We start from the raw sequence: 142,074 nt of genomic DNA, 5'->3' as shown, positions 1-142,074 counted from the left end.
TATTATATTACTAGTATCTGATGATGAAATTGCAAAGGTGCTAAGAGGCATACCTTTGTCCTTCATGTCATATCTAACAACTAGAAGTTCAAGCACTTCAGTCCTTTGGTGCAGGGAGTAGCTTGACCTACACGGAGAGAACAAACAATGGCCAACCACACACAAGAAAAAGTTATTTTTTTTTCCTTTTGTTATAATTCTTCTCTTTATCTTTCTTCTACTTTGTTATATAGTATGCCCCTACAGAATTGAATTAGTTTGAGTCCACCAAATGAAGCATCATAACTGTTTCCCTGATTAAAATGATCTTACTCATGGATCAGAACCTTGTTCATGATACTCCATGAAACTTAGATTTCATGATCAACAAGTCCCTTTGTGTTTCTGTTGGTTTTCTATTATCCTGTGAATGGATTTTCCCCTTGGCCAAGTGATTCACTTTATATCTGTGCTTTCAGATGAGATAAAGCAAAAGGTGGAAGCCAAGTTCAATGAGTTAGGAGACATGTGTGAAAGAGGAGAGCTAGAACCTGAACAAGCTTATGAATTATTTAAGGAGTTTGAGGATAAGATGGTTTTAGAATGTGCAAAGATAATGGAAGAAGAGCAACCCTCTGAAGAAGAAGATGAAGTTGCTGAAGCCGGAAAGAAGGTAGAATTAGATGATCCACCTGGTGAGGGACCCATTCTCCGGTGGGAATCACGTGTTGTATTTGCTCCTGGTGGAGATGCATGGCATCCAAAAAATAGAAAAGTAAAACTTTCAGTGACTGTGAAAGAGCTAGGTCTTTCACGACATGCTTTCCGTCGACTGAGGGAATTAGTTGGAAAGAGGTACCATTCCGGTAGAGATGAACTCACAATCACCAGTGAGAGGTATGCATAAATTCATGCTTGATGCATTTGTGCTAGTGCCATGATGCTAGTTTTTGGAATTTAGCTTCTTTATTTTCTGGCTTGGTTTTGACATTTTAGATGATTGCAGCACTTACTACTATTAATTTATAGAATGAAATATGTCAAATTTCAGAAATTGAAACACGATAAAATTGTCCCAAATTGCTGCTCATAGCACACAAAAAGATGCAGAAATGATGCAGATAGCCCTATTTTTGTTGCTATGGTGCTTGGTTTTTTTCTCCTTAGTCTGATTTCTTGTTTCTTTGTTTGCCTTTAGAATGAAATGGTCTTTGAGATATAAAGAAAGGAAAATTTGTAGTTAGAAAGTTTTTAATATTTCTCTGTTTATTCTGTAAGCTGTAAGCAGCCAGAGATGATTTAGTGATTTGCTTAAGCATAAAGTATTTGTATATTTCGAAGTTCTGCTGCAGAGACAGAAAGATTAAGGAACTAAATCCACTTTGTCCTTGTTGTCAGGTTTGAGCATCGGGAGGAAAACAGAAAAGATTGTCTGAGGACTCTATATGCCTTGATAGAAGGGGCAGTGAAAGCTGACAAGCTGGTAGAAGAGGCTCGGAATACTTATGTCAAAGATAGACTCAAAGCTAATCCAGTGTTTATGGAGAGACTAAAGGCCAAGGTAGCAAAGTTGCAGTGATCTCATTCAGTTTCTCTATAAGTTTTCTTCTGGAGATGTATACCAGATGATAATTTTGTGCTTATCATTCAGACGGCATCTACGAGTGATGATGCTTCCTAAGTTGTCTCTGTAAATTGGGCATTGCTCCTAGAAAAACATGCAATTTTAAGTTAATATTGCTCAATGTAGCAGAATTCGTGCATGTTGCAGTTTTGTAATCCTAGTTTGGTTATCCTTCCACAGCATGGGCTTTTCTGCCTCCTTTCAAGTCAGGGTAAATTTGCAGGTCTAGCACTTCTGTCATTATGTTCTTCCTAATGTTTAAACTTCAAGGTTTATTTATGAAGAATAAAATATCATAGAAGTTGCAAATGTTGTTGTCTCTTTTAAATAATTGAACCGATTGCTCATGATCAAATGGTTGTAGTACTTGCATGGTTGCCATTTATTTCTTTAAGGATAAAGCAGCTTTGTCGGTAAGAGACTTGAATTCTTTACCACTGATTCAAATATAGAAGCAGATTGTCTTCTTGTTTGGTCAGGTGCATGCTAGCCCTATAAGTTTGAGTTGGATGTGTTCCCTTGCTTCTGCTTGACATACATCTTCTGATAATTTTTTTGCTTGCATGCTTATGGAAGCTGAAGAAAGAAAGCAGGTCAAGGTAAACTGGTGTTGGATGTTTTTCTCTTCCAAATCTCTTCATATAATTCATATTCTTTCCACTTACTCATCTGCTTGCATTGCATATTTAAGTTCTTTTCTGTTGAAGCCATGTGCTGTACTTGTTACACCTCATAATGTAAGGGAGAAGCTAAATAGGATCTGTGCCTTAGAACTTCCTTGCTGGATGAAATTAAATCATCTGTCACTACATTTGAATGCTCTCCTTGTTTAGCATCAAACGTTTATTTGCAACCAATTATACAAGTATTGAGTGGTTGAAGTTAGTAATCTGCACTTTGTGGTACAGTTCTGAGACCTTTGGTTCATCTACCAAATGCACCAATCACTTTTTGTGGATTCTGCTGTTGTGTTTTGATTTTAGGCGAAATTCCCTGCCTAACCTATAGACCACAAGGAAAATGACATCGTGATGGGCAGGCTTTGATGAAGTTAAACCTGAAATGCCTGTCTAATAGTTCTTTATCAATGCACTGAAGGATGATAATAAGGAAATTGCAGTGGAAAGCACACTGATGTTATCATCTGGACATTCAACATGGAGGGCGTTGCCGCTTTCAAAGTTTATGCATATTTAAACATCTCAGCTTTTCAAGTCTTATGCTCCGAGTGGAAGTAAGGTTTGGTATGCCCACTAGCTGCAGTGAGGTTCCAAGCTGGTCATTACTGAATTTTTACAATCAGCATCTTTATAATCATTTGTTATTACAAGATAATGCTTATTTGATTGTGACAGATTTTTTTTTTTTTTTTAATAATCACAAACAGTAGAAAATGCTGCTTTACAGGTAATTGTTGGGCATCTGGACTGAGGTTACTGGAAGCTATTTCCGCATGCTCTTTACTTCATTAAGATGGGTGCCAGAAATCGAGGACTGTTGGTGATGTTATTTTTACTTCTTCCTTCAAAAGTAAGTTTCAGTAATATATATTTTTTCCAGCAATGCTATGATCTTGTGACTAATGGTTGTTTGCTTTTAGATTGTGTAAACCGTTTATTAGTAGAAGTTGAATGCAATCCAAATCCCATTGCAAGGCATAATATAATATTTGAATGGCTGACAAGGTTAATTATGACATTGGTCTTGAATAACCTGGCTTACTGACTGATAAAAAACTAGTTCATCTTGTAGAAAAAACTATGAATACATTGCTGACATTTCTAGTTGTTATTATATTGATCAAAGAAAAGGAGAAAATTGTAGGCTAGGCATCAGTTTTCCAAATCCGGACTCTTCCTCATTTTGATGAAAATATCCATAGTCGGGATCTAGAACAAAGTCTAGCCTTTGAAGAACTTACTCATGTTATTTGCATATTAGGCAGAAATATTTTTAGCACATATCCACATTGTTTTGGTGGAATTTGATGCAGATAATATCAGTTACTCCTCTGGGCTCCAATTACCAATTTGGCTGTGACCTTTCACTGTCAGATACAGTCTTGCTCTGGACAGGGCATGACTTGTCTAACTGGACAAGTGACAGTTTCACCTCAAAGTGGGTATTAGATATTTTCACTTTTGATACTCGATATCATCAAATCTTGATGGCATCTTCCTTCTCTGATGTTGATGCTTTCAGTAAAGGTTGCAAAATGTCAAGGCATTTTCTCTGCTACAGTTCTGGGTCAATTAATACAACAAATTAGGTGTACCTTTGCAGGTTCTTCATAGAAATATTTTTCTGCTAGAGTTTTGGGTCAATTAATACAACAAATAAGGTGTATCCTTGTAGATTCCTCAAAGAAACTAGCACTTCTGCATGTATGTACCACATATAAACTTGTTTTAGGTACGCATATTCGAATTGCTAGTGTTTATTTGCCAACAGCAAGTAGGCCTTCTGAAACATTTGTAGTTTAATTTGGCTGCTACCCTGCTAGTGAATTGGACATTAAGGTGCTGTGTTGAACTGGTCGACATGTTAAGCACCTCTTTTGGAATCCAGAATCACAACTCCACATATTTTTCGTGCCTGCAGTGTCTCTAAGTCAGGTGTTTTGAATGCTGTTATGTTAAATATTTACATAATATATAGAAGGGAGCCCGAAACAATGATACCTGGGTCCTAACATTGAAGCTAACTATTTTTCTCTCTATTATTGTGACCTCTGCTCGATTCTTCTGTCTCAGGATTGCAATGTTACAGTCCGTCTGTTCTCTCGAGAAAGCGCACCCTCAGTTCTTTGTGCTTGGTTTCTTTTGTAGTAGAACCAGTACCTGTTGTCTGTACTTGATTTCCTCTGTGGAGCAGGTATTGGTTCAGATACAAGCGCAATTGCCATATGTTCTCAACCGCCCAAGGGGTTGTGCTTGATTTAGATAAAAGTTGCAAGTTTTTCTGTTTAAAGTTATTTCTAATAGTTCCAGTTATTCTCATTTTTTCCATCAAAAGCTTTTTTTCCTCCTCTCCCAGCTTGATGAAAGTTAAACTTCTTGCAAGCAATAATGATGCCTAGCTGTCTGGATGTTTCCAACCTTTAGTATGGACCATCTCCTCCAAACTTTTCAATCTCCAGAATTTTCTTAAGTTTCTTCCAAAGTTTGGTGATCGATGACTTTTGAACTTCTACTGTTCCATATTTCGAACTTTGGTCAGGCATTTGCTAGGGACTTTTGAAGCTTGTAGTAATATGTCTAGTCGCTTATAGCAAAGAGTCCAACACACACTTGGTCTAGTTTCTCTAAGAAACACACCCTCGGTGCTGTCTTTTGTTGAACTTTCCAAAGCTCTTTGATTGGATGGTAATGATCGAGTTATTTTTATGATAATCTAGAATAGAATTCTTTGATTTCCCCTCTTACCAGATGGCGGGACATATTAATGGATTTTTTGTGACAATATTTTATTGATTGCCAAATTATCCCGATCCGAAGGCATTTATTCCATATTGAGCTCTTTCGTTGATTTCTTTCAACAAGGGAACTTATGGACTGAGGCAGTTGAAAATCGCTGGCAAACGATGGTGGCCACCTGTGGGTCCATTGTGGAAAGAAAACAAATAACGATGCCTCCTTTTTTCCTGAGCGTGATAAGTTTTCGACCCTCCTTTCCGTTTGCGAAGAACGTGTGTTCGCAGAGGTAAACATCTAATATTGCATCCAATCACTAAATAGAACTCCTCAATGCACAATGACAAATGCAGTTAGGTGGTGGGAACTGGTAAGCCTCGACTCAGTCCAATGCTAAGCAACAGGTACACACAATGTTCAGGTGATTTTTTTGTGGCTGAAACATCAACCATTCCTAGCTAAGAGTATTAAAGTACTGACTCGAGGATTTTTGAAGGTTGATTTGTAGGCAGTTTTGATGTCTGATAAGGGGACATCCAGCTTGAACTGTACTTGGAATCGCCTGGACTCTTAAACTGGTCATCTTATTAGCCTATTAGCGTTGCAGATACATCCAACTGCAGCCCATTCAAAACTCTCCAATCTGTACATTCCATCCAACTGCAGTGCTAAATTATTTCAAGCAAACATGAGGAAAAAAAAAAAAGCTTTAGATGTGCATGCTGTGACATATGAATAATGTTAACAGTTAGATTGGGTATGGTTGGTCGGGGCGCTAGACCTGTATGCCTAGGCCGAGCTTTGGACTGTTGGAGCTGTCATGTTGATGGGTTTGGCCGTGTCATGCTATTTGTTCCGTCATGGTTGTGTCACGTCGATGGGTTGCTCAAGCTCCACTCAATCCAGTTCAGATTTGGTGTTTCAACCTTGGCTTTTGAGCCACCTTAGCTATTTGATTCTCGTGCCGAGCCAGAACTCGAACCTTATTATTATTATTTTTTTTTTGGCAGGCTGACAACTGTTTGAAACTGGCTCGTCCGTCAGAGAATCCGTAAGATGCTGCTTTGTGCTCGGCTCATTTTCTAATCGGACAATCTTGAGCAAACCATTGAGCTGAGACCAAGATGTTTGAAAATAGCTGACCTTTTCGCTGTGGCGGAGATTGCGGACTGACGAGAAGAAATAAAACTTGTCCAGCCACGTCAGTCGGACATACATGACATGGCAACTACTGCACTGAAGCAAGCATGATTAGAGTCGTTGGCACGTTGCTGAAAAGTGAAAACGGAGGAGCTCAAGGAGGCAGCCTTAGCTCAGTGCCTCCAATTTGATATGTTGCACGGCTCCAGCAGCAGGGGCCATTCCTTTTCAATTGCTCTATCTAGGAGACGGGCCAGTCAGTGCATTGCTTTGATCCGCTGCATGCTTTTAAAACCAGAGGAATATAACTATATAACCAGGAAGAAACAACCATCATTTCTAAACTTTCACTAATTAAGTATCCATTTTACCTTGCCCATACTGATAAGGACACGAGGAAACATCGGATTCCATCTTTCTACAGCATATGGAATCTTTGACGGCTGGGCCTCTGGTACTGCACTGTAGCAGCAGAACGAGACAAGATGCGACGAGGACCCACCCACCAACCCTACGGAAACCCCACTAAGACATGCCTTTTTGGAATCTATAGCCCTCCGTTTGAGAGCTGAGATCATCTCATCAGCTCACTCCTGTTATATCTTGGCCTTGCCATCTCTTTCACCGTCACGGATTGAATGCCGGGATTAAAGGTTTCACGGATGGTAGAGATACATCCCAATCGTCACTGGGTTATCCTCCTAATTACAGTAGGAATTTTATTGGACGGGACAAAATATCTCGATTTTTCACCTTTTCTTTTAAATTTTCATTAGCTAAATAATTCTTCAAAGTTTCTCTGACACGAGAATCATTCAATGATAGATGGATTTAGTGATTTATGAAGTTTGCTATTTCCTTATGCAAGTCCTCATGGATGACAAATCTATGATGCTGTGAGCTACTGGTGGCTATGGTAACGCTGCAAATGCTGTTTCCCGTCTCAAGCTTGCTTTTGCCGGAATAAATAATAAATGTATTAATAAGTTTGCCACAGTTATATTTCTTAAATTTTTATTAGAAATTATCCAAACTCTTCCTTTCTGAACTGTCAGTGAATTCTCTGCATATTATATCAATATGGTAAAAAACTAATAATCACAATGGCCATTTCAACATGCTAGTATTTAAATTTTTCTGGGTCCATTTTTATATCCAACAGCGACTACGCATAGATTGCTTTTTCCGAATTGCAAAGGAACCTCAAAAAAACAATTCATAATTTTCCAATAAAACAAGAAGCACACCGGGCTCTACCAACCACCAAGCTACACCAGAAGCCTATGCCTGTTAGAACAATTTCAAAAGTCTGTTTTAGAAAGGCAGACATGACCTTAGTTAAAAACAAAGATTCTCTCACATACCTAATTATTCAATCTTGCTTCCTATACTCCAGGTCACAAAACACGGAAGTATGCTCTCACTAGCCACTAGTTTAATGATGACAAAACCATGGCTAACCAGCCACCTGATCTCTGAAGATTAGAAAAAATAGTTTCAAGTCTCCACGCCTCAGAATTTTACCACTAGAACACAGAAACAATCAACAAGAATAAAAGCTCCAAAGATGCTAATACAGAAACTGAAATCTATTTTGAACGCTGATGCTTTTAAGCAACCCATTTGCAAGGACCAATCATTCAGGCACATTTGGTGTTCGACAAGTTTTCACAAAGGACAAGGATTCCACACTAGCTGCAGAAACTATAACATATCGACAACGATAAGGAGAGAGAACCTTTGGGGGCAAGCGGAAGGAAAATATCCATGTAAGCTGAAACTGAGCTGGTATGCTGTTCGACTTTGGTGGTATATTTCCATGATGGAGCATGTCTAAACTAAGAACCATCAGCTTGGCATTTGAACCTCTACGAGGACCAATTTCCATGTGAGCTGAAGAGAGGGTGAATGGTGCTCATACATCCACCTGATTTCCCAGATTTTCTCAGCTTCTGGTAGTTGACCTTTCTAAAGTATCACTGACATGCCTCATTGGTGGTCTCTTTTCAGGGTTGAATTGAACGCAAGCCAGAGCTATCTTGAGCACTGTAATAATCTGATCTTCTTTCTCTGGTTCCTTGGCTAAGAAGGGGTCTAATACATCGAGTAGGGGTTTCCTCTCGTCAATACAGAACTGGACCCATCGAACCAAGTCCATTTCTGAATTATCCATTAAGACCACAGGAGACCTCCCAGATATCAATTCCAGCAGAATCACTCCATATGAGTAAACATCCCATTTTTGGGATGGTTTTAGAGTACTAAAGGCTTCGGGAGCTTGATAACTCAGTGCACTGCTCATGATAGGACTAACTGCGACATCAGAGATTTGATTCTGTGGCTTTTCTGTTGACTGCATTGTCGGGGATTCTCCTGCTATGTTTGCAAGGCGCCCGAGTCCAAAATCAGATATGCATGCTTCCATTTTCATATCCAGGAGTACATTGTTGGGTTTGAGATCTCCATGGACATACTTCTTGGGGCTGAATTCATGCAAAAAGGCCAAGCCCTTGGCTATCCCCTTCATGATTTTCAGCCTGGCATCCCATGACAATGGTGAAAAATGAGCATTTCCACCCTTTCCTGAAATCAGATGCATAAGAGGACAATGATCAGTACAATCACTCAATCCGCATAAATGGTATATAAAGAAGACATAACACACCTAGTGTTTGTGGTGGTGATGCGCTAACCAGATGACTGAAACAAGATCAATTATAGTTCTAAACCCATGTAACCAAAGAACAAATTTCAATTTCTTATAGCAAAACATGTTTACAGCCTTAGCTTCCAAAACTAATTTATTTATTTACCTATCTATGTTCGATAATCAAGAACTCAAATACAATCGAGTTTACTACATAAATAATATCTTCCCTAACATTAATCATGTATATTTTCTGCAACTCAATCATAGACTTAAGGCTATAAAATCCTAGCCTTCCTACACCAAGCAAAGCATGTGAATTTAGAGCAAATTAGAGGTCAATATAGTCTGCGTCCTCACCATGAATTGCAGCAGAGAGGGTGCCATTCGGTATGTAATCATATATAAGGAGTTTCTCTTCGATCGACCAATAGTATGCTCTTAGAGCAACAATATTGGGATGCCTGACTTTTGCTATAGCTTCCGCCTCTGTTTGGAATTCTTTGAACCTTTGAGACCCTCCTTCGCCCAACCTTCTCACAGCCAAGATGAGCCCATCCTCCAGCACAACCTTGTACATGAAGCCGATCTCGCTCTTTCCCAAAACAAAAGCAGAAGCCTTTAGAAGCTCATCCAGGTTATAATGCACCCGATGATCTAATGGTATGAGATCAAATTGCTCAACGTTCTCTGACTGCTTCTCTGACTCATCTTTTCTAAAACATGCACATTTCTTGCCACCATTCGAACCCGTATCAGACTTCCCACCTTCTTCCTCACCACTAGAAGAAACTGCCATCCGGTAGCAGCAAAAGAACGCCACCGCCATAAGACCAATTGCGACAACATCGCTCATGACAATCGCAATCACAGCACTTCTACTCAAGCCTCTGTGGTTGCTTTTCTGGCTATTGTTTGCTTCCGACGCCGGAGGTGGGTGATTTTTTGGCAAAGATGGTAAGGTTGAGGGAGAGCTCGCAGGTGTGCCGGAAGAACAGGGATTCTTCAATGGCGTGCCGCACAGGCCGGGGTTTCCGATGAATGCTGTCGGTCCTCTGTTCACCAAAGCCCCATTCTGAGGTATTGGACCGCTGAGATTGTTGTATGTGAGATCAATATAGACCTTCTCCGGCAAATTCCCGAGGCTCGCCGGAATAGCACCGGAGAAGAGATTGTGCGAAAGGTCTACTGTGCCCTGAAGGCTGGAGAGGCTGCCGATGTCACTAGGAATCGAACCATTCAATCTATTATAGGAAAGATCGAGCTTTTGCAACCCAGCCAAGTTGCTTCCAAGACCGATTGGGAGAGAATTTGTGAAGTTATTGTGGCTTATGTCAAGGCTTTTCAGCCTCTTGCACTGGAAGAGAGCAATTGGTATCGAATCGTTGAGCGAGTTGTCGGAAAGGTCCAAGTTTTGGAGGTAAGAAAGCTTGCCAATCTCGGGAGGGAGAGGCCCAGACAAGGAATTCCCCGAAAGCACCAAGCTTTGGAGCCCCCGGGCGGCGAAGACACCCGGGGGCAGGCCCCCCTGGAGCCTGCTGTTCCTGAGGTTGATGTGCCTAAGGGAAGGGAGGGAACCGAGAGAAGAGGGAAGGGAACCCAAAAGTTTGCTCTTTGGGAGACTTATGGAGACCACCTCTCCTTCCCTACAAGTGATCCCATTCCAAGAGCATGGGTCCAGATCAGAAGAGTTCCAGTTGGCCAGGGATCCTTCTGGGTCCTCCCTTATGGACGCCTTGAATGAGAGAAGGGCAGCACCCTCTTCATTTAAGGCACCCACAGGGGAAAAAAAATAGGTATTGGACAGCAAAGAGAAGACCCAGAGGGTAGTCACTATGGATGGAACCCCCATGAATGGCGACAGGTGTTGGGAAAGTTGGAAAACAAACCACTTCTCCAATCTCTACAAAGCCTAGAAATGAATACGAAGAAGAAGACGAAAGAAGGGCCAGCTCTTGAGCTTACCAACTGTTGTGCTGAGAGCTCTGCGAGAAGAGGAAAGAAGGGTTGGGGCGAAAAAAAGGGAGGAGATGGAAGAGGAAGAAGGACAGTAGTTGGGCAGACTCCCACCGTACTAAAGTAATCACCTTGGAAGTGTCTCTCTATGGGTCGAGATTTTCCAGAGTGGCAAGGAGTTGGGGGTCGGGGGGAATATTTGGGACAAATTGAGCGCAATGTTTGCATGTGATGATGGGTCGTCCGAACCGGAGGGTGTGCGGCTGTGGGCCTAATCCCTGTAGCCCGGACCGTTGGAAATGACAGGCTCCCATGGCACGCATCCAAGGAAATCTTTTCCGCTCTCTTTTCAGACAATTCCTTCCTCCTTTTTCTTTTCCCTCTGCAAGTTTCATCCGGATACGGTGGTCGTGGTCCACTTGCTTTTTGAGTGACGTTGTGACAACACCAAGGGCTCCGATCAGGCAATTGACCTCTCAGTTAAAAAAAAAAGAAAAAGTTACAGAATTGAGCTTTCTTTTCATCGTACCTTGATAGATGGTTGATGAATTGCTACATAATGAGTGTCTGCTGGTTTAATTAATGAAGCTATCGGTATATAATAGCTTTCTCAATTAAAGCTAATTGAGTTATATTTAGAATCATTATCAGTGTTCTGAATTCGAGTTCCATCTATAAGGTCTGTACCTTTAAAACCGGAAAAATAGAACTGTGAATGCCTGTCGGCCTAATCGTTGGCATCATCAAATTGTAGAAGAATGGAGCAACTTGGCTGGCTGAATTGATCCAAGTTTGAAAGGGGGGTCCAAATGGCCGCATTCCACACGCTCTCCAGTGTTCAAACTGGTACGCAAACAAACAAATATGACTTCCATTCCACCCTTCAATACTCTTCGACTTCCAATCACCGCGGAGTGATACTTTCCTGCAGCACACCATCCTTATCAATAACCATCAAAGCTTGTGGAACTACTGGCGTCGATTTATCATCCCAAAGCTGAACTGAATTGACGATTTGAGCAATTCGTAATTTCGTACGACTTGGTGAACGGGATTCTTTTCCCCTAACTTCTCTTCTTTCAGTTCATCATCCTCGATGGGTTAGCCTGAATGTGGAGGCAGAATGGCATACATTGCTTCGGTTGCCGTTTTGGTGCATAAATAGTTCTTAATGGTTAATACTACTGTCTTCCGGTAGAATGGATGAGAGGTCCATATTTTAAGTACAAATTGGTGGAAATCTCGAGAATAATTTGAAAAAAAAAAGAAAGGGAACTCTTTGCCAACTGAATAATTGCATGAAAAAAGCAAGTCTTATGTGGAACTTTGCTCTCTAATATGATGTACAATTGCACAGAGATGTCCACCTTTGTTCTCTTTGTAGCAGGACAGTGTGGAAGATGCCCTGGAAGTTGTCATGTATCTAGTTTCAAGACTTAGAAACCAGCCTTTCCACTATATACCTTGCTGGCATCGGTTGTAAGTATTGGAAAGTTGAACATTCCCTAGCTTTCCTCAAAGGCACTTAACTAAAGGCCTACTTGATCTATGAAGGTATGTATCATGAGATACTTGGAACAGAAGCAAAATGAAATGATGGCCCCCTGTTAGAATTGCTCATGCATGTTGTTGCAGGGAATCACACTTTAAGGGTCACGTAAGATGCTACAAGTCATTGCAGAATATATCGAGTAGGTGCATCTCCAAGTAGTTGGACTGCCATAATTAATTTGCTATATGGTAGAGCCTTTACTCACTTTCTCGTAGCAAGAGTTTTTGTTTTTCCCTTCATTTTTTTTTGGGTATGTGGTCATCACTCGAGGCAATTACCAACTAAGCAAGATCAATTCACTTGTTCTACAGAAGCTTCATTTGCCTTCCATTGTTATTTAGACCACATAAAGAAGTTCCTTTACATGATATTTTTCTCTCCAAATGCTTCTGTCAAACCCACAGTAATCTTGCAGAAGTCGATCGATTGAGAAAGAACCTCTACCTTTAGCTGCCAAAATAAGCTGATTCAGACTTCTGGTCGCAACCAGAAAAGGATGATTTCACATGAATGTGAGAGTTATGATGTGGCAAACTGCAATAGAATCTAATGGTTGAACCCCTCTTCCATTTGGAGGATGTTCTAGGTTTGAAATTTGGTAAGTGCTTACGCAAAGATTTGACCAGAATAATTTTTTGACAGCACTCCCCACTATCATCAAGGGGCAAAAAAAAACAAAAAAAATAAAAAAAAGAAAAGAAAACCCTCCTTATCCAGTCATCATCATTAGAGCCTCGCGTCCAATGGAACTAATTGATGTCATCCTTGGCCTGAGCCTAGTGCATTCAGGCCTAAAATTAGCATCTTGCTTCCATATGAAAGCCTCACTTGGAAAGTCTTTTTTCCCAACCTACCAAAGTTTTTTTAAGACATCCAGTGCGCCTGATATTGTCAAAGGCTGGTGGACCGGCCTACCCGGCATTAAACTTCTTGTTGGGGTTAGATTTGAATAACCGAGTTCTTTGAAGACCGCAGCCCCACCTCCATCAATTCATTGTGGCAGCAGGACAATTCATGAACTGTCCAAGACAATAGAGATTGTTGTTGGGGAATCCAGCAAGACTTTTCTGCTCGAATTGGAATGCTTCTAAAGAATTTGGCCCCTGTTTGGTGGTTGGATATAGAATAATAGAAATGATTGCATGGAAGCATTTTGATCTAACACAGGAGAGGAACTAATAGGAGTATGGAGTCTTCAAGTCTAGGGGGCTTCTCCTTAAAAAAGTGCCTGGGTGGGTCAGAGTAGTTTAAAGTTCCAAATCATAGTAATTCTGATTAATTTCAACATAAGACAGGTTCTGATATATTTTTCAGCTTCAACAGTTCAAAGGTATATTTAATTGGTTGGTAATCATATTCTTCTAGTCCCATCTGCATGCATGCATGAAGCATCACTAGAGTACAATTATTGGTTCCTCCCTTCAAATTGCTCTATAACAAAGTTTAGCTGATTAAAATGATATTGTGTGGAGCTCTCCCAATCACAATTGTTGTACTTCATGTTGATAGGATTGATTAGGAGACTGAACTTCTGATAGAGGAAACTTGAACTAACCAATATTACATTTATGCACTTTGACTTGATCACTTTTTAAATGTTGTATGGATGCAAGCATTAGACTAAAATCCAACAACATTACTCTATTCTTTGATTATTGTTGATGCTGTTGATGATGATGATCAGAATATATACAAACCTTCCATATTCGAACTTAGAAGTCTAGGATCTTTTTCAATATCCCTCCTGAAGAGGGATGTTAGCTAGTGGAGCTGACATAAGTCAGTAGCAAGCAACTGTATAAGAATCCATGTAGGCATAAGTTTAGTCTTACATCGGTTTTGCATTGAAAAAAAAAATCATAGATATTTATACAAGGTCGAAAAATTCAAATAACATCTTTTGCCTAGCCTTTTTAGGCGAGCTCTAAGAACGTTACATAAAATCAAGCTAACTATATGCAGATTAGTTACTAACTACGACATTGATAACCATAATAATGCTGAAAAGGAAATTCAAGGAGTCTATTTTTCTTAATTGTCAGAAAAGCGGATCTTGATCTGCTGGGCCGTGGCTTTCTCTGCTTTCATTTCTTTTCTCTGTTCGTGGTTGTATGTTGTGTTTGATCTGATCTGATGCTGAACAGCTCTTAAGAAAGGCTGCTCACCTAGTTGTAAAAAGTGTTTTCCTTCACCCATAGCTGGGTGGCTATTGCCTCCCTTCCTCTCAAAAAATACTTAAAATTATTGATATTTTGCTTTGATGATATCATTTAAGTTCTAAACCGATGTATGAAGCACATCCCTTTCTCCCCCCTCTGAAACGAGCTATTTCTCACACAGAGTATGTTTGTTGACTTTATGCGAACGACATGCTTGATAAATAAAGAACAAGTATCATATAGAGCATTTCACAGAAAGAGTAGGCTAATAGATCAGAGTCTTCACATGACAAAATTTATCTCAGATTACCCTAAGATTCGGTAAACCTCAGCAGCATATACATAAGGAAATAATGTCTGGTTATGACAGCAACATCTGTACATACGTTCATCTTCAACCAAAGCTCATCTACTTGGCCTGTCGATGTAAGAAAATATAAAATATATAAATAAATCTACCTCATTCTATAAATTTAAGCTTTCAAAATAAATGGTAATTTCAACATAGTATCAGAGTAGAGATTTTGAATTCGAACTCTGTCTCCGCACTTTTGAACCCCATTATTAAAAATTTCACATGTTGGGCTCACCCATTAAAGAAAAGTTCAGCCCACATGTGAGGGAGAGTGCAAAAAAATATAAAATATATAAATAAATCTATCTCATCCTATCAGCTTAAGCTTTTAGGACAGTGGCGATTTTAACAGTCGGTTGTCGCCAACAAACACATGAGCTCAAATGGTCTTTAAGAAAGCATACAAGAAAAAGCGAGAGAATAACCTCCTACAAAGCGTCAGGTTCATTGCCCTCTTGCAATTGTCCCACGTCAATTAACTTGAGAAAGAAGAGAAAAATAGTGAAAAGCTAGAGTCAGTAGGCAATTGGAAAGACTGAGGGAGAACATGTGAACTTAGACCTGGGTGATCGCTGGGATTTGTAGGTCATCTGCAATGACTGACTGCATCTCTTGACGACCAGTTTCTGCTTGATTTATTGAACTGAAGGACTCCGCCTGCGAACTTTGGTTACGAGCGGCTTGCGTGACCACAGATGCTGGAAATTCTGGTGATGAAGCGAAAGGCATGTAATGCCCACGCAATGGTGAACGGTAGTGCGGAATGGAGTTTAAGGTGGGCATGGGAAGCAAACTCGTGGCTGGCAATGGAGAAAGGGAGGACAAAAGAGGGGGCCGAATTGAACAAGCGATGCTACTCATTCCCATTCCGAATCCCAGGCTCATGGCATTATATGGTCCCGAAGATGAGAATGGAGGGAATTGAGGTGCGCCCAGGCACTGCACTGCAGCAGGTGACAGAAATGGAGCTTGATACAGAGCGGCACCTGACATGATCTGGATCCAAAATCATCAATAAGAGCAACAGTTGGGATGATAAATTAGACATTATATTATACCATGACAATGAAAATAAAGTAAGTTCTTTTTGCCTGAATTTGTTGCTGAAGGGATTTCATGTATGCAATAGCCTCATCCAGCATAGATGCTGTGTCCAACTGCAATTTAGGAACAACTTTAGCTGCATGAATTGTCCTCAAAAAAAAAAAAAGAAGCTTCTTGAAATGAAAATCAAAGAACTGCACATCGAAGCAGGGTAAAAAAATCATGAATGAAAATCTTAGCCACATATACCAGTTCTTGAGTTCTCAAAATTGAAGAATATCTCAGAAACAACATCATTTTTAGCATGAATATACATAGTTGACCTACTAAAACTGGAAAATTTGCTTGGAGCTTCCTTCGTAATAATAAATTGAGCTTAAACCCCATCCCTTTTGCTCTAGTAGGCTTAAAACTTTTTTGAGAGAAAGGGAGGAAGACTTGCCTGTACTTTAAGCATCTACCTCTAGAGAAACAAACCTAAAACCACAACATCTTACCTTGTGGGAACCGGGTATGAGCTCCTGCAATGCCTTCAATTTTGCTGTTATTTTATCCCTCCGCCTCTGCTCCACGAACGAAGTCTTAGAACCACCCAAACAAGAAAATTCTAAAACCATGGACAAACAAAATAGAATCATAATCACTTCCTACCCTCTCTGTTTGGTTGTGCATCTGCGACGTCCGATTCCGTTTCCTTTTCCTCGAAATCTCCCGCTTCCTTTCAACCTCCTAAATTTCGAAAACATTTTATATTCTCCCACTTCATCAAAGAAGCTATTTTCTTTGTAAAAAAAAAGAAGAAGCGTTTTTTCTTTTTTTTACTTGACTCGGGCCGCTGCGAGGGTCCTCCAAGCCCATGGCGTCGCTCTTGGTCCCGCTCGAACTCCCCTTCTCGAACTCTCCCGAGCTCTCCCCCTCCTCCCCCACGCCGACCACCCCGGAGGTGGCGGTGGCGTGCAGAGAGAAGTGGGCGTCGCCGACGGGAGACAGGGGGCCGAGGATTTCCGCGAAGTAGTCCATATCGGAGGACACGATCAGAGCCGACGGTTGCCGGGGAATCGCGTCATCGTCGTCCTCTCCGGCCTCCTGAAAGCCCCACGGCGACGAGCTCCGGTTCGTCATATCGCTTCTCTACAGTAGAACAAGAAGAGGCTAAGGCTAAAGCCTTTGGGAGTTGAAACAGAGGGGTACAGCAAGTACTGGTAGCCCGTGTGGTGCTCGGAGTAGTAATGTAAGGTTATGGTGGTATGCCATTTCCGACACGCCACGCGGGGACTCGCGCATGGTGGAGGAGGAGATAGAGAGGCGGCGCGGTGTAACGTAACGGGCGACGGGTGGGGACTTGGGCGAGGGCGGCGGGGGGGTCGGTGTTTTGCTTATGTGTCGCGAAGGAGAGTCGGGAAAACGTCATGGCTCGCGGGCAGCCAACCGGGCGACGACTGTTGGATTTTGGGGTGGGGAAATAGCAGCTCCCCCTTCTTTTGTGGAGCTGACACGAAGCAGGTTACTCGACGGCTCGTTTTCAACCGCGTTTTATTTGCCCGTTTTACTCGGCGGCTCATGGCATGGCCCTCATCATTCTCGCCACTGTAGCTGAAACCAAGTTTCTGTGAATCCTTCTCTTTTATCATCAATCTAAAAGGAACCTCATAGAAGTTCTCTCTCATAGTGTATTATTGTCTCTGCTACCATACTCCAAAGCATCATTCTTTTTCCTATTGTGCCAATTGTATACCCACTCTTTCCCTATGGGCAGTTCAGCTTCTGCTCGAAACAGAGCAATAAGATAAGCGCAGCTGCTAAAAATGTGGATGCACCAAGGAACGTTGAAATCATCATGTAAATTTTTTTAGTAATGGAGTTAAAGAGTACGGAGACAGGATTCAAACTCAGGATCCTTGCTCTAATATCTTTGCGCTAATAGGATGAAGTAGATTTATTTATATATTTTATATTTTCTTATAAGGACGCATAGGAATTGTTTCACATCCATGCATCTCTTTACGTGGATCACAGGCACCTGGTGCTAGTTATAATGTGGGATTTACCTGATTCCAATAAGCTCGGGTCTCAAAATGCATTAGAGCACCGATCATTTGCTATTTAACCAGGTATTCTGGCTAGGTTTTCTACATTTTTCACCTACCAAATCTTTCTTTGATCAAGAGCTATTGATTCCTTTTAGTTCCCTTTAATTCTATCAGATATGTTGATGAAGTTTGAGATAAAAGGGGTTTCACATTGTCCATATCAAACTAATAGATGCCACAGTTCCATGTTGATCAAATCAGAGGATTTCCAACATCGATGGAAGGTTTGAGGGAAGGAGAAGGCAGTCAATTTTTCCATGCATTTTCTTATAAATATGTAACATTTTGTGAGAAGTCACTTCACAATTTAAATAAGGCACGTCGACACATCTGAGATCCTCTGTAAAGAAAAGAATATATATTTATTACTAGTTGTTGACGAATCTTGTCGACCCAGTGGAAAGCTGAGATGTTCACTGGACTTTCTTTTCCTCCACCGAGCCTCTTGGAATTGTGGGGAGGTAATCCTCACGAAATTTTTTCAGAAGTTCTTTTAGATGATGGATTCCCTTGCTCGCTAGATCGTCCACTTGGTCCTCATATGTCTCGTATAAAGCAGGCAGCGTCTGAATGCAGAGACAGACTACAAAAAGCCAAGGCCCTCAATGAGATCTCCATTTTGAAATTAGTTGGTGCATACAAAGCTTTGGGTATAGAGGTACTCTGCACAGTTTACCAAAATATAGGAGACCAAGGAAGCTCCAACAGCTTCCTATCACTGATAGTAACCAGAGAGAACCAACTGCCTGTAGGAAAATTAGAAGTAGGATTAAATGTCGCTATGTTTGTAAAGGACACTTCAAGAATTGCATAGGAAAGAGACGCCAGGAGGGAATAGAATCATTTACCAAGAGGAGCGACTTGAGATCTTTTCCATATGCAATGTTACGGAGCAAGAACATAAAGCCATAAAACATGGATTGGAAGGTCGGCACAGCTTCTTTGAAGGTCAGCACAACTTCTTTGAAGGTCAGCACAACTTCTCTGAAGGCTGCTACTGGTAAGTAATCTCCAGGGATCGAGGGAGAAGGCCTGGAACACATTAAGTCTAGCAGTTAATTTGGTACTCATGATCCTATGCAACGGCGTATCATGCTAGATATATACTCACGTAAGACAGGACGGCTTCCTCTTTACTTCTTGAGGAAACGAAATAAAAAGAAGATGCCTACTATCTTTTATGCATGCCCCACAAAATCTTGAGTTTAGATTGACAGTGTCTAGCTAAATTACATAGCTTTAAGTGGCAAAGTCAGCAGAGGAAATGCTCGAGCGGGCACTAGTTTGTTAGCACTAGCTTTTGAGTGCCTACTTCGAGATATTTGAAGTTCAACTCGCCGTGCATTGCTCTAGTTTAAACTAAGCATTAAAAGTATTGCTGGAGAAACGAGAGTAGTTTTAAGCTCGGATGCAGCAAATTAAGAATATATTGATAGCTGAAAAATTTTATTTTGATAGATATATAACTCTTATATTACCTTGCTTGCAGTGGACATTCAGAAATGAATTCCATCAAAAAAAGGGGGAAGAAAAAGAAGAAGAACAGGGCCAAGGAGATTACAGTTTAACCAGATCTGCTCCATTGTCCCAAATGAAGACCGCTAGCATAGCTACAATAGTCATGTGGCAAAGGAGTGCGAGAAGATGGTATCCCACCACCTCGAAGAGTAGCCATATCACAGTAACCGCAGCAAGTATCCCTGCTGATAACGGCTTGTTTCTCCATAGAACAATGTCAGCACCTGTGCAGCCAAGGATTTGAGTAGTCATTGCTATTATTTCATGTTTCAAAATAATTGCAGTTAGAAGTTTAAACATTCTAACAATCATTATAATTAATAGTCTCGAAGATCTCGTTATGGTAGACAGATACATGATTGATATTTATATAACAATGTCATGATTAACTATACTGTCTAATACTATAGTGCAAATTAATTATTCTGAGCCATCACCTATGAGTCTTTAAGCTTCCATCAATGAGGAGCATTTATCAGATAGGAGATTACAAGTCTACTTCTGTTAGTGCTTTACCTTGACGTGCGTGTGCATCATACGTGCCCAGGACTGATTCAAGTGTCCATATCATTTTAGAAGTAGTATTTTATTCTATGGAGTAGCATAGATTTTCTAGACCAAAAGGATGGGTGCAATAGTAACAGCTTCAATTCACGGAGAAACAGTAAAATAGCAATGTTAGTCGATTATGGTACTCAAGTAACAGTAACATAATGAACTAAATGCCCTGTTACGTACCACTATATATTCTTAGATCTTTTTTGTCGTTGTTTTGTTTCGAAAAATTCAGTCAAGTGCTTGACTCGGCGAATAGCGTCCATTGGCTCAATAATAATGGCAATGTTTACAGAGGGATTCTCTTATCAGGGGAGTCTCAGTGCTCCGAGGAACCATGATTTCATGCTTCTAAGCATATTATTTTAGAAGTCTTGAATGACGCGAAAAGATGATACCTTTTCCTCCACCTAGAAGATCATGAAGAGGCTTCTCCCGACCAAAGAGTTTTTTGGAGGTCGATGGGCGGCCATCAGACGTGGATGATGAAGAACTTGACATGGTTGTGAGATCTGGGACGGTTTTTGCTAGCCTTGGAGGGAAAGTGGGCTGTTATAAAGACTTGCATTGGATCCTATGCTTGGTACGCAAGGAAGACAGATGGAAGGAAAGGATAGCTCGACTTTGATCGGTCCCTGGACGTGTCCTGAGTATAATGTTTTACTTCATGGGGGGTTTAATACGAAGGCTAGACTTGAGTTTGATGCCAACTTTTTCTCTGATTCTCCTTAGAAGACAGAGATGGAAGGAAAGGATAGCTTGGCTTTGGTCATTCCCTGGACGTGATCTGAGGTATAATGTTCTACTTCATGGGAGGTTTAATACGAAGGCTAGACTTGAGTTTGATGCCAACTCTCTCTCTGATTCTCGGACAACGCTGTCCTGAGGGCCCCGTCAATCCCCCTGCACACAAGCTTCGTTAAAATGGAGGCGGCTCCACCTACCAGTAAAAATGCAAGTATCTACTGGCTTCGGTAAAATTTTCTGCACCAAGGTTGCAAATGATTTAAACTTGTCATCAGCTTGAGCACTACAGAAACTTTTTGCTTTGGCCGAGTCTGCTACTACTTTGAGACTCTGAGACTTCTATCCCATTTAATCCGTCAGGAAATGGGATTATGCCCATGTACAAGCTTTTTCACAGACCGTACAACAGCGAAGGTGAAGCCATCGTTGCAATAAAAAATGGAAAATCTATGAATTGCGTAGTTCTGCATGTAAATATTGACATCTCCTGCAACTCCTTGTTATTTTTTAAATGGATAAAAGGATATATAGTTCTCGAGTGCAATATTAGCATTAACACTTTCTGAATTAAGAAAAATCTTCAGTTTTTTTTGTCTTTCTATCATTTGCCAATTGATGTTCTGATTTATTATTATATAGATGACCATACTAGGTTTTGCACTATTTGTTGTACTTAATTAGATTGGGAACTAGATGTTGAGATTCATTGCTAGGTCCTAATTCAATTAGAAATTTAGGATTTCTGTTCAATTGCTCATTAGTCTTAATGGCTTTAGGATTCATATTCATATTAAGTTAGGTTGAGAATTGGGCTTAATATATTTGAGTTTGTTTTTTAGTTATAGTAAGATAGTAATTTTTTTTGTCGTGTAGTGGAGAGAGATTATGATTTTATAAATAGGGAGAGAGTAGTTTCGTGAATAGTTGGAGAGCATTTTTTTGGATGAGGTAAAGCATCTTGAAAAGATGTAAGGCTTTTTTATAAGAGAAAGCCAAACTCTTTATTTCAACTTTTATTTCTTTTAAAATAAATTTATTTTCTCTTCCCATTTTTTTCCTTCACTATTATTTTTTCCTTGCAATTTTCTGAAAATATTTTTTTGTGTGTGTTTAGCGTTCGTTTTGGATCTTTGGCCAACACGGTCGATATATTTCAGGTAGCGTATCATTCTACATGTTATTAGAGTGAGGTCGGAGAGTGGTCGAGCAGTTTGTGACTTTAATTAGATTTATTCAGAGCACGATTTTTAGAGTGACGACTTGATTGTTGGTGGTTTCTGTATTTATAGCTCAACGTGGTTGAAGTGCTTCAAATAATTCGTTATGCAATGGTGCAAGCATATGGATTCTTATTTTGGTGATTCAAGAGGTGGATCATCATAATTGATGCTACTGCCTTCTTTCTTAATGGGTTCAACATGCTTGACATCAGCAATATCAATATTGCTGCTTTTGCTACTACGACTTCTTTCTGTAAGTTAAATAACACCTGTAATCTAGTTTGGAAAGTTCTGTCAAGTCTTATTTGATAGGATAAGATTCATGGGATATCTTGGATGATTTCAAAATGATACCAATAGATACCCTCAACAATAAGGTTGTGAGAAGGAGGAATTTCAAATCTAGAAAGGTGATATAGATTATTCAAGTTTTAATTGATAGAAAACTTATCTCCATATCCAACATACACAAAAGCTGAAGAAAGCATTGGATATTTTTGCGGGTATCCATTCAAGTTCTAGTGAGGTAAGACATTACAAACAAAAATTTTCCAAAGAGTAGATTTTAATTCTAGGCTTCTCTAAAAATTCGGAAGCAGAACAAAATTGGTTTAAAGAGAAAGATTTGAAGCGAGAGGAGCTTGATCACATGGATGCTATATCAAGTTTAGATGAGATTATGATTGAAGAATCAGTTAAAGAGTTAAAGAATGTTACAGTTGATCCAGTTGTAGAAATTTATAATGAGAAACCAATTCATGTAGAAGAGTCTTTTATTGAAGCTAATAAAATATGGATATTTCTTATGGAGATTTAGCAATCTATGAGGATGAAAAGATGACTAATTTTGAAATAGTTTGAGTTCAAGCAACAAGAAGATATGCTTGGTGGAAATGATTCATGTTGTGTCTTGACATTTGATAATATTTTTGGTGTATCATTTATGAAGCTACTTCAAAGTTCGAGCTGTTAGAAGATTCTATGCATAAGAATTTGATTCATATATAGAAGCTAAATACTTCAAGCTGCTCAAGTGGAGGTAATGATCGATACTCATAGTAATTGCAATTGGCAACTTGATGTTCATTGGTGTAAGTTGGACATTTTATAAAATCTCGATACAGAGTACGAGATGATGGAGTAATTATTGTACATTGTTGTTACTATAGCAATATTGGCAATAGCTCTTATGCCGTTGCACAATATCGATAAGTTCAATGCCGTCGGTAGAGATTTTGTAATAAGGACGAGTGTTGAGTTTTATTACCAAGTCCTAATCTTATTAGAATTTCTGTTCAGTTGGCTATTAATTTTAACGACTTTAGGATTCAGATCTATGTTAAGTTCGGTTGAGCCTTAGGCTTAATATATTTGAGTTTGTTTGTTTAGTTAGAGTGAATAATAATATTTTTTATCTTGTAGAGAGAGCGAGATTATGGTTTTATAAATAGAGAGAGAGTTACGTGAAGAGTTAGAGAGAATTCCTTTTGGCAAGGTGAAGCATTTTGGAGAGACATAAGGCTTCTTTGCAAGAGAAAGTCAAACCCACTATTTTGGCCTTTTTTTTCTTTTTGAATAAATTTATTTTTGTTTTAGAATTTTTCTCCACTATTATTTTCTTCTTGCAATTTTGTGCAAATATTTTTTTTTGATGTTTGGTGTTTATTTTGGATCTTGGGTCAAAATGGTCAATCTACCCTGGATAGTGTACCATTATATACTAGAACACCTATCCAAGTATCCTACATCTATGTCTAAAAATAATAAATCCGACATCCACTTCTAAAATGAGAAGCATATTTTTAAATAATTTTAACCACCTATATGTATATATGTATCTATGTATGTGTGGGCGTGTATGTATGTACATAATCATATGCATCCGTTAAGAACTTCTTAAAGAGAGGTGTATTCAACATACATGCAATCTAGTTAATCATGGTCCAAATTGATGCTTTAAATGGCACTCAACCTGCAAGATGTCACCTTCCTTGTTTTGAACTAGAATTATTATAGTCAATTGTTTATTGATTAGAGTATGGTTTCTATTAGTTTATTTCAATATCCCAACTAGATTATGAGCGGGTCACGAGTTTAGAAAGCAACTAGAGTTCTTGGTATAGCTATTGATCTTGTCAGAGTAATGGTAGAGCTTACATCGGGAGCATGTATACAATGTGGCATGGATGTGACCTTGCATGACTTTGAGGTTAATAGAGGGGCATGCTTGGCATGGCTTTTGGATCCATTGTGGGATAATTGTATTATAGTTCGATGATGACCTAAGTTTCTGAACCCTAAGTTGTTCCTAATTATTATAATCTAATATCATCAATAAGGGGAGGGATGTAATAGATGGGGTTAGATTTTGATGTTACTTGACTCCTACATTACTTCATCTATATCAACTCAATTGATATTAAAATAAAGAGGCCTCTTTTGTTTAGAAAAATATGTTCACCCACACAGTTGGAAGAACCAATGTCTTCAAGGGATGCGATACTTAACTATTTTCACTATACAATAGTTACTTTTCATGAAAAGAAAAAAAAGTTAAGTAATTAGACACCACCCTCCAACCAAACACTATAATTTCTACATAACAACATTAATAATGAACTAAATTAATATTAGTGCATAATAAATAAATGTGTCTATCTTGATTAAGAGCAGTGGAGGTGGCATAAGTATCAAACAGGAGGATGCAGTCATCCAATCTATATGAGGATTCAACCTCTATTGTCTCATCGAAATGTTAGTGGAGCTAAGTTATCATTGTGGTATTGAAACTTTATCCATAACCCTTGATGGAAGCCGTCAACCATGATCCATTGCGATAATAGCGAGACCTTGAAACCACTCCGTGGACTTACCATATAGTACTAATAATAGTAATATATCACAGTTTTTCTCTTATCTTTGTTTCCCAATCCATCGATTTTTTATTTATTGATATATTTATACTTTTTATTTTTATTACATATTTATTGATAATATTTATATTTTTATTATAGATATATCTATCTTACTAATTAATATATATTTTTATTTTTTATTTAATAATTTTATATAAATTATAAAAAATATAATTATTCTGTTAAATAATTTGCAATCTCGAAACTTTTTAATTCCCACCCCCCTCGCGGGGGCAGTGATGTTCTTATTTAAAATGGAAAAGGGGTTTGCTATAATACTCTTTTTTTTTCTTTTTTTTTTTTGCTAATGCGGGTGGATCAGACCTGACGAGACCAGATACACCCAATAAAGTCAGAAAATAAAATACCTCGGAGTGCCAAAGGCAGCTCCCCATCGCCACTCCATAAGGTGCCTCCGGAGTGAGAAGCTACATACGCAGCTACCCAATCCGCAGCACCATTACCTTCATGGTAAATATGCTTAGCCTGAAAGGCCCATCCATCCCTCGCCATAACCCAAATGTCACGGAGCAGGGGATGGTCACACCCTCCACGCCTTGGACCCCCCTGGATCCAACTGACAATGGTGGCAGAGTCACCCTCCAGGATAATGGACCTAGCCCGTAAGACACACCGGGCATGGCGAAGGCCTGCCCAGGCTGCTGTCAGCTCCGCGCTGGGAACTGAAGTGTCAAATAACTGACTGCCACCGGCAGCCACAATCCTGGCACACGGGTCCCGGATAACAAAACCCGCGCCTCCCCGTGTGCCACCCTCCAAAACAGACCCATCAAAGTTGACCTTGAGGAAACTCGGGGGTGGGGGCTCCCAGGTGAAAAACACCGTGCGAGAGGCTGCCGAAGCAGAATGGGAACCCCAGGTGTCCCGAGCTATCAAGGTTCCTCCAACGGGGCTAGTAAAACACAGCTCCGCCGCCTGAGCGCGGGCACTCTCGACAACAAATCGCTGCGACATACGTCGTTCGCTGAAGGTACGAGCATTTCTGGCCAACCAGATCTGGTAAGCAATACAAGTAGCTCGGATAGCCTCCTGACGCAGCTCCAACGACTCCGATCCCTGACGCATGGCCTGTAAGAACAGGTCCCTACATCGCCATACCACCGGTGGAACCCCTGCCAACCGCCTAGTGCCCCTAGCCCATGTGCACCGAAACAGGGCATGGTCCACCGTCTCGGCCTCACCACAAGCCCCACACACCGATGGGATCCTCACTCCTCGACCTGCGAGTACAGCTCTCGTAGGCAGACGGTCCCAGGCCACCTTCCAGAGGAACAAAGCGACCCTCGGGTGGAGCCCCAATCGCCAGATCCAGGCAAAATCCGGGCCAGGCTCATGATCCTGCCGCAGGATATGGGAGAGATCGCCCATCCTGACCATGGATCTGGTCGAGGAACCCCACACACGTATATCTGGTCCGCCACTCTGTGGTAACGGTAGTGAACGAACCCGCTCCGCCAAAAACTGCCCGAACAAACGGGCCAATTGAATCTCATCCCAACCAGCCACCCCGGGGGTCATGAGATCACAAACCTGTAGGCCCTCCCCAGCCTCGACACTAACCATAGTCGGCCAAAGCCGCAGTGGGAGGCCGTCGACCCATGGGTCTCCAGCTACATCGATGCTACGTCCGTCGCCTATCAGCCATCGAGTGTGACTCGACACCAATGGCAAGTACGTCGCAATCTCACGCCATAGAAAGGAGCATCTCCGCCCTCCTCGGGCCCAGCCCTCCGGGCTTGCCCCCCCATAGCGGATAGTCATAATCCGGCTCCAGAGCCCCTGCGGCTCCAGGATGAGACGGGAAGCATGCTGGGCAAGAAGTAGCTCTCGTCTCTCCAGGAGAGACACCACCCCTAGACCACCCTCCCTGAGGGGAAGGCAGATACGCTCCCATGCCACCATGTGCACCCCACGACCCCCTCCATATGAGCCCCATAAGAAGCCCCGAAGAAGTCGCTCAATCTTCAATAAAACGGACCTTGGCACCACCGTATTGGCTATAAGATAAATGGGCATGGAGCCCAGTACAGCTCGAATCAGCATGACTCTGCCCATCATAGACAGGGACGTTGCCCGCCAGCCCTCTAGTCTACTCTGAACCCGCTGCACCATCCCGGTGCACTCAGAAACTCGCAGTCTCCTGCCCGAGATCGGAACACCCAGATAGGTCCAGGTCCTATCCTGCTCGGGCATCTCCAGAATCCTCCGAATCCCCCGTCGAACCCTGAGTGATGTGCTAGGGCTAAAGAAGATGGAGGATTTCTGGCCATTCACTCTCTGACCGGATACCGTGCAATAGGCAACCAAAACCCTCCTGATAGCTTGAGCATCAGCTACGCGAGCCCGGGTCAGGAGGAGACAGTCATCGGCAAATAGTAAGTGTGATATCGGCTGGGCCCCCGGAGCTGGGACATAGGCCCCCAACTCACCGGTAGCACACGCAGCCCGCAATGCCCGAGACAAGACATCAGAGCAAATGATAAATAGATACGGAGATAGCGGGCATCCCTGCCGAAGCCCCATAGTAGAGCTGAAGAAAGGGGATGGGGAGCCATTGACCAAGATAGAGAACCTCGGACCCCGGACACACCCCAGAACCCACCCAATCCAAGTCTCATGGAACCCCAGGCTCTCCAAAGCTAGCCTAAGAAAGCTCCACCTGATTCTATCATAAGCTCGTTCCATATCAAGCTTGACGGCCATCAAACTCCGCCGCTGCGAGGCCCGTCGAAGATCCCACATCATCTCCTGGGCCACCATAACGTTATCGGAGATACTCCGACCCCTCACAAAAGCACCCTGCTCCTGACAGATAATGCCGGAGAGGAGGGGCTTCATACGATCCATCAGAATTCTTGCCACAACTTTGTATAAAGTATTACATAAGCTGATCGGCCTAAAATGACTCGGCTCGGCCGCGTCCGGACGCTTTGGTATAAGCGTGACAAATGTGGCTTTCCAATCATCAGGCATACCTGCCTGATTGAAAAAACACAAGACCGCTTCCACCACTGCAGTCCGAACGATTCCCCAGTATCTCCGGAAAAAGAAAGGTGGGAAGCCATCGGGGCCAGGGGCCCTATCCGCACCCAGAGCCCAGATAGCCTCACGCACCTCCCCCTCCGTCACTGGACGAACCAACATAGCGTTCTCAGTCATATTGATTTGGGACGCAGCCCTCGGGAGCTGACCGGCAGAATCAGACTCACAATCCTCCGTCCAACGAGATCGAAAGAAATCAAGCAGGATATGGGTGACGGCCGAATCGCCTTCAACCCGGTGACCCTGCTCATCCCGCAGGGATCGAATCATGTTCCTCTGCCTCCTGATAATCATAGAGCGGTGAAAGAAACTAGTGTTTCGATCACCCTCTCTGACCCATTGAATTCTGGATTTTTGCCTCCAGAAGATCTCATGCTGCCGCAAGATCGAGTGGTGAGTGGCGAGGAGACCCCGAAGACTGACCATATCGGACTCGGGAAGCGCACCCATCTGGTCTTCTCTACTTTGGTAGTCGGCAATCGCAGCCTCCACCTCCTCCAACCTCCTGAAGATATCCCCCACTACCTCACGGTTCCAACGCCGTAGCCGACGCTTAGTCAATTCTAATTTACGTGAAACCCTCTGCATGGGGTCACCACGAACCGGCAGACTCCATGCTCCTCGGACGATGTCCCAGGATTGAGGGAAAGACAACCAAACCTTCTCGAAGCGGAAGGGGCACTGGTGAGAAGAACCAGATACAGTCGAAATCAACAAAGGACAGTGGTCCGAAGCAATCCGGGGTAGATGACTAACCCTGTAGGAAGAAAATCTGGTAATCCAGTCAGTGGAAGCAATAGCCCTATCGAGCCGCTCCCACACCCTGGCTTGGCCAGACTGGTTGTTACACCAAGTAAATTGCGGGCCAGAGAATCTTAGATCCACTAGGCCATTTAGTGAGAGAAAGTCTCGAAACTCCCTCCTATCCACAGTGTCAGTAAAAGCCCTACCTCCACGTTTCTCACTCCCCTCCAAGATACAGTTAAAATCACCCACTATTGCCGTTGGAAGACCCTGAGCAATTAAGTGGGTGAGCTCATCCCACAGGACCCTCCTGGTCCGATGGTCAGTGCTAGCATACACACCACTCAGGACCCATGGTGCGGCGTTAGGTGCCGAAATAATCATCAGGACCTGTTGGGAGCAGTTATGGAATACATCGACTGTAGCCCCACCCCGCTTCCACAGAGCTACAATACCCCCGGACAGCCCCTGGGACTCAACTACATATGACTCCCAGTCGACCTCAAACCGACGTACTACACGATCCAGTCCCCTACCGGAAAGTCGTGTTTCATAGAGAAAGCAGATCTCTGGACTATGGATCTGAACCAACCGCCTAAAGGAAGACATGAAGGCCGGCTTAGCCGCCCCTCTACAATTCCACGCAAGAATCCTCATGGGGAAAAATCCGAAAGGTCGGCCACAGGTGCATCCACCCTCTGGGCCGCAGGGTCCATCATCAACTCATGATCAGGGTCGTCACGCAAACCCTCATCCACGCTAGCCCCGGACACGACTCGTAGTACTGCCGCCTTCACCCGTTGAACAACCGTCGAATGATCAGCGGACCTACTAACCGCCTCCTCAAGGCTACTCGAGTCCCCTACCCCTGGCTCGACTAAAGCAGGCGCGTCCCGCCCTGCCAGAGGGTCCCTCGCAGGGCAGTTTCCGCAAACAGGGAGTGCACTAGCCATAGTCGCATCGCCCAAATCGGGCCCACTCACGACCTCAACCCCCTGTCCCACCTCCGCCTCTAGAGGGCCCAAAGTAATAGGAACCTCAGACGGCGGAACCACCCCCATGGCCTGGGCCCTAAACTGGAACCTAGGCTCACTGGGCCCCGCCAGCAAAGCCAGCGACTCAGGCCCAACAGCAGGCCCCAAGTGGGCCATGAACAGTGGAAGGCCCCCGTCCACAGGGGCCTTCCCTGAGACTTCTGCGCGTGGCCCAGCCAAACTGGGCCACGCGCTCTCCACCGCGCAACGGGCCTTGGAGCTCGTCGCGCGATTCACCGCGTGAACCACACGGTTCACGCGGTTTCCCATGGGTCCCGCGCGCCCCTTACCGGGTTGACGGGCCACCTCCAGTAGCGGCCCAGCATTTCTGGGCCGCTTCTTGGACTGGTCCCTGTGCGGGCCCACCCAACCAGCAGCCGGCCCGGCCTGAACCAACTGGCCGGCCCGGACCTCACACGGCCCACTCGGGCTCAAAATCCCCCCTGTCGCCGAGTCAACACGCCCCATGACCGTGTCGACTCGGGAGCCCCCTTTCTGCCCACTGGATGCCGGGGCCTCTACCACCACCGGCGGGGAGTGGCGCCGGGCCACTTTGGTCGGCTTTTGCCAACCTTCTAGGTCCGGTGGTGACACCGGAGGCCTGGGCGAGACGACCGGCGAGGAGGGCCGAGAAGGGGGAAGCCCACCGGAGGGCTCCGACGCCTGCCCCGCTTGCGCCGGCGGCCCACACGAGGGCTCCGTCGCCTTCCCCGACCGTGGTGGCACATGCTCCCGTGGCTGCCGGGCGCGGGATGTTACCAACCACGGGCCATAGATCGGCCCGGGAACCTCCTCCCCCGGTAGGCTCCCTCCCATCATCGCCGGAGCCCCAAATGGGCAACCTAGCTCGAGGTGGCCGATCCTACCACACTGCACGCAGAACTCCGAGATACTCTCGAAGACGAACGGCTGCCAGAGAGCCTTCGTCCTTCCGAGTATCCGGATTCCAGGGAGGAGGGGGGCGGAGGCGTCAATCGCCACCTTGACACGAGCAAACCCCATGGCACGGCGTCCCTCCGTGACACCATCCACTGCCAAAGGCCGCCCTGCCTTGGCAGCTATCTCCATGATGGTCGAAGTCGACCAGTATTCAGGAGGAAGCCCGGGAAGCCGGAGCCAGACCACCGCCGTGTTCACCGGATTTTCCCTAGGTAGGAAATCCGGCGACCACGGCTCCAGGGCAAGAAGTCGCCCCGCCACCACCCAGGGCCCCTCCGCCAGGGCACGGTCCCGACCCTCCAGCGACCGAAACCGCAGAGCGAAATGGTCCTCGGCGAGGGTGACCGCCACCACTTCGCCTGCATTCTTGAGTCGGGCGGCCACGTCCTTGGCCACCCACTCGACCGGCACCCGCCGACCGAGGCTCCGGCCAACCACGGCGAGGCCATCCCACTCCCGGCGTGCCGCCTCGATGGGCTCCCCCGGGAGCTCGACGACCGACGAGAAGTGGTGGCTCAAGCGAGCCACCTCCGACTTCGTCAGCCGGTGAGTAACCCACGGGCCAGGCCGTGCCCGGCCAGCGGGCCGCTCCCCTTTTCCCCCCATTTGCGTACCTTTTCCTTGAGCAGCGACCTGCGCCCACGTCCTCTTCATCGGCTCCGCGGGCAGTTCCGTCGGACCATTACCTTCCACCATCGGCGCCCCCGACGCCTGCTCCCCTACCGAGCTCGTCGATCCCACCAGCGGCTGCTTCCCCTTCTTCCGGCCCATTCGTACCTGAAAAGCAAAGAAACCTCGAACCAGGGCTAGCCCGCCTCGTTCTCCGCCACCGAACACCGGTCAGCAGCAGAGCACTCCGACCACCGGTGAAGATAGCCGTTACGGAACCTTTCTCTCTCCTCAGAGTTTCTCACTCTAAAGAGCCGTTACTCTGGGTTGTATTACACCTGTAGATTAGCCGTTACTCTTTTATATTGTTTTATAAAACGGTGGGAGACATCTTGTTCCTGCAATAAATGAAGGTATTTAGGAAAATTTGCCAGCAGCCAGTTAAAACCACCCTGTTACGAACTTCCTCGTTTTTTAAAATTTCTCTGAAAAAAGATATTTTAATAATTTGTTCTCTGACTTGGCTGAATCAAGTCAGAAGGAAAGCTGGCTCGGGCCAGCTTCCCTTTTTTTAATTTTGTTTAAAACAAAAATATTTTAATATGTTTTCCATCGCTCCACCCTTCGCCGTCCATCCTGACTCCACCCTATTCACATGCCTCCCTCCGTTCTCCATCTGCCTCCCCTTGATCTCCATCCATCTCCACGTCGATCGGCCTTATCTTTTCCTTGCTCCGGACACCCCGAGATGGGATCGTGGAGCGGCTCTAGGCAGCTTGGCCGGGGCGGCGGATCGGTGCCAGAATTGCGCTCCCGGCGCCGGAGCAGAGTGTAAGGTGGCCAGCAGCTTGTCAGCAAGGGGAGTGGAGGGGAAAGGGAGTAGTAGCTGTTGGATCCTGTTTTAATTAAACCTGATCCCGTTTAATTAAAACCCACATTCGACAAGTGTCCCTTGAATTTCGTAAATCCTGATAATCACAAGGGCATTAAGGTATTTTCACAGTAGTGAAGGGTTACCTTGATGGGGGTGACTCTTCACGGGTGTAACCACCTGCAGCATTTGGTCCCTGGAGAGGGCTATAAATAGCCTGTTAGACCCCTTCTCTAAAACACGCATTAAGGGCTCTCTCTCCAGAAGATCTCTCGCTAATCTTTGTTCAGATCATCGGTGATCGAGGCTGCATTCCAAAGTTTAATCCCGATGGATTTAGCAAATCAAGGTATGATTTATAATTTATTAAGTTAATCATTCCATCAATGGTATCAGAGCGGGTGGATAGGATTCCAAAATAAATCATACCCGTTTGGTTCGCTGGACGGAAATGCGTAGGACCCCGATGTTATTTACACATATGAAAACATTTTCTCTGACCGATGTGGGACTAAATACTTCATCTCCTATTCCCCTCCTTTCACCTCGAATCAAGAAAAATGAGGAAGGGAGAGCCGCTGCCATGGCCACCATTGCGGCGGGTCTCGGTCGCGGCCCTCCCCGTCTTAACCGGTGGCCAACAGGGCCACCGTCCAGCCACCGCGTCCCCGGCCGCCGCTACGGCCCGCCCCTCGGCGAGCCGGCAGCGGCTGCAACCCGCCATGGCCATCGCGGGCGAAGAAGAAAAAAAAAAAAAATCGGCCGCCATGGCCTGCGGCCCGCCGCTAAGCGGCCCCGGCCGCTGCCACGGCGCCCGGCCGACGCCCCTGCGGCCCGCGACCGCGGGCAGCGGCCGCACCCTGCGGCCCGCGACCGCGGGCAGCGGCCGCACCCTGCGGCCGAACCCCGCGGCCTCCGCGGCCGATCCCGGCCTCCGGCCCCGCCTTGTGGCCGCCCCGCGGCCTGCAGCCGTGCCTACGGCCGGCGGTGGCGGTTGCGCCGCCGTCGTTTAGGAGAGAAGGGGCCCACTGGTTTTGGCCCCCTTCTCCTCTTTTCATTTGGGGAAGATGAATAGTGTTGGGTTTCGGGTTTTAACCCGAAACCCGAATCCGGTTAATTAAAAAAAAAAAAAGAGGGAGGTGAAGGGCTTAACAGGTTTCGGGTTATTGGGCTTCGCCCCGCAACCCGAAATCTGAATCCTTTTGGCTTAAATTGGACCTTTTACAGTTAAATCCCTGACAATATGTTATTCTGAAAAAGGGGCTTCTGAAATTCATATATGGTCCCCAGCCGAAAGTTGAATTATCAAAAGGGTCCTAAAATATTTTTATGTGGTCCCTTTGCTAAAGTTTCATTACAGAACAGTACTTTGACAATTATATATTACTCCATGTAATGAATTTATTGCATAATTGATCAATTTATATGCTTTCTTATGATGATACATGATTATTTAAATTTATTCATATTTTTCATGATAAAAGGATGATATATGCATGAGACGAGCCAAAGCATCCCATAAATTTTAGAATGCTTTAGTTTAATTTAATCAATAAAGAGTCTTTTTATCATCATCTCATGAAATTGAATAGTTGCATCATATATAATGAACCGGCCCCAAAGGGAAATCATTATACAAAGTTAATAATGGGATGAAATAATGTTATTAGTATAAATTTATGATGAAATCTTGTTGCCCAAAGGCTTTGAATTCTTCATTAACATTGAACAATATCTAGTAAAATTTTATCCATTGAATAACGGTGTCTAAGAAAAGCTTGTCAAAAAGGCATACGTGCCTAAGAAAGGCTGGTACTTAAGTGAGCCTAGTGCTCCACCACCGATCTGGAGCTGATCTGGCTGTTATTCTTTGGATTTTTCCAACTAGATATATAAAGTTCATTAAATATCATACTTAATGCATTAGTTTTATCGTAAAGGGGTAAATCATGTAAAGTTAATTTTGATTTACTCACTAAATTGCTAATATGGGTTAGTGATTTAGATAAGGTTTTAGCGTAATTATAGCATGCATATTGATAGTAAGCATATGTTTTGCAGCTTTGTTTCCGACAGTTTTTTCACAATCTACATCATGCATCCCAATACTTAATGGTTCAAATTTCTCGGAATGGAAAGAAAGACTGACATTTACTTTAGGGTGCATGGATATTGATCTGGCACTTCGTGAGGACATCCTGTCCCCACAGAGGAAACTACGCCAGAGGAGAAAAAGTTGTATGAGAGGTGGGAGCGGTCAAACCGCTTAAGTCTTTTACTCATACAAAATCATATCTCCAGAAAGATAAGGGGTTCAATTCCTGATTGCAAAACTGCAAAAGAATTCTTAACAGCAGTAGAAGAGCAATTTGTGAGTTCAAAGAAATCCCTATCCAGCACCTTAATATCAAGGTTTGCTTCCTTAAAGTATAATGATAATGGTGGCATACGCGAGCACATTATGGAATTACGTGACATCGCTGCCCAATTAAAATCATTGGAAGTAGACATGTCAGAAACTTTTCTTGTACACTTTGTCCTTAATTCTCTGCCTATGGAGTATGCACCATTTAAGATCTCATACAACACACATACAGAAAAATAGACTATGAATCAACTTCTAGCCATGTGTGTTGATGAGGAGCAGAGAATAAAACAAGAGAGGCAAGAGAGTGTTTATCTCACCTCTCATAAGGAAAAAGGACATAAAGAGGTCGGCGGTACCAGTCATCATATTCCTGTTAAGAAGAAGAAAATGAAAGTGTCAGCCAAAGTGACTGACAAAAGGCAAATAAAGTGCTTCTTCTGTAAGAAACAGGGACATTTGAAAAAGGACTGCATCAAGTACAAGAAATGGCTCGAAAAGAAAGGTACTTTTCTTTCCTTAGTGTGTTATGAATCAAATTTTATAGATGTACCTCATAACACATGGTGGATTGACTTTGGTGCTACTATCCATATATGTAAAACTTTGCAGGGATTATTGAACAAAAGAATTCCAACGGAAAGTGAACGAAGCATCATAATGGGAAATAAGATGCGTTCACATGTGGAAGCAGTTGGAACGTTCAAATTGACCTTAAAGACTGGCCATATTTTGTACCTAGAAAATACCTTTTATGTACCTGGATTTTCTAGAAACCTAATATCTATTTCAAAACTTGTTTCTTTTGGATATACCGTTTCATTTGGACGGTCATTTGTAAACCTTTCTTTGAATAATATTATTGTTGGTAATTGCTTGTTAGAGGATGGTTTATTCAAATTAGACCTTGATACATCCTTTGAGCTATCCCTTTTATCCCTGCAAAATAAAGAACATTATGGATTAAAACGTAGCATGATAAACGAAACTTCCTCTATGTTATGGCACCGAAGATTAGGTCATATCTCTATAAAAGAATCAAGAGATTAGTAAATGATGAAATTTTACTAACTCTTGACTATGGTGATTTTGAAACTTGTTTAGACTGCATCAAGGGAAAGCAGACTAACAAGTTTAAGAAAGGTGCCATAAGAAGCACAAATTTATTGGATCTTATACATACAGATATATGTGGGCCATTTTCGACCCCATGTTTTACTGGTCATAAATATTTTATCACCTTTATTGATGATTACTCACGCTATGGGTATCTCTACTTGCTGCATGATAAGGCTGAGGCATTAAATGCATTTAAGCTTTTCAAGACAGAGGTAGAGTTACAACTTAATAAAAAGATTAAAGTTGTGAGATCAGATAGAGGTGGTGAATACTACGGTAGGTATACTGAAACTGGACAACATTTAGGTCCATTTGCTCGATTTCTTCAAGAGCAAGGTATAGTTGCACAATACACTATGCCTGGTACTCCTGATCAAAATGGAGTTGCGGAAAGAAGAAACCGAACATTAATGGAGATGGTAAGAAGTATGATTAGTCACTCAACTCTCCCAATTTCTCTGTGGGGTGATGCCTTAAAAACCGCTGCGTGTATTCTAAACAGGGTTCCTACTAAAGCTGTCCCAAAAACACCCTATGAAGTTTGGACAGGTAGGAAACCTAGTTTAAGACATCTACACATTTGGGGGTGTCAAGCTGAGGCAAGGGTGTACAACCCACAAGAGAAAAAGTTGGACTTTAGAACCATTAGTTGTTATTTTATCGGTTATCCAGAAAAGTCCAAGGGATACAGATTTTATTGTCCTAATCATACTTTGAGGATTGTGGAGACAAGAAATGCTAGATTCCTTGAAAATGACCAAATCAGTGGGAGTACAACACCTCAAGAAATTAATTTTGAGGAACAGCAAACTCCGTATGGTATGCAAGATTCAAATAAGCAGCCAATGATTCCTCTACCTATCATTAATAATGGTTTGGAGGAGGATGAGTCTACTTTTAATGTACCACTTGAATCTGTGCCAGTTATCACTGAAAATGTTGCTCCACCTATAAAACCAGTGGATCAAGAAGCAACTTTAAGAAGGTCGTCAAGGGTAAGGAGATCTCCAATTCCACCAGATTATATAGTATACCTTCAAGAAAGCGATTATGACATAGGGAAGATAGATGATCCAATAAATTTCTCACAAGCCATAAGTTCGGTAAATTCCTCCAAATGGCTAGATGCTATGAAAGATGAGATAGATTCTATGGCTAAAAATAATGTTTGGAATCTAGTTGAACTACCTCCTGGAGCTACTGCAGTACGCTGCAAATGGGTTTTTAAAACCAAAAGAGACTCCAAAGGCAAAGTAGAGCGACATAAGGCCAGACTTGTTGCCAAAGAATTTACTCAAAAGGAGGGTATTGATTATCATGAAACCTTCTCTCCAGTTTCAAAGAAGGATTCTTTAAGGATAATTATGGCTTTGGTGGCTCATTTTGACTTAGAGCTGCACCAAATGGATGTGAGAACTGCATTTCTTAATGGAGATCTAGAGGAAGAAGTTTACATGAAACAACCTGAAGGTTTTATTTCAGAAGATCAGAGTCAAAAAGTTTGCAAGCTAAATAAGTCTATATATGGACTCAAGCAATCATCCCGACAGTGGTATCTTAAGTTCAATAACGTCATTTCTACATTTGGCTTTGTAGAAAACGTTGTTGATAGATGTATTTATCTTAAGATCAGTGGGAGTCGATTTATTTTTCTAGTCCTATATGTAGATGACATTTTGCTTGCTAGCAGTGATTTGGCATTGCTTAGAGAGACTAAGCAATTTCTCTCCAGTAATTTTGATATGAAGGATATGGGTGAAGCCTCATATGTCATCGGCATTGAGGTTCATAGAGATAGATCTAAGGAAAAAGTTTGTCTATCTCAAAAAGCCTACATTAAGAAAATGTTGGAGAGATTTGGTATGGAAAATTCCAAACCAAGCCCAGTGCCTATTACTAAAGGTGAAAAGTTGAGCCAATCACAATCTCCGAGGAATGAAATTGAAAGGGAGCATATGAAAACATTTCCATATGCTTCACTAGTTGGGACTTTAATGTATGCTCAAGTCTGTACCAGACCTGATATAGCATATGTTGTGGGATTACTGGAGAGATTTCAAGCTAATCCAGGAATGGAACATTGGAGAGCTGCAAAGAAAGTATTAAGATATCTTCAAGGAACTCAAGATCATATGCTCACATACAACAAATCCGATCTTTTGGAGATAGTTGGATACTCAGACTCAGACTTTGCGGGATGTCCAGATAGTAGAAAATCAACATCAGGTTATATCTTTCTACTAGCTGGTGGTGCAGTCTCGTGGAAGAGTTCGAAGCAAAAGGTGACAGCTGTTTCAACAATGGAAGCTGAGTTATTAGCATGCTATGATGCAGTTACACAGGCTATTTGGTTGAGGAACTTTATCACGGGCCTACAGATCGTGGACACTATTTCAAGGCCCATAAAGTTATATTGTGATAATTTAGCAGCAGTTTCCTCAATAAAGAATAACAAGATATCCAATGAAAATAAGCACATGGAGGTGAAATATCTTGTTATAAAAGAAAAATGTGATGACCATAAAGTTTCAGTTCAATACATCAATACTGTGCTTATGTTGGCAGATCCTTTGACCAAAGCAATAACCCCGGGATTGCATAAGGAGCATGTCAGTCAAATGGGCCTTTTCTGTATAAATTAATTGATGTATTATTGTGCACATTTCAGATGGTTGTAAATCACATTTATTATATTTTCTGCTTTAATGAATTCATGTGGTTTATGCATATTATGGTAGCAGAAATGGTGACCAAAGAATGGATTTTATGAGAAGTTCATTCATAGGGGTTTGGTTATGATGGTTTAGTAATATAGTGATCATGGAAGGTTATACGCCGATCAAATAGGTGTTATTTCCGCCATGGTTCGTATTATTATTCTCAAAGTAATCAAACATAAAGTTTGTCCAAATTGATATCAGGATAGAAAGAACACGCGTATAAAGATTATAACATTCAAGTGCTAAGGATATTTCACTTGTCAATATGGTCCAAGTAGGAGAATGTTGGGATCTCGTCAAGTTGTGGCCCACATTGACAAATGGCGTCAATATGGCCCAAGTGGAAGAATGTTGGATCCCGTTTTAATTAAACCCTGATCCCGTTTAATTAAAACCCACATTTGACAAGTGTCCCTTGAATTTCGTAAATCCTGATAATCACAAGGGCATTAAGGTATTTTCACAGTAGTGAAGGGTTACCTTGATGGGGGGTGACTCTTCACGGGTGTAACCACCTGCAGCGTTTGGTCCCTGGAGAGGGCTATAAATAGCCTGTTAGACCCCTTCTCTAAAACACGCATTAAGGGCTCTCTCTCCAGAAGATCTCTCGCTAATCTTTGTTCAGATCATCGGTGATCGAGGCTGCATTCCAAAGTTTAATCCCGATGGATTTAGCAAATCAAGGTATGATTTATAATTTATTAAGTTAATCATTCCATCAGTAGCTCCGCCGACGGCAAGGACGCCGTGATGAACGGACAGGAAAAAGAAGAAAAGGAGTGAGAAGGAGAAGATGATGATGACCATCCGATCAATGGTCGTCGGAGTTCTTTGAGACGAGCGAGGTGAGGGAGAAGGTGCCAGCTTCGTCGGCAGCTTTCACTGGCTGAAGGGAGAGAAGCCGGTTCCGAGAAAAACCCCGAAAGGGCGTTTGACGTTGGTGATCACCTCATGATCAAAGATGCTGCGGGTGGAAGCAATCAGATCACTGTTTGATTGCACCGTTGTGATCGTATGGTAGTGATTCTATATCACCTTCACATCTCAAATTACTGCTCAAGCTAATGATGGGATGCTCGTTCTTAGGACAAAAATTTCTTAATCCAGCAAAATAATAATAATAATATACTATTAATACATTATATCAATATTATATATATAATACAATACAATACAATACAATATATAATATATTATTAATTATATTAGTATTTAATAATAATTTTTAATTATAGTAGAAGTATTTAATATCCTATATCTATTTGTCTTATTTTTAATCAAAATAATTATTAATATTTAAAAATATATTATAAGTACAAATAAAATATTAATTTTGAATAATAATTAATATATTTTATAGGATTAATAATTTATAGGGCTATTAAATCAGTGATCTAATATCTTATTTGGGTCAACGAGCGAGCGCTGCCTAACCATTAAATTATTTACCTAACCTGCCATCCGTTTCGATTTCAAATCATCCACATGGTTCCACTTATTTACCGCTCTGCTGGTCAAAATCGGTTGCCCTTGGGTAAATCACTGCCGTCCATCTTGACTCGGACGGACAAAAGACCAACGGTGAAAGGATAAAAACATCCTTTAAACTGCTGGGGCAAACGCAAATGGGAAGGGATGCTCATCATGTTTTTTTTTTTTCCAGCATATCCGCAGTTCATACTAGTCTCGCGTGAACACTACCTACAGAGTCAAGAAACAAAATACTCCATGAAGGTAGAGGAACATATATAAAGCGAGTTCAAAAAATTTCTCCAAAATGATGAGCAATAAAGAAAGTGACATAGTCAGCATCTCTGCTTGTCTTCTGAAATACATGGACAATTTGAAAGACGTCGCACTCCTGCAGTAGCCGTCGAATATTCTTTATAAGCGGATGGTTGAACACCTTCGGCTTCTTCTGTAGAATTCACTCTATTATCTCTACCGAGTTTTTTTCCAAAATGATGCAACGAGCCCCTAGAATTCGTCTCACATGGAAGAGACCCTTTGAGATAGCTCTAAATTCTGCCTTCAAAATTGATGCTCGAAGAGGACAGGGACATCTGGGCCCCCCTTTGGCTCTTGTAGCGCCCAGATATGCTATGGTACCTATGGTATCCTGAGAGCCCCCCATCTCTTGGTTTTCTCAAGGTGAACTTTGACGACAGTATTTCAGAGGACGATAGTAGATATGGTGTGGGCTTTTTGATCAGAGACCAGGAGCTCAGGTTGATTGCGGTAGGGGGACGACGCATTTTCAATGAGTCCATCCTAATAACAGAGCTGCGCGCGGCATGTGAGAGTCACGTATATTCTAGTGTACACTTAGGGGGCCAACGGATATTCTTAGAGAGTGACTCTGCCACAATGATTGAGTGGATCAGGTGCGGGCGTGCCAGGCCAGATCTACACCCACTAGTCAAGAATGTCTGCCATCTTCTAAACAGTCTTGATTTCTTTTGGGTCGCACATGTTTTTCGGAAGGCGAACAATGCGGAGGATTGGATCGCCTCCTCTACAGCTCATCATTCCAGGGCCCTTATATGGGATGGCAGTGGCTCTATCCTACATGGCCTCGATCGTATTTTGTCTTTTGATCTCTTAGAGCGTACTCACATCTAGTGCTAGGAGCCTTGGGTCAAAAAAAAATAAAAATAAAAAATAAATTGATGCTCGAAGATGCATTGTTCTCCCACTGTCATTTGTCTGAACTCGTAATCAGAAAGGTAGCACCCGGGTCGCTCCCACCGCATCACGTCCTTTCACCCCTTTGTCCCATTTGGGCAGGCAGCTGCCAAGGTGGGCGAACCTGCAGAAACATCCGAAACAAAAACAAGCACGCAGCGACGATGAAACAAGCCAGCATGCATCGATGGTGTCCCCACCCCACCACCCTCCTCTCCTTCCCCTCAGTTACTTTTCAAATAATTTCTTTGGAGCATGATTCATCCCTGGACGAGGATCCCATCTCCAATCCCTTTGTGAAACCCACCGCCTGTCCTTTTCGCCCTCCCACTCCCTGCCAATCATGGATCCATTCCGCTCTTCCACTCTCGGCTCCTTCGCCCCTTCCCATCCCTTTCTGAGCACTCCCTATGAAAGACTCCTCTCCCGATTCCCCAAACCCTTCCGCCGTAATTCCGTTTTCGTCTTCGCCGGCACCTCCACCCGCCGGTCGTCCCCCTCCGTCCCCATGACCTTCGGCTTCGACACCCTCAAGGAGACCTTCTCCGTCGACGTCAGCCGCGCCGAGGGGCGGCCCCTCGACGTCCCCCTCATCGCCCCCTTCACCATCGCCTCCTCGCGGCTCGACGCCGTCGGGAACGTCGCCGTCCGGGTGGAGCTCCGCAACGGCTCCGTCGGCTGGGGAGAGGCCCCCGTGCTGCCCTCCGTCACCGCCGAGGACCAGCCCGCCGCCCTCGCCGCAGCTGGCGACGCCTGCGGCCTCCTCGTCCGCAGCCCGGCGATGACGCTTGGTGCCCTGCTCTTCGAGGTCGCCCGCGTCCTCCCCGGCCATGAATTCGCTTCGGTAAAACATGAGTTCTCTGCTATCTAGGATATTCGCTGTGATTTTTATGTTATTGATCCGTATACAGTTGTATGTCTCTTGATTAAAGGTTAGAGCTGGAGTCGAGATGGCACTGATCGATGCGGTTGCTAATAGCATTCGCATACCTCTTTGGAGATTGTTTGGCGGAGTATCAAATTCCTTAACTACAGATATAACAGTTCAGTTTGCTCCTTACCCTTCTGATCCCTTTTTTCAACTATTTTTCATCTTGATGTTATTATGTCTCAAGCATTTTGATCGAACATGGTAGATTCCGATTGTATCCCCAAATGAAGCTGCTGAGTTGGCTGCGAAATACTGTAAACAAGGGTTTAGCACATTGAAGCTGAAGGTGGGGAAAGATTTGAGTTCGGACATCGAAGTTCTAAAGGCCATAAGATCAGTTCATCCTGATTGCTCTTTTATTTTGGATGCAAATGAAGGCTATACAGCTCAACAAGCAATTGAAGTTCTTGATAAACTCCATGGTAGGTAGTACTTACAAAATAAATGGATAAGCATGTGCGTTTGTATGCATGTGTCGATGTGATTCTCGATGCTGCCGCGTGCTTAGATAATTGTGGTTGTTGTAGACTTGCCCCTGAAAAATATTTGTTTTTTCATAAAGTTCTCTTTCTTGTTCGAGTTACAATATGTTGATACAATGTATTATACTGCTGTCATATTTTTTATTCTTTGAGCACCGACCGATCGAACCAAAAGTTACATTCATGTCTGTTTTACTTCCAGAAATGGGGGTTGTTCCTATTCTATTTGAGCAACCTGTTCACAGAGATGACTGGGAGGGTCTCCATCATGTTAGTCATGTTGCAAAGGACAAATACGGCGTATCTGTTGCTGCAGATGAAAGTTGTAGGGGTTTACATGATGCACAGAGAATCATACAAGGAAATCTTGCTCATGTCATCAATATTAAGCTGGCCAAACTAGGGGTTCTTGGGGCTCTTGAGATAATTGATGTTGCAAGAAAAGCAGGTCTTGCACTTATGATTGGTGGTATGGTTGAAACGAGACTTGCCATGGGCTTTGCTGGTCATCAGGCTGCTGGTCTTGGTTGTTTCAGGTAAACCTAATGTATTGTCTATCTTCTTTTCTCGGAGAGAGTGAAATGTTTAGATATCTTCATTCAACTTTCTTAGCTGAGATATCATGATGTTGTGATATCATGTCATCCATTTAATTGTACCTTGATTGTATGTATAATGCAGTTTTGTTGATCTTGACACACCTCTTCTTTTGTCTGAGGATCCAGTAATTGGCGGATATGAAGGTATATTCTTTCAGCCTTGAGTCATCCTAAAATTTTACACAGCCTAACAGCTCATGTGGGTTTTGATCCTATGAGCCTTATATTTCTTTCTGTTGATACACTGGGAAAACTCTGTGATCTTTGAGTCTTATGATACAATTAAACATTGATTATGCATTGCCTTTTTCATATGATTAGTTTCTGGTGCTGTCTACAAGTTCACCAATGCCAGGGGCCATGGTGGTTTTCTTCATTGGGACAATATTGCTTGGTGAGTCATATTTCTACTTTCGAATGATAAACTGATTTCATGTTAGGGAAGGTCATTGAGATAATTTACTTCGTGCTGCAGCTTCCATATCATAAATCTCGTTTATGTTTGAGGACGTAAAGCTGCTGCTTTTTTCTTGCTTGCTTATCTTAGTACAGTCAATAAATTATAGTTTCAAATGTTTAAACCGAAGAAATGTACTGTGCAGCTAATTGCACAAATGGAACCAAATTGAGGTAATATCTAGGAAATAATAAATTGTAATCTGTGTTGCTTTTTGTTCGAAAAGAATTCATTGTTGGGTTTATTATATACCTTACGTAACAAAATAAAAAAGGACTATATGGTGAGGAAAAGATAGTATGCTTGCAATCTGAAGTCTCTGTGGATTGGATAACCTATTTATTGAGGACTCCAGAGATAGGGAATAAACATACTTATATATACTAAATAAGAGATTGTTGGGACCTTAAACTTTAGCTATTTACAATCATGATAAAATTGATTTATGGGTTATTATACAATGAAAAGGCTTGGCCCAATTGTATAATGACAGTGTGATGATAGGCAGATGGTGTGAACTTTATTGGTTATCATATAGCTAGATGTGAGGCTTGGCCCAATTGACTCAACCCAGTCGAGTCGAGTCGACCTAGCTTGGTTGGGCTGTGACAGCTTGACCATGAGCGACAGGTAGGGCCACACGAATCTGCCAGAACCCTCGCCTCCTTTCATCTCTTTCAGGTACCACTGCTGTCTAGTGGTTTTCCACTGCCAAATAGGGAAGGCGAGCATGAGAAGATCGTGAAAAATCGTCGGCCTTCTTTCTATTTCTTTCCCTCTTCCTTGTTTCCATGGCCAACATCCCGATCTCCTCCTTTCTCCTCTATTTCTCTCTCTCCCCTAGATTTTCACCATCTCCCTGTTCCTTTTGTGCAGTAGAAACCTTCCTTGTGGCGCTTAGTAGGGCGACCGGCAACGTCCCTTTTTTCTCCTCTAGAATCCAAGCCAATAAGGTCTTCTTTCCCAATTTCAGAGGTAAGAGATCCTCCCTTTTTCCTTCTTTTTCTGCCCTTTAGACCGCCCCCTCGTTAGGGGCTTGTGAAGTGGCCGTGCTTGATGGATCCACAGTCCATTGGTGATTGGCTTGAGACCAAGTCCCCCGGCCCTTGCCACCATGGCTTCGATCAGGGCACCCCTATTGCTAGAGATCGAGCTTTGGGCGACCTCGTTCCGTTGGTTTTTCTTCCACCTGACCGCCACTTTTGATGCCGGCCTCCCCATCCACCGCATGGTTGAGCAAACCCCTTCTCATAGCTGCTTTTGCATGGTTGAGACCTCTGTCTATGAGCATTGGACGTCCTCAGCACCTCCTTGCCTTTGTATTTTCTCCTTTGGGACCACTCGATCCGGCCCTCTGCCACAGTTTTGATCACTATCAGCGGCTTCTTCTCTCTCGAGCACTGGAGGCCGATGAGGTAGGCCTTTGCCTACCCTGTGGCAGTGCCAAGGGTCGCAAAGAAGAAGGGCCTTTGATCACTTTGTCTCATTCTTCTTACCGTTCCTTCTCTCCCTTCTCTTGATGCTATCCCTTCCATTAGATTTCCAATGATCAACCTTGATCTAGATCCAATGGATCTCTCCACTTAGATCAGACCGTTGCATCAACCTATGGGCTTGCACTTAGATCTGACCATTTTATAGATGTCGAATACTGTTGCCTGGCTAGTCTTGTTTTCGCTGGCTTTTGTCTCTAATTTTGGCGATAGTAATCTTGTAGGTGATCAAGTGTTTGGGCAGGAAACGATCTAGCGTGGGGCTGCTAGGATCTTTGATTTTGGTAAATTCCAAAGGCTTCTCATTTGATTTTGGTTAAATTGATCTAAATTAGTGAGAATTTGGATACTTAGGATTTAGGGTCATTTTCAGATTAGACACCGTAAATTATGATAATTATTAACATCGGGGCTTATTGGAAATTTTAGGTTATATCTGCTTTGGTAGGCATCTTTGGCTTGGCGGTCGGGTTAGGTAAGAATTCCTCTTGCATGTTCTTCTGTTAGGTAAAATTATAAGTATGTTTTGTATAAAGTATTTTATGGCATGCATTATGACGATCACATTTAATAGCATAATTTGATTAAATGGATTAAAATGTAGCATGAGATAGAGATTAATTAAAAAGGGTATCGGACTAGCCATGTTGGTTGTCAACAACTAGCCACAGGCAGGAACGTGGGAAGTTAATAGCCAGCCATGTGCAAGAACATGACATGTGGATAGCCAGCCATAGGCAGGAACATGGTACGTGAGTAGTCAGTCATGGGAAGGAACATGACATGATTCACAGGTCATAAGCAAGGGCATGGCGTGCCTAGTCCAATACCAAAAAGATGATTAGACATCCTAGGATCATTGTCTCACTTGGAATAATTGATGAAAAAACACTTAACTGAAAATGCAGCTTAGATAATTACTTCTGTGAGTATATTTTAATGCATATTTGGTTTATCAAATGGCAACCATAGTTTGATTATTGCTCATTTGACGATATATACTTATCATGACTTTATGCTTGATAATTTCCATAGCTATGTTAAATATTTTACGTATATCATTGCATTATACATATTGGTGTACCTGCATAGGGGATTTCTTATTGAGCTAGTGAGCTCATATCAAGTCTCTTGATTCTTTTTCTTTTCAGAGCCTCAAGACTCTTATCTCTCGATTGAAGTTGGATCTGCTAGAGAGAGATAAATGAAGAAATAAATGTATCTGATGCCACTGGATCTATATGTAGTCGGAATCTTTATTATTATTGAGTTCAATGGTTCTATTCTAGAATGAGATTTATGTTGCGAAAAATGCCCAGCAGGCCTAGCATATTCTCCTGGTCCTTGCTTTAGGAAGCATCGGCTGTGTCACATGGCCGACCCTACGTGATAGGTGTGGGCCATGACACTATAAGTCATTTCTTGGATACTGTCTCTATCTAAGATAACATGACTTCATCCTATATTTTCATGATGTGGTTAAGGGAGGTTCTGCTCATAGCCAAACAGTGGTATTGTCTCAGACATAGATTAATCTTGTCTGTTAGACACAACAAGAAAAGGGGCAAGGTTTACTAAGAAAAATCCTGTGGTGATTGAGAATAAATCACTAGCGAACTTGCGATACTGTTGAACCACAAACTATTCATAACTTACTTTAGTTGTTTAATTCAGCTCAGAAATCATGTAAAACATGTTGATCTGAGTCTCTAAATTGAGTTTTCAATTGTCAATGTCCTAATCCACATAAAGGTGATTTTTTAATAGTTGGTCTAATCTTTAAGGTTAACTGGAATATGTTATTATCATTTTCTTGTCGAAGGAATAGTATAGAACTTAGGTCCTATAATATGGTCCATCAGTGGTGTGGATTGTTTTGCTCATTCAAAGGTGTGCCTTAGTCGGTGTTACACACAAGGCTCAGCAAAGATAATGGTTGAGAGAAGAAGGGCAGGCAGAAACGAGGCAAGAATGCAGCTGTCTCATGTGTTGCTTATGGTTGGCCTGCATAGAATGGATTTCATGTCCAATCTAGAGTTGCTTATTTATGGGAAACAAGAAACAACTGCAATATTTACTTCAGAGAAGCTATGACATGAGCATGATTTTTCTGTCCTAGCATACCATCATGTGTCCAGTTTTAAATCTGGCCAGTTACTCAAATTCTTTGATCTTTTTTTCTGATTTCAAGAGTCCATTGCAACACAATCAAACCCTAGTTTACTATTCCCTACTCTTAGCCCAAGACATCCCTAAACTATGTAAAAACAGCTTAATTTCCCAACTCTTCAATTCTCAAAGCAACCTGTTCAGATTACTCTGCTAAAGATTTAAATTATTCCTAAAACATGCTGGACTTTTATAGGTGGTGTTCTAATGGTACATAGCAACAAATCTGCTCATGCTGACTTTGGAAACATGAGAGAAAATCTGATTTAGTAAGAAACAAAGTATTCAGGAGATACTTCAAAACCAAAAGGTGAAAGTGAGATATAATGCATTAGAAAAAAAGTTAAAGATGGTTTAATTATTCTCAGATCTTCATAAAGTTTAATTTTTTGTTAAATTATTCCAAATCTAAAATTTTTAGCAGTCACGTGCGTTATAACTAATATGGCATAAAAGTCCCAACAAAAACAATTTTTCGTTTCACTTAACCCAAGTTTGCTATCGTATTTCACAGAGAACTGAATTTCGACTTCTTGTGACCTTACACATCATCAAGCCTCCAATATCATTATTCCCATGCCTCCTGTCACTTTATTATCAAAGTTTCCAGTTTGCCACCATGTTCTGTTGTAGTGGCCTGTCTGATCCAATAATCAAAGATTTCATAGTGAGCATATCCTTGATGGACATTTCACTGGGACAGTTGATCTACATAAATTCCTAGATTGGATCACTATGCCATAAAATTTCATGACATGCTTGATCAGATGGATTCTGCTTGACTGAAAAAAAGCCTAAAGACCAAGTTCACTTACAGTGGATAACTGGAGAAAATCACTGAGATTGTTGAGACTGTCCTCCTAATGCCTATTATTACAAGATGAAGAGCCTTCCTGAGAAGTATGTACTGTATTAATAGAAAAGGCTCTTTATCCTTCAGCATGGTAACATATTCGATCATCCCAAAGTTGAATGACCTATTTTTTCCAAAAGGAGGAAATTCACAAAAGAGGAAGAAACTTGACAGCTCGTGAATTTAGTTTCTGGACAAGTGATGGACCATGATGAAAAATGAATAAATAGACCTTCATGTTTGAAACCGAAGACAGAGACATGCCTATGTTTGATCCATTTTTCCTAGAGAAATTTATGTAGATGCAGTTCTTTAAGATATAGATAATTTTCCTAGCTATCCAACTTTGTAGATGCCTGCCTGGTTGGTTGGGCTGCCGTGGTCTTATTTGAGCCACAATTGAGTTCCTTGAAGGTTGTGAGGGCCATTGTTCATGACATCACTTATGACAGCATTGATGTAGATATTACATCAAGCCTTTTGGCGCTACCTAGTGCTTTTTTCTTTTCTTGTGTTTTAAATACAGTGGTTGTTCACCATCACTCAGATTTGTACCTGAGAACTCTTACTTGGATAGGACGGTACCGACCAGCTGATCTAGCAACTGTTGGTATATTTAATGAAAGTAAAAAGGGTTTTATGTTTACTTTTTATCCGAACTTTTCTTGATCCTTATTTAAGTGATGGTCCATGACAATGTCCCAGTGGTGTCAAATCCATTTTTCGCAACATCTGATCACATTTAATTACCATTAACATATTTGCATCTCAACATGACATGGCTTTAAGTCCATTATGTGAGAAAATTGGCTCAAGGGCCTTGCATTTAATGATTGTAGATTTTAGAACAATTTTTGAGAAAGACTATATTGACTCTGCTATAGTTGCAGTAGATTTAATTGATGATAAGCAACACCTGGATAGCAATTTCTTCTCTTTAACTCTTTGCTTTTATCTGAACAGAAATTGTCGTTGATTACCTCATGAATGCGGGTGCCAGTTATAGCCTCCAAAATTCTTCTGTTTGTGTCATCGAGTGAGGTGGTCATTGGTCTCATCTAAATTATTTCTTCAACAATCAAAGAAAAGGTGAGGAAGCAAATATTGGAGGATCGGAAGCACTTGTATCTGCTCTTTTATAAATGTAATCTCATGGACATATCCTTGTTCCAAAATGTTTAATGAGCCCAAACTGGGATGCAATGTAGAAAATTAGTTTATTAGCATGTAGTGGGCTCTCTTGTTGTTCATCTTGCGTCTCAGCTACAAGATCCAATAAATTCTGAGAATCTTTAATGCACCAGCTGACTTGTATGAGATAACTGATAGTAATAAAATCACATACTTGTGTCTGACGAAAATCTTCCTGACCTGAGAACAAATGCATTCTTATGTCTCAATTTTATTCTACAGAGATGAGTTGGGTGTTGAAAGTTTGAAATTGATCAGTAGGTTACACAAATCTCTTTAGAATTATTTTTGAAGGGTACCCTTCTTCAAATGAGACTAGTTGAGTCTCGTTAGCATTGTGGAAGTCAGGAAATTAACATGTTTAATCGGTAACACTGGCATGCTACATGCATAACTTTCAAGTGACAGGAGATATTTCGGGTGCAGTCTTGGGCAGAAACTGAGATTTGTTTTGAAATTGTTATGGTGTCTTCTACTTTTTGCAGTGAAGTAACATTTCTGTAATCTTTTTAATGTTTAGGGTATCTTTGGTTGCAAGGGAATATGCAGAAAAGGAAAAAGGAAAAAAAAAAAAATTATTTTCATAAAAAAAATCCTGAAGCACAGTAATACTTTTTCTAAGGAAAAGTTTTTTCAGGTAATTTTCCTTGTAACCAAACATCCACTTAGGGGAAAAGCAAACTTTTTACAGCAGGAATGTCGCTGGTGGATGCTGTTGCTGCTAGATCATAGGCTCACATGATGGCTATCCGGTGAGTCTGAAAGTAGTTTGCTGCAGCTTTTTGTTAGGTTTATGGTTCCTGATCAGCTATTTTTATAATTATGTAGCGAAGAATTTGTTACTTGGGCTTGATTAATGCATGAACTGTCTGCAACTTTCCAACTCTGCTTGTTTTTTCGACTCCATGACATCCAACTATATAACTCTTTTCTTGCTCATCTCTGTTATGTCATTTCTGTTTCTCAGCTCCAAAACGGTGACATTCATCCAGTTTCCAAGTAGACAGATGTTGGTATGAGTGGTAAGCTCTTGTTCCAATAGTAGGGAAAGATGGTTACGGCAACCTAATGGCTGTCTGATTCGAGATAAGAAAAGGTGGAACACAGACGGTCATTTTATTTGGAAAAGTTATTCCAATAGTTTCTTTTTCTGTTTAGCTCTTTTTTCTTTTATGTTTTGGTTGGAATAACTCTAGGATAAAGGTTTTTTTTTTTAGTTGAAAATTAGCAGGACAGCAATAAAGAGGGCCTTATTCCAGCTCTCCTTTGGAATATTATTTCTATAGATAAGCAGGTTTCACTATAATAACTATTCCCCTCTTATTCCAAATTTTTGAAACTAGCAAGGCTTGTTCCAGACCTTGCTTCTACTTTATTCCTGAACCAAATGCAGCCATATCTGATCCCGCACCTATTTCAGGATTTCTTTCAGTCCAGTTTCCTGGCTCTCTTATCTGGCTTATATACGTTCGAGGCTTGTATTTGATGCAAAGTTGCAAACCCATTTTCCCCCCTCTCTCTAAGGAACTGGTAGGGCTATTCCCCACCCTGTACTTAACCCCAGCTCATCTAAGCAAAGCCTAAGCCTTCGAGCAGGCTGAGCTATTATTACTCGCAGAAGCGGGATTTTATATATAACGGTGCCCAGCGGAGAGTAGGCTTTTTTTTTTGTGCTTTTGCCCCCGCGATCCGAACCAAGGTACAGTGGTTATTTGATGCAAAGCTTATATGGCCATTTCAAATGGTTTTAGGTTGGAGGATGAGTTTTCTCCACGTGGAGCATAATCCTTGCTTGCTCTCTAGAAAATCTATGAGAGCAAAGTTAGATGTTTTGGGTTCCGTTAATCCTTTTTTTTGGAGCTTAAAAGTGGTTTTTTTTCGAGCTTTTCTTCTCCCTGTGAAATTACTGGGTACCAGGTACCCAATAATTTGGTTTTCCAGCTACGATATCTTTAACTATGTTTATATATATTTGTGTTCATTTGGAACGATGTAAACATCTCATGCGTCATGGAGAAACTCGGACTTCTTGAAGGGTGGAGGGCTTAAAGTTGTCAATCAACTAATCGATAGCGGTTGGCCTTAGTTTTAGTGATCTGTGGATCAAATGAAAAACAAAAAATTCAGCAATCAATAAAAAAAAAAGCTACAGATCAATAAATTGCCACTATCTATTGAAAAATATAAAAATAAAATGTTTATTTTTTAAAAAATATAAGTTCTCTTGCAAAAAATCGTATTATTTTTTTTTCAGCCGGGAGCATGTGGGTTCATCCAACCTGATAGATCCTCATTTGAAACTTTGGAATAAGTCACATCATGGGTACTGTACTTCGGAAGATATTGATTTCTCTCAGAAGGTGGCAGCTCACATTATTGCTGGTTTGATGGGTCAACTTATATACCACTGTCTTTTGCAAAAGGCTTCTCATTGTTCTTTTGTCTTTTTCTTCCTTGCAAATAAATCTAATTGACGGTAAAAGTTGCATCTGCTTGTCTATGGAAATGCTCAAGTAATAATACACGACATAAGTTTCAAAACTTGCGGCTTTAATCTAAGATGGTTGGCAGTGTGTATTCTGACCTTAATCGGACCAGCGAGGATTCATTAGGTCTAGTATTTATTTCTTCAATAGAGATGGCTCCCGGTTGGATGTATATATTTAACTGCGGAGGATTAATTTTAAGGATCTGTTGGTAGTAGAACTGTTGGAAGTAGAACTATTGGAAGTACAGCCGTTGAAAATAGAGCTTTTATAAAAAGCTATTTACTGTTTGGTAACTACATTTCTAAAATACTGTGATACTTTAATATATGTTTGGTAAACAAAATGAGAAAATAATTGTGTAATAAAATTATCATAAAGAATATTGCACAGTATTATATAATAAAACATAATAAAATATAACATATATTAATATATATAATATATATAATATAATATTACTGTAATGTAAAATAATATTATTATTATATAATAATATGGGATTATATATAGCACCAAACGTGGTAATTCATCATGCAGCCGTTACCCATCTATAAATGCTAGGGATCTGGTTCGGTGGATATTTATTGCATGGCGCCAAAGAGGCCGGAATCCAGTCGGGTGGTAGATGAAGCATCACACACGGATCAGTAAATGCGTTCGGTTGATGCATCGTTATGATGATGGTTCATCCATTGAATCGCAAACTGCCTGTTCAGATGGACCATATCTGGGGGGACACCAAGTAGAGCGCATGCGAACAATATGCATGGATGTGAACCTACCTAATTTTTTATTTATTATCTAATATAGTTAATGAAAGAATCTTGGAGTCTAGATTTTTAGATAGAGACTGCAATTTATGATCCAACGCATCAACTTGACTTGCGAACCATTTGTTTTAAGCAGATTTAAGTTTGACATAAATAGATTTGGGTCGTAAATGGTTAAACTTGTCTAAACCTATTTACTAAATGGATTGAGTCTATGTTTAAACCGTTGATCCGTTTAATCTGTTTTAACCTGTTTAATAATTGGATAGGGTTATAACCTAACTTGTTTAATCTGTTTAAAACTTATTTCAACTTGTTTGAAATCTGTTTAACTTGTTTCTGATTTATTTAACCTGACTCACTTAACCTATTTAACTTGTTTAAATCTGTCTAACCCGTTAAAAATCTGTCAGACTTGTTTAGCCTTACTTGAACTGTTTAATAAATGAGTTATGTGGGTTGGGTCAGATTACTTATTTAATAACTAGGTCGGATGTAGATTTGAAATTTTGACTTGTTTAATAAATAGGTCAAGTTTGGATTGACAAATTTTTGACCCCAATCACATCCAACCTGACCTATATTTGATCCGACTCGACTCGATTGCCACCCTTATATTTAGATCCTGTTTGCTTTTGGATGCGTGCCTCCTTTCTAAACTTGCTAACGAACAAGTTTTTATAGATTTAGATTCTAATTACAAAAAATAAACAAAATGGATAGGTCAGATTAACCTATTTAAATCTGTCTAACCCGTTAAAAGTCTGCCTAACTCGTTTAGCCTGACTTGACCTGTTTAATAAATGAGTTATGTGGGTTGGGTCAGATTACTTATTTAATAACTAGGTCGGATGTAGATTTGAAATTTTGACTTATTTAATAAATAGGTTAAGTTTGGGTTGATAAATTTTTGATCTCGACCCATATCCAATCCGACCCATATATGACACAACTCTACTCGATTGCTACCCTTATATGTAGATTCTGTTTACTTGTGAATGCATGCCTCTCTTTTGAACTATCTAATGAGACACGTTTTTATAGATTTAGAATTTCTAATTACAAAAAATTAACAAAATAGATAGCTCGGATAACCTTGTAAATTTTGTAGTTAAGAGTCCAACTAAGAAGAGTCGAAATGAAAAGAAAAGAAAAAAAAATTAATGCCACATTTCTAGAGACTTAGAAAAGATTTATAATTAAATGGGATGTGGACAATGGAAAAGAGAAAAAGTTTTTTATTCTGAGAAAACCACTTCGCTATGGAAAGGGGAAAGGGAAAAAGAAAAGGTCCATTATCCATCCTTTTCATTCTTGTTTGTATAAATTGATAATTACAGTTTTACTCTAAAATATCATCTTGTCTATCTATCTGTACTATTTTGATGGCAGAGTCCTGCATGATCGATTTCTCCCTTTATAACTTTATTGCTAATTTGCATCTGTGCATTTTTATGACTGAATTACCATTTTTATAGCTCTAATACAATCAAAAAGGGGGAAGTGCCTCCATTGGAATAGCTTCCAAGAACGAGAATGATTTAATAGATATTCGATACCTTGGTAATATAGAAAAAGCAATAAATAGTATTTAAGAGAGGTCCATAACGATATTTAATGCACCGGAATATTCTGAGTGGACTCTGAGGGATTTGAGATATATCATAAGAGTACTGACTCTGAAAATCTAAGGCATTCATAAAAGAACAAGGTTAGCAATATTTTCATTTTTGATCATGAACCTAGGGAAGTCTGTTTGAGACTGGATGTCTCGTAACCTCTTTTTTTTTTTTTCCGAATATCAAGTCAGGAAGAATCCAGGAAGGTTCAAATCCAAGTCAATGATACCAACCAACAGTTACTTCATTGATTTTAATTTTTTTTATGTATACCATCTTAAATATATATAATTGTATGAATACTTTCATAAAATTACTATATATATATATATATATATATTCATATATGCCCGTACCATCCAACTTTGTGAAAAAAATAAACAGTTTAATACAACAATGACTGAATATCCTTATGGATGGATATGCAAAAAAAAATATTTATATAATTTTTCATATTTAGAAGGGAATATATTTAAAAAATTTATTAAAAAAAATCAAAACTCGATTAAAACTTGCTTAGTCATTTATGATTTAGTTGGATCGCCAAGTCAAACAAGATTAAGCCACATTATCATTTTTTTTTTTAAGATCATGAGTCGGTCAAGTTGGAATATTAGATGATCATTTTGGTAATGCTATTCTCTATTTGATTTTGATATAATCATAATTATCGAATTTATGATATCTATATATTCTTTATTATTTTTAAAAGATTAAATCATATCAAATTAAAATTAAATATAGATGCTTAGACTAGTAAACTATTTTGCAATGATTTGTAAATGTTGAGTTGTCGTTTATTTTTGAAGCGAGAATTTCGTAAAAGTAATATGATTTATTTTATTAGAGTTGATATTAACATGAGATCATATAACATAATAATATTAATCCTTTTTTGCCATCTTTTTTTGTTAGGATAATTGAATCATCTTTACTGAATTTTGATCATTTTTTATTATTTTTTAAGTGTATATCATTCTAAATATGTGTAATTTATATGAATACCCCTGCAAAGTTTTTGTTTGCATGTGTAATTATGTATCCTATAAAGTTTTCTTTTTGTACGTCTACTTATAAAGACATTTCGATCATTTCAAATTTAAATCATTTATTTTTTTAACGGAGTTAGATGATACGAGTACATATATATATATACACACACACACACACATATATATATATACATATATATATATACACACATATATATATATATACACACACACACACACACACACACACACACACACATATATATAAAAGAAGAGTATACATGCAAAATAAGTATTTTATGAAGGATGAGGTATATAGATGCAAATAGCAATTTTACAAAGGTATTTATATAATTTTGTATATTTTGGAGGATATACATGAGAAAAAACTTTTTTTTTTAGAAAAAGATTGGACAAAGACCCATCAATTCATTAGTAACTGCATTAGTTGCTGCCTTCTTAAACATATTGCAGCCATGCTTTTACTTACATGCATAAGAAAATCTCTTAGCAAGGATTTGGAGTTTTTTCTTGGATTAAAAAAAAGTTATAGGATGGAAGGATGAAATTGGCCACTTGTGAAAGGGATGAGTGAAAGTAAATGAATGGCATGAACGAACGCATTACTACTTGATGGAATAAGCAACTGTACTACTATCTTTCTGTAAAACGGTCAGGAATTCTTGTAATATATTTGAACAAGTGATTAAACAACCTTTCTTTAAGAAAAAATATGATCAATTCTATGCAGTCAAGATCTTAAAAAAAATACATATTATTTAAGTTAGGGAATGCAAACGAGCCATGCTAAAGCCGAATATCAGGTGGCACAGGTTTGGCTGGAGCTCATGCTGAGATTAACATAAGTTGCTCAAACTTGATTAGGTGAAGTTTTGAGAGGAGCTTCGGTTTTGAAAGAGCCTGTTATCATTCTCTTTCATATATGAATCTTGATATTAGAAGGAAAGAATTTGTACCAGTATCTTTAATTTCAATAATAATATAGTTTTGATTCACACTTCATATTTAAGAATTATTGGCCATCTTATTCGAGCTCATTTTCTAACTGAGCCGAGCTCAAATTAATGTGCCTCAAGAGCAGCTAGGATCGTTTCTCCCCCCCCGATCTCAGTCCTTTTTATCAAATATTAGGCTAGTTAAGATCTTATAACAGAGTTAGTCAAAGAAATTAAGAAATTTAGTTCTCAATAACAACACCAGCACTGGTGATTATTTAAGACAATCCATACTAAGCATACACGGAACAAGCCCTCCTCATCAACCCCTGGAAAGGACAATGAGGAGGCGAGACCTATCCATACAGCAACCACTAAGACATGGCAGCTACTAACACCACAAACACTCCGTTACTATATTAGTCTGCATCGATGACCAAGCCTCCATCTCTCTCTCTCTCTCTCTCTCTCAACCAAGTCTCGAGAGAGCAAGAGAGGCTCGATCAAATCAACAGCGTGGGACTGACACGCCGCAGGCACTGATAATCTTCCGAGCGTTGCTAGAGTTGACGTAGCCGCTCAAGCTCGGATTCTTCTTGTACTGGCAGAAGCAGGGCTGCTGTGACTTGAGCTTAGCACAGCAAGCGGAGTTCGGTGGAGTCCCGTTCAGGATCGACGCCGAGCATGCGCTCAGCGCGCTGGGATTGCATGTCACCGACACGGCGGTCGGAGCCTGGCTCAGCAGGAGGCCAAAGAGCACAAGGGACAGGAAGAGGAAGGACGCCTTCATCTTTAGACACTGGAGAGAGCGAGAGAGAGAGGCACAAGAGGAGTACGGGTTATAGGGGAAGGGACGACCCCCCCTCTATTTGTAGAGGACCATTTGATCGAACTAGTCCGGTCTAGGCTAAGGGGAAGCCTTAATTGTTAGATTTTGAAGCGGACGATGGAGAGGTTCCTGTGGAGGCTTGAGTTGTAGGGGAAAATTTCAAATGAGTTCACTAGATGGACATCTGTCAAGAGAAGCCCGGGCCAGTTTACTTTTGGGACAGTTGTCAGCTGAAGAGTGAGTTGGACATTCTTCGTTGGAGTTGTTGATCTCACGACTTTGGTTTTTTGGAAGGTTTCCCAATAATGGCAGTCAATATATTAGGCAGGGCAGATACCGGTTGCATGGTGGGAGTTCGATGCTTGAATTGGCCTTTTGTTTCCTCGTGTCTCCACTTTGATTATGCGTTCCATCAGTCAAGGTGTCCACGGTGCTCTTATTCCTTTATAATGTACGTACTATTCACCAAATTTATAATCGATCATAATAACTGTTATTTATCCTATCCAACAAGATTTGAGCTATTTAATTTCACGTAATAATTATTATAACAGTCATTATATAAATTTTTATGTGATATAAATTTTTCAAAGAAAAATAAAAAATAAATTTTGAAAAAAAATATTAATGATATAGTGCAAATACCTAATAACAACCATTAATTGCATGTTTTATGATGGATTGTTACATGTGTGTGTGAGAGAGATAGAGATAGAGAGAGCGAGGAGAACAATGCAAGGAGATGAGGACAGGGGGGTAGTGCGAGCGTGCGAGGGATGCGGAATGCTTAGGTTTTGGATGTTGTCATGGTGATATATGAATATTGGAGATAGAAGGGAATGATTACGATCTTGCAGCAATAGGCAAAAGATGTGCCTGAAAAGTTGAGGTACCATTTGTTCATTGGTATCTTTGGTTGCACGAAATATTGACAGGCTTTTCCGATCTTAGCACGTCAACGAGGAAATAAAAAAATATAGGATACCGAAGCAAGGCCTGCATTATAATATTACAATTGCTGTATTTTTGAAGTGTGGCTTACCTAACCTAATTAAATATTGTATAATGAGAAGTGAAATTAATTTGGATTGATGAGTACAAAACACAAGATATATGGGCAGTTCTATTTTATCAAATTATGGAGGAGCTTGCTGTCAATTACCAAGCAAGCCAAAAATTATGCACCTTCCAAATATGCTGGACGCTAGGAACAGAACTCCGAAATTTGAGAACTCTCAATTTTTGTAGTCGTTTCATTTCTAATGAAATGTATGGTAGCTCCTTTCAGAGTTTTTCTTAAAAAAACTACAAAACCGCTGACTGGAAGGATTACAAAGCCAGACCATCTCCAGATAGCTCTATCTGTCTTGGATAAATTTAGAAGATTTAACAAATGCAATATCCCTCCAAAATTGACAATTCTAACTTGAATGTTCTAAGTGAAACCAAGATTATCCCACCTAGCTACCTCAACCACTGGCACTTCTGTGTCCCGACCTTCTTAGATAGATAATGGGTCTTGTTACTCAATAGTGAGCTATTAAGCAAGTAATTGTACCCGGCAAACCTACGTGTTTTGACCATGGTCAGTGGATGGCTGAGTTCTTCAATCATCTAGAGCCAGAGAAGATGATGACAATTGATGATTCTTGGTGGCCCCGCTTTTTGTGCCAACTGCTGCTTAATGCATGAGGGAATGATGCCAACCTCTATCCATCAAAAAGAAATGGATGAAGGTGACGGGAGGGCATGGGAGTTTGCATCATAATGTGAGGAATGCATGTTTCATGATACTATTATGATTAATCTATTTTTCATGTTGTCTAAGAATATGATCAGCCATAATGCAGCCAAGAACTCTGGGGGCCGGAAAAGAGAGATCCATATTGTCCAAGTCCTTTTAATCGTATATAAGGTTAAATAAGATCTTAGAACAGCATACGCTGTTCGATCTGGTCCAACCCGGAAGGTAGCTTAACTCCACATTCCCAAAAGGAAGAAGTTGAAACTGAATTTTTTTTTTTTTTTTAAAAAGCCAGTTCTCGCGAACAACTCCAGTACTCGCGATTATTTAAGATAGTCCATACTTCATTAGATACACCTGGAACAGACAACCAGCATTCACCAACACATGGCAGTCATTAACACTACAAACACTCCATCACCATATAGTTTGCATCCATAGCTAAGGTTCTCTCACTCTCTCAGGAAACTCTCTTGAGAGAAAGCGAGCATTATTGGCCAGATCAACAGCGAGGAATCGACACGCCGCAGGCAGCAACCGCTTTCCGGCTGTTGGGGGAGTTGATGTAGCCGCTCAAGTTTGGATTCTTCGCATACTGGCAGAAGCAGGGCTGCTGCGCCTTGAGCTCAGCACAGCAAGCAGAGGACGGCGGAGACGAGAACAGGATTGCACCGGCGCATGGGCTCAGCTCGGAGGGGTCGCACGTCGCCGCCGTGGTTGTTGGAGCCTGGTTGAGGAGGAGGCCGCAGAGCAAAACACACATGAAGAGGATGGATGCCTTCATCTTTCTTAGCAGCAGAAAGAGATGGCTAGTGGAGGATGGAAGAAGGGAGGAGGAGTGAAGCCTCCATTTATACCATTTGGAAAAGCCATAGGTGCGAGGTAATGGGTAACAAAACATGAATAATAGAGAGGTCATTGTGGAGGGTGAATTGGACTGAAGGATATCAAATTCGGTCACGAGATGGACATCTGTCAAGAGAAGCCGGGCTCAGTTAAAATTTAGGATAGTTATCTGCTGAGAAGTTGGTTGGATGTTTCTTGGCTTGGTTCTGATCCCACGACCGGGGTTTCCTAGTGGGACGGTGCAATAATAATAATGATCGCCGGGAAACATCGGGGAGTGCTGTGTGCATGGCGGGGTCTTGGGTTTGAAATCTTGAATCGATTGAGGCGTGGTTCGGGTCATGTCCTGCCATCTAAATCAATGCTGCTTGATGATGGCATGCGAACTTTCGGCTGGCGAGCAAAGCTACGAAGGGGAAAAAAAAATCTCATATGGAGGGCTCTCATTACAAAACTTCACAATTTCATATTAGAACGCGGTTATCAGCTGTTGGTTTTACTAACTACCCGTTCCCACCAAAGATGCAGAAGTACGAAAGCAATGCTAAAAGTGGCACAAGCCTACTAAAACTATAATAGTATGTTAAATTTACACCTGATCATGAGCTGAATTTAGACACAAAAATTATCAAATTTTAAAAATTAATTTAAAATTTGATTAAAAAAATAAATATAATTTAGACTCGAGATGTTACCTATGATGTGCTCCAATCGTCGCTCTAAATCTTGGAATGCATGCAAGCGGAAGGAAACAGATATTATCACTCTACTTGAATCCCAACTAGAAGGAATGGGCTCGAACTTGAGAGAGGTGGAGATGCACCCATGTAGTTCGCATTATTTAGAAGAGACCGGGCTTAAACAAATAATTGGATTTGTGAAACCTAATTTTTTTGACTGTGCCGGGTAAATGAATTAGCTCCTCAATCATCTAGAGCTCGAGAAAGTCATACTTTGAAAATAATATAATTTAGGAAGATGATTATGATCAAACAATAAGCATATACAATGATCTTTCTACATTACTTTTATCCATCTTTATGGAGCCTTGCTAACATGGCTTGGGGCTTGGTGGCCCTAGTGCGTGCCATTTGGTGCTGAAGGCACGATAAAGTGACACACGCTACTCCAGGGAAAGAGGGAAAGATGGGATGGCTAAATTTGTGAATGTGTGACACTTTGCTTCGTGTATCCATTAATGTAGGCTCGTAGAGTGGCCACCTTGCTTATTAAACGGGCGCACCAACCAAATCGTGTCGGCTACTACCTCAGAGTCAGCGACACCACTTGCAAGCGCGCTCATCTTCCAGAGCAATGATGGATGGTGAGATACACCACGATGGTTATGGTGGGCTACCAATGATGGCATGGCATCGTCACCTAATCCATCCCATGATCCAAGTGGTCGTTTGGTAATCTCCACCTTCCTCATTAACCTTCCGCCTATTTCGTCAAATGAATTCGTCAAAGGGCCAGTCATGCTAAAAAGTTAGCTCAAGGATATAAGTTTGATAAACACTTGGATTTCCTTGTCACCTATTCTTATGTTGCACTTGAGCTAGTCCAGCACTCCAAGTGCTGCAATATTTCAAATATTGCTGGGGTACGTAAATGAAACAGAGAAGTTCCTATTATTTGCATAACACATTTTCAAGCCTTATGTAACATAGTTTTCTTTAAGTTTCATTTGAACTAGTCTCAGCAATCCAAACGCACACCAAGTGCCAGGATTAGTTCTGATATTCCCTGGGTAAATTACCATAAGAATCCTACTGTTTACATAATATATTTTTTGGTGTAGCTCAAACATTGCCCAAATTTGTTTACTAAATGTTCCTATTGTTTGCATGACATAATTTCAGCTTCTTGGATAACACATTAACTGGGTGATGCAAAATACTACTGGGGATCATTATGAAACTCACGTTAATAGAAATGAGATATTTTTTTTAAAAAAAAAAAATCAACTTTGATATGACTTGTATAAGCTGAAATTAGGCAGAACGTTTTGAAACAGATACGGTAGATTATTGGTTCGTTTATCTATTGCTCCTTTTAATTACCGAAATGCTAAATCTACATGATCCTTTAGATGAAAAATGGGTGAAACAGATTGGTTCCCCCTTATTTTCCTCAAGAATTGATGCATACCTTTTATTCTGGGCGTTACTAGAACTTCATGAAGGCTTGGAGTTGAGAGTTTATGGCTTTTCATCCACATCGATTCAGAACTCTCCTTGTTACGAGGGGAAATGCAAGAACTAATCAATTGTATGTAGCAGAAAAATGTAATGATGCATTTATTAATTCTCACTTTTTTTGTTGCTTTATTAAAACTAGCCAACAACACTCTTCTTTGAAGTAATCTTTACACAGAAAAGAGATTTCAAAAAAGATGAACGGTAGATCAGTCCACTCGAAAATGTGAAATGAACTTTGAATGTTCATATCGATGTTTCTCAGCTGCCCATAAGATTAGACTATCACCACAAGTTCTCTATTTGCGTTGGTAAGCACCAGAGTTGACTACTAGAGCGGTCATCAGAACCACTCTTTAAGTCCAATTATAACTCTTTTGTACCTAGTCTTCTTCAACCTCAAAATAGTGAAAGCCGTTGCACATTCTTTCGAACCTTTAATGCTCAATCCGTTGCTTCTTCCTTCAAAACTACAGGGCTTTTGAAAGCTGTTGAAAACCATGCACATTGCATACGATTCTCCTATCAGAGTTTAATTGGAACAACCATGGAGAGTTCACAAGTTGATGATTAGCATGAATTGAAACTATATAGTAAATCTATCTCAATAAAAGCGAGTTAACGACAAACTCCATGATGGGAGGCTGGAAAGTAGAAAGGCTAATTCACATCCTTGGGCATAATTTCCGTTATTTTACTTTTCTTACTGTGAAATAGAGTCTTAAGAGCATGCAGAACGCGATCAAGGATGTTAGTCGGCTAAAAAAGATTCACTTCCAATAATGAAAAATTCTGGTAGTAACTTCATACTCCATCCAAGACACTAATAATCTTGTGAATAATGTTCTCCCATAACAAAATTGTTTGGGCAAACAATTTTGTATCTTTCATCAGTTTCCAGGGTCCAATTTAATTTCCTTTTGTCACGAAGTTTACCCTGTCCCGTTTTTTTTTTTTTTTTTTTTTTTTTTTTTTTGCTAAAGCGGGTAATTCATACAACACGGGTACGAATACACCCAATAGAGTCAGAAAACAAAAGGTCCCGAAGTGCTCCGGGCATCTCTCTCTCTCCATACCATAGGGTGTCTCCTGAGTGGCTCGCAACATATGCCGCCACCCAGTCGGCCGCCCCATTGGCCTCACGGTATACATGCATGGCTCGGAATGTAACACACTCCCTTGCCATCTCAAAAATGTCGAACAGTAAGGGATGGACCCCCCCATGGCTGCTTGGGCCCTTTCGGACCCAGCTGATCACAGTAGCCGAATCTCCCTCTAAAAGGATAGACCGCGCCTGAAGCACTCGCCGCGCATAGCACAAGCCCGTCCAAGCCGCCCGCAGCTCTGCCCCAGGTACCGAAGTGTCAAAAAGATGGCAGCCCCCCGCTGCCACTGCGCCAGCACTCGGCCCCCTGATGACGAATCCCGCCCCTCCTCTCCTACCTCCATCCAAAACTGAGCCGTCAAAGTTGACCTTGAGGAAGCTCGGGGGTGGGGGCTCCCAGGTAAAGAATACCCTATGTGGAGCAGCCGAAGCAGTGTGGGGGCCCCAGATGTCCCGAGCTGTCAAAGGTCTGTAGGCTAGGTCTACATGTGTGATCTCTGCTGCCTGTGCTCGAGCCCGCTCCATCACGAACCGCGGAGATAGCCTGCCCTCGCCAAAGATCCGGGCGTTCCTGGCTAACCATACCTGGTAAGCTGAACAGGACGCCTGAATAGCCAAGTTGCGCATCTGTGGAATACCAGCCCATCGCTGAACCGCCTCCAAAAACCAATCCCTCCGGCTCCAAACCTCCTCCGGAATCTCAGTCAGGCTCCACACACCTCGCGCCCGGTCACACTGGAAAAGCACATGATCCACCGACTCGTCCATCCCACAATCTGGGCATAGGGGGGAAAGACTCACTCCTCGTCCACTCAACACTGAGCACGTCGGCAGACGCTCCCAGGCCACCTTCCAGAGGAAAAGAGCGACCCTCGGATGTAGCCCAAACCTCCACACCCAGCCACAGTCCAAGCCTGGCACTGACATCCGCTGAATAGCTCGAGAGACATCACCGACCCCAACTCTTGCTCTACAAGTAGTGCTCCAAACCCTAACATCTGGGCCTGCGGATCCCGGAATGGGGAGCGTCCGAACCCGCTCCGCCAAATGCTCTCCAAACAACTGGCCAAGTCTGTCACCATCCCACTCCGCCGTCCCTGGCCTGAGAAGGTCAGAAACTCGAAGCCCCTCTACTCCCTCGCCACTAAACATCGTCGGCCATAATCTCAATGGGAGTGCATCCACCCACGGATCCTCAATCACATCAATGCTCCGTCCGTCGCCGACCAGCCATCTGGACTGTGCCAGGGCCATCGGCACATACCTCCCGATCTCTCGCCACATAAAGGAAAACCTCCGGCTGCCGACCGCCTGCACAGTGGCTCCGCGTCGACCATATCTAGCAGTCATGATCTGGCTCCAAAAACTATGTGGCTCGAGAACAAACTACCCTGTCCCGTTTGGGTGCCCTTTTTTGCCTTTTTTTTTTTTTCTTTTTTGACTAACTCTTCTGTACAAGCTAAGGCATTATTCTAAGTGTAAAAGCAGTGAGAAAATATAGGAGTTCTAACTTCTAAGTGACAAAGTAACTTAAACACATCAATGGCAGGTTAACAAGTAGCATTAGAATAAGTGTAATTCCCAGATGATAATGGTCTAGCAGCTAGATAAATATTCCATTCAAACTGTGATCTGTAACCTTCAGGAAATATATATGGAGGATATTTCATCTCAAAAATCAAAACCAACATGATTGTCAGGTATTTGCTAAGGTAAGGGAAAGTGAAGGCCTAGCTAGCGATGCTTGTTACACTTGCATAACTTTCTCTTGAAATTTATAGTGCAAATTCAAGAAAAAAAAACAGAAAATTCACCATAAATCTACCTAGTACATTAATTAAAGTCAATAATGTACACATGTTTTAATATGTCTAATCAAACTCATCTCCACTACACCCAATGAGGTTATTGGTCATCTGACGCAAATATCCTCCCAAAAATACTCAAACCAAACCTCACATATTATTATAGTTATAGCAAAAATGTAATAACTCAGAACCTCACTTAAAAAAACTAGCTCGAAGATATTACTTAGGATCCCTGATCCTATATAAATTCCTAGGATCTATCCGTTACATAGCCGAGATTGGATCTGTTCTAATACCATTTATCACAACTTAGAATCTCACTCAAAATCAAAAAAACTAACTGGTAGATGTTATTTAGGTTCATTAGTCTTATTTAAATATTTAGAATCTAACCATTGCATAGCTAATGTGAAAATAAATATACATACGCATGGATCCTCACAAAAAAGAAAAACTTTAATGAGGCAAAAATCAAGATTTTTCATACAAATTTAATTAGGACAAGAAAACCATATTTCTGCTTTCTCCAAATACGACTGTCCAGAATTCTCAAACTGAATGATTGATCTAAAGAGACCCAAAATTAATGATAATCTTTCTAAACTTAAATTTACTGATACACCTAAAACTCAGGCATATTAGTCTTTTTTTTGCTTTAATCCGAAATAAAGTAGCTTTCCAGAAACAAAAAACCTAACCTTGATGACATCTGGAATCTATCAACTTCGATGTCCCATAATAACAGCCCAAAACTCTCCATTCAAGAGACGTAATTGCAATTCTTATGTCCCAATAGGAAGAGAGCATGGATAATAGTCTAATCTCGCATGCTTGACCAATAACTTCGACAAAATTCTAGTAAGAACAATGATATTTTCTACAGGACTCAGTTTTAATCATCGATGACTACAGAAGCAGTACAAAATAGAGAAGATGCACTTAAGTAAAATATCAATAACAATGATACTTTCTTTCATGGTATCAACGACACGAACAGATTAATATACAATAGAACGCAAATAGGAGAACCATCGTCGGCGCTAGAGGATTCAAAAGCCATCAGCTGGATAGATTACTACCAGAAACATTTAAAAGCTCCCCCACCCAGAGGAGTTAGGGTTTTAATAACACGAAAGCGTTTGAAAAAGAGAGAACGGAGGTGGGGAGGGTTTAGGATTTCGGTGAGAAGCCACTAGAGCCGGATTTGAATTCGAGGTGAGAAGCGGTCGGCGTGGATTCATTTGATTCGAAGGGAATGCGAGGGAAAGGAGACGTGTTTCCCAATTGTCTGGTCCACGTGGGCCAACTTCTTCCCCTTGTCTACGTACGGGTTCACCTGTTTCCTCGGCTTTGGCATCTCCTCCCTGGTGGGCAACGAGCTCGGAGCCAACCGCTCGGCCTGCGCCCGTGCCTCGGCCGCCGTGCCCTTGGCGCTCTCGGCCGTGATGGGCTTCGCGGCGAGGAGGTTCTCGACGGGGCGGACGTTCACGGACGACGGGAAGATACTCCGACTGATGGCGGCGACCCTGCCGATCGTGGGGTTGCGCAAGCTCGGGATCTGCCCGCGGACGGTGGCTGCGGGGGAGCGCGCGGCCGGGCCCAAGCGAACCACGTCGATTCTGCCTTTTTAACGGCTTGTCCGATGACGTTGGAGATGAGATGATGAGCCCCGGACGGCGGTGGATGACCTGGCAGAGTTCGCAGCTCTGGACGCCGGCCTCGTGGAGGACGGTGAGGAAGGGAGTGAGGACTTTGTGGATTCTCAACCAGCTGAAATCAAATTAAAAATTGTTTCTAATGACAAAATAATGAATCTATTTTCACTACAAGAATCTCTGGTAGCGAGTTTAAGGGAATTATTTCAAAATTTCTAAATGAAACTTTGATTATTGAAGGAAATCTAGAGTAAGCCTCAAGAGAACGTGCAAGGCATGTTAATCCATCATCTATCATACTCCAAACCCATCTCCAGAGGTAGATCATATGACATGGCTGCATAACTCCTAAGGCAGTGCCTTAAAGGTCATTAGAGATCATGCAAGATCCATAAAATGAACAAAATTCATAGCACCAAAAATCTAAATTAATATATAATTGTCTTAATATATCCAACTATGTAAATTCACCATGATCAAATAATCAAACTTAATTAATTTAAAAACTTTCAAATGTTCATTTTGGCACTAGAAAATAAACTAGCTAATTAATGATTTCATTGCTCGAACTTTGCATCCAATCCAATCGAGACTAAGCATCTTGAGACATGGAAAAAAAAGCGATTGAGCTTTATAGCCCAATAAAAATTTCCACACACCAACACTATTAGTATAATAATAAATAAAAAATTATCAAATAACTATTATTTATATAAATTGCATGCCATAAAATACCAGAATTATAAAACGTGCATAGAAAAAACAGATCTTTTGTGCAATAAATCACATCTAATAAATATCTTAGATTAGTATATATTGGATCCGATAACATTTAGATTCTTAACTTTGGACAACCACAACCATGATTCCGATCTTTGGCGGGACATCAACAGTATCACATTTTCAATCTGTGGTGGGGCATCAACAACTACTAGGTTTCTAGCCCATGATAGGGCATCAATAATGTAGCTAGTTCAGAGTACCACTACCCACCATTTAGATGTAAAATTCATTTGCATGCTTGTTAAGTAAATATAATTTAAGGCCATATTTTTTTTTTCAAAATTTGATGTACGCAAGTACCATAGTCGACGCAAACCAAAATCAGTAATAAATGATACATAAATTCACAAAGAACCATATATATAGTTAACATATAAGTGTACAATGAGCAATTATCATATACCACGCAAAGCAAAATGACTAATGCAAAAAATTAGCTTATGGATATTGGTGATTAATGTTTGAAAATTCTTATCTTTATTGGTGATAGACTCAACTTAGCATGTACCAACCTTTAACTCGATTTAAGAACAAGAGTGCATGATCCCCAGCCCAAGGCCTTCTTGCACAGATGGTTGCTCCCCTATGCAATTAAATCCAAACATCAAAATCCTAAAATGGAAAAATGATAGCCCGGTATCCTCTTCTGGGTCACCAAAGGGTTCATTGAGTGGAAACTTGGGACCATCCACCAGGTCCCCTTGGCTAGTTAGAGAGAGAGAGAGAGAGAGAGAGAGAGAGAGAGAGAGAGAAGAGCGGGTAGAGAGGAGAGATGGATGCAAGGGTGGTGTCCCATAGCGGCGATAGCCGGATAACGACATCCCATGGTGGTGAGAGTTCACGACAGTAATCGACGACGATGGTCGGCTTGCAAGATAGGAACAACATAAAAGAAAACATAGGTGGCAGCCATTTTGCTTAGACTTTGTCACAATTTAGGATTTCACCCAAAATGGTTAGCCGAAAGATATTATTTGGATTCCTTGATCCTGTATAAGTACCTAAAATCTACCAAACGAATAACCGATGTGGGACTAAATATACGCCCTGCACGAGTCCTCACATATTTTCTCCGTTTAAGCTTTGACGTTCTCGTCAGGCTAAAGGTTTAAATCCATTTAAATCTAATCACAAACACTATGATCGGTCCATAGTCAGCCCCTATGGATCTGTGTTGTTGTATCTTTTAGTCTATATAGGTTATGGGCTGGATTCGCTCGGATACCATTTGTCACAACTCAGGATATTATCCAAAATAGCTAGCCAAAAGGTATTATTTGAGTTTTTTGGTACTGTATAAGTACCCAAAATCTATCCAGCGAATAACTAATATGAGACTAAATACATGTCCACATAAGTTCTCACACAGAGGTTCCTTGCTGGAAACCTTTCGATAAATGGACTTTTGTGCTGGTTGATCTCCTGCCTTTTTTTCCAGTTTCGGCCGACCTCATCATACCTTAGTGTCAACCGACTTTGGCGTATCTCGATCTCGGCTAACTTCAACACACCTCTGATGGTGACCGATCTTAATCCAGATCCTCACATCAGCAAGTTACATCCAAAGATCTACAAAATTAAAACTTCAAGGTCTTATGACTTCTGGAATATAGGTTGCCGCTAACTATAAGCCAACTTTTTTTTTTTTTGTACAAGCATGGCTTTTTGTACTTATCATGGCTGATCAGCCAACTTGTTAATCCTATCTTTTTAGAAATTTATTTTAGCTGTTAATCGTTAAAATCATTCTTTTGAAAAAAGAATAGATCTTAATTTCATTTCGTTTTGGCTATGGCACTCAAATCCTGGTGTAATAGTCCTTGAGCCACTTAAAGAAAGAAACTGTCCTACCAGCACAGCGTGGCACCCATGGAAAGAGATATGGAAGCGATTAAGGGGCGAAACATAAAAAACGGAGCCCTGCAAGGCTTTTGATTTGTGTACACCTCTGTCCGCTGTGCTTTACCATACACCCGATGATAATACTAGAAAACCCAATAAAACACGGAAATCTTCCCTTCTGCACCGTCCGACCCACTCGGTCCCCTCCGCTTCCAGACTCCAGACTCCAGACTCCAGACTCCAGACTCCAGTATCATATGGGTAGAAAAAGAAAACTTTTAATTTTGCCCATATTTCCACTAATATCTAGTTAAAAAAAAACTAAAAATCAAAAACTCTTTCTATCAATGGAGTCTTCAATTTCATGATTAAAATAAAATAAAATAAAATAAAATTGTATGTGGTATTTTTTTATTTCTAAAATATATTTTTTACCGCTGTATTCTACATAGTTAAGTAGTACACACCAAACAAATTAATTATCTAACAAGTCAATACATATATTTAGATCAATCGATATATAGTTTCTAAAATATAGTGCCACCAGTACACATTATACGGTTAGATGATACATATTTAGTAAATGAGTCATTTGGAACCCAATACACACTTACAAGCAAATTAATGCATAGTTTGCAGAATATCATTTTCACCAAAACATACTCTATGGCTGGTGATACACATTCGTCGACTTTTTGATACGTATTACAAGCTTATTTGATATATTCAGTAATGATTTAATACATACATTCAGGTAAATCGATACACAGCTTTTAGAATATACTTTTTATCAATACATACTACATAATTAGATGATACACACCAACAAATTAGTCATTTAGCAAGCTAATATATACCTTTAGATAAATTAATATATAAGTTTTTAGAACATAGTGTTCATCAGTACTAGTACAAAGTTTTCTAGCTTTGTCTTATATAATAAATTATATACATACCATTCCTTAGATTTTGTGAATTTTTATGTACAAATATTAGAAAAGAGAGGGAAATTTGGAGGAGGAGAAAGAAATTTGGAAGGAAAAAAAAGATTTCATGATAGGAATAGGATAGATGGTTTGATAGGAAAGAGAGTAGATGAAAATATTTGATGAGGAGGAAAAAGGATATGGATAGAATTTCTTTATATATAATTTTTTTTTTTGACGCATGCAGTTTTTTTTTTAGTTATTAGATTGATAGGCTCCATTAATAAAAGTAGCACTCTTCTTATTTGATTTTTATTTTTTTAAATAGGCATCAGAAAAAATATAATAAAATAAAAAAAATTATTTAATATAAATATTCTATAATGTCAGCCTAATTGTTTTTTGTTTCGGCCGCTTTGTTTTTTAATTACTCAATCATTCAAACGGACAATAGTTAGCTCCCAATACATGTCAAAATCGTCAGCGCCGGTCAAAAAGGTGGCAGTAAACGAGAAAAGAGTAAAAAAAGCAAGAGCAGCGGCAGAGACGTTAGATGAACGAAACAAAGGGAAAGTAGGGCTCGCTGGAGAGTAGAGAGGTAGACTGGAATATAAGATTTCCAAGAAGCGAGTAAGGTATAAGGGGATCTCATAATCTCAGCGGGGAACAGTAGTGGTGATGGGGATCTCCATTCCGGTGGTGGTCGTGATCTTGTTCCTCGACCTCTTCGCCTTTGTCCTCGCCGTGGGAGCAGAGATGAGAAGGAGCACGGTGAGTTCTCTCACTCCCTTTTCCCCTTCTTCTATCTCCCTTGCCCTTTGTTTCCAACTTTTTCTTCCTTAATTCTCTTATTATAAAGGGGAGGGTGGTGCCAGACGAGTATGATGAGCGGACGTACTGCCAGTACGACTCGGACGCGTCGACGGCGTACGGGATGGGGGCGTTCGGGATGCTGCTGGTGAGCCAGGCGGTGGTGAGCGCCGTCACCCGCTGCCTCTTCTTCGGCCGGGGGCTCACTGCCGGTGGGCCTAGGGCCTGCGCCGTTGCTTCCTTCGCGCTCTCCTGGTAAGTTCGGTCACTTCGATTTATTGCTAAGTGATCACATTACCGTTTAGATTTTCCATCGCCTTTCTTGATTACTTGCTGTCACCGGGAGATGGAGACAAGCATTGGAGACATCGGACGGTGGCTAATTATTCTATACCTTCTCTTCCTCCATTAATCTACTTTTGATTGATTTTTCTAATTGAAGAAGACTCCGAGTCTACTCACAAGCACACTTGGGAATGCTTAACAAAAAGGTGTCTTCGTCGTAGATCTTGCCAGTGGATTCTTTGCCTCGTAGTCGTTTAATTTATTTTAACGAAAAAAGGGGAAATAACGTAGTTTTCAAGATTGTTATCTTCGTGAATTGTGCATGATTTTCAAAATCAATTGACACAAACTATTTCACTCGGAATATCTCTACAATATGAGTTGGGGAAAGCTGGGTATATAACTGTTCTAGCACGTTATTAGGATGCTCTGGACAAAGGCGACTTGGTTGCATCTGATTATTATGATTCCAGATCACAAACGTTTGTTCCTTGCATAGATGAATAAAATATGGCAAGATCAATGACATGACAGGAAAAAGGACTTGACTTTTAGGATTAGCAGTATCTCTTAATCGCTTCTCGCGGCAGTCACAGTCTAAGAGTCGGATCCTTCCTCTCTTGTATAAATCAATTTATACAAGATCCATATTTACGGAGTTGGAGTTCAAGACCTTAGGTAAGATAAATCAAAGTTGCAACAATAATTATGGAAAAGCTTGATATAATATTTGAGAGAGCCCTATATAGGAATGCTTAGTGAGAGATCATTCATGAAGCTGATCCAAATAGTTGGACAAAGGTCTGATGGTTGTAGTTATAATTATGGCTTGGCTGGTTTCATACATGTATTTTTAAATTTGAGGTCTACATCTTATTTAAATATTCTGACTACATAGGAACTTTGAAATGGGAAAAATCCAATCATCATTCAAGCTTTTTCCTTGTCAACTATGGGAGCTGAGTTGAGAAGCTTCCATGAAATTTCGGACAGATTTTATAATTTGGTGTCAAAATAAGCCCATTTCTGAAGATAATTATCAGATATTATGAAATATCAGCTTTCACAAAGTGTAAGAAGTGAATCCTCAACCTAATTGAAAGGAAAATCGTACTAGAAATAATGAAGGTGGAAGATTTTTATTTAATGAAAAAGTTAATAATCTGAAGAATACATTTCTCAAAATTTATGCATAACATCCTGAAAGAATCCTCATACTTTCTCCAGAGGGTGGGATTCTTTTCTAGTACTTCTCTAGAAAGGAAGAATGACAACTTAACTAGGCTTCAAGAAAATTAAAAATTGGGATGCAACACTAAAGGTTAACTGACATGAATGAATGAACCTTAGCTTACCTATATGCTCTCTCTCTCTCAAATATTGACAACCTTTGGAGGTAGATATTGCTAAATTGTTTTGTTAACTCACTTATCGAAATCCGCTTATGTGCATGTCTCCCGTAAAAGGAATAAATATGGTTTCTGATTTAAGTTTGCTTCAAGGCCAGCTGAACCAGACCAAACCGTCTGGTTTGGCCCGTACTACGCCGATCCAGGTGGGTGGGGGGGGGGGGATTGGGTCGGTTTGCCTATTGAATTTGGGGCCGGTTTCGAACTGGTCGGAAAGGACTGGAACCGGTCGGAACTGGTCGCGAATCGGCCAAAATCGTTTGGAACTGGCCGGTTCCAATTGAAATCAGTGTGAACCAGATGGTTCGCACCAATTCGGGCTGGTTCGAAACCGGCCCCCCTCCACGTTTCCTTTTTTTTTGTCAAAATGAGGTGCTGGGAAGGCCTGAGAAGTTTTGGGAAGGCCAGAAAGTTTCTCAGGTCTTCCCAACGTTCATTGTGTTTTGAACTTCTCCCCTCCCCCCCCACCACGGCGAAAATCATACCGCTCGTGCAGGTCATCATTGATAATGGACCACAATAAAAGGCTGCTGGGGAGATCTTGATGGAGCAGCGACTATATATTTTTTGGACCCGATGTGCTGCACATTATATCAGATAGTGGATATTTATAGGATGCAACAGACAGTTGAGACAGCCTAAACCATCACCAGATATATTTATAACCATGCATGTGCCCCATCATTAATGAGGAGGTATGCAGGGAGAGAGATCTAGAGACTAGGAGTGACATGGTTTGCTACCAAGTATGTTGTATTTGATAGCTTTCTTGAGAGGAAAGCAACCCTACATCTGATATTTGTCAGCTCCGAGTGGTAGAAATGTATATTTGCGAGGGTTGGCACTAGAGAGAGCACTGTCGAGGACTTGGTGATGAGGCAAAATTCTGGCAGCATGCCGAGAAGATGTGAATGCTATCAAATCATTGTACGAAGTGCTTCAGGCCGTAGACAACGAAAGATACCCCTAGATGGGCTTGTTGTATTGTATGATAGAGAGGGTAAAGATTCAGATCAAGTAGGCAGATTCAACGATGCCTAAGAGTACATCGACATCATTGAGCAGCGGTGGGACTACCCGATGGGTAGGGACTTGCATCTGTAAAGTAAGTAGAATATTAAAAATTAGACTGCTCCTATACTTGTATAATTTTACTAAGATAATAAGGAACTCTATCTACAACATATTATTTGAACTCGAGGTTTCAGTTCTTTTGGTCGCTTTGTGTAATGTGATTTATGACATGGAGTCTGAGCCAAAAGTTGTGATCCTATGTTTGGAAAAGGTAAGTTAATTTAAGTGACATGTGTAAGTTAATTGATATCTTCAATTATTAATATATTACAATACTATTTTTTTTATAGACCAAAATATTTAGAGAGGGCACTAAGGGCTTTAGAGTCTCAGCAACTGTCGTAAGAAAAGTATGAATCCAGGTATATTACATATTAAAAGGACATTTACTTGGCGTTAGTGGTTATTAATATGATACTATCTATGTAATTTTCTTCAATATTTGTGCAGTTGAATGGTGGATTTATTTTGGTTTGTCTGTGAAAAATCTTAAGTGACTAGCCACTGGTCCTCCTTCGCTCTTATTCATAACAAGCAGAGGGCATGAAGAGTAAGCAGGCAGAGAGGAGCACGAAGGGTAAGCAGGCAGAGAGGAGCACGAAGGGTAAGCAGGTAGAGAGTGGCACGAAAGATAAGCATGCAGCTATTTAGTAAAAAAAAAAAAAAAGGCACTTGCAATCCCCATGGAGAGTGTGGGGGAGGAGCTAGTTCACTCAGATTTAGAGATCAGGAGCAGCAATTCTGGTGGTCATAGATCTGCTGACTAGAGAGAAAGTGGAGGATATGAGACTACTGTTTATGAGACAGCTGCAGAGTAGTCTTCAATTTACCTGAGTTTCAATTTATGCATACTACACAAGATAGAGACCACAGTGCACGATCCGGTAGATACCTCGAGGATACGATTGTATATAGAAAACGAGCTTCTCAAGGCCATTCAAGAGGACATAATGCAGCTGTAGATGACCTTGCACATGGAGTAGAATTCATAAATGTATCAGATTTTAAGTCGTATATTGTATCCTATTATTCGTAGCCATAGACAACCTATGAGTCATGCGGATACAGATATGAATATGGTGCCTCTAAGACATCGTCTTCCGATGGCTACCATCTTACGCGGCCTAGAGCATCTTACGGGTTGAATTTTGTTGCCGACTTAATCGGATAGGCCTCTTCACAGATGTATTATGAGCCATAGTATATCTCAGAGCCAGAGCTTCAGCGAGAGGTCCGAGAGTGCTTATAATCCAGAGCACATTTTTTATGTAATTAACATACAAGACTACAAAGCTGTTTGGTTACAGGGGTGGGTAGATGTGCCTCCGGACTATGTTAATGATCCGAATATTTACGAGAGGCATCGCCACGTGATAGAATTTTAGATATCGGTATGCACGTTGTACTTTAAATATATATAATTGATTGTATTATTTTATATTTTTCATCTCACTAGTTGATTTTAAGATATTTCATTTTGCTTTTTGTAGCATCCAACATTTCACTAATCATTTTATGTTTTGTATCACTTTAAAACAATAAGATACATCATTTAGATTAAATCGAAATAATAGAAACATAAAAAAATATAAAAAATTAAATTATACTTAAAATTATTGAAAAAGATGAAAAGATTGATTATCAATTAATTAAACTTGAAAAACTTAAAAAAATGAACTGGCATGCCCAAGTGTACTGTGTGTCGGTACGATACCGAATCGGTACTGTACTGACCCACTTGCCGACTGGTATGGGTCCTAGTACCGGTTCGCCGGACCTTGGTTTGCTTTGTGTCTCGCTTAATGTAAATGTATGAGAATAAAGGCATGTCAAAAATGCCTCTCACTGAAGCATGAAGTGCGACAAGTCTCAAAAAGTTTGCATTTATACAACATGACTGATCTGGAATGATGCATTGTCTAAATATGACAATAACAATTGTTTGGTATTGAGCTTTATGCTTAATCATCTAATAGATCTTGCAAATCATTATGTTGATTTTCCATCAACTTGAATTGATACAAGGTGTTTTTTCCCCTACTTATGGTTGCACTTATTCCAACAATCTATAAAATGGTGACGTGTAAATGTAATAACAAGGTCATTTTCTGTTGAATTGCTTCTTTTGTTTCCTCTTTTATTGTTGTCTTTGCCTTTCCTTTGTGAAGCCCTCGTGCATAGAATAGTATTCACATCTTTTATGTTCAAGACTAAAAGAGCCTCGGAATGTTAGTCTTGGCTTTTTCATGGCTAAGAGGCACTCTAGTAGTAAACTGGATTGGTAATGCATCTTGATGATTTTGATTTTCCATAGTCTTGTCCTTTAACTTAAGATTCTGGTCATCTGTCTTTGAGTATGAATCAGTTGCTTAAAGAGACAAAGACATAATCTATTTATAGTTGAAGTGGTTTAAGATTCCTTGAGAAGTACCAGGCAGGCTAGCTGGCTGCACTTTCATAAGGACATATGTTCATCTTAATAGTGCGCAAGTTCTGGCTGGTTCACCTCCATGATATGATAGGCCAGCTTGGTCTGCTGGTGTGCATGCCAAAGGGTGCTATTTATAAGGAGATCCTTGTGATCCTTTTTCATGTTTGTGACACATTAAAACGTCTCGAAATTATTTAGTTCATGGGTTTATTGAAGAAAATATACAAACTAATGGAAGACTCATAGTTCATGGATTCTCTAAAATTTAATACAACTAAAACAAGTCTACATAGAGTACTGAGATCTGAAATTTATACAAGGTCATGCTTTAGACATACAAGATTCATGATTGGTCTTGTTTATGTTTGAACTTGCATATAAAACTATCTTAACGATGGAGTAAATGTTGATTCTCACAAAAGATCAAGGAGGCAGAGCTCCTAAAAAGATAATGAGATCTTATTTTTCTGGCACATAATGAGATCTTTTAAGAGTCATCTGAACAAAGTTTTAGTATACTTGATAAAACACACTGGGTATACTTGATAAATCATAATTTAGTCATACTCATTAAATATATTTATTTTTATATAGATCCATTTATGGGGTAACGTTGATGTGGATTTAGGAAGTTTTAAAAAATTGATTTAGTTATAGTTGTTTAGCACTAGCTATTGGCATAAGCAGTAGGATTGCTTGAATTATCCATTTTTGGGGATTGAATTGGTGACAAATTCCAAGAGATGGTTGAGGGTGCATTGCTGAAAGTAAAATGTTCCTGCAACGAAGCATCTCGTGCCATGGACCTTGTGTTGAGCTGATCTTTGTAGTAATAAGTTCTTAGATCCTATGGTTTTGGTACAAACTTCTACTTCTTGCTTCTTAATGCGATACTTTTCCAGATCATGGTTACCCTGTAAATGTCTCCTTTTTCCAATAAAATTAGTTTTCTTGAGATAAAAGAAAACGCCAAACTGAATGACAGATATGCAATAAGTAACACTTTGAAGATTTGGCTAAGTTATTTTGCCATCTATATGTTTAGTCGGCTTACCAAATAATATTCTATTCAAAATTTCTAGAATTCATTTTATGGGTCGGATGCAACCACATTTATTTCTTTCTGTTGTTTTAATTTGCTTATTTTGTGGTGAGCATATTTTAGTGTTTCCCACATTAAATCCCCAGCTGTTGAAGCTGTACGTTATCTTTATTACTTAAGCGGTTAAGCCTACTAGCCTACTAGGTCTTGATGACTTTGAGGATTAAGAGCTCTTTCAACTCTGAATGGGATATGCCTGCTGTATTGTTGCTTGCCTGCAGCATCATTAGCTTTTTCAGTCTATTCTATATCTGTTTATGATGTAAAAATAACAAAATAAGTCTTGCAACATCAGACAAACTTGATGACGTTGATTAAAATTTACAAAATGCATGCATTAACCATATCTTCAGGGATATATGTATTTTTAACCTGTTCTCTGATCATTTTGCTAACTAACCAGAACCAACTTTTAGAAAGAAGATTGCGATATCTATTAGTGTATTGAAAAATTTATCAGAAAAATAGTATAAGGACATTTCGATTTCTGATTAAATTAATGAATTTTGATATATTTTCATCTGACAAGCCATTCACAAGAGTGTATACCTATTAGTATGGTAGTTAACTGTGTAATGTATCTGTTCTTAGGATGTATATTCTCATATTATCTCTTTTTTGTGCTAGCAGCTAGCCTTGGTAGTCAGATGCTAATCTATGAATACTGAAATTGGCCTAGCATTTTCCAAATGATTGAGATTTCTCTTTTTTGTTATACATATGCCATATCAAATTAGTAATGAGATTCTAAAATGCAAGGTTTACAAAACCGGTACCATGACTTGTACCGATTAGATACCGGGCTGGTACGATATGGTATTATATCCTGCCAACATAGTATACATGCCGGTGCTAATTAGGTGCCGGTGAGCGGAGACGAGCAAGCGAGAGAGAAGAAAAGGTGGAGAGAGAAGGGGAGGTGGATTGAGGGCCAAAGATCATCTATCAGGCTTGAAGATTGTCGATCAAGGGTTGGAGGTCGTCGATTGGGTGCCGGAGGTCATCCATCGGGTGCCGGAGGTTGTCGATCGGGACTGGTGGTTGTCGATTGAGGTCGAGGTCGTCAATTAAAGGTCGGAGCTTGTTAATTTAGGGTTGGAGCTTGTTAATTGGGGGTCGAAACTCATCAATCGGTTCAAAGCTTGTCGATTAGGACTCGAAGGTTATGGATCAAGGTCGGGCTAGAGATCATCAATCGGGGCTGGCGCCATAAGCTAGGTCTCCCATGGCATCGTCATCAAAAGATGAGGGGATTTGGAGGGAGGGAGGGAGGGAGAGAGAGAGAGAGAGAGAGAGAGAGATTGAATGTGGGGAGTCTGGAGTTTTGTAAAAAGGCCCAATTCGGCCCAGACGAGCCCGGTTAGAATCATCTGAAACCAGGTGGAATTGGTCGGTTTAGCTTTAGTTTGGACTAGATCTAACCAACTCTAACCCTTTTTCGTTTTGGGTGGCTCTGGTTTCTAACTGGTTCGGTTCGATATGCCCGTTTGAGATGGTTCGGTGGACACTGCTGAAAGGGCATTTTATCAATTAGTTCTTGTCCTAGAAATACCATTTGTGTGACAGTGATCCCAAACTAGTATGGCGGATGGCATCCTACCCTACTCGTGGTAGTTTTGATTCAAATCCTATAGGGGACCTTGGCATGTTGCCGAGAAAGATGCACGATGATCAAAAATAAAATGAACACAAATGCTGAAAACTGACTGAGAGACCTTGCATAGGGGAAATATCTGTAATGACTGTTATAAACAGTAGGAACTGCAACATGAAAATTCCATTCAGTGATGTGACCCGTGACACCCAAAATAGATCAATTTATTATGTTTGTTCCGATCTCCAGGTTGAGTTTTGCGGTGGCGGAAGCATGCCTGTTGGCAGGGTCAGCTAGGAATGCATACCACACGAAGTATCTGGGCTACTACGCGAAGCGAGACTTGTCATCATGTGCAGCATTGCGGAAAGGGGTCTTTGCAGCGGCAGCTGCATTGATTCTGGTTTCCATGGTGGCGTCGCTCTTATTTTATTGGAGCTACTCGAAGGCTGACACTGGAGGATGGGTGAGGCACCAAAATGAGGGTGGCGTGGGAATGGCAGAGTATGGTCCAGATAAAGGTGAGGCTGGAGTGCCCAAGACTTAAAGAGGTTCTGGTTGTATAATTCTGTTTTCTTATAACGATATGAGAGTTTCTTTTGCTGTTAAGATTATGAAGTTAATGCTGGTAAAACAGCAACCAGGGGGACAACCCTGGAAAAAGTCTCATACAGTAATATATCTTTCTGAGGATCATGTTGTTCTTATGAAAGAACGATAGCGGTTGGCCACTACTAATTTCATCTGGGGTCCTGTCTTGCCAGTTTTATGTGAATTCCATCCATCTTAATGAGTGGATTAGCATCATAATTAAAGGTTGTGCCATGCGATCAAGTTTGCTGCTTGTGACTCTTGACATAATTCAGTGTCATTTTTTGACTCGACCTTCAGGTCATCCGCACTTCTTACATGTGGGTGGAAACAAGCATGAATACTGGCACTGGTTTTAAGATTATTGTAATTGGGATGATGAGCGTCTGTCATCGTCAATACTGCTGTAGGCAATCCACATCATAAAATGGTTTAAATCCCCAGGTTGGAACCCCTTTCAGCCAACAGCATTTGATCCAAATATCTTTACGGGGCATTAGCTAATTAAGTAGGGGGAACTTGGGAAATTTGTACCTCCCACAAAAATATAAGTGCTCATGCTATTTTTGACTTCCCAGTTGAGTCTATCTTGCGGCTTCAGCAGAATGTCCTAAAAATAATCCTCCAATTCTGTAGAACCTGTCCTAGCCGGCATACACCGTCAGACAAATCATTTAAACCGACAAAGAGTTAGGGTCACTGAATACATCAGTATCATGGCTAAGGCCTGCGCTCTAAAATCAACATATGAATGCCCAAATCTCCAGGTTCCCTTCGTTGAGTAATATCCGCCAAGAGAATGTAAGAATCTTCCTCCAATAGGGTCATGTCATCAAAATAAATTCCATGTTTATTAATCGAGCGATGAATTTGAACCAAGCATAAGCTGCGCTCTATATCATGGAAAGTGAGATGGCTTCAGATGTCAGCATTCAACGGCCACATCAGGCATTTCTTATATATATATATATATATATATATATATATATATATATATATATATATATATATATATATATATATATATATATATATAAGAGAGATGAAATCAGGCAAAGCTGAGAATTCCTCCTATCTGCGAGAAAACTTGTTTCTTTTGTAGAGCAGTAACGAATCAACTATCATGCATGATGAGTCCAGTAAAAACCAATAGAAACTATTGCTAATTATAGAAACTATTGTACCATAAGAAAACGATAGAATCTGACAGTCGCCATATAGACTGTTGCTAATACCCAATTTCTTGAATAAAGCCTGGGGCCTTCTTAGGGTCATACATTTTTCTCCACACAAGTCTACTGAAATGGGAGCAAGCATCTCATGGTAAAGATGATAATTACGAATTGAATCACAGTCCATCCCTTCTCCAAATGCAAGAAAACTGAAATTTTTTCGAGACTAGTGCCTCAGTCCAGGTTGGTAGGAGATGCTCTCCGAACAATATATTTGTTCTTGTCCCCATGGTCCTGCTGGTCCACATGTAACGGCGCGTTCAGTATCTTACTAGCAAGTCTCAGCCATACCACCGGGGTATTTTGATGGCCGTCAGTGCCTGCGCTGTCCAGAAGAACTCTGACTTCTCGTTTAATAATAACTCATCTCCCCTTCAAGCTTATCCGTTGAAATCGATGGCATCAGTGCGAGAGTCCCCTTGACTCACCTGACGGGCGACCTTGGCTCCTGACGACTAACGTGGGCAATATTTTACTGCATGGCTTTGACTGCATCTGATAACGGATGGGAATCATGGACTCGCATCCATTCTCATGCCTTCATAAGGAACACCAACAAGTTTCACGAGGGTTGAACATGATTCCTCTCACACTTCTAACGAACGGCGTCGTGCACCTCATATAGGCCCATTTTTTAGAGGCGAAACAGGATGCGAACTCGCCGCAACGGTGCTTGTTGCGCATGGGTTCTCACACAATTGGGGTTCACGTTTCGGGTACATGCGTAAAGCTCACCAATGTGAACCTATATTGAGGTCTTCTTATCTGGTAACGCTCGACATAACCAGATAGATCTGTCAACGGTGCTACTTTCCATGGCCTTCCCCGCAAACAATGTGAAACGATGATATCAAAAACCATAAATAATAAAAACAAAAAAGAGTAAAAAGAAATACAAGCAATGTCACGACGGCAGATAACTCTCATGTAATCACGTTTCTCTATTTGGGGATGGGGTCGAATCAGCACTAGCAAATGCATGTAACAACTTTGCCTGTACCTGTTTAGAGATCAGACCGCAAAAGGACTTACAAGTTAACGCAACAATTTGCCTGTACAGGTTCAAGAACCAGATCCCAACAGGACTTGGGAACTTTCTTGCTGGGCAAGGACATGCAAGAACTTCCGAGCAATGACGCTTATGTCCAAATGCAGTTTACTCGGGGAATTTGACACCCAATCGATATTTTACACCAGCCAATACTGTAAACCTGGAAGAAACAATGCTCGAGAGCAGCGTTCTCACACCACTATTATTATTACTCTACATGGCAGGCATGCCACTCAAACAGAGATGATAAAGAAAAAGCAACTTGAGTTTACAAAAACAGATATCTAAATCTAGTTTTTAATGCATTTAAAAGTTATCATCATACTACAAACAAAGTCAAATTGAGATGGAGAACAGAGGGGCATCATTAGATATGCCAACAATGTTAATTTAGGCACAGGTTGCTGACTTATCAGGACATACAAAAAAACTCGCGTCCATTTATTTGGGTATCTGTGCAAAAGAACCACACAAACTTCCACCCCTTTTCTGCCATCATCCATCATATCCCATCAGATTCTGTAAATGACGCACCTTCCTTCCACCAATTTTTCTTCAGGTTTCAATCCGTTTCACGTAAAAAGTCCTTTTTTTTGGGGGAAACTTTTCCATCATATGAGATCTTAATTCCCATTTCCTTCCTTTTATTTTGCTTTTTTTTCCCCTCTATTTTATATCAGATGTCCTTCCATTCTACTTCTGTAATGACCGAACGAGACACAAATGCAAAGGCCTACTAAAATAATGATGGGCCTGCAAGATGAGTAACCATCCTACCTTCCACGATTAGCTGGTTCCTAATGAAATTTAAAGGGAAATTAGAAGTACTCCGCAAGTTTTATCTCCGGCATACACCATGTGAAGCAAAGAACCGGTAATCCGGGTGATCAACATGGTATTGACGCAGCCAGTCATCAGCTGCTTGCAGCAGGGAGTTTACAAGTTGCCTCTCACCTCCACTAGGAGTCCATATGGTACTTTTGAACTTGTAAGAGGCTAGACCAAAAATAGGAAGAGAGATCTTCGGAACACCCTCAACCCCCCGAGGATAGGTAATTACAGGACCAGGGGCACTACCAGCACCTGCAAAGGTAGAGGACAAATGAACAAATAATATAAGCATACAAATTAACAGAAAAATAAGATGCATTTAAACTCAGAAAGATGACCAAAGCTCAGCTAACAAGTCTAATCAATGTGCCTCCCCTTGAAAAGAGCTAGTTAGTTTCCAATTTTCTTTTCTTTCGTCCTTTTAATTATTGCCAAGCCTGTGGTTGTGTGGCTACTCAAGGAAGAAACAGAAGTTCACGATTAGAAATAACTGGATGATGCAGGTCCCCCAACCACCATTTTTTTTTTGTGAAATTTCAAATGATGGTGCAAATATGATAATACATTCAAAGGCACCCTTATCCACGTCTTTTCCTGAAAAAGTAACTTGTCATATTAACTGATAAAAAAAGCTACTAATAAACCACCAAAGAAATAAGTTCCACTTGATGAAAATTCTTTAGAGTGAAAGAAAATGAGGATCTTCTGCAGAAGTCATTTATAGAGATATTGATGTGTCTGCATCTTATTTCCCACAAATTATATAGGATACTTTATGATATGCATGTACTCTAAGTGAAATCTGGAAGGGTTCTCTTATAACCTCCCATTTCCTAAAAATAACAAGAAAGAATTATATGTATGGCTCTACTGCATTAATGGCATTAGACCATGCAATGGCTATATAATTTTCTATATACACCTTTTGTAACTTTTCTAGTGTTGGAGAATCAACTTGTCATGTCAGCTCTCTCTCTCTCTCTCTCTATCTATCTGTGTACGTGCGTGTGCACGCATGTGTCAAACTTTCTATGATGCAAGAAGTGAATCCTGTCTGCATATATAATATGTTGGAACAAAAAGAAAATATGCAGAAAGATTTGGGATTCATGGACAAAAAAAAGGGATCTACTCAACCTGTCTGTGTCAGAAGAGCAAAGAGAACACAGGGAACCATACTGAACCTAAGCATAAACTCAAAATCCCAGATACAGGGAGCCACAATAAATTCTCGGATAAATTATTCTGAACGTAAAGCATTTAATTTTCACAATAAAAGATCCAAATTCATGGTGAAACTTATAAATTTGAATAGGCTGGATTAAGACCCTGTTTCTGGTTAACAGATTATGAGAAAAAATGAATACAAGATCCAACACGTTACCCAAATTTGTGCTCATCCATTCACTTTTAAATTTCTAATAACCACTATTTATTATTTGCAACAACATTTCTGTACATGGTTGTCAAGATAATGTGGATTCCAGATAATAACAGCTTTAGAATTCTTTGTTCCCTGGTTATGTAGACCTAACAACCAGGGTGGTGTCAAAATAATTTACTGCCATGCAAGAGATCAATCCAGTGCTTGGAGTTAGATTAACTTGTGCTTCCCAACACTACATATTAAAAGCATAAAGAGTGTGCTTCCATGAACCATAAATTGAAATTACATAAACCACCTTAAAATTCAGGTCTTCCATGAAGGAACCTTTGAAGATGTGATGACCAAAATGGTCTTACTAATAAAAAAGGTGTAACATCCAAAAACAGTAGAGAAAATTAAACAGCAGGTGAGAGATTAAGTATATCCCCAAGTTACCATATTGAGAGATGTGATTCTAGTTATGGCATCAAGTTCTTGTAATTTACCTAGTTCTTTCCTCTTAAAAGGACAAAAATTCCTGGATAAATTTTGGGTAAGAAGGTATGTTTGGAAAAGAAAAAAGAAAATTGAATGGCTTTCAGCTTTCAGTAACACTGGCTTTCTACTGCAGAGATCAATTTTAAGTGGCCACCCATATGAGAAGATTCTTTACTATCCTTTTTCATTTTAAGTTAAAGGCCCCATAAAACCTAGATATGACAGTATCTTTTCCAAGACTAGAATAGTTTGGACAGCAAAGGAAAGCCATGGAAGTTTAAAAACAGGCAAGGTAATCCATTTGATAACAAAAATTTGCTGATTTTTTAATATTTTCTCTCATATACACATTATGTTCATGCCTTGGATGCACCATCTTTTGAAAGAGTGAACCTCTCTGATCTAGTGAAATGATATTCTTTCCTTCTTTTGAAAATATGATCCGGGGTCAGATTTGAACCATCCTATGGTGGACCAGCAAATTGATTGGGGGAGCATGCTCAGCAAAGTTCGCTGAACTGTGCTGCATTGGCCGATTCAGGGTGTACTGAACCGAATCCGGGGTCAGATTTGAACCATCCTATGGTGGACCAGCGAATTGATCAGGGGAGCATGCTCAGCAAAGTTCGCCGAACCGTGCCGCATTGGCCGATTCAAGGTGTATTGAACTGAACCGGTCGGGGACCGGCATGGTTCAGCCATTTATTTCGTTTTGGCTTCCGTGCTCAAATAAAATGAGAGAGCGCCCTTCCCGGCTCGGAAAAATTGAGCGAGTGCGTCTCCTTCAGCCTAGAACTCTCTTGAGAGTGCCCCCCACGCCCCTCGCTCACAAGCAACACGACACCCCCCCCCCTAAATGCCTCTCTCACTCTCTCTCGCACTCTCTCTCTTTCTCTCGAGGTCGGGTTAGGATTTCCCTCACCCTCCCTCCCTCTCCTTTTCCCCCTCCTCCCCTCCCTCTCCCTCTCCTCCTCCCTCTCTGGCTCTCCCTATCGATTCACCCTGGAATGGCATAGTATGGAACTATACCATGTCGAATCGGTCTCCAATCAGTACCCCCCTATGGTATCGGTTCGACGAGCCTTGATGCTCAGGATATCTGTTTCTATATGTGGATGAATTCTTTTTTAGCATGAAAGGAGGTATAAGAGAGAATGAATCTGAGCAACACTGCAAAGATTGGAGCACCAAGATGGGCAATCCATAGAGATGACGAGAAGATATAAAGATTCCTCAACATTGATGCATTTATGTTTACATTTAGACATCAAATAGGATCAGAGTGTTTAGGATTTAACCATTTAAGATCCAACGAGGACCATCGGTAAGTCATAGGATTTGAAATTTCCACAAAAGGACGATTAGAAAATCATTCATTTGAGACCTAGATAAATCAAGACAATCCATCCACAAACTATGCAACAAATTATTCACACATGATAGAAACATCACCTTGCTTCATCTAAAAATGGATCTAGCAAATCAAGGTAAGCAACTTTAATAGAAAGAAGCAAAGATTACATGGCTTGGTCATATAGCAAACAAATTCATATATTTTAAAGCTATATCAACTGATCTAGGAGGATCACCGTTCTCGATATGAACTACTTTGGCCACTATGAGTATTCAGGAGGATCACCAAACTCGATGTGAATCATTTTGGTTACTACGAGTATCCAAGAGGATCACCAAGCTCGATATGGAATACTTTAACCACTATGAGGATTCAGGAGGATCACCAAACTCGATGTGGATTACTTTGATCACTACGAGCGGGGCTGGACAGAGTTCAAGAGCGAGATCTACCACATTGGAAAGCCGAGCCACAGACCAAATTTCTAGAGGTCATAATTTGGTCATATGATGCTCGATTGAGATGATCCTTTTTTTTTTTGACATTGGGTATCTTTTCGAGATCTACAACTTTGGGCCAACCTCCTAAAAGGTTGAATCGGATCAAAATTTTATCGTTTAGGCCCCGAAACAGGCTGGTCAAATCAAAAGTTTTCTTTTCGGGTAAGACTTTGACCAGACGTAGCTCTCTATCCGATGACAATTCCGCGGAGCGATAGAAGACAGAGTTGATGTAGAAGTCGAGATCTACCTCCTCTAAATTTTTATTTTTTTCTACTATAGATGTCTATTTTAGAAAAAAGTCCTGAGATCAGAAAGAGAAATCCAACCCAAATTGTGTTAGGGAGGCCATGTACCTCGTTTTTTTAAGGATCAATGAAAGAAAAAGAGACTTAAATTTCTAGTTTCGAGATTTTTCCATCTTCTTCTAGTTTTTCTTTTGAGAGATTCAAGTTGAGCGAGTTGAAGAAAATCTTCCTTCTCTCCGATCGGATCATCAACGGAATCTAAATTTGACAAATTTTGAACACTCTCTTGGAGAGACTTAGGCAGAGAAAGTGAATCAATGTGATAAATGTTATGGCAAGACTTCAGGGCCGAGTCCTCCACCCCCCTCCCCCAGTTTTTTTCTTGCCACTTATATTTTTGTATCTTCCATGTTCTCATGTTCCGCATATTATGAAAGTCAACTATACGTCAAATGAAGGACCCAATCAACTAAAGAAAGAATACTGAACGAGAATTAATAACATTCCAAACAAAGGAAGATGAGTTAGGACAAATTGTATTTCAAATTGTTAATGGAGAAAAATATGGTCTCAATTGGGCATATAATGCCATAAGGTACACTTTAAGAGGCTGCTCCATATTAGAGCTTCCTAATTTTGTTACGTTTTCTACAGTTATATGTCTATACCTACATGTACATGACAATCAACTAGATCTAACAGGAGAAAACATTGGTAGGCTAGGATCTTACCAACTACAGAATAGGATTCCATAAGCAAGTGATCCTTTGTTTTGTTTTGGTGTATTGGTGATCTTATGAATGACATGATAAAAAACTGATAGAAAATTATACCTTTGCCCTTTCATCATGCGTGATAAACTACAAGCTTGGGGACTAGTATCTCTTACCTTATGCACTTATTCATTTGATTATGAAGCCAAAGTTACCTTTTCTCTCTTCTTAAAAATTTGACCACCAAGCAGTCTTAAAATTCCATTGCAAAATCAATCATCAAGATCAATTTTCATTAAGAGATAGGTTAAACTGGTAAGATAAATTTAACAACACTACTCTATTTAGAGGACTTATCCAAGGAATAGGAAACAGCAGCAAAGTGGTAGCATATAACTAACCCCATGTTTATTGTTTATATCTTGGTAATTATATTTTTATTATAAAAAGGAAGAGAGACATCATAGGTTCAGTAAGGCTTTCATGTTTGAAGGGCATTAGGAAGTGAAGCAACCATTTGAAATGCATACATAAAGTATTCAATGGGGGTTTCTTGATGGGTGCCAAGTGTGAGAAAACATCCTTAGACAAGGCCTTTCGAAATATTTATTTCACTCACGAGGTCTTCAATTTGACAAGTAGTAGGCTTGTATTTGTTGTTGATAGCTAGTCTATTTATGACTACAAAAAAATCGAGTCTAGCCATGCATGACATCAGTGGTGGCCAATTTATAAATATAGATAAATCTCAATCCTTACAGGACCCAGCTTGTTCCTTCCAGGTGCATCTCAAGAACACGTTAGCCTCGAATGGGAATGTCTTCTATATGTGTTTTGTGAGTCTGGCTTCAAGAGGCCTCCTTCATGTATAATCTTCTTAATATTAATTTTTTATTAAAAATTTGAAGGTTAAAACAAAGCATACCAAAGCCTTAATATATACATTACTCCAAAGATGCATCTTCACTGGCATTTCACAAAGATAAAAGTTACCTCTCACTGGTGTAGAAAGATAATGGAAGGTGAGAAAACAAGCATCCAGATCCCTTAGTGTTGGTCCAGTTGGTATCCGGTATATAGGGTACCTGCAACATTTCCAAAGTTTCAAGACATCAACAAGCATCTACCAATTGCCAAAGAAAGATAGCATATGAGTTGAACAAGAAGCAAATCTCACCATGCCACAGAAATCCAACTAGATGGCAGCAAATCACAACTCCTAAGTGTCTTTAATTCAGGAAAACATCGTGCAAGAACAGAAACCTAGAGGTAATAAGACTGTCAGCAACAACAACAATGTTCAATATACATTTGACTGGTCAGTAACATGAGAAAGAGCATACCTTATCAGCCAATGGTTCCCGAATGTATGGAGGATCCTGTTCAAGGAACTCAAAGAGCAAGCGACCTTGAGAATTTCCAGAATCACCATCATCACTTGAAAATCCTTCTTGTGAGGCTACATGTTTCTCTTTCAAAGACAGCCTATCCATCCTTAAATTGGAGGTACTAGTAAGATGGTTTGGACTCCATGCCCTTGAGTACTTCAAGCCTTTTTCATGTTCATAATCACTGCTTCCATCACTACTAGAATCTCGATAATAATCACCATCACTCTCCTCGCCAGCTCGCCTGGTATATGAGTCCAATTAGACACAAAATTAGATATACTGCATCCAGGGATGTAATTTAAAGAATTATTGCAGATAGTTTTTCTCTCTTTTCTAAAAGAAAAGAAATGACATCAGAGAAAACATAAATATTGCTGTTCCATGAAAGTTAAGAGATCATTAAGCAGGTAAAGAACCCAAGTTTCTTAGGGCCAGAATAAAATTCGACACGGTCAGATCATAACTTGTAACATGCACTGAGATTTTGGCCAGCAGGACTATAAAATTATTTTTTATTTTGGGAAGAGACCCACACTATAGTACACTATTCAGCATCCACTACAGAGGTTAAAAGTCTGGTCCCAAGGACTAATTGCATTAGCATTTAGAGTACCCTTGGCAACAATACCAAAATCAGCACCCAGGGACTATTTACAATAACTTTTTCTTTTTTTTTTTGAATCAACAGTACAATTTGTCCAAATCTATAAAAAAAATGTCAGTTCACATAAATAACTAGTAGAATTACAAAATTTCTTTTACTTTTTTTTTTTTTGGGGGGGGGGGGGGTGGGTGGGGGCGGGGACGGGGGGTAAAGACTTTTCACTACAGCACCCTATTTAGCTTCCACCAGGGTTATATATCCTATCCCAAGGTGTAACAGAAAATAGAGATTACACTAACCTGGCATGTCCATGACAAAGACAATATCCAGAGAAAACATTTTTTATCCTGGCATGCCCATGACATACTTCTCAAAAAATATAAAAACATAAGAGACTCAGATGACTAAAAGTGTTCAGATAACAATTATTTACTTGTTCATTCCCTCGGTCCATGTCGTGAATTTGATATTCATTTAAAAAAATTCTTTTCTTGAAACATCACCAGTTTGGCCAACCTCTGGATGGACAATAATTGTGCATAGAACTAGGATGGCTCCATTTTGAACTGTTATTGCCTGGACCAGTTTACTAACACTGGCTTATGATCAAACCACTTGCACCTCGACTGAAGTATAGAACATAACCAATGTTACACATAGTATGTAATATGATTTTTGATATTCTTACTTCTTTGTAACTGTTCATGACTCAGTATGTTTACCCTTCGAGCATGTTTTATTTTTCATTCAAAGAATTCTAAGTATATTCCAATGTATTTATCATTATGACTTAGACTACTGATCTACTGTGTTAAAAATAGTAATATAATCAGCAGTCAGTAAATAAATGCTTTATATTGTATCATTAAGTTTTCCATATCTACAAGGTTTCTATAGTTTCTTATAATTCTGGTTTTCACTACAACATGAATATTTTGAGTCAATTTTGTTCAAAACTATCAAAAATCCCACATTTGTGCTGGTCAAGGTCTAGCATGTCATGGTACTGTCATACAAGTCGATATGCCAGCCGAGAAAGTCTGATGCCTAAAACCATGCTAAGGTTTATAGAAAATATGGCTTTGTGATGACCAGCATGCACCAGCATGAACTAGTTCATAGGTAGCTCATAGCTCACTTATTATGTGTTTGTGTGCAAGGTAGATGACAAACAGTTGATTTTAACAGGTGAAAACAAGAAAATTCATTGCCACAATTAACGTCAAAAGAAAGGGAGCATCCAGTCATCCAAATAATTCAACTCTTGACCTAATCAGCATATGTAAAAGATCACTCGATGTGCTGGCTTTTGAGACCATCACCAGCAATATGATAATTCTCTTAGCCATTTACAGAAACAAATAGATTCCCAAATTTAAACATAACTTACTATTAGTTAATTTTCAAGATAACACATCAATGAATAAAGTTATGGAGGGCAGAGTAAAAAGATTTTGATGCTTGTTGTCAGTATGATATAGATTTAAAAGTAGAGAGGTGAAAAATATACTAGTATACTACAAATAAAATAAACAAGTGGGAGAGCTAGAGAATCCTCTTTCTGCAGATCATACTCATCATGATTCAGAAGATCTTCAAATGGGTCCCAGTTTCATCACAAGGAACCAGTTGTTAGAAGTATAAAGTATGCAGTTTACTTCAGTTAAATTAGACAGGGCTTCAAAAATATGCGGAGAAATTGCATGACAGAAATAAGTCAACATTTTGGATGAGAAATAGATTAATTTTCTTTAAAGAAGACTTATTCCTATGAACTATTAATGAAGCATATTTGCTAGATTTCAAGCTAATTATGGGAAAGGGTGATTGTATAGCAAAAAATTGCCTTGAATACAATATGAGATAGTCTAACAACTTTCATACAAGATGAGAGATGAGTGGCTTCATGCAAGGAACTATTGATAAAAAACACAAAGTGGCTTCATAGATCAAAGAAAAGTTTTGATGGTATTCTACTAGTAAAACATCAAGCAGAACCTCCAATACTTAGCTTAAAACATAAGGACAAGGAACAAGTTCCACTAAGCACTAGATAAGACAGACAAAAGAGAAGAAAAGAGGATTTTGAAGTTGGCATCATTTTTATATGAGAAGTGAGTCACTTGGATAGCATTAATCCTACATGTTGAGTGGCAACATTGTAAATTAAGAAGGGAGAATGAGAAGAATACAATCATTCCTTCATGAAAAAAGATACAGAAGTGGAGCACATGGTGACCGAGTTTACTCTAATATACAAAAAGCATAATACTCATCAAAATGAAAGTTCTATGTAAGTTAATAGGGATGTTGTTCAAAAGAACCTAATGAAACCAGACATACACCTTTCTTGTTCAGCAAAGAAACTCAAGTGTGTCATGTGACTATAACATATTTTGAGGTTCTCCATTAGCAATGTGCAATGGGAGCTAGTTGATATAAAGCTGACCCAATGACAGCACCTCATATGACCTCTTATGCCAATTAGAATTCTACAAAAAACCAATAGGCAAAGAATACCTATGCTTTCCACAACCAGGGGCAACAAGTCAGTTTGCAACTAAGAGAAATGAAGGGAGGTAGAGAAGATCATTCTCATATACAGCTCAAGCCAACTCAGAAAAGTCCAATTTCCTTCATGGCAAATCAACATAAATCCGGTCCAAAATCACCAGATGATGACTTACGAAGAAAGAAATGGATGATGGCCTTTGATTCTAATTTCTTGCAGGTCATTATAGTCCGTTGCAGTTGTTAATTAATTAGAACAAGGCGGTCATCTTCAACAGTTCAAGCCAATTCATTAATCCAATGGAAGTAGTATGAATCAGGTCAAAGATAATGGATGAAAGCAAAGAGAACCAGTGCAGGAACATGGAGCAATTCTGGGATCTAATTATGGCTTCAATTTAAACAATTAGGGGTCAATTTTTTGTCTTTGTTGGGGTGATCTGTCATTTTAAGTACTAACTAAATAGAGGTCAACATATTTTATCTCATGGGCCAGACATGACTTATCTTATCCATAACTAACATGCAAAATTCCGATATGTGAAGAATTCCAACAACGAACTCTAACAAAATGGAAACCAATCACTTTGAACAGAGGCCTTGAATGGTGAACCCCTGTATTTGAGAATTCAGCTCACTTAGCATTAAAAAGAGGACTGGGCAAAATAACAACAAAACAATGCAGATGTAAGCCTTTAGGCGTCATCAGGGGCAAGAGGCCACCCCTTTCTTGTTATTCTTTTAATTCCTTTTTCATGTGGGGCCAATGGTAAGCAGACAAAAATACCTATACATTTTTATGTAATTTTATCTTGGCCATGAGGCAAATTCCATATGTAAATATCTTGGCAAAGAAGTTATACTCAAAGTATGGAAATGGAACTTTACAGTCAACTACTTGCATTCATATAATTACTTTTCCTCCATAAAATCTTTATCATTAAAATTCATTTAACTATAGGTTTAATCTAGTTCAGAAAAATCTACAAATCTGATTCCCTTCCCTGCAGAGATGTGTTTCTTCCTCCTCATAGCTTGCTTGAATAATCCTGCTGGATCCTCAAGATTGGAAATATGATTTCTAATATCACAGAATATGAGGCCTGGCCTGGCCTATGTCAATCGAATCTCTCCCAGCCTATTCCCACAGGGAGAAAAAAAAGAGAGCTCATGAGGTCTCTTTTTTCCTCCCTATGGGATTCAAGCTAGCCCACTTCGAAGGTATTCCTATTAATTCTGTGAATATCAGCATGCCTAGCCTGTGGTCCCCTGAATCCTGCTGGATTGCACATGATTATCGAAACAGGCCCTTAAGCTACAAAAATTTCATATATGAAATATTATAAAGGTCTGGTAGTTAATCGGTTCCAAAGTATATTTCTAATCCATGCCAGCTGTATAATATGCCACCTCAGCATACTCAATGACTGTACAACAATCTGACATTTTAAAAGAAGAGTGTCATAAATATTTACCTATGGCATATAAGAAGATGGTATATTGCTAATCCAAAAGAAACATGAGAAAACATTAATGATGAAGCACTACCACCACTCCTTTCCACAAAAAAACAGATCCAAGAATGTCAGGTATGTAAATAAACTTCTTTCTTCCATGAATCCCAGTACAAGTTCTGCATGATGAATGAAAAAACAAAAATGTGTTTGAAAGGATGTAAATTGTCTCCTAGCATTAAAAACTTCAAAAATATAAATCAGCTATAGAATAACCTGCACCCACCATCACAAACATTTCTAAGCACTGAAAACCTCTTCAAAATAAGCAAAGAATACAAGTAATGTTAGATAATGGAAGCTTTTAAAAAATGAAGGCAAAAACAACAGCTGCAAAGCACCAATCAATAGCGTTTAGCACCCTAATTGCTTCAATCCAATCAACACAGATTTTCCTCCTATCAAAGGAAAAACTAATTGGGCGAGGCATGATATCAATAGCAGACATTTCAAGAATCTGCATCACATCACAAAAACACTGCACCATGACAAAACAGAAAGAAAACTAGAAAAGCAATCAGACAAGCCAAATTAAAACTGCAGTATAAATTCATTTAAAGAAGCAAGAAAGTTGCTATTCATGGTCGAACTGAAAGACATTCAAAAACCCAGAACTGGTGCAACGTTCGATACCTAGAATTGATGGATGGCGTACTTGATTCACCGTATAACTGAATGCCTGACAAATACGGCACATAATACTGAACAACGCTATCACTGCCATTCAGAACCAGAGGAACACCGGCACCATACGCGCTCCACTCCTTGAAAGACTCCCAGAGATCCCCCAAAGCAAAATACGGCCTGAACTCCACATCGCAAGTCCTCCAACCCCTCATCCTCATCTGAAAACCAATCAGACCTAAATAACCCCCAAGATTGAACCAAGAATGCCAAAAATTAAAAAAAGAATCTACAACGAACAAACCTTGGAAAGATACTGAGCCGGGACCGATGGAGTTGTGGACTCCAAGAACCGATGTAGATTACAGGGAGAAGTTATCGCCGCGGCGGCTGGTGACGAGGCGTGCGAAGCCACCGGCTTCGACGGTTCTTCCTCCAATCTGGCCCGCTTCTCCGGCTCCCGGAACTCCGGGACCACCACCATGGCCTTGTCGTTCGGAGCGGGGGGCGGGGCGGGGGAGTATCCGGCGGCGGCGCTGTTCCGGGACTTCTCGGGGCCCTGCTGGTAGTGCTGCTGGTGGTGGTGGCGACTCCGGCGAGCCCTGACGGGGTTGTAGAACAGATCCTCGCCATGGCCGCGCCCGAACTGCAAGTCCGTTCCCAACATTTGTACAAACCCTAGAAGACTAAAGAAACCCTAATTCTAGCGGCTAGAAATCCCAATTGAACCCTAGAATCCAATTGGAGGCGGCCGGAGAAAAATCCGGCGGGATTGGTAACGGAAAACGGCAGAACAAGGAGAAGGACGGGAATTCGAGAGACTTCAAGAGAGGAAACGAAACGGAGAAAGGGGCACAAGAGCTGCGATCTTTGCGTCGATATATGAAACGCAAGGAGAGAGAGATCAAAGGAGACGGAGAAGAAGGGGACGAAGAAGGGAATCAAATTGGAAGGGGATTAGGGATTGGGATTAATTAAGTGGAACGCGGTTAGGATAGCCAGCACCATTAATACGTTTTCTATTGCCGGGGTTTCGATTCCGAATCTGGATTTTTACAATCAGAGGATTGAAATACCGCCACGTGGGGGTAATCTCGGACACGTGTGTGGACGAGATTGGATATGCAGCCGGATATCTGGATTGCCATCCTGGAGTCGAGATTAGCGTTCTCGTGTTTTAATTACCGAATTAGCCTTGGGAAGCGGGGAGGTCTATCGTTTTTGCCTTGATTTCAGCGTTTTATTACTGCATGTGGTCAAAGGGCAGGGGTTTGTCGAACGCGTTAACTGCCATTTAGAGTAGCTTATAACGTTTAGTTTTTGACCGTTGGAAGACTCCATCTCTGCGTCCAAGGGGTAGGGGTTGTATCTGTCGCGCAAAAGAGCGATTCACCTTTTTGCGCGGATCCACCGGTGGATCTTACAAACATCGCTTCGAGAACTGTGCAGACTGATGATGAACAAATATTCTGCGAGCGGGATGGGGGATGATCTAACGGACGACGATCAATCATTCTTTCGCTTGGAATCCGAACCCGAACACATATCCGAGTGGGATTATTGAATGGCTCGGGGTGTACCTTTCGCTTTCGCAACATCAACCGGATTGCGCCTCCAAACAAATTGAAGTGCTTTGAAATCGTGCAAGATACGATTCAAAGAAAGGAACCCAAGCCTTTAACCAAAGGTTAGGGGCTGGAATTTTTCTTGCGACTTGCAACCGACCCTGTTATCCTGTCTTGGGGATCCTGGAATGGGTTATCCTGGAATGGTTTGCCCATTCCAGGATCATGTGGCTGTGGGAAGGGAATGATGATGTGGGTTTTATTTGGTCAAGTCATTGGTCTTTTATGTGCTTTTATTTTTCAGTTTTGAAAATTGTCTTGTTATATGTTTTAGTTGGTTTATGTATGATTATATATAACAAAGTAAAGATTCATATGCGGATACATCCTTTTCAAGATTAAATATCAGATAGAATATAAGTTTGAGAGATACCAATGGCCATTTTTAGTTCTTTTCGGATCGGTTAACTAATTTTAAATGGATAGAACCTTGGGACATTAGAATCTTTTCTAATATAAAATTAGTGGAGCCTTAGCGGTCCAAAAAAGCTCAATTTGAAGATTGCTTGTCTGGTTATCTGATTTTCCTCCTTTTATCCTTATTTAATCCAAAAAATAAAATTTATAAAATGGATAGCTGGCTCAAGCGGGGGGGTTGTGTGGTTAGGGATTAAAGTTTGAATAGAAGTGGTTGGTGGGAATACATTGACACACCAATTTGAATTCCAAACCTCTATTCCCTTCTTCTTGTACATGTAGGGTATGTTAGAATTTATTGATTGATTGTCCCAAACTTAGTCGGTTTTACTAAACTTTATTTTGATTAATCTATGATTGATTTCGTCAAACTTAATCGGTTTTATCAAACTTCCTCAGCGTTCTAATACCATATAAAGGCTGCTCCTACCCAAGCCCCATCGCATCAGCAGGGGCGTCTTCTCCCAAGCCGACGTCCTATGCATGGGTCTCTTCCGGCGTCCGATCGTGGAAGAAGGGGAGAGCCCGGTCTCATGACGCCTCATGCTCCCCTGTCTTCGGCGGCTTCTACGTGCCTGTGTCTCCGCTGCCGTCGACCACTTCCAGATCCAAGGAGGAGAAGAACCCGTGTCGCGGTCTGGCGGAGAAAGGAGCCGCCCCCCGTGCGCTCCGTCACCGAGTGCCTGTTCACGTCTCCGCGCCGCCGCCGTGTGTCTGATCCGGAGGAGGAATCTCTCCCCGAGCGCGTCCACAGTCTCCTCGAGCACTTCTTCTCTCTGCAATGATGAAGAAGTGCGGCCAGGTCTTGACGAAGCTGATGAAGAACAAGAAGAGCATATGGTTCAATTCCGCTGTGGATGTGGTGGGCATGGGCCTCCATGACTACTTCCAGCTCATAAAGCACCCTATGGACCTTGGTACCGTGAGATCTACTTCGCCACCTAGTGGGCTCTCAACGTGGTGTTCAACATCTATAACAAGAAGGTCCTCAATGCCTTCCTTTACCCTTGCTTATCCACCCTCTCCCTCACCACCGGCTCCCTTATTGCTTCCGAAACCCAGGCAAGAAGAGGGCAGTGCAGAAGAGAGCAGCATCTTCGTGGACTCGGACCCTTGGCATTCCTTCCAGGCCATCCGTGAGCAGATGTTCGGCTTCGCCCAGCACGATGGGCCTCAGCATGGCCCGCACCGTCATGAGCAGCTTCAGACCCGACATCGTCTCCGTCTATACTTAAACCTCCTGTTTCTCTAGAGATGAGGAAGTTAAACCCCTCGAGTACTTGCTTTTGGTAATCCTGTTCTTCCGGAGATGAGGGAGTTAAGCTCCCTGAGCATCCGCTTTTGGTGCTTCTGTTCCTTCGAAGATAAGGGAGTTAAGCTCCTCGAGTATCTGCTTCTAGTACTTCTGTTCCTCCCGAGATGAGAAAGTTAAGCTCCTTGATCACCCGTTTTCGGTGCTCCTGTTCTTCTGGAGATGAGGGAGTTAAGCTCCCTGAGTACCCGCTACTGGTGCTCCTGTTCCTTCTGAGATGAGGGAGTTACGCTTCCTGAGCATCAGCTTCTGGTGTTCTTGTTTCTTTGGAGATGAGCGAGTTAACCTCCCCGAGCACCCGCTTCTAGTGCTCTTGTTCCTTCATGGAGGAGGCGGCGACGTACGCCACACCGTACCGTCAGAAGCTTGGCGAAAGTAAACTTGGCAGGCGCGGTCCTGCTCTCGATCAAGTAGGAGCAACGCGCCACATCGTACTGTCAGAATCTTGGCAAAGATAAACTTGGCAGGCGCACGGTCCCGCTCTCGATCATGGAGGCATATATTTGCATGACACCGCTCCAGTCCTTAATCTCCAGCTTTATTTGCTGCCCTCGGCTTCTTCATCATCTAGTTCGAGGTCTCTTGCTCTTCTTTTATGGTGCTTTCGTCTACAAGCATCATTGAGCTTCGATTGCATTCTCTTTGAGATTTGTTCTTGCTGCGGACATCTTCAACAAAGCTCATCCTCCTCGCATCTTTTGCTCTATTGTTTTCAAACTCAAGTTGGTGTCCACTTTACCACTTTGAGTTTGAAGAAGGATCTTAGAATCCATTGATTGATTGTTTATGCCAAACTTAGTTGGCCTTACTAAACTTCACCTTGATTGATTTGTGATTGATTGTGCTTTAGTCAGCCTTACCAAACTTCGTCAGCCTCCTAATACTATATAAAGATTGCTCCTGTACATTGTAAAGACGAGCAAAAATACGATTCTCTTATTTTTCTCTTCTTCGCTAATTATTTCAACAGGGTAAATGCTTTTGGATTTCCATTTGCATATAAAGTTTTGGAATTTCTTAAAAGACTTTAGATATTGTTTTTTTAGTAGAATGCACATGAATATCCAACGTTTTGACATTGTTTTAGATCAGGTGCTATAGAATCTCATTATGACATGTTGTAGAGCAATCAAAATTCAAAATAACAACAACAAATGATGCACACATTTTCTCCAGCAAAATACAATTAGAATCAGCTCAGAGTCTTCCAATTCTACTGTTTTATTTGTCTGCTTGCAAAGTGACACCTACGACTCCACAATATGTTTACTACAATACTACCACACCGTTTTAACAACTCACCGCTCTGCTTCCCCCATGGCAGTGGCTGATATATATGATGGAACTCTCATGTTATTGGGAGCAGTAATTCATCTCGTACATACTTTCAAATACACGAATATTTGGAAAACGAATCATGTACCATGTAATTGGCACTTCCTATGCGATCACTAGAATGTATCCTCAAATGTCTGCTCAATGGGGGCAAAAAGGAGAAGAAAAGAAAAAGAAAACTCAATTGGTACGATGGACTAGAACAGAAAAATTACTTCTCTCATTTCTCTGTCAGTGGCTAAACACGACAACATATAAAGATCACAATGTACAGAAAAATACATTCTTTCAGCATCCTATATTCATGACCAAGTAATTCTTGTTTTTGTTAACCAATTTGCAATACTGGTTTATTGTTTAAAGTTTGCATGCCCACATCGCAGAGAGTTATTTTTGGAGAAAGCACAGAGAGACTGCAATGCTTGATTACTGTAACAATGACAGTTGGAGGAAGCATACACATAAAGCCATCTCTAAAAGTATAAAAGTAAATCATTTCAGTTAAGCTTCCATATTTATTTATTATAAGCTGAATCATGTGTTTTTTGCTACACCAAAAGAAAATTCGTACTTTCCACAGGGAGTCAAAACATATCAGGCAGTCATTTCTGCTGATGAATCAATCAATGATCCTTGAGGAGGAGATCGAACTTGAGGAGAAGATAGAACTGGATTTGGAGGGAGTTGCAAGTCACTTAGGCTTCCCTGCAACATATCTACCACCATGCTCATGGAAGGTCGATTTTCTGGGTTTGTTTGTATGCACCATAGTCCAACTAGTATCATCTTTCTTGCGATTTCTTCAGTTTCCACTGTTACACCATAAGCTTGTAGACCTCCATCTTGCTCAAGATGCTTATAAATCCAATGTGGAAAATAAATTTCACTAGTTTCCCCAGCTCCAACATCTATATTCTTTCTTCCTCCAACCATTTCCAACAACATCATTCCATAGCTATATACATCAGATTTACTAGAGACAACTCCAAAATTTCTTGAGAAAACTTCCGGGGCAATATAGCCGATCGTTCCTCTGGTATCTGCCATGGAAAGTATGCTAACTTTTTGCGGGCATAACTTAGCCAACCCAAAATCAGATATCTTCGGACAAAATTCCTGGTCTAGTAGGATATTATGAGGTTTAATATCGAAATGTACTATACGTGTGTTGCACCCACGATGCAGGTATGCTAAACCTTGGGCTACGCCAGTTGCTATTTGGTATAACATCTCCTGACCAAGAATTGATTTCTCTGAGTATATGTACTTATCTAGTGATCCATTGGGCATGAATTCATAAATAAGTGCTCTTTTGGACCCCTCTGAACAAAAGCCCAGCAGACTAACAATGTTCACATGAGAGGTCCTACCTATGCTTGCAACCTCATTAACAAATTCCTCTCCATCACCCTTGGAGTCTGATAAGATCTTTACAGCAGCCAAACGACCATCCATGAGAGTACCTTTGAATACAGTGCCATAACCACCTTGTCCTAGTTTTTCGTGAAATTTTCTGGTGATCTTTTTCACATCTTTGTACCTGTATTTTTTTGGAGCAAAAGATCCATATCTCTCCAGAAAGGCTTTAATATTCTGTGAATTATCTGATTTTTTTCTCCAAAAGAAGATTGAGTTGGGAAGTTTTTCATGCTGGCGTAAGTAGAGAAAGGATAAAAGGCATGCCAAAAGGAGACCACCGGTAAGTGCTGCTGAACCTACAAAGAGAGTATGAGTTCATGACTGAAAAATGCCAATGCTAAGAAGATACTTACAAATAACCTTTAACATTATCGATTTATAATTAATAATATTAAAGAAAAGATGGGAAGAAATAACTACTAGAATGCCCATGGTCATCTTGAAAATTTAACTTTTGCTTCAAGAAATGGGCTTAAATAGGGTCGGGGGAACCGTCCCGAACCAGGCGATTCGAGTTGAACCGAGCCATCCCGGCGGTAGACCGGGATAGTTCCGGCAACGGAAACGAAACTCATCAACGAAGAAAAAAAAGAAGAAGAAAAAAGAGAAAAAGGGAGAGCGAGCGGCTTCGTGACTTTTAAGTGAAGTCGGAAAATCACTTACCGATTTTACTTAAATATTGCGAAATAAAAAAATGGGACCTAAGCCCCATTTTAATTTGTATTGGAGATTCAGAAACTTCCCTAAAGCTTTTCAGCCTATTATTCCTATGTTGTTCTTGGCCATGATTTGGACTTGTTGGAAGTTGAGAAATGCATGTATCTTTCTCCACAGAGAATCTTCCATCACTTCTATCGCTTATGCTAGTCTTCAATTTTTCAATGACTGGTCAATTTGTATGCAATCAAAAGCTCTTGTTGGTTTTTGGGAAGATTAGTAGTAGAGTCAAAGCCCTTCCTTCCTCTCTGCAGGATGATTAAATCCCTCTATTTGGTTGTTTGATCCGATGCTGTTGGTTGAAGGTTTCCTAGTATCATGCAATTCATGTTAGATGATTTGGCCGGATTCATAGCAATTGACCAATGGCTGGTTAGTGTTGGCAAGGTCATTTCTGGAACAGAGCATCCTGTATATATCAGCATGATATTCATGCCGGGCTGCTGCTGTTGCTTTGGAAGATTATGTGCTTTTTGACTTTTCCTATGTCCTCTGTTTTCTCCTGAATCTTGTAATTCTTCATTGCTCCTCTCTGATGTAATTTTTTCTATTGATTTAATTAAAAACGGGCGGCTCATCTTGCCTCCCTTTCAATAAAAAAAAAAGAAATTCCTAAGATGCTAGATAACTATCTTTGAGGGTTTTCTTTGTTCTATTTTACGGTCCATAAAGTATGTCCGGGAGCTGCCATTTTTTTTTTTAAAAAAAACATCTCATGAAGTACCTATCCTTGCAATGCTGTACCAAAAAATGACTTCTCATGATGTTTAGAAAGATGAAAAAACTTTGAAGAGATTGGGTTGGTGTTCAATACCTATTGCAATCTTCCTCCATGGCTTGCTTTTTTTTTCTGCATGAGATAATCCATCACAAACAGAGTTTAGTGCAGAAAGAAAATGATTTTACTAGTTTTATCAGAAATTAAAACTCTCAGAAATATCTCTTCCCTCTCTTTCTCTCTCTTATTTCCTCTCTTCTTTCTCTCCTAATCTCTCTTTCTCTCTATAAAAGACCTATAGACCCCAGTGAAGGGTCCCACCTTTCTATCCTATGAATCCAGATTGATGTCTATAAAGAGACCCTAAACTGCCCTAGTGCCTAGGCCGCCTATCGGACTGATCACCTTGGCCATATTGAGTGTTTCTGAAACCACTATTGATAAATCTTGTTGAATGATCTTGACCTCAATCGAGACCGTGCCCTATAATTCATTAAGTGAACCGTTTAGTCCGACCCATTTGGAACCACTATTCTCTTGATCAAACCTTCTCTTATTATTTTTAATTCAATTAAAATTATTGAATAGAAATTAATTTTGCTTTTAATATTTTTAAATAGGTTCAGCAGATTTGCCTAGTGATGTCTGATGATCTAAGGTGAAAGAGGTAAGTAGATCTTAGACTCATTATTATTTTTAAAATGATCATGTTTTTTATGCATATGGTATTGCCAGTAAAGATGTCATTTTTTTTAAAATTATGGATCTGCATAGTATTATGAAAATAATGCTTTATTATAAAAAATAGTTCTATGAATATTTTTAATGAAAATAGTTTTGCTATGAAATATGAATTTACTCGTGTGATTTAGTATTTTTTATCTATTTATATATATATTTTAAGAAAAAAATATAAATATTTGAAATGCTCCCAAATAGCTATTTATTTTGCGAAGCCAATTCTCTAAATCTGCCCTTACTCCCAATGGTCTTTAAAGCTTTGCTACCCTCTAAGCATTCTGAAAATGAGCGAGGACAGAGCGAGAGCATGAACTTCTAAAAATGAAGAAGGAGAGAGCGATGGAGACGGATGAGAGATTTAGGCATAAGAAAGGGAAGGGTGGTTGTTGGCGGTTTGACGTTTGACCGTCTTATTTCCAAAAGTCTTCTTTTTGTCCAAGATGAATGGAGCATGAAAGTTCGTGCCTTGAGAAAAAAAGCACGCAAGTCGCGTATAGAGAAAAGGGTAATTGACTTTCCCATCCCTCTAAAGACTCCACTATAACAAAAAGTCCTTGTTAATTAAATCTCAAACAACCGGTCCAGAAACTTTCCAAACTGTAATTCCCGGTCCCTGAGCCCCTTTTATTTTGAAATAAGATACCGAAAATGCTTCTTCCCTCATGATCTCCCATCCTTCCGAAGAAGAAGAATTTCAGAGACTTTCCAAACTGTAATCTCCCAGCCGCGGCTGCTGCCGACCGCGGCCTGCCCCCTCCCGCGGCCGCCGCCGGCCCGGCTCGCCTCCTCCCGAGCCCCCTCCCGCGACCGCGCCGCCGGGAATGCCTCCGCCCCTGCCCCCATGGTGGGAAGGTGCCGAAGAAGAGGAAGAAGGGCGCCGTCCCGCGTCCTGCGGCTGTCGCCGGCCATGGCCCGCCCTCCTCCAGCGTCCGCCGTGGCCCAACCCCTTTCCGGCGCCGCCGGCCTCGCGGGAAGAGAAGAAAGAAGAAGAAGGGAAGAAGAGAAGAAAAAAAAGAAAAAGAAAAGAAAAAGTTTGAACTGGGGTCGACTCCTGCTCTGCTGGGGTCGACTCGTGAGAATCTTGGGTCGACTCGCTCACTTCTACAACAATTTTCTAAGAACACTTAACTGTGTGCACAGTCCTGTTAACTGTGTTCGCAGACAACTTAACTGTGTGCCGTCAGCTCGCGGAAGGAGAAAAAAGAAGAAAGAAGAAGAAGGGAAGAAGAGAATAAAAAAAAAGAAAAAAAAAAGAAAAAAAAGGAAAAAATAAAAATAAAGTTAAATAAGCTTGGAACAATTAAATAAGTTTGGAACACACTTAATCTAACATGACACACGGTTAAATAAGCTTGGAACATATTTAAATCATCCCGGAACACACTTATTCTACCCCAGAACACAGTTATTTCGACTGTGCACACAGTTAAGTGTTATTAGAAAATTATTGTAGACTTATACTGAGGTCGACCCCTGAAGAGCTGGGGTCGACCCCTGAAGAGCTGGAGTCGACCCTTGAAATCAGGCAGAAAAACAGCTCTCTGGAAAGCCTGAGAGAGTCGACTCCAGGTGAGCAGGGGTCGACCCCAGGTCTGTGAACACAGTTAAGTTGTCTGTGAACACAGTTAACTTGTCTAGGAACACAGTTAACTTGTCTAGGAACACAGTTAAGTTGTCTGTGAACACAGTTAAGTTGTCTAGGAACACAGTTGTTTGGGAACACAGTTAAGTTGTTTGGGAACACAGTTAACTTGTCTGGGAAGACAGTTAAGTTGTCTATGAACACAGTTAATTTGTCTAGGAGCACAGTTAAGTTGTTTGGGAACACGGTTAACTTGTCTGGAAACACAGTTAAGTTGTCTAGGAATACAGTTAACTTGTCTAGGAACACAGTTAAGTTGTCTAGGAACACAGTTAACTTGTCTAGGAACACAGTTGTTTAGGAACACAGTTAAATTGTTTGGGAACATAGTTAACTTGTCTAGGAACACAGTTAACTTGTCTAGGAACACAGTTGTCTAGGAACACAGTTAAGTTGTCTGTGAACACAGTTAAGTTGTTTAGGAACACAGTTATCTAAGAATACAGTTAAGTTGTTTGGGAACACAGTTAACTTGTCTAGGAACACAGTTAATTTATCTAGGAACACAGTTAAGTTGTTTGGGAACACGGTTAACTTGTCTGGGAACACAGTTAACTTGTCTAGAAACACAGTTAACTTGTCTAGGAACACAGTTAAGTTGTCTAGGAACACAGTTAACTTGTCTAGGAACACAGTTGTTTAGGAACACAGTTAAATTGTTTGGGAACACAGTTAACTTGTCTAGGAACACAGTTAACTTGTCTAGGAACACAGTTGTCTAGGAACACAATTAAGTTGTCTGTGAACACAGTTAAGTTGTTTAGGAACACAGTTATCTAAGAATACAGTTAAGTTGTTTGGGAACACAGTTAATTTGTCTAGGAACACAGTTGTCTAGGAACACAGTTAAGTTGTTTGGGAACACAGTTAACTTGTCTGTGAACACAGTTAAGTTGTCTAGGAACACAGTTAACTTGTCTGGGAACACAGTTAAGTTGTCTAGGAACACAGTTAACTTGTCTAGGAACACAGTTGTTTAGGAACACAGTTAAATTGTTTGGGAACACAGTTAACTTGTCTAGGAACACAGTTAACTTGTCTAGGAACACAGTTGTCTAGGAACACAGTTAAGTTGTCTGTGAACACAGTTAAGTTGTTTAGGAACACAGGTATCTAAGAATACAGTTAAGTTGTTTGGGAACATAGTTAATTTGTCTAGGAACACAGTTGTCTAGGAACACAGTTAAGTTGTTTGGGAACACAGTTAACTTGTCTGGGAACACAGTTAAGTTGTCTAGGAACACAGCTAACTTGTCTGGGAACACAGCTAACTTGTCTGGAACACAGTTAACTTGTCTAGGAACACAGTTGTTTAGGAACATAGTTAAATTGTTTGGGAACACAGTTAACTTGTCTAGGAACACAGTTAACTTGTCTAGGAATACAGTTGTCTAGGAACACAGTTAAGTTGTCTGTGAACACAGTTAAGTTGTTTAGGAACACAGTTATCTAAGAATACAGTTAAGTTGTTTGGGAACACAATTAACTTGTCTAGGAACACAGTTAATTTGTCTAGGAACACAGTTAAGTTGTTTGGGAACACAGTTAACTTGTCTGGAAATACAGTTAAGTTATCTAGGAACACAGTTAACTTGTCTGGGAACACAGTTAAGTTGTCTAGGAACACAGTTAACTTGTCTAGGAACACAGTTGTTTAGGAACACAGTTAACTTATTTAGGAACACAATTAACTTGTCTAGGAACACAGTTGTCTAGGAACACAGTTAGGTTGTTTGGGAACACAATTAACTTGTCTGGGAACACAGTTAAGTTGTCTAGGAACACAGTTAACTTGTCTAGGAACACAGTTGTTTAGGAACACAGTTAAATTGTTTGGGAACACAGTTAACTTGTCTAGGAACACAGTTAACTTGTCTAGGAACACAGTTGTCTTGGAACACAGTTAAGTTGTTTGGGAACACAGTTAACTTGTCTGGGAACACAGTTAACTTGTCTAGGAACACAGTTAAGTTGTTTGGGAACAAAGTTAACTTGTCTAGGAACACTGTTAACTTGTCTAGGAACACAGTTCAGTTGTTTGAGAACACAGTTAACTTGTCTAGGAACACAGTTGTCTAGGTACATAGTTAAGTTATCTAGGAACACAGTTAACTTGTCTAGGAAAGCCTGAGAGTCGACTCCAGGTGAGCAGGGGTCGACTCCAGGTCTGTGAACATAGTTAAGTTGTCTGTGAACACAGTTAACTTTATTTTTATTTTTATTTTATTTTCTTTTCTTCTTTTTCTTTCATTTTCTTTTTTTTCTTTTCTTTTTCTTTTTTTTTCTTCTCTTCTTCCCTTCTCCTTCTTTCTTCTTCCTTCTCCTCTCGCGAGGCCGGCAGCTACGGAAGGGGGTCGGACGGTGGCGGCCGCAAGATGGGGCCACCGGGGGGGGGGGGGCAGCGGCTCCTCTTCTTTGGCACCTCCCCACCGTGGGGCGGAGGTATTTCCGGCGGCGCGGAAGGGGGCAGCGGGTGCGGGAGGGGGCGGGCGACGGGCGCGGCGGCAGGTGCGGGAGGGGGTGGGCCATGGCCGGCGGCAGGTGCGGGAGGGGGTGGGCCGTGGCCGGCGGCTGCCTTTTTCTTCTCCTTCTTCGGTGGGAATGGGAGAGGCGGGGGCATTTTTGTCCCATAAAGCAATGTTAAAATATATATGGACCGGTTGTTAAACAACCGGTCAACAGGGATTTAATGTTAAAGTTCGGTCAATAAATGGACCGCTGAGCAAGTTCCCCATGCACCCGAGACGCGGTTTGCGTTGGTGAGAAGTGGAAACGAAACTTTCATTTTAGATTGACTTGTCATCCATGCTAGATTTTTAAAAGCATTATTTTCATCTCATTCTTAATGGTGTAGTTAAAATTCACAAAAAAGTTGCCTTCAAGTCTTAAAATTGATAATTAATAATTTAATTCTCAAGTGAAAAAAATATAATTCTAGCATTGGGAGCCATAATTCACAAGGATGGCTTAGTTGACCCGCAAAGAATAGTGACCAGCAACCACTAAAATATATCTTTGTATTAATGTCAATCAGGATATATAACAACTTTCGGATGTTTTATGTTTTTGATGATTTTGTTTTAGAACACCATTGTGTTTATGTGATCTTCGATCCCTCGCCTCGTTTGGCAACTTAACATCAATCTCCATTGTCTATCATCTTAATCATTTATCATACTAATTTTCAAAAAATACATCAGTATTCTCTCGCCCCATGTTACAAAAAACTTTTGATGTATATGAAGAAACACGGAGACCTTCTTGGCACCGCACCATGGTCTCAAGTAGATGGATGCCTACGGAATTCACATGCATTGGTCCCTGCTGGGAAAGAAACTTCCATATCATTTATTAGATTTCCTCTAAAGAATCGTCCTTTGCCATGGCAATACAACACTGCCTTCCATGCATGGCACGTTTCTAGACTGGTTTGTGACATGAACCTGCAACAATTTTTTGACCTTCCTAAATTCATTCTGAAAATAGAAATGCTATATATTATGCCTTTTCACATCAATAACCTAATCTTCGTCCACTTTCATGTCATACGTTCAGTCCGTTCAGCTGATTTTTTCACCTTGATTTAGAGCAACATACCTGGCAAGGTCCATAGCCCAAATTTGAAATGGATTAGTCTAGAACTTAGCCTATGTTAGCGAGGTGTTTTGTTAGGCAAGGCCTAGTGTGATACACATTCCAGAATACAATTTCTTCTACAGCCTTATCCCTAACCTAACTTGTGCTTAGGATATCTTTCTTTATAGTCACCTTCATATGTCACAGGAGAGGTAGCAGCGAGACTTGGACCTGGGACCTTATACCCCCGACTTACCTAACAGAGGGACGAAGGCTCTCTCCACTTCACCACCGGATACTGTATGGAAAATAACTTCTGATTTCTTATCCCGAACTTCAAATTAATATTTGCATTGTCTGTATGTTGTGTTGGAGCCTAAAAGATATACTTGAAGTCTTACGGGCCCATTAAACTCTTTAATAACTGAAAACTAAGCAGGCGGTGTAAACCATGTTGTGCCTCTTCTTTGATGCTCTAATTTAACTTTTTGTAAGTACGTATATGGATGTGTATTTAGTTCAGTATAAGTTATAAGCTTGAAAGATCTTGGTATTTATATAGAGCTAAAAAATTTAAATAATATCATTCATCTAACCTCGTGAAACTCTAAGTTGTTATACTTTTTTCCGTTGCATCACATCCATTAACGGTACTCTATTTTTTTTCCCGAGACGACATGTAAGAACGACTGATAGCAAATGAAATTAGTTTTAGATAATTCTTTTTGATCAGAAACATTGCTTGCTTCATGGCAATGTAATCATAAATTCCATCTTGAAAATCTAATTATCATCACTTAATCTCCCTAATATACTTTTCCCAGCAATTCATCATTTGTTTTTGATTCACTCCAATATCTTTTCTATATATATATGATAAGCACCAGGAGTGGAACCCACGCATCTCCGTCCCCCTCTTTGTTTCATCTCTACCAACCCATGTGTCAGGTTTTCAAGAAAAAGATTTCTCGAGGCAAATTGCATTTTTTCTAAAGTGAACTACTTCAAATCAACCTAATTCACTAGACCTGATCTGTAGCATACCTAAATTCCATGGCTTCTTGGGTCTTTCCTGAAACTATTTTTATCTTTTTTATATAAATAAGGCACCTATAACAAAGCTGATGTTTCTCGAACTCTTAAAGCTGTGTGATTTGCCTTAGATCTTCAAGTTCTTTCGAGTTGAGTAGCTACTTGAAAGAGAACAACTTGCAGGGTACGGTCCGAATACATACCTTCATGACACGAGCCGGTATGCAATCCGTCGGGACAGAAGCAGGGACGATCATTGTCTGAATCGTACCCACAAATCCCACCAGAGCCGACGCAGCCTCCGCACCACGCGCTTCCCACCATCCACCTCAAGGCGAACCCCTCCTGCAGCGCGTCCTCGTAGGATATACCGCCGCTCACCAATTGCCCCACAACCGTCTTATTCATCGGAAGAATCGCAGACGATTGACACCCGGCTGGCAAACTATAGTTGTCGAGCCAATAATACCAGTACAGCCTGGTTTTGTCGTCAAAGAGGCAGCCGATATCATGTAGCGGAGGATTTTTTAAGCTGCTGCAGTTGATGAACACGGTGATGTTCAGGTCAAGGTCGGAGTACTCGAAGAGGAGGTGATCGAAGGTGGTGTTCTCGTCTGGCCTGGGGCAGGACTGGCCGACATAATTCTGGTTTACGATGGTCAGGAGGCTGTTCGAGTAGTCGACGCCCTTCACTTGGTACTCAATATTTTCTATTTTGATCATGGGTTCTTGGTCGACGCAAGTGAGGTTAAAACCTGGGTAGCCGCAATAGTCGGGACGGCCATCCATAAGAAACGGATAAGACACATCGATCGACAAGTTTCCGCAGGTAAAGGTAGCCGGAGCATCACAATCCAAGTATTGGTTGGAGGTTGCATCGGCGAAAGGAGGAGGCAGCGACGACAAAGTGAAGAAGAGAGCGTGGAGGAAGGGAAGAAACATTTGTTGAAGGAGAAGCAGTAGATGTATTTTGTCCTGCTTTTGGCTCATTGGTTCGGCAGCTTTAAGGAATTTATAGAGCAACCTTGAAGAGAAGGAATAGAAGAAAAATTAGATGAATTGGTTCTTACGTTGTTTGGTACGTGGCATTTTATCAATGGCTAAAATCAGAAATGAAGGGAACGTGGAACAGAAGATGGCGGCAGCAAGAAATTATTCATAGCAGAGAGTCGGACGAAATCCGAAGGGAGGAGCCCCACCTACAAGATATTTCTTCTCTGACTAGTTAAACCGAATGTGCCGTGTATAACCCGTCCGACTGAGTCGAGTCAATGGAGACAGCTACCGTGCGGCGGTCTTGTTTGTGAACAACATAGGCATGCACCTAGCCAGCTGCTGACGACACCGTATCTGGCTTCTAAACGAATTGTAATTGTTGCACGATATCATTACAATTGTATGGGAGTTGATAAAAAACATTGCAGGATGAGTTAGGTTTAAACTTGTAGAACCTTTTCTGATACATTTTCAAATGTGCGAGGACAGAAAAAAGGTAGCCAGAGCATAAACTTCATAAAATGAGGAAGGAGAGAGCCACGGCACAAACGGAGAAGGGTGGGAATTTTAGGCATAAGAAAGGGAAGGGTGACTGATGGCGGTTTGACCAGTCTCATATCCAAAAGTCTCCTTTGTTCCTCCTTTTTTTTCTTTGCCCATGTTTGTGCGTGTTGACTTATAGTTTGGCTGATCCATCACTCAGCTAGTAGATCTAGTCAAATCAATAATTTCTCTATTAAGACACGGTTTAGCATTAATGAGAAGTAGAAACGAAATTTCTATTTTGGGACCATTGGCGCACTTGTCATCCATGCTAGATTTTTAGATGCATTATCTTCATCTCATTTTCTAATAGTGTAGTTAAAATCCATGAAGAATTTGCTTTCATATCTTAAAATGAATAAATTTATAATTTAATTCTAAAGTAAAAAGTATAGTTTTATCACAGCAAATATGAGCTGTAACTCACAAGGATGACTAAATTGATGAATAGCGACTTCTATCTAGTAAGCACTAAATATTTTTTTATTAATGTCAATGAGGATACATAATAACTTTTTGGATAGTTTTAACTTTTTGATGATTTTGTTTTAAAAAATGTGTGAAAACACTGTTGTGTTTACATGTAATCTTCCAAAGCCTCATTCGGCGACTTAAAATCATCCACCGTTCATCTATCATATTAATCATTTATCATACTAATTTTCAAAAAAAAATATCAATATTCTCTTGCCCCATATTGCAAGAAACTTGGCCGTGTATATGAAACAAGTGCTATATAGCATTGTTGTTATGTTTTTTGCCAAATTGTTGGAGGCATCACTAAACATCATGGTGTCTGATTGAAAATTTTGATTTCATTGACTTGAGATCCTATTCAATAAAATCTAAATAACTATCTATCACCTAGAATTCCACTAATGGCAGTAAATATCAAAAGCCTTGACTTCTTCTTCAATAAGAAATAATATCGCTTGATTAATATTTAATGTCCAAGTTGATGAGTAGTTTCACTTTCCTATGTTTTTGAAGGGGCACATACAAAATGCAAGAGCGGTTATTCCATTTCTTTTTCTAGCAATTGTTGTCACTGAACCCCTCATGATTCGTTAAAGATCTACACGAATTTTTCTTTCTTCTTGTAGACCAACAAGCTCACTGACGGAATTTAGGCTAAGATTATAATGTCTTTAGAAGACCATAAGCTGAGCAACAGGCCCCATTTATGCAGGACATCATGCATAAATACCCAAACATGCCTTACGTAATCTCGCCTCTTTCCCTTCTTGTAACTATGAGGTAAATGCTTTTGGATTTCATTTGCATATCAAGTTTTATAATTTCCTAAAAGACATCAAATATTATTTTTTACTAGAGTGCGCAAAAGCCCAAGCTGTTCACAAGCAACTGACTCCAAAGCAGAGTTCTTCAATCTCTCTCTCTCTCTCTCTCTCCAAGAGAAAGGTTTGTTTTTTCCCCATGCTGGATTGAACGATTAGAAAACATAATGCCACATAATAAACAAACAGAGCCTTCATGGGCCTTCAAAAGATTGCGGCAAGCTTGGGCTCGTTGGAAGGATCGAGTTCTTCAACTACTAACAAGCCAACCTTGAACAAAAATGCCAGAAATTTCCAGGAGTTTGAGCCCAGGTTTATATATGCCAAATACTAGTTGCACCAACAATAAGCAAGTAGTTAAATCAGTGCAAATTGTATTCAGGTCAATACCTATTAAACAGATAGAAGAGAGAAAATTCTGTTCTCTCCAAAATTTAGAAAAAATTTCTTGAAAAGTCATAGAAAATTCAGCTGCCACATTATGAACTTCAATTTGACTGTGCTCTTTTTAATAGATTCCCAATTCAAAAAAAAAAAAGGAAACTCCTTTCTCCACTCCAATCTAAGTATACTTTTTTATAGGATGGGGAAAATTGCATTATTTTTTAACTAAAGTGAGGAGAGAGGGAAGGCCGCGGTAACTCCTTGGCACTTCCATAGCCATGATATAGCATTTTGGGGGTTAGGGCTAGAGTTCCAATCTCTCTACATCGCCATTGGAACCGTGCCCGCATAGAGGGAAAAGGTGATGGACAAGCTCTCCTATCTTCTTGACCATTTATTTTACTATTTGGGACTTAGTTAAATGTTGTTTTGATGCACCACAATAATTAGCAATTACATTATATTTTATATAAAATTTATATTATATTTTTATTTTTAAAATATTTTAATATTTATTTGTTTTTTACTCCCTAACACATTGGGGGTATTTTGCTTGTTCTAATTACCTTTTCTAATTAGAAGTTTCACGTATCGAAGACTCTTTTTATTAAAACTAAGCTTGTACAATCAAAAAAATTCATGGATATAAATATAACCTAATCTATGTTATTATTAAATAAAATATTTGTTAGATAAATACATGCAGTGCACGTCCGAAATGCTCGTATTTCATTATCTAGATGGTTTATTTTCACTTCTTGAAAAACTATGCCTGGTGATTGGTTTCTGACGATCAGAAATTTCTCAGTAAAATTAATTGGATATTGATATATAATGCGAGCAAATGTAAACAGCAAAACATTCGAGACTGCCATGCAAAGTTGAGCCAAAGTCCATACTCGACATGGTTTCTTGTTGTAACCCCAAATGCATATATACTTATCAAATTTTTTTTTATAAACAAAATAAAATCAATTGCCATAATAGATTACAAACAGAAATAGCCATTGTGATTTCCCTATTTGTAGTTAGGCACGTAAACAGCATGTGAAGATCACAACTCACCCGGAGGATGTGAATGTGAATTTTGATGGTTCTGCGCATGAATGGAGCTGCTGGTAGTGGATATGTTGCAAGGGATTTACACTGGAAGACTTCTAGCTGCTGGGTCTGCACCCGTCCTTCACCAACATGCGGCCACCCTTAGCAGCTGGTAACCAGTGTTTACTCCCAACCCACTCAGATTGGAAGGCCTCTCCCATGCTTAAATAGGGGAACCAGGCTGCAGAGTTGGTGGCTGGGTATGCTTGTTCTACAAATGCTGAGATTCCATGGACTCATGAGGACTTCCCTGAAGGTCTTCTTGATGCAGTTATGGCTGATATCTGGGACTGAATACAATATTTCAGCATCCTAAGTATTGATCTATTCATTCTGACTTGCCTCGCTAGTTGATTAACTGATTTGCAATATCAGCTGGTTTAAAGCTTTGCACAATGCCAATGTTGTCTGCCAATGAGAGAGGGAATGCAGTGCCTGACTCTTTGGTTACAGATAGGGAAGCACATCTGAACATGACCAGGCTTTTTCTGAAAAAAAAATGATCGTTTCAGTAAAACTTACATATCCCTTTCTTTAAACAATTCAAGACCCCAGCAGTGTGTAATTGATCTAACGGGTCCAAAGAATCCATTTTACCATCTCATGCAGTTAGTTTTGATGAAGAGGCAACAAATGATTCTGAAGGAGAAAATGTATTTGGCTTTGGAGGCATTTGCAAATCATTGACACTTCCCTGCAGCATATCTAACACCTTGCTCATTGAGGGACGATTTCCTGGCATTGTTTGTATGCACCATAAACCAACTAAAATTATCTTCCTTGCAATTTCTTCCGTTTCACTTGTCACTCCAAAAGCTTGTAAATCTCCATCTTGGCTCAGACGCTCATAAATCCAGTGTGGAAAATAAGTTTCACTCGTGTTCCCAACTCCAGCATCCATGTTCTTTCTTCCTCCCACCATTTCTAATACCATCATTCCATAGCTATACACATCTGATTTACTAGAGACAACTCCAAAATTCCTGGAGAACACTTCTGGGGCAATATAACCAATTGTTCCTCTAGCATCTGCCATAGAAAGTATACTATCTTTTGCTGGGCATAACTTAGCCAATCCAAAATCAGATATCTTGGGACAAAATTCATTGTCTAATAGGATGTTATGTGGTTTAATATCAAAATGTACTATACGTGTGCTGCACCCACGATGCAGGTACTCTAAGCCTCGGGCAATGCCAATTGCAATCTGATGCAGTTTTTCCAACCCAAGAGTTGTTAGTTTCTTGGAATAAATGTACTTCTCAAGCGATCCATTGGGCATGAACTCATAAATCAAAGCTCTTTTGGACCCCTCTAAGCAAAAGCCTAGAAGACCGACAATGTTCACATGAGAGGTCCTACCAATGCTTGCAACCTCATTGACAAATTCCTCCCCATTGCCTTTAGAATCACTTAAGATCTTGACAGCCACCAAACGACCATTATCGAGACTACCTTTGAATACAGTGCCATAACCACCTTGGCCTAGTTGGACATGAAAATTTTTGGTTATTTTCTTCATATCTGTGTACCTGTATCTTTTTGGAGCAAGGGGGCCATATTTCTCTAAAACCGCTTCGAGATCGTGTGCTTTGTTAGGCTTTTTCCAAATCAGATGTCTACACTGGTGAAGATTGGGAATGAACATCACAGATATCAAGAAGCAGCCTCCAACCCCTGCTGTTAAACCTGAAAAAGAAGGCAAAAAAATATAGCAGCAATTAGAAAGTGCCAATGCATGCATGATTATTTGCAGATAGAATTTGACATCACCAATTATCACTAGAAACTTTTAAGGCTAAGAGCACAGGAACTCCTAAAACCAAGTCACTGTAAAAGCTGTAAAACCTATTCTTTTGAGCTTCCCGAGCCTAACTTTGGTGGATATTGAAGATCTATTATAGGGCTTTAAAGCTGTGATGGGTCTTATCAACATATGATGGGTCAAAGCCTATTAAGGAAGAAGAAAAGAGGCACATATTGATAAAAGTTTTGAAACTCCTATTCAGGTACGAAGTTCTAGCGAGAGTTTCACAGAATTCTGCAATTTTTTTTCCCTTCAACGTTTCTAACCTTGGGTATATCAATAGCTTTATTTCCTCATTAAAATCTGATAGCCTTTAAGTTGACAGATAATGACTGTGATAGCGAAACAGAACCATCAAACTGATCTTAATTCTCCATATTCTATTGTCCAGTATTCTTTGTTTACAAATTGCTAATGCTCATCACAGAAGTTTTCCTGTGCAGCTTTTTTTTTTCATGAACACCAACAGGTTCAACTAATATTTTAGTCATAGACATTTTCTTCCACTGATCTGGGTTATGAATGGATGATTAAATTGAACTCCCTCTTCACTAGTTCCTGCACAATGTGTCATTGACCATTGATGGATGTATTAATATCATTCATGCCACCAGGAAATACAAATATCAGGAATCTAATAGATCAATCAACTTATAAGCTATTTAATTGTCAATACTAGAACTGAGAACTTTAATAGAAACAGATAGCCCCAAGCTATCAAAGTTACTGTGGAAAATGGCATGTCACTATACTTTCTGTTTTCCCTCTTGAGAAAAGGAGCAGAGCTCCACCTAACTTCATTAAGAGAATGGAGAGATACAAAGAGGACTTTCCTCAGAAGAATAATCGGATGCGGTTAGGAAAGTTTATTTAGCACTGAAAGAGAGTTTTAAGGAAACTAGGTATGGCACCATGTTCATATCCTACATATTAAAGAAATTGTGGCTGGAAAATGAGCCGAGCTCGAACATTCTTTAGAGCTGGCTCTGTAAATGAGTTGATCCTGAACACCAGTTCTGTTCAATTTTAGTGGGAAAGCTCAGCTAGATTTGGCTCGACTAAAGCTTGGCGCGTAGTTTAGCCAAGCTGAGCTTGAGCACTTAATGCGAAGCTCAGTTCAAGCTCAAGCAAAGAGTTTGAGCAGTTGTTCTGATATATCGAGCCAAGCCAAGCCAAGCCGAGCAGCCTGATACTCAGGCTCAGCTTGCTTACACCCCTAAATATCCATCAAATTACTACATCATAATGGAACTATTACTTTATACATCCTAAAAATGGTTAACAGAAACATTATAGACCGAGCCATTTGAAAAGGGAGTGACTGGGTCAGAGAGGCATTCTTGTTACCTATTAGAAGCTTCCTCTTCAGATTGCTCTTTTCTGCAGCTTCAAATTACCAGCCAAGAAGTGTCAGTGCAGAACTAAAATAATCCAAAGTAGAGTCATATCTTAAAATCCACAAAAACATATTAGTGCTCATTTACGGTCTCTTTTTTTTTGTCATTTTTGAGGGAAGGTATTTACAGTCTCATTATTATCTTTCTACTTTAGAATAACATCTTTCTATAGCAAAATCTAAAAGCTTTTATTGACAACCACTTAGATGAACTTCTAACTTCTAGCTAGAACTTCATCTATTAATTAATCAGATAGGTTAAAGCAAGCAACTAGCAGTAACTTCAACATATCAGGCACGATTCTTTAGATGTTTTGGGGAAAAGATTAAAACAGAGAAGGAAATATAGAGGTGCAAAATTCAGAAATATATTTTTGAACTTGGAAGCTCCCATGGTGCTATGTTTGAAGAATTCAGGTGAAGCTGGACATGTTATAACTGGCAGACAGTAGAGATAAGGGCTTCTAAAGGGCCCGACGAGTCAGCAGGATGGGTCTTTCATTCTCTAGTTTATCTTAATTTTAATCTTTCCAAAGAATGCAGGTAAAGAGTTTATCAAATATGTCAGCAGAGAAATCATAATTTTTTGGCTTGTAATTGAATGAGGATTGGTAGTGGCACAGATGTTGATGAATGAAGAGTGTCAGATAGAGGAATTGGAGGATTGAATTCATAAAAGAAAATTTTTTGAGGATAAAGATTGAGTCAGAGCTAAGGAAACAGAAGAAAGGAGTACAGACCTAAAAGAAGACCCAAAAAAAGAAGAGAAGAAACAGAATAAGGAAAAGAAGAAGAAAATGATAAGAAATTCACAGGCCAATTTCTGTGAGAAATTGCCAAACTTTAAAGGGTACCAGATTTCCTTCAGACACACCAGCACTGATGCCCCTTAAATTGGACATGTGGTATAGAACTGTCGCAGTGGACCATGTGTGACCCTCTGCATTTATGATTAGGGGTGTTCATGAAGAAATGAGTTCTGATAATGTGATCACATGGTAGCACTAATGATTTTACTTCAAAAATAAGATTATTTAGACCTCTCAGAAATATGTGTTCCTTCTAGACTTGCATCTTTCCATAAGTGGAATTCCTGAGATCTTCATTTTTTAATAAATCCTGGGTGATCTTTGATCTCCTGTTTCATCAAAAAAAAAAAAAAAAAAGAAATTCCTGAGATGCATGTCAGTTTGCTTCGTCCATCTGGAGCCTAAATGCACTTCTAAAAATCAAATGTTTTCTCTAAATATGTTGGAAGAAGAAGATTCAGAAGACTGCTGGAGGTTGTGTTTTATGTCATCATGCTTAGGAATCAGTAGATCATTTATTTTCTACTTATGCATTTTTCTCTACTATTTGGAAAAGGATTTGTTGTTCCCTTGGAGTTTCACCCCCAAACATCCTTTGAATACCTATATATGGATTGGAGATTCAGAAACTTCCCTAAGCTTTCCAGCTTATTATTCCTATGCTGTTTTTGGCAATGATTTGGGCTTGTTGGAAGGAGAAAAATGCATGGATCTTTCTCAACAAACAATGTCCCATCACTTTTGTGGCTTGTGCTGGTCTTCAATTTTTCAATGAATGGTCAATTTTTATGCAATCAAAAGCTCTTGTCGGTTTTTGGTTAAATCCCTCTATTTGGTTGTTTGATCCCATGCTGTTGGTTGAAGGTTTCCTAGTATCATGCAATTCATGTTAGATGATTTGGCCGGATTCATAGCAATTGACCAATGGCTTGATATTCATGCCGGGCTGCTGCTGTTGCTTTGGAAGATTATGCGTTTTTTTCCTTTTCCTATGTCCTCTGTTTTCTCCTGAATCTTGTAATTCTTCCTTGCTCCTCTCTAATGTAATTTTTTCTATTGATTTAATTAAAAACGGGCGGCTCATCTTGCCTCCCTTTCAATAAAATAAAAAAAAAGAAATTCCTAAGATGCTAGATGACTATCTTTGAGGGTTTTCCTTGTTCTATTTCACGGTCCATAAAGTATGTCCTGGAGCTGCCATTTTTTTATAAAAAAAACATCTCCATAATTGTCAATTTACATAAATCTCGAACCACTAGATCCAACGTTATGAACTAATTTGACTGAAGCAGCAGCAAGCAATGATTCCACTACATGACATGATACTCTAGATGCTTAAAAACGTCATAAAAATTTCACAAAAACAGAAGGTTGTAGAAATCTACTTTGACATTCGTTGTTGCATAGGCACGTGGAATCTCCTCCAATGTCATGTTTGAAGCATCCCGAACTCATGTCCTGTTGATGCGAGTAAATGGCAGATGATAGGGAAAGGTTATCACGATCTTCCCCGAATGATAGCTTCCATTTGAACAATGGGCTGGGACTGGCCCAGCACGCTGCATGATGAGGTTCTTCATCCTCTAATCTATTGGAAAAGTAAAGCTGGTACTCTGTGCAAAGACTACGATTATAGATTTCGTGGAAGATGTCGGTAGAACAATTATAATCACTCAGGTTGCAATTGAAGAATGATTGGTTCTGGCCGACAGACTGAGGAAGGAACAAATTCTCAGATAGATGAACTGGAGGATCAAAATCATAACGTAAATTGCAGTCTGGTATCTGCAAGCCATTGCCGAACTCTTGGTCTTGAATTATGGTAAAATTTTGAGCGTAGTCAATTATTTCTAAGACGTACCAGTGCTCATGCCCATGAAATTGAATGATAGGTGTGGAGCCATTACAGGAGACCTTATGATGCCCTCCGCATTCAGAAGTGGTGGTGTTTGTGCAGAAAGGAGACCTTATTCCTACAGAGGAAGGACTGCCGCATGGTAGACTCTTTGGATTCGATGGGGACGAGCAAGAAAGATTGGGGAAAACAAGGAAGATGAAGGGGATTATGAGGCAGGAAAAGGAAAGAGCCATAGTAAGTAACACCACGAGCTTTGCAGCACAACACACTAACAACAACCAGCCCTCTTATACCACGGCCCTTTTTCTTGAAGGGATCTCATTCCCCTGCCCTGATTGCTGAGAGTCTGTGGTTTCATAGATTCCCTGCAAGACCATCTGTTGACTTGGACTGGAGGACTACGACGCGTGGTAAAACCAAGAGGTTGGCCCCCACCGCGCCTATGTGAATGAACTGGGAGAGGGAGAGGGGCTTCCATTCTGTTGGAGGACGTAGACTGTCGAAGAAGTTGGTAAAAAGTGGGGGAAAATTAATTTTGTCCTTCCACTTGACTTCTACAAGCCTGTCGAAGAAGTTGGGGCAAGTGGGAAACAAAAGGAGGACCGACAGAGAGTGTAAACAATCTTTCTTGCTTGGCACGTCGGAGTTAGAAAGAAAGAAGAGGCGAGCTTCCTGGAAATTTCGGCAATGCTTTTAAAAATTCTTGAACTTTGGTAAGGGGAGATAAACAGCATTAAGAAATCCTGCAGATTTCTGGGCAATTGAAAAGACTTGGAAAATGTCAAAGCCTTTCACGTCAATAGAGCAAAAGCGGCGGTACACCGTAATGCAGGGAACGCGTGGATACCATGGAGCAACTGTTACTACCAACCAGGCATTAAAACAAATCAAAACAGATTCATGAGTGGTGAGTGGGCAATCATGGAATGGAAGTCTCTAGTCAAAGTCTTCCTAGTTGTCCATAAGCTCCTAGTCTCCTCACATCATTTTCCACAGAGGAAAAACTTGCACCCAATTTGATGCATGATGGGATGTTCAGAGAAAACCTTGCACCCAATTTGTTCTGACAGGAAAGTCTGAGTACCACAATTGTCACCTTAAAATCAGAGTCTTTATCTATTTGAAATTAGAAAAAAAAAGGAACTTAATAGCATAATAGGATATCTATTTATTGAACCTACGAGTGATATTGAAGCCTTTGATGATGCCATGAGATAAGAAAGATGTGGAGAGAATGATCTGAGGGAAGAGTCATCTGGGGGATGCCGTTGTTACAGCCAAGAACGACAAAGGTTAGTCATGTTAACAAGGAATTTTCTAATTTTCATATCTCATCTTCAGAACCAAGTACAGTAATATATAGATACAGGAAGAAAGTTTCGGCACCTATTCTAAACTATACATTATCTAAGGCTAAAATTATAGTTGACCCATGAAGTATAATTGCTCCATGCTAATAGCTCATGCCAACACTCCCCCTCAAGTTGGTGCATATATATCTCTAATGCGCAACTTGTTGAGTGAGCTATAGAAATGTTTACTGGACACTGCCTTCGTAAGAATGTCCGCCAATTGGTCCTCTGATTTGACAAAAGGGAACCAAATGATTTTCTCTTCAAGGTTCTGTTTGATTAAATGACGGTCTACTTCAATGTGCTTAGTACGATCATGCTGGATAGGATTATGGGAGATGTCAATGGCTGCCTTGTTATCACAAAACAAGTTCATTTCAGAGCTAGGAGCTAAGCCAATCTCAATTAGCAACCTTCTAAGCTAAAGGAGTTCGCAAAGACCCTTTGCCATTCCTCGGCATTCAGCTTTAGTGCTGGATAATGCCACCACTTTTTGTTTCTTACTCCTCCACGTAACCAGATTGCCTCCTACAAAAGTAAAGTAGCTCAAAGTCTATTTCCTATCTGAAATATTTTCTACCTAGTTAGCATCCGTGTAGCCATCAACGTTCAGATGATTATTCTTTGAAAACATAAGCCCTTTTCTTGGAAAGGACTTTAAATATCGAAGAATCCGAGTTACCGCATCCATATGGTCTTCACTCGGGCAGTGCATAAATTGACTCACTACACTCATAGCATAGGCGATGTCTGGCCGAGTATGAGATAGATAGATGAGTTTACCAACTAACCTTTGGTACCTCTCTTTATCTGCTCGCACCTGATCCAAATATTCTCCAAGTTTATGGTTCTGAACAATTGGAGTATCAGCTGGCTTACACTCCGGTAATCCCACTTCTGACAACAAGTCTAGCACGTACTTTCTTTGGGAAAGAAATATGCCTTGTTTCGATCTGGCCACTTCAATTCCAAGAAAATACTTCAGGCCCCCAAGGTTCTTCATTTCAAATTCGGTTGACAATTGCTCTTGGGAGTCTAGTAATCTCTTCTGCGTCATCCTCAGTAATAATCATGTCATCTACATAGGCTATTAGAGCTGTCACTTTTTCTCATAGCCAAACTAAATCGACCAAACCATGCTTGAGGTGATTGTTTCAATCCGTACAGAGCTCAATGCAGTTTGCATGCAATCTTGCCTCTGAATATGCAGTGTATCCTGGTGGAATATTCATGTAAACTTCCTCTTCGAGATCACCATGGAGGAAGGCGTTCTTTACATCAAACTGGTGCAACGACCAATCTAAATTTGCTGCAAGAGATAACAAAACTCGAACAGTATTTAGTTTGGCTACAGGTGAGAAAGTTTCCTGATAATCAATGCCATATGTCTGCGTATATCCCTTCGCCACAAGTCTTGCTTTGTATCGATCGATGGATCCATCCATCTTGTATTTAATGGAGAAAATCCACTTGCACCCCACGATGTTCTTTCCTTCCAGTAAAGCGACCAACGTCCCTGTTTTATTTTTCTGCAAAGCCTCCAGTTCCTCTTTTATAGCTTATGCCCAATTTGGATCTTATAAAGCTTCTTCAACACTACTGGGGATACGACACGAGGATAGCGTGTGAGCAAAAGCTTTGAGAGGTTCAGATAATCTTTGAGTGGACACATAGTTAGCTTCTTCCTTCTTCCACGTCCGGAGAGTATTGATTTGGTGGTTTGCCACGATTTTGTCTGAAAGGTAACACATAACCCACAGGTGTATTCAAAGCATTAGTATGGGAAGGTGTAGTAGGAGAGCTTAGCTCAGAATTATTCTCAGAAGTAGGGTCTTCGGGTACTGAGGAGTGGGAGAATTCATCTTCAGATGCCAATGAAATAGGTTCAGCTCGTGGAGCCATATCAACTTCTGAAGCAGTTTCAACATTCGGTTCTATCACTTTGTTTCCATCATTCGGTTGGGTTGGGTTCGAGTTACCTTCAAATCTCGTCCCGTTCTCTTCAAATTCTGACCCTTCAACACTCAACCAATTCTGCTCTTCATCTCGGATCTCCCCTGAGGAGGAGAATTGGATACTGGTGGTGAAAAAATAGTGTCGGACTCTAGAAAAATAACATCCATAGTGATGTAGGTACGTTTGGTGATGGGGTCGTAGCATTGGTAACCCTTCTTATGTAAGGCATACCCCAAAAATAGACAACGGACTGCGCACAGATCCAATTTAGTGCGTTGATTCTTATAAAGATGAACAAAGGCAACACAACCAAAAATTCGGGGAGGAATCATCAAAACGGTAGGGCAAGGGAACATGGTTAGAAAGAACTTATAAGATAGTCTTAAAATTTAAGACTTTTGTAGGCATGCGATTCAGTAAGTACACGGCAGTGGCGACCGCATCGTCCTAGTAGCGACTAGGCACATGTGCCCCGATCAACAAAGCACATGCAGTTTCTAAGATATGCCGGTTCTTCCTTTCGGCAATGCCATTTTGTTGTGGAGTCTGAGAACATGAGGTTTCATGGAGAAGATCATGGTTTTGGAAATATGTCTAAAATCACTGGTTTACATATTCTCCACCATTGTCAAAACGGAGGATCTAAATCTTAACTGAAAATTGTGTTTGAACCATGATATGGAAGGATTGAAAAACACTAAAAACTTCATCTTTGCATTTCAGCAAATAAAGCCATGTCATCCGAGTGCAATCATCGACAAAAATCACAAACCAATGATAACCAGACAAAGTAGTAATAGGGGAAGGTCCCCACATCAGAATGTATTAGAAAAAAGGGAGTAGCACTCCTATTCATGCTCACAGGATAAGGAACTCCATGACTTTTGGCTACAATGCAAGTATCACATGTAAAGTCTGAGTGCTTTAAATTTGAAAAAGGATCCGAAAATAAGTGCCTTAAATAACCAAAAGATGGATGCCCCAAGCGGTGATGTAACAACCAAATATGCCTCTAATTGCTACTAACTGTGTGATGTATGTGATTGGCTCTTCCTGGACTGAAGTCATCCATGTAGTATAATCCCCCCCTCTTAGTACCACGCCCAATAATCTCCTTGGTGAGAACATCCTGAAGAAGACAAAAGGTAGGATATATTAGTACCACACAATTGAGATTCGCAATAACTTGGCTCACAAACATTAGTTTATTGGAGAGAGATGGAACTAGTAAAGTATGAGATAAAGAGAGAGAAGGGTATAGGTCACAGTTCCAGCCCCTGTAACTGGATATGTGACCCCATTAGCATTAGCAATATGACTTCGTCTTGGTGGAGTAACATGAGAGAAATCATTGGAATCAAACGTCATGTGATTGGTAGCCCCGAAGTCGATAATCCAGACGCCATTATCACAGTGATTAGGGCTAAGAAATGCCTGACCACAATTACCTTGATCATTGAGAGCCGTAGAATCATTCCGAGTCTTTTTGGGAGATAAGAGATAACTGGGGTTCAGCATTAACTGTAAACCCCGGACCAGATGGACCGGCATGGACCAAAGTCCGTGGTCCATCTGGTGATTTTGGAGATAAGGCGGTGGAGAAACGGCAGCTGTTGAGGCAGTTAAAACTACCTAACAGCCGCGGTCCCCCACCCCTCTCAAGTTGATGGAGGGCTATAAAAGCCCATGGAGTCACAGAGGACTCCATCGTCTACCCCTTATCTTCCTCACTCTTCTTTCTTCTGTGCAAGGAGTTGAATCGGGAGCAGCGGCGCCGGAGGAGGAGGGACTTGCTGATCGTTACCACCCAGTGTCGCCGGAGCCGACACGGTAGCTCGCCGGAACACCTCACAGCTCCTCGGAGCTAGGTAAACCCTTAACTTTTCTTCCACTCATGATTTACATGCTATTAGCTTAGATCTAATTTAGCGAACAGATGATTAACAGAGGAATAGGGGTGGGAAGAAGATGAAGAGGAGGAAGGATAAAGGTCTATGCAATGATCGGCTGTGATCCGACATTGGCCGAGGACCTTTCTCCTACATCCGATGGTGGCTTCCCCTTCCCATTAAAACCCTAGATCTAATGATCTAAAGATGCAACCTACCTCTGATGCACGGAAGGGCCCTCAGCTCGGACAGATCGGGTTTCCAAGGGTGGAACCGGTTTGATCTTAGCCGGAGGGGATCGAAGAAGACGGTCCGAAGGGAGATCTCCCTGTTGGCCGTGGATGCCGCCGGCTCACGGCATTGCGGACGCCATCGGGCCGACCACAGACGTCGGCCGTGCACTACGCAGGCACCCCCGGCTTCGGCTGGGCCCCGCTGCTCCTCAATGGGTGCCGCACCCCATCTCCTCCACCGGAGGTGGAGGAGGAGAGCGGCCATTTGGGCCGTGGCCACTGCAGGAGGGGCCACGGCCGCCGTAGCTGCTGCCGATTGGCCGCGCCACCGGCTTCGGGCCGGCCTCTCTCGAGCGCCTTCCAAGGAGAAGAGGAAGAGGAGCTCGGGAAGGGAAGAAGAGAGAAAGGGGGAAAGGAAGATTCGGGAAGGGAGGAGAAGAAAAAAAAAAGAAGAAAGAAAAAGAAAAGAAAATAAAAAGAAGAAAGAAAAAGAAAAGGAAAAAAGAAGAAAGAAAAAAAAAGAAAAGAAATAAAATAAAAATTTCGGTGGGCTGAATTGGGCCCGATTTCGGGTTGGGCTTCAAATAAATCTAGCTTTAGGAGGCCGAGACCGGGCTAGGCCTTGGTCAGAGCCCAATGAACTTAAATCCAGTAATTGGGTCAGACCCGAACCAATATACAATTGACCCAGGCCTGAACCAGTAATTGGGTCAGATCTGAACCAGTGTGCAATTGGCTCAGACCTGAACCAGAAACTTGGGTCAGACTCGAACCAGAAATTGTTTAGACCAAAGTCAGACATTGGGTTAGACCCAAATTGATGATTTGAGTAGACCCAAATCAGAAATTGAACCAGGTTTGAGACCTAAGAGTGAAATTAAGTCCTATAGATGAGTTGTAAAATGGTTAATTAAGAAAGAATGTAAATAAATGAAGTTGAACGTGCAATTGACAAGTAATTTAATGATGTTTTTAGGTGATTGAAGGATTGGCACTCAAACCTAAGGTTGGTGGGCAAACTAAGGTAAGTAACCTTGAGATAATCTTATGGTTTATCAAATACTTGTGATTACATGATTATGAAATTTGTATATGATTATTTATGTTTCTACAAAATTAGGATCAAGCATGAGTTAGCAATAGTTGCATGATTTTAATTAAATGACATTCATCATGATTATCATATTATGTATATAAATTTATGATGGTACATAAATTGCACGAAAATCAAAGTTTTTAGTATGATCATGAATTCTATTTATCATGATGCCATTATTCATTTTCCAATGTTTCTATGAAATAAGAATTATGAAAAGCACGATATGTTTTTAAGAACTCTCAGATCACTATGTATGACCCCCGCCAGTGGGTAAGAGTAACTAGGCATATGACCCCGCCAGTGGGTAAAAGTAACTTGGCTTTACGACCCCTGCCAGTGGGTAATAGTAACTGGAAGATAACCCTGCAGTGGTAAAGGCCTTGCCGTGGGAATAAGAGCAGCCATAGCTGCACTACTATATGAGAGTACGGATTTCAAATCATGGAATAATGGCAAAAGTTTTTATGATGCATAATCATATTTATGAAGTTGCATGAATGGACATGCATAGTTTTATGACTGGTTTTATTATAGAAATGCTTTCTTTATTTAAAATGTTTGTTCTTCAAATAGTGTATTAGCATACAAAACATTATGCTTGATTCGATAAGATTATGCTTGTTTACTTACTGGGCTTTATAGCTCACATCATTTTATTTATGTTTTTATAGATGAATAGGAGATTATAGGAAACAAGGAGCGTAACATGCTCCAGGATTATGGGAAAGACGAATGTTAAATGTTGATATTGTCTTTTTTTTAGAAGCTTTGTATGGATTTTAATACATGAACATTTAATGACTTTCATGAATATAGTTGTTTACAATTTGAAGTTTTTTTAAAGTGGCTGTGTGTTATTGAATGCTTAACTTGGCAATAACACAGCCGTGTTATGAACCGAATTCGGGGCGTGACATTAACCACAGCAGCTCTACTCGTGCCTTCATCAGTGGCTGTAGTCTCACGCTTTTTTCGTGCCTGAAGTTCATTCCACCAATTTGGGTATCCATGTAACTTGAAACAAGTTTCACGGGTATGTTTGGTTTTGCCACAGTGAGTGCATTTCCCACCATCAGATTGGCCCAGTTTAGACTTGAAGGTTGGGTTCAATTTTTCATTGCTTAGAGGAAGTGACCCTATTTTCGACTGTATGTTTGATTGGCTAGTCTTGATTCCTTTAGATGCCATAACAGGACCAAGACTGGAATCCGCACCTGAGGTCATCACGGTCTGCCGAACATCTTTCCGTCGGACATGAGCATAGGCCTGCTCAACTGTAGGGAACGATTTCAGCTGTAGCACATCACTCTGAATCTTGTCTGGCCAATCGTCCAATCCATCAAGAAAGATATAAACTCTATCTTCCTGTAGGCTTGAGTTGTATTTCTGGATATTACCAGGGCAGACCATAGGATTGGAACGACGATAATCGATTTCTCGCCATAATCCTTGAAGGTCGTTGTAGTATTTTTCAATGGATCCACCGGCTTGTCTCATGCGAGTTACATGATGTCGGAGATCATAAACTTGAGAAGTATCAGTCCCATCAAAATAAGTTGTAGCAACAGAATCCCATACCTGTTTTGCAGTAGGGAAGCGAATGAAGTTTGCAATCAAGGATGAATCCATCGAGTTGATTAGCCATCCTTTGACAATAGTGTTCTTGGTTCGCCATCTCCGATAAGATGGGTCAATTTTCGGCTGGGGAGAGTCTCCATTGGTATATCCCAATTTGTCTTTGCCAGAGATATACATCTCGACAATCTGGGACCATAAGGCATAGTTGGAACCATCCAACTTAATGCCGATTGGAGCTGTTGAAGAATCTGCAAGCGGTGGGTGTGGGGAGGTTTGGGCTCTGATCAGAACTTCTGTCATCTTGTACGTCAGGTCATTAAGAATGGATTCGGCCTAGGAGTTGTGGTATTGCACCATCTCAGATGAATCCTCCATGGATTCCACGAGGTCTAGTGTGTTTCTTGATTAAGAGGTGGGTAGAGCATAGTTTTTCGAACCATACTCTAATACCATGTTAATAGGGAGTTTTCTAATTTTCGTATCTCATCTTCAGAACCAAGTACAGTAATATATAGATACAGAGAGAAAGTTTTGGCACCTATTCTAGACGAGGCTAGAATTATGGTTGACCCATGAAGTATAGGATTTTACAAATAAATAGGTTCCTATAATTGCTCCATTCTAACAGCTACCGCCAATAATAAACAGGTTCCTATAATTGCACCATTCTAACAGCTCACGCCAACAAGTCGCTGTCCATGTTTTGTGAATTCGAGCACTATGTAGCAGTAGTTGCAGTTTTATTTTATTATGTAACTACTATAAGCTGTACTTGAGCAGGAGTAGGATGAAGCAAATTCTGGGTTGTTCTGGGCTCCACGGAGGGAAAGAAGCACGAGGATCTTGCTCAAGCTTTAGTGATTCATGCAACTTGTGAAAGGTTCTCCCGAGGCTCAAGTTCAATGGGAGGTAATGTCTTTGGGTGGATTTCTATGCACGAAACGAAGCCAAACTGGAGGTTCCTCTGTTTTCGATCAAATGGTGTTCGGATCAATGGGATGATTCAGTTATATGAACCTCTGTTTCTTGATGTAGCACAGTAGCATGGACCTTGCCAGGTTTCTTCCAAGTAATTCATCGAAAAAATAGAAAGGTTTCTTCTAAGCGGTTGAAGTCCTTGCAGTGTGCTGGTTGGGCTGCTGGATGAAGTATCTTCCTATCTATCATTTCTCTTTTTATCGTCCGAAGAGTTATTCTATCTTTCAGAAATTCTCCCCAAGCTGTTGACATAAGCGTAACCTGCTTTCTTTCGGAACATGGGAGAGTGTAAGACAGGAAAGACCAGCATAGAGAAGAGCATGAAAGAAAAGAGAGTGAAACAGGGAGAGGAAAGGAGAAGAATAGAAAGAGATAGCGAGACAGATGGGAGACTGTCTTTCTATTCTCTTGATTTTTTTGACAGGATGGCTTATCTACCTTTTCTCTTAACAGTTTTGTGCAAGGATCTGCTGGTAAGCAATGCTGGAAGTAAAATAGAGATGTTTATATGGTTCATAGATAAAAGGACCCCTCAGCATTGTTTTGCTCACAAATATATATCGTGAAAGTAGCTATTGTCCAAAAAAGAAGAAATAAATAATAAGTTATCAATATTAGTTATAAAACAAAGATCAGGTGTACTGCAAGTGAAGTCGTCTAATTGTTAAAGTAGTTTTGAAGATTTCGCTATGCAGAGAAAGAACTAACAACAAACCCCAAAAGACAAAAGTTTGCCTTTCATCAACTAAGTTGATTTCTCCATATGAAAATGTCAAAGTAATTTTCATCAAAAAAAGAAATTGTCATTGTAATAAATCCTTTCCATTTTATTACATGACATGCGCATTGTTTCCTCATAAAATAGAAAGCTATGAAAGAAGAATGAATCTACGAGAATTGAATCAACTGAAAAAACAGTCACTTTCAAATGGAGCTCTGTTTGAGCAAAATGAGGAGACCTCACCATCAATTCATTAAGATAATGTTCATTACCTACTCCAATCTTCCTCCATGCCTTACTTTTTTCTTCTGCATTAGATAACCCATCACAGAGTTTAGTACAGAAAGAAAATGATTTAACAAGTTTTATCAGAAATTAGAAAAACTTCTTGGTGCAATTTCATAAGCTATTTGATCGGTTAAGGCAAGTGGCTAGCTGTGAGGACCGGCTGAGCTTGCCTCAATTGGGGCCGGTCACATTGGACCGCCCACAGAAGCGAGAGGAGGGACGCCGCCTCCACCGTGTGAACAGGGGTCACTCTGTTGCGGCGTGGTGTGAACGGAGGCCTCTGGCTGCGGCGCCGCACAATCGAGTGCGCCCCCGAAAGCCATATCCCCTCGAGTTTCCGGCCGACCGTCGCCGTCGAAGACATGACCGGATGAAGGGCGGAGCCCCCATCTCCCCCTCCAGATATATCCCCCTTCTTCCTTCCCCGCTCGAGCCAAGACCTCTCCTCTCTCATCATCGTGACCCTTGCCCCACAGTCGCCACCTTTCCCCTATTCCCTTCCCTCTATGCGACGGCCAAAGGCCGCGGCCGGTCGCCACACGCTAACCACCTCCCCGTCCCCTGTTTTTGGATCTTGTCGCCGCCCTCTCCCAGCCGTGAGCTTGCTGGCCTTTCCGACCTCATATCTCTCTCCTCTTCTCTCTCCCCTCCTGTGCCAACAGACACCAAGGTAGTGGGCCATCGCCCTTTTCCTCCCCTGTTGCAGCCATAGGACAGGGCAGCAGGAAGCCGCCGCACGGGGCCGCGGCCACCTCGTCGATGAGCTGAACCCCTTCTTCCTCCCCGCTCTTCCTCGTTCTCTCTCTCTCTCTCTCTCCTTCTCCCTATTTCCCTCCCTCTTTTCTCTCTTCTCTCTCCCGCTCTCTCTCCTGCGTGACGGCCGTTGGTCGTGGCACTGACGGCGCCCAAGGCGCCGACCGCCTGCCTCTTTCTCTCCCTCTCTCCCTCCCTCTCCGACGGAGGGGGCCGAGCCTTGCTTTTCTTTTCCCGTCTTTATCTCTTTCACTCTCTCTCTTCTTCTCTCGATCTCTCCCCTTCCCGTCTCTTGAAGTCTCTCCCTATCTCTCCATTCTCACGCCCCAAACCCATCACGCAAATGTATTCTAAGATAAAGCTTTAGAGAATACACCCTCAATATTCTTTAATATCATTAAACATGATCTCAATTCACATTAAATAATAATAATTTTAATTTATATTAAATAATAATGATCTCAATTTACAATAAATAACAAAATATGTACAATTATAAAATACATTCATGGAAGCCGTAACAATGATGCCCTATTTATTCCTTCCTTTAACCTACCATCTTAACCATAACCAAACATCAAGCATCCTATGACACTGAAAAAAAAAAAAAGGAAAAAAGGAGGAGGTTATAGGCCTTATAGCCCAGTAAAAATATCTGTACATGCACACCAATAAAATGATGTAATATAATTTAAAAATAGCAATTGACACTAATATGAAAACATAAATTATGAAATTGCTTTTCAAATATCCAATATGACTCAATTAAACCAACAAATATTTGCACATGCATTAGACATCTGGCTTATCAAAAGAGATATATTGCAAATATCAACAAGTAAACCTTTATTCATCACCGGTTTCATGTGTCTTATCATCTGTTTCTCATTAATTCAATTCTAAGTTCAATTGTAATATTTTTTGGCTTTGGACTATCCAAGATCATGACTCAGTCTAAGACTGCTAAACAAAATATCACGCATAAGCTCGTGGAGGCTGTCCCATATAAAAACCCGTGGAGGCTATCCTGCGCATATGCCCGTGGAGGCTATCCTGCGCATATGCCCGTGGAGGCTATTCTATATATAAGCTCATGGAGGCTATCCCATATATAAGCTCGTGAAGGTTATTCTATGACGAGGTTAGTCTAAACTATATTTTATCCATCCGATTTGCATGTTATTCTTATCATATCACTTTTCATTTACACAATGTATTTTTCACAAATTCAAGGTATTATTGTTTATATAATTATATTTCAATATCTGATACTTATATAATTGTACAAGTATCTTCGTACTGAAAACCATACAAAACATACCATCTCATATCAAACCAAATCCATCAATTTAAATCTCATGATGCAAACTTTATGATACAAGTCTCACGATGAAATCTTATGATACAAATCTCCAGATGCAAATCTCATGATGCAAGACTCACGATGCAGATCTCATGATGCAACACTCATGTGTTGTTTGCTACACCAAAAGAAAATTCATACTTCCTGCAGGGAGTCAAACATCTCAGGGGGTCATTTCTGCTGATGAATCAATCAATGATCCTTGAGGAGAAGATAGAACTTGAGAAGAAAATAGAACTGGCTTTGGAGGCAATTGCAAGTCACTTAGGCTTCCCTGCAACATCTCTACCACCTTGCTCATGGAAGGTCGATTTCCTGGGTTTGTTTGTATGCACCATAGTCCAACTAATATCATCTTTCTTGCGATTTCTTCAGTTTCTACTGTTACACCGTAAGCTTGTAGACCTCCATCTTGCTCAAGATGCTTATAAATCCAATGTGGAAAATAAATTTCACTAGTTTCCCCAGATCCAGGATTTTTTCTTCCTCCAACCATTTCCAATAACATCATTCCATAGCTATATACATCAGATTTACTAGAGACAACTCCAAAATTTCTCGAGACAACTTCTGGGGCAATATAGCCGATCGTTCCTCTGGTATCTGCCATGGAAAGTATGCTAACTTTTGGCGGGCATAACTTAGCCAACCCAAAATCAGATATCTTTGGACAAAATTCCTGGTCTAGTAGGATATTATGAGGTTTAATATCGAAATGTACTATACGTGTATTGCACCCACGATGCAGGTATGCTAAACCTTGGGCCACACCAGTTGCTATTTGGTATAACATCTCCAGTCCAAGAACTGATTTCTCTGAGTATATGTACTTATCTAGTGACCCATTGGGCATGAATTCATAAATAAGAGCTCTTTTGGACCCCTCTGAACAAAAGCCTAGCAGACTAACAATGTTCACATGAGAGGTCCTACCTATGCTTGCAACCTCATTAACAAATTCCTCTCCATCACCCTTGGACTCGGATAAGATCTTTACAGCAACCAAACGACCATCCGTGAGAGTACCTTTGAATACAGTGCCATAACCCCCTTGTCCTAGTTTTTCGCAAAATTTTCTGGTGATCTTTTTCACATCTTTGTACCTGTATTTTTTTGGAGCAAAAGATCCACATCTCTCCAGAAAGGCTTTAATATTCTGTGAATTTTCTGATTTTTTCCTCCAAAAGAAGATTGAGTTGGGAAGTTTTTCATGCTGGCGTAAGTAGAGAAAGGATAAAAGGCATGCCAAAAGGAGACCACCGGTAACTGCTGCTGAACCTACAAAAAGAGTATGAATTCATGACTAAAAAATGCCAATGCTAAGAAGCTATTTACAAATAACCTTTAACATTATCAATTTATAATTAATAAGACTAAAGGAAACATGAGAATGAATGACTACTAGAATGCCTATGGTCATCTTGAAAATTTAACTTCTGCTTCAGGGAATGGGCTTAAGAGCTACATGATTACATCTTCTTCCTCTTCTTTTTCTTCAATGCTAAGAAGAACTTTAGGGATAACATTTAACATTATCAATTAATAATTAATATGATTAAAGGAGATGCGAGAATGAATAGCTTTTAGAATACCTATGGTCATCTTGAACATTAAAATTCTGCTTCAGGGAACAGGCTTAAGAGCTTCACTTCATCTATTTTTTTCACTTCTGTCTGATAAGTAGGTACCTCAACCTTCAATTTTGAAAAAGGAATAAAAGAAAAGGAAAGCAAGAAAAAAATTGAATATTGTTAACAAAACAAAAAATTCAAGGCCTCTTATAGTTTTTATGCAAATTACTTTGTTCTGTTCTGTTTCTCGTAGCTCAGCCTTAAGTACTTGAGCCATGAAAGACATTATCATATTGCCATCTTTAAGTACAATTCTGTTGGTTAAATGCTATAATCCTTAACCATCAATAATTGCTGCTTTGTATTCTTGGAAGTATAATTTCATATGCTTGACATCCAAACTACCATTACACATGATCAGTTATCTTGTTTATTTGCTACTAACAACCCACCAAAAGGACGACGTGGCTATGAGAAGATGAGAAGATGATCAGTTATCATTTTTAAGATCAAAACAATGGTCTCCAGACTTCTCTAATGTAGAGGCAAGCAATGAGAAGATGGTCAACTATTTCCTCATTAGTTAAGCACATCTAACATCCTCGTCTGAGTGTTCATCCCTTTTCGCCCAGAATTTCCAACGTATAAAGCTTAACTTCATGTTTTTGCATTGGAACTAATCAATGTTAGGTGAATGATGATCCTTGGATGGCTGAGTTCATTGGAAACCATCACTGGCACTGCAGAAGTTTGATGTCTTCATATATTTTCCAATAAAAGCCTTTCAATTTAAAACCAGAGGCAGTAGAGTATAAAGATCCCTACCTGGAAACTTGAATCTTTGCCTGTTCAACAGATCTGCAAGCGAATTTGAAGCCATAGATCATGGAATCCTGTTAAAAGAGGCCTAGATCTGCAATTCTTGACCTATTGAAAACTTTCGAAGCTCATACACGTGTACTACAATTTCTGAGGGAGCTGAACATAAGAAACATATGAGTTGGCCAGTTGAAACTCAGAACCCATAACATCTAAGGCTAACTGCTTCAGATTAATGCCTACTGTTTGCCCACCTCACCAAACTAGAATATGTTTTCAGAAACAGAACAGCTCAACAAAGATGTGGACTTGTGGGCAAGCCTAGAATGGAATGGGCTTAGACTAAAATCCAGAAACTACAACTGAGTGGCTGCCCTATTGGAAACTTTGTAGCACTAATAACTCTAAGGTAGACATTCTCTTTCTTATCCAGAGCTAAAAACCTAGAAAAGTTACTATGTATGTCTGGATTTAAATTAATTAGTTGCAGCAAATTGCTCGTCTTATAGCGTGCTACTTATTTACTTGTTAAAGTCCGTTTTTTTCACAGGTTTTCGCCTAGCTGTTCCCCTAAAATTATTGTACGACTTGTGAAAATTGAAGAAAGACAATAACTATCTAAAGGGATTGGCTGGAATGAAATACTTGCCTATTATAATCCCCTTTGTTCTGCTTTTGCTGCCTGCAACAAATAGGAGCCATGAACGGACAAGGTTAGCACAAGACAAAATTGATCACATAGAAAGAGGAATGGCCTAGTAAGTATCAATGCATTCTTTTTATCGAAACAATGTCAATGCATTATCATACATAATCTTCCTGAGATTTAGATTTTATCCGATTCAACCTATCACATGAGAGCGGAATAATACATCATTATTGAATCATTATCATAAATTAAGCATGATTCTTAAGATTCTTAAAAGCATAGAAGTATCTATCCAAGAAGAAAATTTTACAGGAATATTAGCGAAGCCACATATGAGAGGTTTCAGTTATCTACTGTTGAATTTATCAACAGGATACCCATAGTTGCATATGCACTTCAAATCTCCTGCAGCGCTATGCTTGAGCAGTATGGGCAAAGTGCCAATTGTGTAACTGGCAGGAAATAGGGAAAAGCCATCATCCTTATCATGATAGGATGGTTTCCAGTTAACAACAAGAATACTAACAATAGAGAAGCAAGATACCTAATCCCACCCAACATATAGAGAAAAACAACCAGAAACAGGGGATGACACAAAGTGATATCGGTGAAAAGACCCTTGTGTATCAAGTACAAGCAGGCATATCTTTTCCACGAATTTGTTATCAATTTAATATTCACATACATCCCACTGCATAATCCTATTGATCATAGTGTTTTTTTTGATATTCCCAGAATAAGCAATGAAGCTAAAACTAATTTATGAAATATGAATCAGCTTGGAGCACAGTGGGAGGATTTCCAAAAGGAAATTTTCTGATCAAGCCACAAAAGAATCTGAATGGATATGATTAAAGAAGTTGGGGAAAGATATATTAAATAAGCCAAAAATATGCAGCAGCTAGAAAATCCTTCTTGTATAAGAGAAACCAGTCTCATATAGCATGTCTCATTAGTTTTATATAGTTATTCGGGTAGAATTGTTGTTTCGTTCGAGTCCAAAGCTTCTGCAATCACATCTAAAAGAATTTGGTAATTAGTTGAATGGCAATATGTAATAGCCCGGTTCTGTTTGGGCTTTTGGGCCAGCCCGAAGTGGCCAGGCCCATACTTGACCTGTGCTCGACACGTGGGGGAGAATGGGAAAGAAGACCCTAGCTGGGAGTCTGCTTTCTACCCCGACTTCGGTAGAGTTGCAGACTCCCATAGGCAATCCAAATTAGATTCGAACTCTAGGATTACGCCTATTTAATTCTCCATCTCCTCCTTTGATTTCATCTACCCAAAACGCGGAGAATCATCGCGATCTAAACTCCCCTTCTCCGACCCTCCTTCTTAATTCGCTACCAGAGAGGGCCGCCGGAACCTTGCCGGACCGAGGTGAGAGCCCTTCACCTCCTTCTCCATCTTTTCTTCGGTCATTGGGCCACTATTCCCCTTGAATCCGGCTGGCAAGCCGCCAGAATGGTGTTTAATAGGACTCCCCTATTTTGCTTTTGTTTTCTGTCTCCCGCTCGGCCGGTCATCGCTAAGCGTGGCATGCGGTTGGCACCACCTTGGGTCATTGACCACTAGGGTCGCCGACCACAAGCGGCTACTGCTGCCAAGCATATTTCCTTTGGAAAGAAGGAAGAAAGAGAGAGAGAGAGAGAGAGGAAGAGCCTTATGGTTCTCTCCTCTTTCCTTATCTTTCTCTCTCCTCTATCTAGTTTCTCTCTCTTTCTGTGGTGCTTTCTCTCTCTAACTTGATCCGAGGGATAATTGGTTGCGAGGACTGCTAGATAGTCTTGGGTTGCTATGTGATAGTGGACCTCTTTAGTGGATCAGTAGAGGATTTTGGGTTGTTGGATACGTCGGATAATTTTTTATGCTGACTTGGTTCTATAAAAAAATAATCTTGTGAGCAAGAGGACGTTGATCAGGGTTCTACATACCCCGATTTGTAGATCACGGTATGGATAGGTGATTAGTTTTTCTGGTCGTCAAAAAAAAGGTAAGAATTCTTGTATACTGACATGCATAATATAAATATTTTTGTATCTATATATGAATGATGTGCTAATGATCAAGATAAATAAGAAGCAAGAATAATTTTATAATGGTTTCTGTAATAGATTGTATTTTGATCGAGTATGCTTGTAATTGATGGTATGATGAATCCATATATGAGCATAACTTAAACTTGCATAATCAAACTAATGGATGTGGTGCTCTAGACCAATTATGTTATATTGATTCCCCTGTCACAGGCTGAAAACGTGACCATGGTTGTCTAAAGCCGAAAGTAAAAGAAAATAATTTTTAGATATAAACTGGATTAAATGAACCTGGACTTTGGGTTTATCTCGTTATTATTGATTGTCCTATCACAGACTGAAAATATGATATTATTAATTGCCCCATCATAGGCTAAAAATGTGATATTATCGATTGTCTCATCACAAGCTAAAAATATGATACAATCGATTGCTCCGTCATAGGCTGAAAATATGATACAATCGATTGCTCTATTATAGGCTGGAAATGCGATACTATTGATTGCTCCATTATAGACTGAAAATGTGATACCATCGATTGCCCTGTCACAGACTGAAAATATGATACTATTGATTGTTCCATCACGGATTAGAAATGTGACTGGAATTTAGCCCAAAATCGGAAAGATAATTGATCTAGATCAAGTTAAAAAGGAATGGAATGAAAAGCATTAAAAACACAATTGAAGATTTATGAGATGTTATATGATATATCATACTTATGTAGCTGGATTTCTATTGATATTTGATGTACATACTTTATAGTGATTATTCGAGCATTATTGATTATCGGTTTATTTTTTTATGATGTGTGCAACGATTTCTTGTAGTTTTTAAATTTATATTAGTATTGGATTGGTGTAGATGTGTGGAATTCTTATTGGAATGCAAAGCTCACAACCCCTTCTCTTTTTTTTTCAAAGTCGCGGGATGTATAATTTCATATAGATTGGGCATGAAGTTCGAGTACCAGAGTCATCAGTTAGTTTATTTTTCGATGAACAATTGTAAATGAACTAGTTTGATTAATTGGATATTTTGGATTTATCTATTTAGATTAATTGATTAATTGTGGTGTTATCAGATTTTGTTCATCTTAGGCTTTACATATTCTCAAGGGCTCTGTCCTAGGGCGTGTGCGGTCATATCACGTGCTGGACCCGAATGCTGAGTTCGGGGCGTGACACAATGAAAAGCTTAAAACATAGCCAAAACCAGTAACTAAGGTTCACTTAGCTACAACCTACGGTTAACTGCTTGATGTATTTTTGATTGTAAGGGAGGCTAGAAAACGCCATCCGGGTTAAGTATACTTGATGCAGCAACCCGCAGTTACATGAGAAACGCAGTTACTTTTGGGATTCTCTAGTCACCTTTAAAAGAATTTCATATTTAAAAATATTTAAAAGCTCTGCATTCTGCACCCACAACACTAACAATTATCAGAAGACCCAAAATCTCCTAAGAAAGGAAACACAGGAAAATTATGAAATATTCATGCATGATGACCGATGACCAACTGTTGGCTTGTACCAACTAAAGATGTGTGGAAAAGCCAAAACTGTTGCTTTTCTTTCGAAAATTTTAAAAATAAAATATATTTTTTATTTTCAAAATCTAAAACTTAAGAAAAAAAATTAGAAAACAAAAATTAGTAACACGGCTCGTTTATATTAGTTCGACATTAACACAGCATGGCTGCTCTATCTTTCCACTAATTGTTGTCCAAAAAAACTGCCTACCTAATCCCAATCCTAGTACCGCTCTGGTTCAAGCATGCTTAGCCACAAAATTTTGATGGAATCCGGTGAGTTAGTGCTGGCATGATTGCACCCAATCTAGCATTAAATTTATTGTGGAAATAAAGGGTCCGAACTTAGTCCCACATCGACTAGATAGCGGAGAGGTCTGTTCCTTAAATGGAGGAGGCTACCCCTTTCTCTTTAGAGGCGCTTTTTATGGGGCAAATCGTGCGTGGGGAAGAAACAGATGTTTCTTAAATGGAGGGGAGCTACTCCTTTCTCTTTAGGGCTCGTTTGGTTCGCGGGAAGTATTTTTCCTCCTAGGAATATGATTCCTGGGAATCAGATTCCTAGGAAGAGGATACCTAGGAAAGTACTTTTGGCATGTTTGGTTAACCATGGAAAAGTGACAAATTTCCAAAGTGCTTTTGTTTGGTTGACCATCCACTTTCCTAGGAAAGTTATGTATAATTCCTATTATGCCCTTAATAAAAATTAGGTCTTTAATGCCTCTTTAATGCTTCTTTAATGCTGAAGGGTCTTTTTGGGAAAAAATAAAAAAGGAGTGATTCCCACCTCATGGGAAAGTAACTTTCCCATGTTTCTCATGGGAAAGACTTTCTCATGAAATGTGGGAATCATATTTCCATGGGAATACAACTTTTCCATCTCTCTCCTTTGAAAACTCCAACCAAACAAGAGGCATTTCATTACTTTCCCGTTGACCACACTTTTCTCCCTCTTTAGACGCATTTTTTGTGGGGCAAAACTGTGCATGGGGAAGAGACTATGAAACTCCTCCAAAACGAACAATACCTCCGAGAAGGGCTTCCCCTGTATAAGCTTGGTCGGAACTGAGCTCTAGGATTCGGGGATATCCTCGGCCTTATCGAAACTTGTCTAAAATAAATCTCATGATTGCCAATTTCGAAGCTGTTCTTCGGTTATAAATCAAGAAACAAGACGAAAGAGAACGTCGGTGCAGGGTCGACAAACTTACCTACTACCGAACACGAGCCGTTAGCCATATCATTGGGGCAGAAGCAGGGCCGATCAGCGGTGGAATTGGAATAAAACCCACAAAACCCACCAGAGTCGACGCACTCGCGGCACCACGCTCGTCCCGCCCTCCAACTCACTGCGAACCCCTGCTGCAGCGCGTCCCCGAAGCTCAAATTGCCGTTCATCAGAAGGCCTGCAGCCGTCTGACTCACCGGAACGAGCACAGTGGAACGACAAATCCCCCCAAGACCAGCCAAACTACCGTTCTGGATCCCATAATAAAGTCGCAGCCCGGCCCCGGCGGTATCGTTAACGAAGCAGTCGTTGCTATGTAGCATCGGGGAGCTGCAGTTGAGGAAGACGGTGAGGTTCCGGTCGCGGTCGGAGTACTCGAAGCGGCGGAGATCCAAGGTGGTGTTCTCATATGGCTGGGGGCAGGATTGGCCGAGGAAATCGGGGTCGACGATGGTTAGAAGCCGGTTCGAGTAATCGACGTCCTTCACCTGGTAGCGCCTGCCGTTGATGCGGATCACCATGGCGGAGTTGTTGGTGCAGGTGAGATCGAAGCCCGGGTAGCCACAGTAGTCAGGACGGCTATCCATTCGGAATGGGTAGGAGATATTGATGCTGAGGTCTCCGCAGGTAAAGGGGACCGGAGAGCAATCCTTGTATTGCTGCAAGGAGGCATCGGAGAAAGAAGGCGGCAGGAATGATATTATGGAGAAGAGAAGGAGAAGGAAGGGAAAAGGTGGAGGAGGGGATTGTAGGTACATGGTTCTCTCCTTTCGTCTGGTAAGCTTCTACTGGTGGTTGAATTCCAGGTATTTATCTCCAAGTTCGTCGGATTTGAAACGGGACAAGGAAACTTTCAAGGTAAGAGCCCAAATTTCAAAACCACGTTCCCTTTGGCTTCAGAGTTCGGACTAGTGGTGAGGGATTTCTCCCGAGTCAGATAAAGAAAGGCGCAACGCATAAAATAGAGACACCTGTACTACTCTAGCGGGACGTTTTCTGGTTGCAAACTATGATACGCAACTTTTGTTCATCGTGCAATAACAGAACATTTGCAGGAATTTGCAAGTAACCTACATCACAAACTTATCTCTCTCTCAAATAAATAAATAAATAAATAAATAACAAAGTTGAATTTTGGGACCGTTTGATTTGTAGGAAAAAAAAATCTAATGAAATATTTTTTTCTATAAAATTGAATTTCGGGACCGTTTTCTTGTTGCAAACTATGATACGCAACTTTTGTTCATTGTGCAATAACAGGGCATTTGCAGGAATTTGCAAGTAACCTACATCACAAACTTATCTCTCTCAAAAAAAAAATAAAAAAAATAACAAAGTTGAATTTCGGGACCGTTTGATTTGTAGAAAAAAAAATTCTAATGAAATATTTTTTTCCATAAAATTGATGTCTGGATCTACATATATAATACTTCGAAAAGTGGTTTGACTATAAAAAAGTGATGCATTCCACCACATTCTATCTAAAAGTCTAAGAATATTTTTTAAAGAAAATTACCCTATTTTTAACTAGTGGGAGTTGGACTTTCTCACGCTCTAGATGGGTTTTTCTTTTTTGTGAATATAGAAATTTTATTCTTATAGAAAGCTACTTAACTATTTTTATTCTTTGAAAGCTCCAACTAAATATGAGGTATTTTTTTATTTTTTTGGTGACCATACTTTTTTCCCCTCCTTGCCCCGCGAACCAAATGAATCCTGAATTTTCAAAGGGGGAGCATTCATATGTATCGGCCATATTGGCTTTTTGCATGCGCTTGCCTATCAAGTTATGTAAAAATTTCTGTCAGGGCATGAGCATACCATCCACTTGTCCAGAAGAGATCACAACCTCTACTCATTAGACCATAAGATACATGCTTGAGTCCGGATTTTGTACATGACTGGAAAACACTTGACACTCCCCTTCAGGAATGTTTTCATAAATGATCTGAAGAGTTCATCAACTCCCTAATACCATAGGAGGATTTCGGTTCTGATGATGAAGCAATTATTGGTTCTGAAGGAGCAGAGAGATATGGCTTTGGAGGAATTGGCAAGTCATCGACACTACCCTGCAACATATCTACTACCTTGCTCATAGAAGGTCGATTACCTGGTGCTGTTTGTATGCACCACAGGCCAACTAAGATCATCTTTCTTGCAATTTCTTCAGTTTCCTTTGTTATTCCATGAACTTGTAAATCTCCATCTTGATCTAGATGTTCGTAAATCCAGTGTGGAAAATAAACTTCACTCGTATTCCTGACACCAACATCTATATTCTGACGTCCTCCAACCATTTCTAATACCATCATTCCATAGCTATATACATCAGATTTACTGGAGACCACTCCAAAATTCCTGGAGAAGACCTCTGGAGCAATATATCCTATCGTTCCCCTTGTATCTGCCATGGAAAGTATGCTAACTTTAGGCGGACACAACTTAGCCAACCCGAAATCGGCTATCTTGGGACAAAATTCCTGGTCTAGTAGGATATTATGAGGTTTAATATCAAAATGTACTATACGTGTGCTGCACCCTCGATGCAGGTACTCTAATCCTCGGGCAATGCCGATTGCTATCTGGTATAATCTCTCCAACCCAAGATCTACTTCTGGTCTTTCTGAATAGATGTACTTATCCAGAGATCCATTAGGCATGAACTCATAAATGAGAGCTCTTTTGGATCCCTCTGAGCAAAATCCTAGAAGACTGACAATGTTCACATGAGAGGTCCTACCGATGCTAGAAACCTCATTGACAAATTCGTCGCCATATCCCTTGGAGCTGCTTAACATCTTCACAGCTACCAAACAACCATTGTCCATACTACCTTTGTATACAGTTCCATAGCCACCTTGGCCAAGCTTGTCACGGAAGGATTTGGTTATTTTCTTCACATCACAATACCTGTATCTTTTTGGAGCAAGGGATCCATAACTCTCTAAAAAGGCTTCGATGTTCTTTGCATCATCTGATTTCTTTTTCCAGAAAAGGATCGACATGGGAGCTCTGTTGTGCTGAAACCGATAGAGAAAGAATACAGTGCACGCCAGTAGGAAACCTGAAACTCCTGCCGCTAAACCTGAAAAGGAACGGAGGGAAAATGCAGTGAGAAAGTTCTGCGAAAGTTCTTTTCCACATCCTTTGAAATTGTCAGATCTACTGCTTAACATGATTGGAAGAAACGTAAGAATAAAGAGCTTTAAAACCTTAAAATAACATTAGGCCATAAATACACAGAATGCATCTGGGGTCCTAAAAGTAACACGATTAGTATTTTTTTCCACTGAGAATTAGGTGGCTTTACCTTCAAGTTTCTTTTGAGAAAGCATTCATCTTTAAGTTAAAAGGGAAAAAAGAATGCTGGTTATAAAAATTTCATGCCCCTGATAGTGTCAACTCAAAATTTTAAAGAAAATGTTAGCACTCTGTTCTGTTATGTTTTGCATCAATTACAGTAGTTGAAAAATTCCTTTTCTTAGGAAGTTGTCTATCTAATCCGACCATAAGACACAATCCAGTAGATATTATGTCAGAAAAAGTTTCTCCATAAATGTTATATTCTAGTCCAATCTCTGACGTAGAGGATTTTCTCTCAAAAAAAATCATCTACGTCAGAGATTGGACAAGAATATTATGACAAAATAGATAATACTATACGGAGTTTGGTTTGATGTTAATAAAGCTAATGCTGCAAATAAAATTAAGGTGGTTCCTGCTTATTTTAGCTAATTTGGGTTGTACACATCTGCTATTAGGAAAGTT

At 40.5% G+C, this 142,074-nt stretch overlaps 12 protein-coding genes and 1 long non-coding RNA gene across 20 annotated transcripts in view; 4 read left to right on the top strand and 9 right to left on the bottom strand.

Moving 5' to 3' along the window:
• The window catches only part of LOC103720963, a 3,492-nt gene extending 1,661 nt beyond the window's left edge, over nucleotides 1-1,831 (top strand). The window contains exons 3-4 of the mRNA XM_008810946.3: nucleotides 459-876; nucleotides 1,378-1,831. Of these exons, the coding sequence (XP_008809168.2) occupies nucleotides 459-876; nucleotides 1,378-1,558 (599 nt within the window). The 3' untranslated portion in view covers nucleotides 1,559-1,831. The remainder of the gene's footprint in view (nucleotides 1-458; nucleotides 877-1,377) is intronic.
• Nucleotides 1,832-7,730: 5,899 nt separating this feature from the next.
• Nucleotides 7,731-10,937, bottom strand: LOC103720961 (receptor protein kinase-like protein ZAR1). Its single transcript, XM_008810943.4, has 2 exons — nucleotides 9,164-10,937; nucleotides 7,731-8,739 (listed from the first exon to the last, which is right to left on the bottom strand). Exons 1-2 carry the CDS (start codon nucleotides 10,653-10,655, stop codon nucleotides 8,102-8,104), a joined length of 2,130 nt encoding a protein of 709 aa, XP_008809165.2. The 5' UTR covers nucleotides 10,656-10,937; the 3' UTR covers nucleotides 7,731-8,101.
• Nucleotides 10,938-14,757: 3,820 nt separating this feature from the next.
• Nucleotides 14,758-17,231, bottom strand: LOC103720973 (transcription factor PHYTOCHROME INTERACTING FACTOR-LIKE 15-like). 2 transcript variants are annotated; one of them, XR_005512753.1, is made up of 6 exons: nucleotides 16,692-17,231; nucleotides 16,521-16,598; nucleotides 16,367-16,432; nucleotides 15,917-15,982; nucleotides 15,251-15,821; nucleotides 14,758-14,888 (listed from the first exon to the last, which is right to left on the bottom strand). XR_005512753.1 is itself a non-coding variant. In XM_039128802.1 (6 exons), exons 1-6 carry the CDS (start codon nucleotides 16,989-16,991, stop codon nucleotides 14,880-14,882), a joined length of 954 nt encoding a protein of 317 aa, XP_038984730.1. In that variant the 5' UTR covers nucleotides 16,992-17,231; the 3' UTR covers nucleotides 14,758-14,879. The 2 variants fall into 2 exon arrangements, 1 of the variants encoding a protein (XP_038984730.1); XM_039128802.1 differs by having other exon boundaries at nucleotides 15,387-15,821.
• Nucleotides 17,232-18,191: 960 nt separating this feature from the next.
• LOC103720960 (reticulon-like protein B4) lies at nucleotides 18,192-20,552 on the bottom strand. Its single transcript, XM_008810942.4, has 5 exons — nucleotides 20,431-20,552; nucleotides 19,521-19,701; nucleotides 18,808-18,991; nucleotides 18,636-18,705; nucleotides 18,192-18,542 (listed from the first exon to the last, which is right to left on the bottom strand). Exons 1-5 carry the CDS (start codon nucleotides 20,531-20,533, stop codon nucleotides 18,373-18,375), a joined length of 708 nt encoding a protein of 235 aa, XP_008809164.2. The 5' UTR covers nucleotides 20,534-20,552; the 3' UTR covers nucleotides 18,192-18,372.
• Nucleotides 20,553-41,268: 20,716 nt separating this feature from the next.
• LOC103720958 (L-Ala-D/L-amino acid epimerase) lies at nucleotides 41,269-49,402 on the top strand. Of its 6 annotated transcripts, none has more exons than XM_026809970.2 (10): nucleotides 41,269-41,907; nucleotides 41,996-42,106; nucleotides 42,200-42,416; nucleotides 42,679-43,012; nucleotides 43,158-43,219; nucleotides 43,397-43,469; nucleotides 43,551-44,507; nucleotides 45,250-45,309; nucleotides 45,455-45,500; nucleotides 49,011-49,402. In XM_026809970.2, exons 1-7 carry the CDS (start codon nucleotides 41,407-41,409, stop codon nucleotides 43,579-43,581), a joined length of 1,329 nt encoding a protein of 442 aa, XP_026665771.1. In that variant the 5' UTR covers nucleotides 41,269-41,406; the 3' UTR covers nucleotides 43,582-44,507; nucleotides 45,250-45,309; nucleotides 45,455-45,500; nucleotides 49,011-49,402. The 6 variants fall into 6 exon arrangements, with proteins under 6 accessions (XP_026665771.1, XP_026665770.1, XP_026665772.1 ...); XM_026809969.2 differs by lacking the exon at nucleotides 49,011-49,402 and adding an exon at nucleotides 46,177-46,319; XM_026809971.2 differs by lacking the exon at nucleotides 43,551-44,507 and having other exon boundaries at nucleotides 41,270-41,907.
• Nucleotides 49,403-58,895: 9,493 nt separating this feature from the next.
• Nucleotides 58,896-59,479, bottom strand: LOC113463635 (non-specific lipid-transfer protein 2-like). The gene has a single exon (XM_026809963.2). The coding sequence runs from the start codon at nucleotides 59,419-59,421 to the stop codon at nucleotides 59,140-59,142; it is 282 nt and encodes a 93-aa protein (XP_026665764.1). The 5' UTR covers nucleotides 59,422-59,479; the 3' UTR covers nucleotides 58,896-59,139.
• Nucleotides 59,480-70,338: 10,859 nt separating this feature from the next.
• LOC103720955 lies at nucleotides 70,339-79,315 on the top strand. The gene is made up of 3 exons (XM_008810936.4): nucleotides 70,339-70,571; nucleotides 70,660-70,865; nucleotides 78,755-79,315. Exons 1-3 carry the CDS (start codon nucleotides 70,479-70,481, stop codon nucleotides 79,050-79,052), a joined length of 597 nt encoding a protein of 198 aa, XP_008809158.1. The 5' UTR covers nucleotides 70,339-70,478; the 3' UTR covers nucleotides 79,053-79,315.
• A 2,345-nt stretch (nucleotides 79,316-81,660) lies between these two features.
• On the bottom strand, nucleotides 81,661-94,528 carry LOC103720972. Its single transcript, XM_039128799.1, has 6 exons — nucleotides 93,838-94,528; nucleotides 93,543-93,754; nucleotides 88,233-88,521; nucleotides 88,067-88,152; nucleotides 87,883-87,974; nucleotides 81,661-82,462 (listed from the first exon to the last, which is right to left on the bottom strand). Exons 1-6 carry the CDS (start codon nucleotides 94,198-94,200, stop codon nucleotides 82,218-82,220), a joined length of 1,287 nt encoding a protein of 428 aa, XP_038984727.1. The 5' UTR covers nucleotides 94,201-94,528; the 3' UTR covers nucleotides 81,661-82,217.
• Nucleotides 94,529-98,698: 4,170 nt separating this feature from the next.
• LOC120111548 (PR5-like receptor kinase) lies at nucleotides 98,699-100,024 on the bottom strand. The gene has a single exon (XM_039128798.1). The coding sequence runs from the start codon at nucleotides 99,675-99,677 to the stop codon at nucleotides 98,817-98,819; it is 861 nt and encodes a 286-aa protein (XP_038984726.1). The 5' UTR covers nucleotides 99,678-100,024; the 3' UTR covers nucleotides 98,699-98,816.
• A 12,181-nt stretch (nucleotides 100,025-112,205) lies between these two features.
• On the bottom strand, nucleotides 112,206-119,552 carry LOC103720970 (LEAF RUST 10 DISEASE-RESISTANCE LOCUS RECEPTOR-LIKE PROTEIN KINASE-like 2.1). 2 transcript variants are annotated; one of them, XM_039128797.1, is made up of 3 exons: nucleotides 117,787-119,552; nucleotides 112,987-114,078; nucleotides 112,206-112,877 (listed from the first exon to the last, which is right to left on the bottom strand). In XM_039128797.1, exons 1-2 carry the CDS (start codon nucleotides 118,490-118,492, stop codon nucleotides 112,991-112,993), a joined length of 1,794 nt encoding a protein of 597 aa, XP_038984725.1. In that variant the 5' UTR covers nucleotides 118,493-119,552; the 3' UTR covers nucleotides 112,206-112,877; nucleotides 112,987-112,990. The 2 variants fall into 2 exon arrangements, with proteins under 2 accessions (XP_038984725.1, XP_038984724.1); XM_039128796.1 differs by having other exon boundaries at nucleotides 112,206-114,078.
• A 3,696-nt stretch (nucleotides 119,553-123,248) lies between these two features.
• On the top strand, nucleotides 123,249-130,648 carry LOC113463637. Its single transcript, XR_003388270.2, has 4 exons — nucleotides 123,249-123,435; nucleotides 124,666-124,713; nucleotides 127,147-130,247; nucleotides 130,557-130,648. It is a non-coding gene; the product is annotated as an uncharacterized LOC113463637 (long non-coding RNA).
• Nucleotides 130,523-139,340, bottom strand: LOC103720969 (LEAF RUST 10 DISEASE-RESISTANCE LOCUS RECEPTOR-LIKE PROTEIN KINASE-like 2.1). The gene is made up of 3 exons (XM_017846143.3): nucleotides 138,287-139,340; nucleotides 133,509-133,541; nucleotides 130,523-131,747 (listed from the first exon to the last, which is right to left on the bottom strand). Exons 1-3 carry the CDS (start codon nucleotides 139,059-139,061, stop codon nucleotides 130,633-130,635), a joined length of 1,923 nt encoding a protein of 640 aa, XP_017701632.3. The 5' UTR covers nucleotides 139,062-139,340; the 3' UTR covers nucleotides 130,523-130,632.
• Nucleotides 139,341-140,095: 755 nt separating this feature from the next.
• LOC120111475 (LEAF RUST 10 DISEASE-RESISTANCE LOCUS RECEPTOR-LIKE PROTEIN KINASE-like 2.1) lies at nucleotides 140,096-141,482 on the bottom strand. The gene has a single exon (XM_039128529.1). It carries the CDS (start codon nucleotides 141,480-141,482, stop codon nucleotides 140,241-140,243), a length of 1,242 nt encoding a protein of 413 aa, XP_038984457.1. The 3' UTR covers nucleotides 140,096-140,240.
• Nucleotides 141,483-142,074: the final 592 nt, after the last annotated feature.

The sequence above is a fragment of the Phoenix dactylifera genome, chromosome 8 (genome assembly GCF_009389715.1).
Source record: "Phoenix dactylifera cultivar Barhee BC4 chromosome 8, palm_55x_up_171113_PBpolish2nd_filt_p, whole genome shotgun sequence".
In the NCBI taxonomy this organism is placed as follows: domain Eukaryota; kingdom Viridiplantae; phylum Streptophyta; class Magnoliopsida; order Arecales; family Arecaceae; genus Phoenix; species Phoenix dactylifera.
Note: the sequence above shows the minus strand (reverse complement) of the source record. Positions and strands in the feature narration are given on the sequence as shown.

Bases quoted from the DNA above. Each gene is read 5' to 3' on its own strand.
- LOC103720961 (XM_008810943.4), bottom strand. From the start codon at position 10,655: ATGGGGGTTCCATCCATAGTGACTACCCTCTGGGTCTTCTCTTTGCTG. The intron at 8,740-9,163 runs GTGAGGACGCAG...ATCTGATTTCAG, and splicing joins CCTCTCTGCTGCAATTCATG to GAAAGGGTGGAAATGCTCAT.
- LOC103720973 (XM_039128802.1), bottom strand. From the start codon at position 16,991: ATGACGAACCGGAGCTCGTCGCCGTGGGGCTTTCAGGAGGCCGGAGAG. The intron at 16,599-16,691 runs GTAAAAAAAAGA...TTCGAAATTTAG, and splicing joins CTCGCAGCGGCCCGAGTCAA to GAGGTTGAAAGGAAGCGGGA. The intron at 15,983-16,366 runs GTAAGATGTTGT...CCTAAATTGCAG, and splicing joins TCATACCCGGTTCCCACAAG to TTGGACACAGCATCTATGCT.
- LOC103720960 (XM_008810942.4), bottom strand. From the start codon at position 20,533: ATGTCAAGTTCTTCATCATCCACGTCTGATGGCCGCCCATCGACCTCC. The intron at 18,992-19,520 runs GTAATCTCCTTG...AATGTGTTCCAG, and splicing joins GGAGCAGATCTGGTTAAACT to GCCTTCTCCCTCGATCCCTG. The intron at 18,706-18,807 runs GTAAATGATTCT...ATTTTCCTACAG, and splicing joins ATCTCAAGTCGCTCCTCTTG to GCAGTTGGTTCTCTCTGGTT.
- LOC103720958 (XM_026809970.2), top strand. From the start codon at position 41,407: ATGGATCCATTCCGCTCTTCCACTCTCGGCTCCTTCGCCCCTTCCCAT. The intron at 43,220-43,396 runs GTATATTCTTTC...TCATATGATTAG, and splicing joins AGTAATTGGCGGATATGAAG to TTTCTGGTGCTGTCTACAAG. The intron at 43,470-43,550 runs GTGAGTCATATT...TTCGTGCTGCAG, and splicing joins CATTGGGACAATATTGCTTG to CTTCCATATCATAAATCTCG.
- LOC113463635 (XM_026809963.2), bottom strand. From the start codon at position 59,421: ATGAAGGCATCCATCCTCTTCATGTGTGTTTTGCTCTGCGGCCTCCTC.
- LOC103720955 (XM_008810936.4), top strand. From the start codon at position 70,479: ATGGGGATCTCCATTCCGGTGGTGGTCGTGATCTTGTTCCTCGACCTC. The intron at 70,572-70,659 runs GTGAGTTCTCTC...CTTATTATAAAG, and splicing joins CAGAGATGAGAAGGAGCACG to GGGAGGGTGGTGCCAGACGA. The intron at 70,866-78,754 runs GTAAGTTCGGTC...TCCGATCTCCAG, and splicing joins GCTTCCTTCGCGCTCTCCTG to GTTGAGTTTTGCGGTGGCGG.
- LOC103720972 (XM_039128799.1), bottom strand. From the start codon at position 94,200: ATGTTGGGAACGGACTTGCAGTTCGGGCGCGGCCATGGCGAGGATCTG. The intron at 88,522-93,542 runs GTATCGAACGTT...CTCATATACCAG, and splicing joins ACGCCATCCATCAATTCTAG to GCGAGCTGGCGAGGAGAGTG. The intron at 87,975-88,066 runs GTGAGATTTGCT...GAAATGTTGCAG, and splicing joins AGTTGGATTTCTGTGGCATG to GTACCCTATATACCGGATAC.
- LOC120111548 (XM_039128798.1), bottom strand. From the start codon at position 99,677: ATGGATGGTCGTTTGGCTGCTGTAAAGATCTTATCAGACTCCAAGGGT.
- LOC103720970 (XM_039128796.1), bottom strand. From the start codon at position 118,492: ATGGCTCTTTCCTTTTCCTGCCTCATAATCCCCTTCATCTTCCTTGTT. The intron at 114,079-117,786 runs GTAGATTTCTAC...CTTCTTTTTCAG, and splicing joins ATGCAACAACGAATGTCAAA to GTTTAACAGCAGGGGTTGGA.
- LOC103720969 (XM_017846143.3), bottom strand. From the start codon at position 139,061: ATGTACCTACAATCCCCTCCTCCACCTTTTCCCTTCCTTCTCCTTCTC. The intron at 133,542-138,286 runs GTAAGTTTGTCG...TATTTGTTGCAG, and splicing joins CGGCTCGTGTTCGGTAGTAG to GCAGCAAAAGCAGAACAAAG. The intron at 131,748-133,508 runs GCAAGTATTTCA...CTCTTTTTGTAG, and splicing joins AACAAAGGGGATTATAATAG to GTTCAGCAGCAGTTACCGGT.
- LOC120111475 (XM_039128529.1), bottom strand. From the start codon at position 141,482: ATGTTAAGCAGTAGATCTGACAATTTCAAAGGATGTGGAAAAGAACTT.